This window comes from Leptodactylus fuscus, chromosome 7 (assembly GCF_031893055.1).
Source record: "Leptodactylus fuscus isolate aLepFus1 chromosome 7, aLepFus1.hap2, whole genome shotgun sequence".
NCBI lineage: Eukaryota > Metazoa > Chordata > Amphibia > Anura > Leptodactylidae > Leptodactylus > Leptodactylus fuscus.
In genome coordinates, this window is record NC_134271.1 from 19036362 (window position 1) to 19161427 (window position 125066).

Here is a 125066-nt window from a genome sequence, read left to right on the forward strand (position 1 = left end):
ACCAAACTCACACCACCATCTCTGCAATCTCACACACTTTGGACCATAGCAAGCCACAAAATTCATATTGCCCTCTACAGCCTCGCCCCTAACCCCACACAATCACATATACATATACTTTACCACTTTGCCCCTCACCTTAACGATACTCCAGGAGGCGCTCTATAACGCTCCGGAGCAGCCATGTTTGCCGACCCCCACCGCTCTGACAATCCGCGACACCCCCCACCCTTGTCAATACCCCTAGGCGGTCGAATAAATGCAAAAAAATAAAAATAAAATAAAAACAAATAAAAAGGATTCAAAATTCAAATCACCCCCCTTTCCCTAGAACACATATAAAAGTAGTTAAAAACTATGAACCACATACATGTTAGGTATCCCCACGTCCGAAATCGCCCGCTCTACAAAGCTATACAAATATTTTTCCTGTTCGGTAAACTCCGTAGCAGGAAAAATGGTCAAAAGTGCCAAACCGCCGTTTTTTCACTGTTTTGATTCTGATAAAAATTTGAATAAAAAGTGATCAAAGCAATAACATTTCCCGAAAATGGTAGAACTACAAAGTACACCCGGCCCCGCAAAAAAAGACGCCATATGCATCCCCGTACACGGACGTATAAAAAAGTTATGGCTGTCGGAATATGGCGACTTTTCACAAAAAAATTTTTTTAACATAGTTTTGGATTTTTTAAAGGAGTCAAAATGTAAATAAAACCATATAAATTTGGTATCCCCGGAATCGTAACGAAACACAGAATACAGGGGACATTTCAATTTGGTTGCACAGTGAACGCCGTAAAACCAAAGCCCATAAGAAAGTCGCAGAAATGCAGTTTTTATTCAAATCCACCCCATTCTGAATTTTTTCCCTGCTTCCCAGTACATTATATAGAATAAATAATGGTGGCATCATGAAGAAAAATTTGTACCAGAAAAATTAAGACCTCATATGACTCTGGGAGCGGAGAAATAAAAAAGTTATGGGGTTTAGAAGGAGAGGAGTCAAAAACGAAAAACCAAAATCAAAAAATGCCATCGGCGGGAAAGGGTTAACTTCAAATACTTCTGTCCCAAAGTCACTATGTAAAGTTTCTCACAACACCGTATATATAGCAGCTCAAATACAAATTAACTTCAACACAAAAGTCTCACGTATTCTCTGAATTATAGCAAAAACAAGATACAAAGTTACATTTCATATCCCATACCTTATACACAGTACGAAAACCTTACCCACACCTGTATATACCCACTGCTACAATCACCGCAGACGAAGTCGCGGGTACCAGCTAGTTGTTTATCTCTACTGGAGCTGGTGCTCGGTTAGCTCTGACTGTACATACATTAAAATTAAAAAAAAAAAAAAAAAATTTGGCTAGAATGACAAGATAAGGAATACGGATTTGGCCTGGGTAGTTTTTCATGAATAGAATGCCAGAATAGTTGTGAAGACTGGCACACAAGCATCGTACTAATGCATAGAATTATACACTTTGCACGGTCACGACTCTTGTAGAGGAAAGAGAAGGGAGGTGGTCGGGATTCCTCAAGAACATTGAGGCATGGGGTTGGGTGTTGCCAAAATATAACTATGTGTCTGTACCTATAACGTATGTGTTTTTGTATGCAAGGGCGATATATCATTGTACTGTACCTAATCTACAATATCCCTCTTGGGATGAATAAAGTTTTTATTTCATCCTATATAAAGCCACATTTTTGGAATTTTTTTGTAAATAGACCCTTTACCTCTCCCATAGGCACCTTCTCTAAGATTACCTTCCTATCTAAAATTCATACGAATGCTTTGCTTACAGAGGCTGACACGTCATGAATGGGTTATTCCCTCCAATATACAAGAATAAACCCCCCGCCCCGGATTTAAAAAAAAAAAGACGCTGACCCCTTTGAAAGTCAGGATCTGAGCACGTATCAGCGTTTGTGGATAAGTCGGGTGTTCGGGGCATCAGGAAAGAATCACCAAAGTGACGGAGATCTGACTTTACCTGCGAGGAGGATTAAATAAAAAAAAAATGGAAGGGGGCAAATTCCCGGGAGGGATAGTCCGGGCCCATCCCTCACTGCGGCTGTCAATCTTCTCATCAGTAACAGGGCAGCATTCAGCGGTTTCCTCTGACTTGACTGCAAGCTGTTCACATCTCCGGAAAATCCAATGGGAGAAAGAAAAAAAAAAGTTTATGGAGGCGAGTAGGAGTTTATTCAACAATGTCTGAGGCCTTTCACAATCCCGAGTCAGGCCCTATAAGGGGGCAATGAAGCATGGGCTGGGAATTATCTCTGTTGGATGCCTACCTGTGACAGCCCCTCAAGAACGGCTAAGAGCCCCATTCAATAAACTGGGAACAATGCCTTAAGGGAGTCTATCATTCTGTATAGTGTTATCTTTAGCACTGAATAAAACAGAACTCCTCTCTTTCTGCCCCGTAGTCAGCACTATTTTAGGACCTAGTGGCACTTTTCAACCCTCTTTCAGTGCTTTTCAACAGGTTCACAAGGGCACGAAGAGCAGTATATAAAAAAAGCATAATAACCCCCGAGTGGAGAGCAGGAAAGAGCTGATGAAGTGAGCAGCCAAGCTTGAGCAACTAGAATAGATGAAAGCGCAGACACAAAAAAAAAACAAAAAACACAAAAACATCACAAACCCGACTGCTGGACTCGGGGCTGCAGGGGGAAAAAACATTAGAAAAATGGTAAAAAGAAGGAAGTAATACTAAAGTATATACAAGGGGTGAAAAAAGGCAAAAAGTCTGGGCAATACATGGAGTAGATTAGTATAGAAATAATCAGGATGTAAGGGGCATCTATCTATCTATCTATCTATCTATCTATCTATCTATCTATCTATCTATCATATATTGTATATCTATCTATCCTCTGTCTCTCATATCTATCTATCTATCTATCTATCTATCTATCATATATTGTATATCTATCTATCCTCTGTCTCTCATATCTATCTATCTATCTCATATCTATCTATCTATTTATCTATCTATCTATCTCATATCTATGTATCTATCTATCCATTATCTATCTATCTATCTATCTATCTAATTTCTATCTATCTATCTCATATCTATCTATCTAATATATCATATCTAGCTATTTATCTATCTATCCATCTGATATCTCTACCTGAACACCTAGCTCACATTTATTTTATATATAATTCTTTTCTATGTACAAAGTATCTCATATCCATCTATAACTATATATCTCTCAAATATGTATAGTTTTATTAATCTCTTTATTCATCGAATATAAATCAAATATTTCCTATGTATCGGTTTATAATCTATTATTGATTTAAAATATATTTATTTTCTATCTATAAAGTCTTCTATTTCACATCTATCTTAAAATCTATTAGACGTATTTTATCTCCTATCTAAGTATCTCCCCATCTATCTTATTTATTTCACATGCATTGATGATGCTCTATTCTTCCTATCCCATCTATGTCGCACCTAGTCATTTAGTATCTATTCGTTTTCTATCTACTACTATCTATTTCATATCTATTATGATTTATTTATCTATCTTCTATCTCACATCCGTTGACTTCTGATATATATTTGTTTTCTATTTACTATCTACTTGATTTCTATCTACAAAGCATCTATCATATCCATATATCTATCCATCTATCATATCTATCTCTCATATCTATCTATCTATCTCTCATATCTATCTAACTCTCATATCTATCTTCTATCTATCTATCTCCTATCTATCTATCTATCTATCTAATATGTATGTATCTATTCTCTGTCTCTCATATCTATCTAATCTATCTATCTTATATCTCCTGTCTATCTATCTATCTATCTATCTATCTATCTATCTATCTATCTATCTATCTTATATCCCCTGTCTATCTATCTATCTATCTATCTATCTATCTATCTATCTATCTATCTATCTATTCTCTGTCTCTCATATCTATCTAATCTATCTATCTTATATCTCCTGTCTATCTATCTATCTATCTTATATCTCCTATCTATCTATCTATATATCTATCTATCTATCTATCTATCTATCTATCCATTTATCTAATATCTTCCCCTCTTCTATCTACCTTATATCTATAATAGATTATCTTAATAGATTTTTTATATACAGTATAAAAATACTAAAATATATAAATATAATTTATTAAACTCTATCCAGCCATCCATCTTTCCCATATCTATATAATATCCATCCTTCTTCTATCATATATCTATCTCACATCTATAGACTTAATAATTATAAGTTACTAAGTATCTCCTATCCATCCATCCATCCATCCATCCATCTGATATCTATCTATCTATCTATCTATCTATCTATCTATCCAACTGATATCTATCTAATAGAATTCCTGACGTATACAATATAACCACAACAGTTTGATGCAGATCGGAGCCTATCGGGATAATCCAGCGCCCTGATTAAATTACAGACCACTTAGATAGATCCGCCTCTCGCTGTCATTGCAGACCCGTTTAGCAACGAGTTAAATGGCAACCCTCCAGAATTCAGCCTGTGGGAAAGCGGAAGCCATGACTTATGTGAACATATGGTTTGTGAATTGAAGTTAAAATATCTGCAGCCTGTTGCATCTGGTGCCATTTTAGTTTGTCGGGGATACCACACAAGGCTGTGACTAAAGGAGAAGAAATGGTAAAAAATACAGTTATTACACACTCAAGAGGCAGTTTTGCGGCTCATTAGCCAGTGGACTCCGTGACTAATTAGGTTTTGTCGCTCTTGCTCGGTCATTATGCCTTAATTTTTTGCACATTTATTCACCCGTCACTTGAGAAAAAAAAAAAAACTTAAAGAAGAAGGAATGGTTTTCTTGGGGGGGGGGGGGGGGGGCTGCCCCTTCTGAGAAACTTTGGGCAAAAAAAACAAAACAAAAACATCCAAAAACATCAACAAACAACCGAGGACTAAAAAAAAAAGCTCGAAAACTGATTAAATGATCATTTTGTAACAATAGAACAAAGAAGGGTTAGTGGATTAAAGAGGTTCTTCTCTCCGACTTTCCAAAGACCTTATTGACTGGTCGAAGACACAATTCACTGGAGAAGATCATTAACTTTGAAGTCAGTCATCCAATGATAATGTCCGCTCCTTTGCTCTCTTTGTTGAAGATCTGGCCTTAGCAACCTCGGCCCGGCAAAGAAAAAAAAAAAATCAGAAAGGGGAAATGCATAGTAAAATAGAGGCCTCCGATACTCAACCGGCCCTCGTCTTAGGTTCATTTTTTGCTAAAAGCAGAGAAAATTGGGGACATGGTGCAGAACCACAGCCGAAGCACAGTAGGGTTATGGTCGGACCTATGCGACTGAAAGGGCTCATAGTGTGAGGGGATGCATTGGTGTCAATCAGAATTCTGCCCTCCACAAAAGGCTGTAATTGGCGTTCGTCCCACTGAGCCTACCAAGCCTAAGACGGGCTCCGATCTTTAACAAGTAAACAATTTATCAGGGTTAGATCCCCTACAGTCAGCTCCATCGCACACTCCATTCATGACCCCCTACAATTCTTCCTGCTTGCACCCCCACATACAGGATTCCCTGTTCATCATTCACTAAGACCTCATGTCACTGCCTCAACAATGAAGCCATGGAATTAACCCCGTGAATGTAAGGTGAAAGGATACACAAGAAGTTCCAAATTACAAAAAAAAAAAATTCAAAAAGTTGCATTAAGCATGATGGATGTGATAGGCCGAAGAATAATAAAGTTTTTGGCCTTATTATTCATGCTGTTAGATGCTGGGTTAAAAATCTTAAAATTTACAATATTTAAAATCTGGGTGAAATTTTTAAAATTTTGGAGAGTCCCGATCTGGAAAGGAGAGAGTTGTGTCTATAGGTGCAGAGGAGGTTTATATGGGTCAGAACCACAATGTAACCCCCCACCAAACACAATGAGGTTTATAACAACATTGATTTGATTTCTCAATATTTCTGGTCTATTTCAGCCCCTGTTGTCTTGATAAAAATTTGCACTAAAAATTTGAATTGAAAAACTAAAAACAACAACATTGATGCTTTTGCAAAAAAATTTAAAAAAATCTATTTTTTGTTGGGAATTGCTGTGTTTACATTTTTCCAAAAAGTCACAATTGATCAAGCATCAAAAAATAGATTTTTTTACAAAAATATTTTACAACTTTTTGGAAACCATATTCTTGAAGAAATTTCTTTTAAAATGTCAATTTTTTTTGTGTCATGAATTTGGACTCCAAAAAAAAGAAACAAAACAAAACATCTTCTTTGAAATTATTCTCAACAGTCAAAATTGATGGAGTATGAAAAATATTAATATTTTTTGGGGAAAAATTCCAACTTTCAACTTTTTGAAAACAAAAATTTTTAAGTTCTTTTAAAGTTTCCATTTTTGTGTTAAGAATTTTAATAAGATGTGATACAAGTGACTTTTCCAGTCCATGTATTTATAGGATTCTGATCATGGTTACTTTGGATTTTTTTAATGTTTTTGGGGTGTTATTGCCTAGGCAACAATACCCCATTTATGCCATCTCTTGGATAAAGGATAAGGAGATGATATAGGAGACTTTTTGCAAATTTTTGACTTGAAATGTAACTTTGTGGGATGAGTTCTCCAGCTTTGTCCATCAGTAGGATCCAGTCTATGTAGGTTAAACGGGGGCTTTTGTGCGAATATTCTCCACAGGCGGAAAGAGGCAGAGGACAGGGGAGGTGGGGGGGAGCAGCCCCCTGCAGGAGTCTCTGTCTCATTGTCCCTCTCTTCAATTTGATACAATAGCAGCAATTTTATGCTAATCAGTGTACATGAAATGAACATTTTTTGCAATTTTTTTTTCTTTCTGTTGGTACAAGATAAATTAGCTGACAACAGCACACCACACATTTCACTCAAGTTGGTCCCAGCTGGTGGGATTCTTCCCTTTATAGAAGGGGTACTGGGAAAGGGGGAAAACAGCAAATTAGGTATAATTATTGAGAAAAGAAGACAGCAACTTTGGGAGTCAGTGACACTTTGTTGGGACCTGATCTTTGCTTGTTTTTTTCTTTTGTGGGCCAGGTCTTGTCTTTATAATAAACAAGACTGGATAATGGAAAAGTCAGGACCAGATCTTGTTTCATTACTACTATCAGGAAAAAAAAAAAGTTTCTAAAAATGCATTCTTATAAAAACAATTAAAAAAAAAAAAAAAATTTAAAATTGTGACTAATGGATTTTTGTCTTAAAGAGGACCTTTCACCATATCCGGGCACATGCAGTGTTATATACTGCCGGAAAGCTGACAGTGCGCTGAATTCAGCGCACTGTCGGCTTTCCCGATCTGTGCCCGGTGTGAAGAGCTTACGGTCCAGTACCGTAGCTCTTCTATGGTCAGAAGGGCGTTTCTGACCATTAGCCAGGAACGTCCTTCTGCCTCGCGGCGCCAATCGCGCTGTACTGTGGAGCGGGGAGGAACGCCCCCTCCCTCTCCTGATAATACTCGTCTATGGACGAGCTGTGTGAGCAGAGAGAGGGGGGAGTTCCTCCCGGCTCCACAGCACAGCGCGATTGGCGCCGCGAGGCAGAAGGACGTTCCTGGCTAATGGTCAGAAACGCCCTTCTGACCATAGAAGAGCTACGGTACCGGACCGTAAGCTCTTCACACCGGGCACAGATCGGGAAAGCTGACAGTGTGCTGAATTCAGCGCACTGTCAGATTTCCGGCAGTATATAACACTGCATGTGCCCGGATATGGTGAAAGGTCCTCTTTAAATTTAGCAGTCTTTTTTTTTTTTAATTGGCATTAGTAGTCATTACTAGAAGGATATTTTTGCAACACCGACCAAATCCATAAAGGGTAAATTGTAATGTAATAACTAGGACAAAAAATAGTTAAAAATACATTTGTAATGTTGAAGGCCAAAACCTGAATCCCATAAAAGTTCTTAAAAAAGCAGTTTCTGAGTTCAGAATGTGCTTAACAAATCTCATCTCCTCCACTGGACGGCCCACAAGATCTTGTGTATTTCTATGGTCCTTAGACAAATCATTTACGGCAATATAGGAAACCATTGCTTTCACCAAAATGATTCATTGGGTATTTAGAAATTGTCCCAAAGAAAGGAATTAAAGTTGTCTGCGAGGAAAATGAGCAGCCAAAGAAGAATGTATACAGTGCAGGCCCCAATACTGCAATATAAGTTTACGAACACACCTATATAGCAAAGAGACTGCTAAAGGCCCATACTACACCGCTGATAGTGGAGTCCATGAGAAACCTATCATGTGAAGTTCCCTTGCTCCTAAAGCATTGCACCCTATGTTGTATGGTGGCATGTAGAATCTATATGGTGATGTGGCCTTCTATGAGCCCGCACCTAAATCCTATTGAGCATCTTTGGAAGGAGCTGAAACATGGCGTCTGGAAAAGGCAGCCTTTATACCAGAGACAACTGGAGCACTATGCTCATTGACAGTTACAGGAATCGTCTGATCGCAGCGATTGCCTCAAAAGATTGTTCAAGAAAATATTAAAGGGGCTCTATCAGCAAAATCATGCTGATAGAGCACCACATATGCGTGAATAGCCTTTAAAAAGGCTATTCAGGCACCGTAAATGTTATATTAAACTACCCCCCCCCCCCCCCCCCCCGTTTTAAAATAAAACCCTAAAAAAGAATGTTCTCTACTTACGCATCGTGCACGGTGGGCGGGCATTCAGGGTGTGTCTTCTTCTTCATCCACGCCCCTTCTTCCTCCGATGTCCTCCGGTCCCGTCCTCCTCCGGCGCTCGCGAACTGACACTGATATAAAAAAATGGCCTGGGCGCATGCGCAGTAGCATGCGGCTGCTACTACGGCACACCCTGAATGCCCGCCCAGCATGCACGATGCGTAAGTAGATAAAATTCTTTTTTAGGGTTTTATTTTAAAATGGGGGGGGGGTTTTGTTTAATATAACATTTTAAAGGCTATTCACGCATATGTGGGGCTCTATCAGCATGATTTTGCTGATAGGGATTCTACCATTAAAACATTTTTTTGTGTGGATAAGACGTCAGAATAGCCTTTAGAAAGGCTATTCGTCTCTTACCTTTAGACGTGGTCTCCGCCACGCCGTTCCTTAGAAATACCGGTTTTTACCGGTATGCAAATGAGTTCTCCCGCAGCTCAAATAGCGATGAGGGTGTCCCCACTGCTGCCAGAGAAGTGTCTCCAAGCGCCGCCTCCTCCTTCGTCCGCCGCGTCATCTTCAATGTCTTCTTCCGGCGCAGGCTCTTAACCTAGCAGAGCAGATTGCGCAGGCGCACAGGCCGCGGGAAAATGGCCGCTTGCACAGTATTGTTAGCGGCCATTTTCCAGTGGCCTCTGCACCTGTAGAAGACTTTGAACATGATGCGGCAGATGAAGAATGAGGCGGCGCTTGGAGACACTTCTCTGGCAGCGGTGGGGACGCCCTCATCGCTGTTTGAGCGCTGGGACCCGCCCCCATCGCTGTGGGAAAACTCATTTGCATACCGGTAAAAAAAAACTGTATTTCTAAGGAACGGTGCGGCGGAGACCACGTCTAAAGGTAAGAGACGAATAGCCTTTCTAAAGGCTATTCCGACGTCTTATCCACAAAAAAAAAAAAATTTTAATGGTAGATTCCCTTTAAGTTGGTCATGGCAGAGCGAGGCCCCTTTCAAGTTTTGCTATTGGGCCTCATGGTTACTTATCACAGTCCTGGCCCATTTATCCACTAAATAATCACAGAGAGTAAAATAAAACATTTCTCTATAGAATTCATCAGAACAGGGGACTGGGGTAGAAGAGTGAAGATTTTACTACATTCAAAACCAATTTAATGATTTTCCACAGTTTGTTCTAATGTTCTGACCATAGAAGAGATTTCTTATAATCCTCCTGTTCTATATCAGGGATTTATTACCAGCTGAATCCTACATAAAATATGTATTATAACCTCTATATTCCATATCAATGATGTATTTCACTCTCCTGATTATATAGGGCCCATATTTGGCATGGATTACACTTTTTATATCTCATTGAGGACATTTATCATAATCTTGTAACTATTATGTATTTATTACATTCCATATAACATATAAAGTATCTGACTTTGTTACATGTCATACAATGTAACTTTTTCTTCATGCTCATTCCTTAAGCCAATATGAATGACATATAGGTGGCGGCTCCTGTACCTGGTCATCCTAAGCAGCGTCTGAGCCGAATTTTGGGATGACGTTACAGCAGCCAATTAGCTAATTAATTTCCTAACAAATTGGTGGCCGGGTAGAATCGGGAGTCACAGTGCTGTCACCTGCACGGACATCAGTTCCTCACTTTGCAGCGAAATTAGCATCCCATTGTTGGAACTTTTCGCCAGTTATGGCTGTGAATGTCATGTGTCTGTCTGCTTTAAGGAACATCTGCTGCATGAAACCAGTCAATATTGTGGAAAGGTTCAAAGGATTCAGATAATTTGTAGTGTCAGCTTTATTAAGCACAAGGTAATGGAATTAGAGCGAGGGGCTATAAGAGCAGACAATGGGGGGCTCATTAAGCAGTGATTTATCATGGTGAAAAGACCTGTTTACCCCTTGGTGTTCAGCTGTTCCTCTCTGTACACAAAGATCAGTTACCTCCACTTGTCAGGGAATAATTTGTGACTTGTTTAAAGGGGCAGATAATAAAATAAATGGCCGACACTTAGGTCAATTGTTCAGACCGGCCTTTGCCTCCTCCACTATGAAATGACCCCTGGAGAAGATGAGGCCGGAGAAGACAAATCCATTCTCTATGTAGATACAGTCAGTAAACTGCAACGTCCATGTACTGAGTGTTGGGATCTGTCATTGCAACCTTTGACATCTTAAATGGATACAAAATCTGTTCTAGATGATTGGTAATGAGAGACATATGGAGTCTGAAATGGTTTTTTTCATGAACTGGTCACTCTTGGCCTGTGTTCACACGAATCAAAAATACACCACAATAACAGAAACTAAAAGACCACAAACCCATGGTAAACCGGTCGAGTATCACTGCCCTAAAAGTGACCTACAGAAAGCGAGAGGTGAACCCTCATTCTTTACCCGTATCTGTCAGTTGAGAAATATATGGAAAATGTATTCTTCTGGCATGGTGTTTTAAAGGGATCCTATCATTCAATCACTTTTTTTTTTTTTTTTTATTATTAACACGTAGGAATAGCCTTAAGAAAGGTTATTCTTCTCCTACCGTTCGTTGTCTTCTCTGTTCCGTAGGAATCCCGGTTTTTGTTGGTATGTAAATGAGTTCTCTCGCAGCACTGGGGGCGGGCCTTAGCACTCAAACAGCACTGGGGGCGTCCCCAATGCTGCCAGAGAACTCTCCAGCGCTGCCTCTTCTTCTTCTGGAACGAGGTTTTCCTGCGTCTTCTTCCGGCAGTGGCTTCTAACTTCTAGGCCTCGGGCAAAGCCGACTGCGCATGCCCGCTGGCCACGAGAAAATGGCCGCTTACAATACTATGTAAGCGGCCATTTACCATATATTGAGCAAATATATTCTGATGTTAATCCAAGCCTCACTATGCTGTAAAAGAAATTTTATACTTTTTGGTCAACTTTCATGTAACAAATTTCAGGCATTTCTTGAGTTTCCATTATACTTAAAGGGGTTGTCCAGAACCTGAATGTAATTAAAACTGATGACCTGTCCACAAGTTAGTTCGTCAGTATCAGGTCTTTCAGCCACTGGAGGCCATATACTACAGGTCTATGGCTGGAAGCAGCTCTGCGCTTATCCAAGTGAATGCGAGCAGAGCTACAGGTCCAGGCACTACTTCTACAGAGTACTGACCGGAACCTGTATATAGTGTACAGAGCTCCATACACTGTAGTGGTGACACCTGGAACTGCAGCCCTGCTTCCATTCACTTGAATAACCGGGTTCACACGGAGTTACGTGCTGCGAGATTTGGCACGTAGACGCCGCGTGACCCTTTGCGTGCCGTACACGCTCCCATTCATTTCAATGGGAGCGGGGAGCGCATGCACCGCGCTAGTTTGCGGCCGTGCATTTATTCACGGCCGCAAACTAGCGCGGCGCATACGCTCCCCGCTCCCATTGAAATGAATGGGAGCGTGTACGGCACGCAAAGGGTCACGCGGCGTCTACGTGCCAAATCTCGCGGCACGTAACTCCGTGTGAACCCGGCCTTATTAAGAGCGGAGCTGATTCCAGCTCTATACCTGGTATATGGCTTCTGGTGGTCGAAACAAGTGATTGGGACATAGACCAGGAGCAGGACCATAATAGATCTGATACTGATGACCGGTTTCTATTACCTTCAGGACCTGGACAACCCCTTTAACCACTCGACAGAGCAGAGAAAAACATATCTCTCTCCCTCTCTATAATTCCATAGATCAACCAGATACTTTTTTTTTTTTTTTCTAAATGTAGATTCTGAGCCCCACATAGAGCTCACAATGTACAATTTTCCCTATCAGTATGTCTTTTTTTGGAATATGGGATGGAAATCCATGCAAACACGGGGAGAACATACAAGCTCCTTGCAGATGGTTTTTTGCCCATGGCAGGATTTGAACACCAGGACTCCAGCGCTGCAAGGCTGCAGTGCCAACCACTGAGCCACCGTGTGGCCCCCAACCAGATACATTTTTATGACCACTTTTTATTTCCACACATTTCATATCAAGTTAATTTGCTTTGGATGAAGTCTCCCATTTATTGACTGCTCATGCATTTCTCCTGACCCACAAATAATAACCTGCGCTCCCCATTGTCCCATCCAAGTTCCTTGGAACTAAATGTTGCGTCTATAAGGAAGCGTCCTCTCTCCTAAATATTTATGAAATGAAGCATCTGTAGTCATATTGAATAATCTCCCATGACTGGCGTTTGCACGGCCCTCATTCTCCATACATATTAAAATACACTTACTTTGAGGACCCCCCCCCCTCCTCTTCAGTCTGTTGATTAACAAAGGGGGTCTGACAAAAGGAAATTCTTGCTGGTTTGTAAGGCGGTTGTGTTAAAGTCGGACTGTAGTGCCACAGTTCAGTGCTTCAATGTGGAACAGTTGGAGGGAGGAGATAGCTGGCTGGTTAGAGCCGAGGTTCTCCTATTCTGTGAAGGGTCTACTTTAGTCACACCACCTGCTCCCCTTTTTTTTAATTTTTTTTTTTATTTCCAGGCCTAACCAGTCAGGACAATATGAACAGACGGGTGCTTGGCCTCAATACCTTGAACACACAGCACCAGACGGTGAAAAACGAGTTAAGAAAAGATAAATTGAGAGATCAATAAGGCCTGGGACCTGTTTAGCTGTTCAGGGCAATGACAGATCAGACTAGTAAAGAAAAAAAAAAGTCAAACAGTGGTGTCATACATCGAGCCAGGCAGGAGAGGAGGGGTCCGGGGGCAAAGCAAATGTTGGCATTTACAGTGGTGATGGTGGAAGGCTTTGTAAATAAAGTATGGCAGATACCTGAAAGATCGGAGGCTTCATCTTCAGGACATTTTGGAAGACCTCCTACAAAAGTAAGAGCAACCCGTCCATGGACGACTGTTACAGGGCTCTTGACAAAGGACAAGAACCACAAAACAGCTGACTTTAGGTGGGTTTCTCTTCCATTTGGAAGAGTATCTGGTTTGGCCAATATTGGCCAAATTGTGGACCCAAAAGTAAAACATTTTTGCATTGGAAAATCCAAGATGCCACCGACATCAAAACTTCAATCTCAAGGAATATTTACATATTTTAATTAAAAAGTAGCTCCATCCTCACCAAAGCGTGGAAGTTGCCTTAAGATTGGAGGTTTGATGTTGGTGGCATCTTAGATTTTCCAATGCAAAAAGTTTTACTTTTGGGCTCTCAATGTGGCTGATGTCCAGAAGATCCATCCAAAAGTAAGAGAAACCCATCTCTGGACAGCTGTTACAGGGTTCTTGCCCCTTGTCAGTGTAGATGATGAAGGACAAGAACCACAAAACAGCAGTCTTTAGGTGGGTTTCTCTTCCTTTTGAAGATATATCTGATTTGGCTGACATAAGCCAAATTGAGAAACCCAAAGTTAAAACTTTTTGCATTGGAGAATCCAAGACCTCAAAACAGCTGTCTTTAGATGGTTTGCTCTTCCTTTGACAGTGGAACCCAAAAATACATTTTTGCAAAAAAATAAAAATAAAAAATATCACTAAAGGTCAAACCTCCAAACTATAAAGATGACTTTTCACCACCTCTCACAACACTTTCCATTTTTCAATGAGCAACAATGCACGGATTCCGGAGCAGTTGGAATTGTAATTTTAGACGTTACCTGTTAGGAGTAGGGACGGGGCCTCCGCGAAGCTGTGAAGAGGTTGCCAGCCCTCCTCCCTTTGCGCTTTCGAGTTCCCTGCTTCCGAGGCTCAGGAGGCAGGCCAGACCTCCGCAGTGATGTGCGGGGATTACTGGTCTCCTCCTGAGCCGGACCAGGGACTTCCAGTTTTTCAGGCCTAGTAGCGGGTTTCAGCCTATTTAAGGATGGGCTCTTGCTCCGGACCACCGCTGGCTATTCAGTGTTCCTCCTAGTTCCTGATAGTAAGCGTTTCTCCTGTTATCTGATTGCCTTGCCTTGCCTTGCCCTCTGACTCTGCCTTTTGACTCCTGATTTGTGTACTGTGCCTGCTCCTGTTTATGACTCCGGCTTGCCTTTAGACCTCTGCTTCCTGAACCCGATTTTGTACTGTTCTGCCTCTCCTGTAACCGACTTGGCCTTCCTGACCTCCCCTGTGGATCACCCTCTGTACTGCGCTGCCCTCTTGTTGATGACTCGGATTGAATGACTACGCTTTGGCTCTCTGCTGCCACCTGCCGCTGCTTTCTGGTTTTTGGTCCTGCACTGCTACCCTGAAGATCTGCTGGTAAGAGTTTCCAGTTTCTGGTTCTGCTGTGATTTGTGGTGCTCTGTGTGCTTAGAAATTCCCAAACCGTACCGCTCTGCCTGCCTGGCACTGCCACCAAGTCAATCCCCACCATCTGGGGGTCTGGTGAACACCACTTTGGGGTTGGAGTTGGTGCGGTCCGAGGGGGGGATGCTAGACACTCAGCACCGTCTTTATCATTTTGATCAGTGTGTCTAGTACTTGTTCTCACTATTGGCTCTGCACTGCATCTACTATCTTAACATTACCATTCATGAGAAAACAGACCTGATTAGACTCTCTAATGTCAGATGGGCGGGTGGACCCTGTATGTCTGTCAGGTGGGCGGTGCCGGTCATTATCAGAGAGCATAATTAGCATATTGGTGCTGTAACTAGAAGCACCGATTTCTCAGGAGTGGTGGGGGCTAGAGAAATTCCAAATGCACTGTAAGCAGCGAAGCATCACTTATAAAATGATGCAAGGAGTTGCAAGAGATGGTGAAAGAAGACTTTAAGATGGGTTGCTCTTCTTTTCGAAGGAGTCTCTGGCTTGTCTGACATCAGTTAATTTGTTACTTTTTCCCCATGGAACTTGTTCTAAGTCTCCATACACCATCTAAATTTTATTTATTTATTTATTTATTTATTTTTAATAGGCCGTTACCGCTTGGATTACACCGATTTCTGACCCTACTCGCGGCTGCCTCCGCTTCCCCTTCAGCACTCCAGGGGGCCAGTGCATCCCACATCACACTGCTGATGCTGAACATCATCAGGATGTTGCTGACACTATTCAGTGTGGCACTTGGGACCTCCTGGAGGCAGAAGTGGAAGCAAAGGCAGCTGGGAGTAGGATTGGAAATCGGGGATTGGAAAGTCGAACCAGCACCAAAATACCTTTAGTGCAGTGTTTTGAGTGATTTCTTTCTCTGGGAGCTCCTGGCATCCTCTACATTTCTTTGATCACTCCCATGATCTCTCTCTCACACCCCCTCCCTGTGTCCCTAGATAGGCTGCAGACTACTTGTCCCATCTACCTACCTCAGCCCCAACCACCCACTCCCCTTCCCCCCCGTGGATTGCACAGGCGCCGGCAGAAGCAGAGGCAATTATGCTTCATGCCAGAGACTGAATACTAAAGATAGGTACTGTATATACTCGAGTGTAAGCCGACCCGAATATAAGCCGACCCCCCTAATTTTACCACAAAAAACTGGGAAAACTTATTGACTCAAGTATAAGCCGAGGGGGGGAAATGCAGCAGCTACTGGAAAATTTAAAAAATTAAAGTGGCCGGAATTTTTGGGTGCAGTCGTTGCTGGTGCTGGGGAAGGGGAGGGGAGGGGGTGTTTTGGTTGTCTGTCTGCCCCTTCCCTGAGCATGAGGACTGAGGTTTTTCCCCCCACTTGGAATTCAGCCTGGCTGACTATAGGGGATCTGCAGTGCTCCTATTAATCCCTTCCCGACAGAACAGGAGCACTGCAGACCCTATATTCAGTAGACCGGGCACTGTCAGACACAGGGATACCTAATGTGTATGTGTTTTACAGTAATTTTCTACTTTGAGGGCGGGTTCACACCAGCGCCCGATCTCCGTTATACAGGTTTCTGTTTCCTGCCCGAGAAACTGGGTTTGAATGGGGTTTCATGGGTTTGAAAAGTGTCCGCCGGTGAGCGTTTTGTGCTCTCCACGGTGAAGCAGTTTTTTTTAACCAGACACAAAGTTGGACATGCAGGACTTTGTGTCCAGTAAAAAAAAAAAAAAAAAAAAAACGGTTTCGCCGTTGAGAGCAGAAGACACTCACAGACGCTGTTGGTTTCCATCTTCTGCCAACGGAAAACAGAAACCTGCATAACGGAGATAGGGTGCTGGTGTGAACCTGCCCTTATATGTATTCTAGGGAAAGGAACGATTTAGAATTTTTGTTTATTTTATTATTATATATATTTTTTTAAAACTTTTTTTTTCACTATTTTATTAGCCCCCCCCCCCCATGGGACTTGAATCTGCAATCATTTGATTGCAAGTCCCATAGACGGCAATACAAGTATATTGCCGTCTATGGGAGATTCTATACATTACTATTGTGGATGGTCATAGACCAGCCACAATAGTAATATAGCGATGACAGGCCTGAGAGCCTTCATTAGGCTCCCGGCTGTCATCAAGACAGGTCGGCTCCTGTGACCTCGCCGCGCAGGAACCGGCCTGCAGCTCTAAAGGTATGGAGAGGACATATCCGGACGGCATCTCCACTGTAACTCTTACAGCGGAGATGCCGGAGCTCATGCCTGCGAGCTCTGATTGCAGACATTAGCTCCGGCATTACCGCTGCAGCACTGAGGAGAGTCATTCGGCCTCTTCAACCAGCGATCCTTGGGGGTCCCAGGTGTCAGACCTTGGCTGATCTTCAACTGATGACCTACCCTAAAGAATGATAACCTATAAAGAGGGCATACATTCAAGACAACCTGACCATAGGGTCTGGCTTTTTGCAAAATTAGGATCTTACAGGTGTGGTGCAAGCGGAGCTGCATCATGTCTGTTCCCATAGCTGTATGCACAGTGATCATTGTAAACTGCCCTCATATACTGACCACCGACAGGATAGAGATACCAAACTCTAACAGGGAATATCAAATCCGAGGTACGTTCACCTGTAACACACCTAATGTAGTGTATTTAATAATGTGCACCAAATGTCCCACTGAAAATCTGTATGTTGGAGAGACCAGACAGCAGCTTAGAATGCGTATGAATTCACATTGCCATACAATTAGAGAACGAAGAATGGACCTTCCCATATCAAAACATTTCTGCAATGAGGATTATAATATCACCGATCACATGAAAATTTTGGTTTTAAGAGGGAATTTTAAATCAAAGAAAGAGCGACGGATTTATGAGTATAAACTTATGACCCTGCTTCAAACACTGGAGAAGGGGTTAAATCTGTCACATGGTTTTATGGCATCTTACAGAAATCACTGACCTGAGACCCTGAGAACTGATAAGAACCTGGAATTGTTTACATTGTTTCTACCAATTACTAATAACCCTCTCCCCCCCTTCCTCCTAGAATTCTATTCCTATGTGTCCTTTTGTACATAAAATGTACATCCTTCAGAAATGGTTATTAAATTTACTTGAGAAAGGAGCCTAGAGTTCCGAAACGTTGTAATCTGTCATCATTATTAGTTAGCCATTAAAAAGGTATCAACTACTGAAGACTCTCAAGTTTGTTTTTTTCTATATTTCCATTGTAAACTGAACATAGTAAGGCAGGGATGGTAATAAAAAAAAAAAAAAGACATCCCTACTTTCATCTGAAGCAGATAGCATTGTGCCCTGTATAGGTGTTGGGTTCCATATTTGCAGTTCCCATCAAAGTCAATAGGGCCTAGCTCCTGACCACAGAGCCATCTGATCCCGGCTAAATGCATCGGAACAGGCCCCCTACTGGTCAGATAACTATGGTCTGTCCTAAGGATGGGCCACAAATAAAAAAAAAAATTAAAAATTTCTTGCCAACCCTTCTTTGATAGTTTCTGTTATGTGATAGGTTTGGCTTCTGTTACAAATACCATCTTGGAAACACTATCGGAGCACATGACGGCCATGGAGGGGGGGGGGGGGGTCCTTATCCAAGCCCCTATCTATTACCCAGTTCTAAGAATGGCCAGAGCACCCCATTGGATAACATGTAATGTAACAGATCTCTTGCATCTTCCACCAGCCAAACCACTTGGTTTCTGTAGCCTCAAAGATCCCAAGGAATCTGCCGATTACCACTAGGTACCAATATACAAGATAAGAAGTTTCGAGAGGGTGCAGCCATGTTGAAGGCACCACACTTGGCCATCTTTGGGCTGTCCATACAGCTCTGGTCCAGTCGGCTACACTTCCATTTACAGAACAGATTTTATCGGCGATTCTTGACTTAGATAATACAAAAAGAAAATCATCATTTTGTTCGCTCTGGTGCATGGACCCCTCTCCCTAATCTACTAATGGATCCCATTGTCAGGAAAGGGTGATGCTATTCCATTAACCTTGTATGGGGTTGCTTGTCAGGTAATCTAAATCCAGAGTCTTGCATATAAAAAGACTGCAAGAATTTCCAACAAAATGGCTTGATCTGCATTATTAAACCAACATAAGGAACAAAACCCAAGCTTCCCCTAGAGAGGCTTAGCCACTGGTCAGACTTCTGGAGGCCAATGACGACTACAGCTGCTTAAACAGTGCGGGCGGCCGGCCTGACTTCTTATTTCTTCTGCATTAAAATAACTCATGGAGACAATGGCTTTGGAGCCCAACAAACTTTTACAAAGTATTCAGCCCCCTTGTAAGTAGGCGGCGGATTGTTTGATGCTGGGATTGTTAAATCCCAATGTAGCCATCAAATAAACCTCTTGTGCGAAGCTCGGAGGTGTTTACGGATACCAGTCCTCATTGGCATTCTCTTCTGCCATCGGCCTAAGATGATTACGCTCGACTCAAGTGGCACTTGAGACCGGCCTGAGTGTTACATTTCTGCCCAAATCTCCTGGTTTCTTTTCTTATGTAGCAGAATCGTCTTAGCGTGCCCAAAACACAGAGGTGCTAAGGGCTCGGAGAGACAAAGCATGGACGCCAAACAAAAGCCGGGGGAGCTGAGGAAACAAAATTAAGTCTGTCCTGTGCAAACACCCGACCAATGGATCCACCATTGCTCCACCTATCCAATTACTGTGATCCAGTCAGGAGAATATAGCCAGCACAGTTCACACAAATTCTAATCCCCTTGCACACATGCAGGTCTTGCTTTCCCCCATGTAAGTTCATTTACTCAGCCACCCAGGCGGGCTGGGCCGGGGAATGGGCCTCGTTCAGGTCTAATCAGCTAATGAGGAGTATGCAAATGATGAGATTATGGGATTACCGCTTGTCTAACAGCATTCCTCTTACACTGACACATAGCTAATACAGGTGTTTGTCAAGAGACACATTGGTGGGAGTCTCGCCTGTGATCTTACTCCATACGATACAAATTGGTACAGGGGACGCGGCTTTTGTTCAACATCTGTCCATCTGTCGCCCAAGCCCTAAGAGTCTCCTTGGCAGGTGCGGTACGAAAAAATGAAAAGTCACACAAGTTATATCTAAAACAAAAAAAATTAATCGGCTTTTAGACAGGATGACCGTACTTAGTGGTGGCCAATGGTGGTGAAGACAACAGTGGTGTAGACACAGGACAGTCTGCTCATTGGTTTGCATCAACCCCCAAAAAAGTGAGCAGATGGAGGTTAGAGCCATAGATAACCAGTTATACAGGCTACACGAGGGCTTGTTTCAAGGCACTATAAAGAGTCGGACATTGATTTACCCACCCACCTGATGGATCTCTCCAAGGAAACTCAGTATACTAGTAAGAGCCCCATTCCAACGATATATAGTAGTCTGGACTTACCTATTTAGCTATCAGCTATTCCTCCTGTCCACCTCATTCACAGGCATGCTTTGCTCGGTCGATATTAAAGGGATTCTATAATTAAAATCACATTTTTTCTTGATTATACATAGGAATAGCCTTAAGAAAGCCTATTCTTCTCCTACCTTTAGATGTCTTCTCTACGCCACCATTTGGTAGAAATTTCGGTTTTCGTCTGTATGCAAATGAGTTCTCTCGCAGCACTGGAGGCGGTCCCCAATGCTCAAACAGCACTGGGGGCGCTCCCAAAGCTGCAAGAGTAATCTCTAGCGCTGCCTACATCTTCTACAGGAACGGCCTCTCTGCGCATCTTCTTCTGGAGCTGGGTTCAAACTTCTAGGCCTTGGGCAGAGCCGACTGCGCATGCCCGCGACCACAAGAAAATGGCCACTTACACAGTAAAGCCATTTTTCTTGTGACCGCGGGCACGCGCAGTCGGCTCTGCCCGAGGCCTAGAAGTTCTCTCGCAGCATTGGGGACGCCGCCAGTGCTGTTTGAGTCCTGGGGCCCGCCCCCAGTGCTGCGAGAGAACTCATTTGCATACAGACGAAAACCGGGATTTCTATCGAACGGCAGCGCGGAGAAGACATCTAAAGGTAGGAGAAGAATAGTCTTTCCTAAGGCTATTCCTACGTGTGCTCGAGAAAAAATGTGATTTAAATGAAAGAATCCCTTTAAAAAACCCTGTGCATAAAAATGGCAAAGTTGGACATCTATTTTATGTATGTGGGAGAAAAAGGGTCAGTGTGCCATCTGTTAAAAAACACAGGATCACCCTGATAGATAGATAGATAGATAGATAGATAGATAGATAGATAGATAGATAGATACCAGACTCTTATTTTATGAGTCTTGGGTATTGTAAAGTATAATATGGGAATTAATATCAAACCATTTCATCGAAACCCCCCTTATATAGTGGATAGGCCTCCTGTGCTGTGCCTATTACTTGCATAGGACCGATGTTGCACGCACTTCCACATCCACTAGCAATTCCGACAACTGATGGATTCTAGAACAGCTGATCTGTGCGGGTTCAGGAGTCAGCCCCCAACAGATCACATACTGATGACTTATCCTGTATGAAAATAGGATATGGGGCCGGTAAACCCAATATCAATTTACTGTCAATGAATGGAAACATCCAGATACTGAAACTGTACAGATCAAATACTTCTCGCAGCAGCAGATTTATTACACTTGTATCAAGTATAGACAATCCTCTGTGAGGGTCCAATTTGATAGAAGTCAGCACTTAGCAGAGGGGACCCTCAGGGTTGAAGTTATTGGGGGTTCAGAGGAAGCATTTACACTTGGCCCCTAGTCTTTGAGATGGCCCAAAGGCACCATGAGGAGACACCAGTATGCACTGGAGGTCAGAAGATTCTAGTCACCCCTCAGGCACCCTCATTTTATAACGTCCAAAGGCCCCAATATGGCAATGTCTTTAATCTCCAATTACCTAAACCTATAAAATCCCTTTATCCCGTTTTCTTGCTCATTTTTGGAGTTTCTTGCACATTTAACGCCCCTTTGGTCGCCTCCAATAGCTGCGGAGTCCACGGCCCGGCCTGCAGCATCCCTAGAGGAAGACATCTCCTGTCTGTGAAAATTTGTCTCCTGAACATTCACATGAGAAATGCGTCTGCCCCTAATTGTGAGGGCTCTTTAAGACGGGAGGCGGCGGAGTATTAGCCCCTTTTGTTTAGTGAGAATCAATAGGAGATTTATATCAAACTTATTAGCCGATCCTTCCACATCAGGGACTCATAAAATTATGTATTCCTTAATTTTTTAAGAGGATTACCCGAGCCAGCTGACCCGGAGCGCTGCGATTCTGATGGAGTCCTATTCACTAGTAATAAGTATTAGGGGAATCTAAATATGAAGAGAGACACTTGCAATGCAAGAATATTGTTAATGACTCAAATCCTCGGCACCAGATCAGCTGTGCCTGGCAAATCTCACCAGAGGGGTCCCAGTGCCAGGTAGCCGGGCCCGGTGGACGCCATCAGCGGGTCTGCGCCCAGAGCACAATGAGAGACAGACTGCGGTGTCAGGCTTCATTAATGATAATCATTAGAATCCCAATTGGAAAACAGTCAGTGTTTGGTAACCTTTTATCCAGGCCCTTTATGGGGAGGGGGCTGTTCTTTTGTGAATGTCGGTTCAGCTGCTGAGTGTAAAATTCTGTCAGGGCGCAGGAGAGGACGGGCTGGGGTCAGATGATGGCTGTCACATATGCCGGTATAAGTCTGGAGCCCAGGGGAGCGGCTAATGATGCAGACGGCCTTTCAACGCTGTCTTATATGCAGCTGGTTATGATTTTATACCACTTTAGTTAAAGCTGCCTTCTAATAGTTTGTGACCCCCTCCTTACCCTTAGTCGACACTATGTTGGACTTCTTGGAGGGTCCTGGAGGGTTTATAGCTGGCAAGGTGTAAGGTTGGCCATACACATTAGAGGTCTATCAGCTGAACCCACTGATTTTAATGGGTGGGGTCAAGCATCTAATGTGTATGGGGGCCTCCCGAATCTCTCCTGGCAGCAGATGTCAAGGCAGATTATTAATCGGGAAGTTGGATTTCAACATGACAGATACTTTTGCACCCTCTTCCAGGCCGGTACATAAGCATGCTCGGCCGAGCTTGCATGTGTATGGTGGACCTGGATGGGATAGCTCTCCGCTAAAGGAGCAACATATAAGGTCTATGGTCGCTTAAAGGGGTTGTGGAGCCTTTTCTTTGTTTTATTCTACTTGCTGCTCCTTGTATCACTGTTATTTACATGAAGTGAGTCTGAGGACAAACTACATTTCCCATGATTCATTTGCCTGTTCTTACTCTCTGCGTACCCTTCTCTTCTCCACTGTTCCCTGCAATGGAATCACAGGTAATAAATCACTCCCACATCTGTGATATTTCGTTTGCAAGCTCATTTCCTCGCCCCACGCTCTCCGTGAGCAGCAAACACAGAGAGTAAGCGCAGACAGATGAATCCTGGGAAATGTAGTTTGTCCACAGATTCACTTCATGTACACAACAGTGATACATGGAGCAGCAAGTAAAATAAACCCAAGCAAAGTGTGCACAAGGAAACAGTGAGTATTTAGCACTGCTGGGTATGTATTTGGAGAAAATTTTTGGAAGCTGGATGAAGATATGTTTACACGGATGAATCTGCCACATAATTGTTAGTGGATTCCACCCAGGATCTACCTCCGGTTGTTTTGAATGGGAGGTAGAGATTATAAGAAGCTGAAATAAATCAGCATCTTGCTTGATATTGTCACAGATTCTGGCGACAGAATTCAACTTCATTTTCCGCCGTGTGACTCTACCCTAATGGTAAATTTACACTTAGTAGATTTGTGTTTGCAACTGAACATCACTTCCTTGTGCTCAGATCTCTGCAAGACCCAGTAAGACCTTGTACTCGGATCTCTTCAGTAGACATAAGCAAATATGTAGACACCTGATGCTTTAAAGAGGCTTTACATGCTAAAAATATTGTTAATATGAAGTTGGTGGGGGTCTGATACCCAGCACCATCACAGATCAGCTGATACACAGAGAATGGAGCAGGAAGCAGACAGCGTTGTTCTTGTTGTAGTGGTGAAACTAAGTCACTGTAGCTTAGCTCCTTTTCAAGTGAATGAGCTGACCTGTAGTACCTGGTTTGACCCCTATACAGAAAACAGTGCTGTCTGCTACCTGCTCCATTCTCTGTGCACTAGCTAATCTGTGAGAGTGCTGGGTGTAGGACTCCTACCAATCTGATATTGATGACCTATCATTACTAAAGTACAGCGATATTTTGAGCCTGGAAAACCACTTTAAAATAGAACTCTTTAGGTCATCTTTATATGTTTAGAAATGTACAGTCTTTAAAGCCGAAACCAGGAATGAATTGGGAAAAAGAATCTGTGAAGTATACCTTCACTCCCTTTAAGATCCTCACCTGGTTTTGGCTTCAAAAACTGCATCAGAAAACCTGAATGATTGCCCTGAGTATCGGGGGCTCTGGTTGCAGGTACCCGGCTGTGCACTTAGGCCTTAGGGAGCCTTCACACGGAGTATACGCTCCGCTCATTCTGAACATAAAAGTCGTTCAGAATGAGCGCGTAAAAACTAGCTCCCATTGAATGGGTGCCGACATACGAACGCTCCCCATTGAAATCAATGGGAAGCTTTTTTCCCTATTGCTTACAATGTGCTACGCGCGTATGCCGACACCCATTCAAGTCAATGGGAGCTGGTTTTTACGCACTCATTCTGAACGACATTTACGTTCAGAATGAGCCGAGCGTATACTCCGTGTGAAGGCTCCCTTACTCTGTACACTGGGCTGAACTGCTCTCTATGGCCCCACAGTCATTTACATCTCCACCTACCCACTGCCTCTGTGAGTGACGGTACCCTATGTCCTGTGTCCCCCATGTGTGGGCTTTTGCTGTCCCAGTATCTAGCACCCCTGCATTACCACTTGAGTGTAGCTGAGCTACCATCTCTGCCCATTCCTAATGCTGCTTTTGTTACGTTCTCTCCTAGGTCCTAAAGACCTGTGTACCTGAAGTCCCCTCTAAGCCGTCCTCAGATTCTGCAACTTAAAGGCATAGCATTTTACTCAATGGCAGTTCGCGAGTGAGCCTGCGCAGTAGCACTCCAGAGGGAAGCGCTACTACACAGGCGCGGGATTTGAAGAGAAGAAGCCGGAAGAAGACACGGAACCAGAGGGCGTGACTACAAGAAGACAGAAGAGGCAGGCGTACCCGAAGCTGACGTCACATCGTGCATCCCCGCCAATGGTGCACGTTCGGTAAGATTTGCATATATGTTTTAATGCTTTTATTTAAAAACGGGGTTTAATATAACATTTACGGTGCCTGAATAGCCATTTTAAAGGCTATTCACGCATATGTGGGGCTCTATTAGCATGATTTTGCTGATAGAGCCCCTCAGGCTGTATTTTATTTTGCTTATTCTGTGCCTGACCTGAAGGTTTATTTATTTATTTTTGCTGTTTCTCCAAATAAACCTGTTGCACCAGACATTGTGTCCCTGTCTCTGACTGGTTGAGTCCGCACTATTGCTGCTACCAAGCTACCTACCCCTCAGGTGTCTAATACAAATCGGACATTTAACATTTGTTATGTGTGTGGCCCTTGACACAATTACAGGGCCCATTTAAGAATGGCGCAGAAAGTTGGCAGACATGCAGCACTAAGTAAGTAGGCTCAATGCTTAATGGTTACAGTCACAAGTGGGTACAAATCTATAAAGTAATTTAAAGTGATTTTCTGAACCCAAATAGTTTTTACATAGAATGTGTTCCATTGGATCTGACACCCGGATTCTGTACACATCAGCTGTTGCAGGTGCCAGAAACTGCTAGTGGATGACGAGCACAGGAACAATGCAGTAACCTGCTCCTCCATAGTAGTTCTGGGGAAGCACAGCACCGCTTCAACAACTGATCTGTGTGGGGTCCAGGTGTCAGACCTCCACAGATCATATACTGATGACCTATCCTGTGGATGAAAAAACTATTTGGGTGTTGGAAAACCCCTTTAAGTCATAATGCTTCACAGTTCCTAATAGTAATGTAACAGTCTTTCTATGAAGGCACATGGCATGTTGGTTTCAGTGTCTAAAACAACGGTCCACAACAAATGGGCTGCAGTCTTAACAGTCTCTTAAAGCAACTCACAATAAGTGGGACTTGGCAGGCGGCTCTGAGTTGGCACGGTAGTGGGCTCCCCTACAGGGTAGACCAGAACCACTTGTAATATGTCAGGGGCACCCCTCAGGGAAAGTGTTACCTCCATCCTAGCAATCCTAAGCAAAGTCGCAGGCGGTGCAGATCAGAAAGGTGGAGTGAATCACCACCCAACAGGATCTCAGGCACTTGCATGGTGCACTGACCCGACCCAATTCCCCTGGTTGCAGTACTTGGCATGTAACAGCACCTAGGGCCACACAGGGCAGGCACTTAGGTCACAGGTGACCCCACTTTTTGTCGGGTCATGTAGCAGCGTCGTTGCACAAAGACTCAGCACGTTCTGTGCCCACTGCCAGCAACATCATATAATAATCCTTATGAATTAAATATGAAAAAAACTAATTTCATAAATAGTATAATTGAGTATAAGAACATGTGCAATAAGTCTTACTAAAGAAAAATGCTTCTTTCTCCATTTATCAAGCTGCTTTTACCCAGTCTGATATCTCTCCCTCTGTCTCATCCACAGCAAAACCTCCCTCTTTATAGACTTCTATAGCTAAATCATACTTTCACTTGTCAGTGAGACTGACAGTCGGTGACATCATTAGTGACATCAGACTGAGTGAGCAACCAGAAAATGGAGAAAGAAGCTTTTTTCTTAAATATATAAGATATATCACAAGATGCCATATCATCACTTGAAAGCAGTTTAATCCAAAGAACGCTTTGATGATAAAGTTCTGCTCACTGTATACATATTTATACTCCTTGAACTAAGTCTTCAGTAAGCTCCAGAGCTCCTCCTAGTGGTGGCTGCAAGCAGATAGAATTTCATTGCTGAACTGTATGAATAGAACCTAAGGATTTGGAGCTCTGGGTCAGGATTTTGGACAAATACACATTAAATTGAGGACTTCTGTTTTTGGTCAGATTTCATATGGTCTGAATTGAATTACTTTTAATATTATTAGTCGTTTCTACTCTTTATCTTTCACAGATATTGTACTTCATTTATTTTGCGAAATTTTTGCAAAATGTGACAAAAATATTAACAGTTGATAATATAAACCCACAGAGGACATAGTATACAGACTTCCCCCTGTACCTGCTTCCATGTTCTCCTGCTGCGACCACTCAGCTGTCTTCTTCCATGGCTGTCATATCCAGATGAACAGGCCGGGCCCCTGAGACGCAGGAGGTCTCCTTGCAGTGACACAAAGATGACGACACAGACTCTGAATCTTATGCAGGGACCTAAAAATAGAATACAATGCAAAAGGTTATGTCGTATAGATTGCAAGCCCTGTGGCTAACACACATATATGTATATAGTCGTGCAATGCATGAGACAAGAGCTATTCCTGAGCTCAGTGGATAGAGGTCAGCGTAATACTAGCAGCAGATGCTATGTCACAATTAAAGGGGTCAGACAATATGTGATGTACAGCTGCAGGGTGTGCGGACACTGTCAGGAGTTGTAGGGAGTTGCTAAAAGAAAGAATAAGCATCAGATATGTTGCTATATGTCAGGTTTGCCGCTTCTCTCTGGATCTCTACTGCCCTCTCATGTACAGAACAGGAATTACATGTGACATTTACACCTCCAACAATATTTTATCTATTGCAAATTCCTTGAATTCTGTCACAATAGAAATTCTATTCAGCAATTCTTTAGCTTTGCATTTTTTTTTCTCAGATTCCAAAATGTCAAATCTACCTAGTTGTACAGTAACATGGATGAAGGCAACGAATAACAGATTTGGAGCAGGGTGACAACCCTGGAGATGTATTGATGCCCATATTGGTTGCCACCCAGAATTTCCAGAAACATTTTCGTCCAGTGCTTTCAGTTAAAAAGCACCCTTGGACCCTGGCGCAGGTGTGAACAAAGCCTTATATTTCTCCCTTCTGCTAAATACACTCTTGGCTTTGTCTAAAAAAAACTGCAGTAAAATCTGTAACCAATTATGCAGTTTTTCTGCACCATTTTGCCTTAAAGGGACTTTAAAGTATCAGAAAAATTGCTGTTTTTTTCCAAAAACAGCGCAACACTTGTCTACAGGTTTTGCAAGATATTGCGCCACAGCTTCAGTATGACTACAGCTCAGAGCTGCAATACAAAGGCTAGACTATAAGGAGGGAAAACTTGGCATAGCTAACTATATCTAGGTGAGGGGGCTTTGTCAGCATTGTATTGTACATGTCAGGGCTCGTTCACATCTGCGCCCGGTCTCCGTTCTGCAGGTTTCCATTACCTCCACGAAACTTGGCAGTAGATGGAAACCTGCAGTCATGTTTCCAACCCATTAATTTGGGTCCGGCTGTGAGCGCCGGTGAGAGTTTTGTGCTCTCCGCTGTGAAACCAGTTTTTTTTAACCGGACACAGAGTCGGACATGCAGCACTCTGTGTCCGGTTTTAAAAAACCGGTTTCGCCACGGACAGCATAAAACGCTCACGGCCGGACTCGGTCTGACAGGTTTCCGTCTTCTGCCGGCAGAAGACAGAAACCTGAGTACGGAGACCCGAACGCTGGTGTGAACCCAGCATCATAGGTAAATATGGCGGCGATAACCAGGAGAGAAGTCTTCATGTGAAATCCGGACCATAAAATAAAACAACTTCACACTTATTATAATCTACTACAGAGATTTCAGGCCGGCGAGAGCTCAAAGACTGAACCTACACACCAAAGAGACATGCTAAAAATATAGAGCTCATACATAAGAAGTGATGAAGACACGTAAAGTATATAGAGATATAGATGTATGCATACTCATATACAGGGATAATACACACAGTGATGTCACAGTACAGGGATAATACACACAGTGATGTCACAGTACAGGGATAATATACACAGTGATGTCACAGTACAGGATAATACACAGTGATGTCACAGTACAGGGATAATACAGATTGTGGGGATAACGTCTATCCTTAGGGAGAGACCACCTTCTCAGGTGTGTGGAGACTTATACAGCCATAGTTGCTCCACTGCAGTTGCTGCTTGCAGTGGAGCAACTATGGCTGTATAAGTCTCCACACACCTGAGAAGGTGGTCTCTCCCTAAGGATAGACGTTATCCCCACAATCTGGTCTCTCAGCCTCTCACTTAAACCAAATCAATTCTCTCTAGGCTGTGCTGATGAAGTCCAAAGAGACAGAAACGGTGCCGTCTGTAGCTGAAAAATTGATTTGGTTATAACCTCGCATCATGCAGTAAAGACTTCTGGGAAGTCGGGCATGTTGTTCAGGGTGCTTGCTATAGAGGGCAGCATAACAGAGGCACTGTCTCCCTATTTACACCTTGGGAGACAGATTTGCATATTCTTCCCAGGGATAATACACACAGTGATGTCACAGTACAGGGATAATACACACAGTGATGTCACAGTACAGGGATAATACACACAGTGATGTCACAGTACAGGATAATGCACACAGTGATGTCACAGTACAGGGATAATACACACAGTGATGTCACAGTACAGGGATAATGCACACAGTGATGTCACAGTACAGGGATAATACACACAGTGATGTCACAGTACAGAGATAATACACACAGTGATGTCACAGTACAGGGATAATACACACAGTGATGTCACAGTACAGGATAATACACACAGTGATGTCACAGTACAGGATAATACACACAGTGATGTCACAGTACAGGGGTAATACACACAGTGATGTCACAGTACAGGGATAATACACACAGTGATGTCACAGTACAGAGATAATACACACAGTGATGTCACAGTACAGAGATAATACACACAGTGATGTCACAGTACAGAGATAATACACACAGTGATGTCACAGTACAGGGATAATACACACAGTGATGTCACAGTACAGGATAATACACACAGTGATGTCACAGTACAGAGATAATACACACAGTGATGTCACAGTACAGAGATAATACACACAGTGATGTCACAGTACAGAGATAATACACACAGTGATGTCACAGTACAGGGATAATACACACAGTGATGTCACAGTACAGAGATAATACACACAGTGATGTCACAGTACAGAGATAATACACACAGTGATGTCACAGTACAGGATAATACACACAGTGATGTCACAGTACAGGGATAATAAGCACAGTATACAGTATATATCCAGGCTGTACAGTACTCTCCAGTATACAGTATATATCCAGGCTGTACAGTACTCTCCAGTATACAGTATATATCCAGGCTGTACAGTACTCTCCAGTATACAGTATATATCCAGGCTGTACAGTACTCTCCAGTATACAGTATATATCCAGGCTGTACAGTACTCTCCAGTATACAGTATATATCCAGGCTGTACAGTACTCTCCAGTATACAGTATATATCCAGGCTGTACAGTACTCTCCAGTATACAGTATATATCCAGGCTGTACAGTACTCTCCAGTATACAGTATATATCCAGGCTGTACAGTACTCTCCAGTATACAGTATATATCCAGGCTGTACAGTACTCTCCAGTATACAGTATATATCCAGGCTGTACAGTACTCTCCAGTATACAGTATATATCCAGGCTGTACAGTACTCTCCAGTATACAGTATATATCCAGGCTGTACAGTACTCTCCAGTATACAGTATATACCCAGGCTGTACAGTACTCTCCAGTATACAGTATATACCCAGGCTGTACAGTACTCTCCAGTATACAGTATATACCCAGGCTGTACAGTACTCTCCAGTATACAGTATATATCCAGGCTGTACAGTACTCTCCAGTATACAGTATATATCCAGGCTGTACAGTACTCTCCAGTATACAGTATATATCCAGGCTGTACAGTACTCTCCAGTATACAGTATATATCCAGGCTGTACAGTACTCTCCAGTATACAGTATATATCCAGGCTGTACAGTACTCTCCAGTATACAGTATATATCCAGGCTGTACAGTACTCTCCAGTATACAGTATATATCCAGGCTGTACAGTACTCTCCAGTATACAGTATATATCCAGGCTGTACAGTACTCTCCAGTATACAGTATATATCCAGGCTGTACAGTACTCTCCAGTATACAGTATATATCCAGGCTGTACAGTACTCTCCAGTATACAGTATATATCCAGGCTGTACAGTACTCTCCAGTATACAGTATATATCCAGGCTGTACAGTACTCTCCAGTATACAGTATATACCCAGGCTGTACAGTACTCTCCAGTATACAGTATATACCCAGGCTGTACAGTACTCTCCAGTATACAGTATATACCCAGGCTGTACAGTACTCTCCAGTATACAGTATATATCCAGGCTGTACAGTACTCTCCAGTATACAGTATATATCCAGGCTGTACAGTACTCTCCAGTATACAGTATATACCCAGGCTGTACAGTACTCTCCAGTATACAGTATATACCCAGGCTGTACAGTACTCTCCAGTATACAGTATATATCCAGGCTGTACAGTACTCTCCAGTATACAGTATATATCCAGGCTGTACAGTACTCTCCAGTATATACCCAGGCTGTACAGTACTCTCCAGTATACAGTATATACCCAGGCTGTACAGTACTCTCCAGTATATATCCAGGCTGTACAGTACTCTGCAGTATACAGTATATACCCAGGCTGTACAGTACTCTCCAGTATACAGTATATACCGAGGCTGTACAGTACTCTCCAGTATACAGTATATACCCAGGCTGTACAGTACTCTCCAGTATACAGTATATACCCAGGCTGTACAGTACTCTCCAGTATACAGTATATATCCAGGCTGTACAGTACTCTCCAGTATACAGTATATATCCAGGCTGTACAGTACTCTCCAGTATATACCCAGGCTGTACAGTACTCTCCAGTATACAGTATATACCCAGGCTGCGCCTCTCACCTTACGGGGTCAGGATTTACCTCACAAGCTATACAATAACAGACACTGAGCATGCGCAGTGTTCTTTCAAGAGAGGAAGAAGAAGCCGTCTCAATGCCGGGCTCAAGGACTGGATTCTTCTGCTGGGCTGCCGGACATTTCCTCTTCATCGCATTGGCCATTAACATATTCCAGGATCAGCTGGAAGACGAGGCCCAACTGAGCAGGTGACAAGAACCTCGCCATGTATACAGGCAGCACACCTCATCATCACCTCACACATTGCTGCCATGTATATTAACCCTCTCATCACCTCACACACTGCTGCCATGTGTATTAACCCTCTCATCACCTCACACTGCTGCCATGTATATTAACCCTCTCAGCACCACACACTGCTGCCATTATTAACCCTCTCATTACCTCACACTGCTGCCATGTATATTAACCCTCTCATCACCTCACACACTGCTGCCATTATTAACCCTCTCATCACCTCACACTGCTGCCATTATTAACCCTCTCAGCACCTCACACACTGCTGCCATGTATATTAACTCTCTCATCACCACACACACTGCTGGCATGTATATTAACCCTCTCAGCACCACACACTGCTGCCATTATTAACCCTCTCATTACCTCACACTGCTGCCATGTATATTAACCCTCTCATCACCTCACACACTGCTGCCATTATTAACCCTCTCATCACCTCACACTGCTGCCATTATTAACCCTCTCAGCACCTCACACACTGCTGCCATGTATATTAACCCTCTCAGCACCCCACACACTGCTGCCATATATATTAACCCTCTCAGCACCACAGTGAAATGGGCACGCCTATACACATTAAACAGGGACCAAAGCATTAACCCTATCAATGCCAATGCACATTTTGCCACAACCTCGGTTTACTCTTCTCACGGCATTCAACAGCGATGGTGTCAATTTGTAAGGAGCTTGTCCAGGAGTAGAAAACCATGGACAGTGTCTTCCAAAAACAGCGCCACCACTAGTGGTATCTAGTATTACAGCTCAGCTCTATAGAAATGAATGAGGCTGAGCTGCGATGAAATGTGATTGGATGCAACACAGGGAACAAGATAAATATTTACAAGGATTAAAAAACAGTCCGCCAAACAGCGCTGCACATTGTATAGTGGCTGTGCTTGGTATTGCAGTTCATATGAATGGGTCTGAGCTGCCGCTATACTGTGTGACTGATGAATGTGACCTCACTGGTCTGAGGAGAGGAAGCATTGGTCGCCCCAACTGATCAATAGAGGTGTCAGACACGGATAGGTTGTCAGTGTTATAGTCCTTTTATCAGCAGCACAAATATACCGCGGTTCACTGTGTGGCCATTATAAATGAATACTCCACTGCATTGATCTCCTTGTCATTGTGGGGTCACGTCTCATCACAGTGTGTACAGGGCCTTATTTGTGACCAGGCTTAGGCTGCTGGGTAGCCTGTCTGATCTAATAGTATGGACATCACTAATAGTCTGTAAGGCAGGGCTGTGCACCCTCCATTGTCATGTGACCAGCACCTTATAAAATCCTTACATGGGTGCATTTGTAATGTCTGCATCACCTTCATGGATGGTAAGTTGTAAGTACATGTGTTTAGAGATGAGCGAACACTGTTCGGATCAGCCGTTCCGAACAGCACGCTCCCATAGAAATGAATGGAAGCACCTGGCACGGCGACCGGCTGCCGGCAAAGTGTACGTGCCAGGTGCTTCCATTCATTTCTATGGGAGCGTGCTGTTCGGAACGGCTGATCCGAACAGTGTTCGCTCAACTCTACATGTGTTATCTGTCATTTCTACCTGGGCAGCCTCTATAATATACTATGTGGACCTGTCTGCATCCTGCATTGAGCCATTGATCCACCTAATGTCAGGTATTTGAAGATATTGTGGATGCAAGACAGATACAGGCAGCACTCCTGTAGTTCAAACAAATGCAAAATGTGGTCTATATTCCATGTGTGATAGATACGAGGTACAACATCAGACTGGCATAGTGTACCAGCAGACAGGGCAATCCTCTGGTGGGCTCTGCTTGTTCTGTCTATCTGTAATAGATTGGTTTACCCTGCTGTCAATGCTCTCCTGCCAATATCTATCTATCTATCTATCTATCTATCTATCTATCTATCTATCTGTATATGTGCGTGGTATGCCTGGATTTCTGTTCTATATGTGGTAGTGCTGTGTACGATACAACTTCTGTGTGCAGTGTTGCGAAATGCACATTAGGCTTGAAACTGAACAGGTTCATCTACATTCACAGGACTGTCCATATCCATGTGTGATCTGGATTTAGCCGCCTGAATAGTCTGCCAGAAGACTATAGGAAATACTACCCCATAGTGATTATAGTACGGCAGTAGGTCACTGGGACACTGGGACTTCTAATATCATAGATATCTATACTGCTAAGAGCATAAGGTGTAGCCTGTAAATCCAGCTCACATGGGTAAAACTTGGTCATGTGACGGTAGCCCAATATTTCCATGTAGGGGTTACGTGGACCCCCAAAATTTACTCATCTGGAGGTCTCTAGACAGAAGAGGTAGATCGGTAGATAGATAGATAGATAGATAGATAGATAGATAGATAGATAGATAGATAGATAGAGGCAGAAAGCGCTCATCATAAGCTATGAGATACATCTAACAATCCACAATAAATCCGGTCATACACATTGAGTATGTATTGGCACAAATTCTCCCCCATTTGGCTGCCCATCTAGGGGGTCCCCCTGACACTCCTCTGACAATAAATATTGCACCAGTGCCTTTCAGTAGCCCAATCCTTTTCTTCACACTACTAGAGGTATCTGACCACAGTATCTTCCTCTCACAATTCCATAGACATGCATCCCTTGACTGAGCAAAGCCTGCACGTATATGGAGGAGTCTGGTGACATCGCTGACAAGCTCAAATCCTGCACTGCATAAGAGAAGAGCACAGTTCATATCCACTGAATGAACAATAGGTTTACTGTAAATATTCTCCTTTGTTGAAATTGGCCAAATATCCTTAGAAACAATGGGATCATAGAAATATTTGGCGAGTCTAAGTGGGCTTACAATAGGGACGTTTTCAGACTAAGATTTGCATATTGCAATTATGGCCTGGAATATGTTTGCAGCGTGTAACCCCAGTCTAGCTACAACTTTGCATGATGAAGATACAATCCTTCGTTGCGGCCAGATTCGCCATGTAGCCCTGCCCCACCTCACAATTCCATATGCAATTTGGTAATGGGAAAGGGGAGGCGCTGCAAGTCACTTCCCACCACGTACAGCAGGATTCGGCCTGATAAACACCCTTCGCTTTACTTATAAGGAGGAGGTCACACACACGTGCTGGTTGCGGTGGGTGTTACTTGTGTACTGTGTACATTGTATCCTTACACAACTGTACACACTGCTTCCTTTTCGGGCAGGACTGGATTTGCAGAGTCATTCTGGCGGCTGTCAGAAGTTTTCTCAGGTCAGTAGTGTTGTCAGGGATCACACCCTTCCCCATGAAACTTCTTCTTGACCCCTATGTTTATAGTTTTCATGGGAGAGGGGTTTCAGATCTGGAATTATTACCGCAGATCTGTGGCTACCGTGTAGCAGGAAACAGGAACCATTTATAGAATCCTCTGTATCAGTATATTCCCTTATGTGCAGGTTAAAGCAGGGGTAGGGAACCTTCGGCTCACCAGCTGTTGCAAAACTACAACTCCCACCATGCATACTTACTCTGCTGTTCTTAGAACTCTCCTGGAAGTGAATGGAGCATGCTGGGAGTTGTAGTTTCACAGCAGCTGGAGAGCCGAAGGTTCCCTACCCCTGAGTTAGAGGATCAGATGGCTGTATGTACAAAATAGTAGGAGATTTCTAATCAAAACTGTTTGCAAAGTTGCATCATTGGTATTTTAGGTGCATTGGCAAAATACAGAATTTGGACGTAGCTGGTCCTGGAGGCAGGGACCCCAAGGTTCGGAGATATAGTTCGGCCCATAACCTATGTATAATCTTAGTATAATCCGTACGCTGTGTTTGATGATGTCACTTCTTTGGTATTGGCAAAATATAGACATGAAATAAACGGATTTGATATTGAACAGTGATCCGCAGTTTCCTCCTTATAAACGTCAAGAACAAGACGTCTGTAGAACAGTCCATGTCCTGACCTGAGGGCACGTCCTGCCTGCGCCGTGTACAGTATCTGACAGCATTAATATATCCCTCTAGCCTTTCTTAAGGCTATTCCTAAGTATCAACGAGAAAAAATTCTATTTTAATGGTAGAATCCCTTTAAGTTCTACTTATATATTCTACCACTTAGGGCTCGTTCACACCTGCGCCCGGTCTCCGTTCTGCAGGTTTCCGTTTCCTGCACAAAACAGAGCAGGAGACAGCTGCAGGACTCTTTCATACCCATTCATTTGAATGGGTTTGAAAGGTGTCCGGCCGTGAGCGTCAGTGAGTGTTTTATGCTCTCCGCCACGAAACTGTTTTTTTTTTTAAACCTGACACAGAGTCAGACATGCAGTACTCTCTGTCTGGTTTAAAAAAATGGTTTCGCGGCGGAGCATAAGACGGAAAGCTCAGAACGGAGTCCGGGCGCTAGTGTGAACCCAGCGTTAGAAAATTTCTGAAAGGGCGTGTGTACTTTTGCAAGCGATTATTTTTATTGATCCAATACCTCTACAATAAACAGTGAAGCAACAAAGATAAACAGTGTTGATTAAAAAAATTCTTATCGTAAAGTGTATACAGCTTGTGTGCAGAGCTATGTGTCTCCCTGGTTACAGACTGCAAACTCTGTGTAGTCTGACGCTGCAGTCATGTATCTTCTTCCACAGTCTGTAAGATACAATGAAGAGGAGACTGCAGGATCAGACTACACAGAGTGTGTCTGTAACCATAAAGACCTATAGGTCTGTATAGGAGGTGCATATAGAAATGATAGGAGATCTTTAATTAAGGCCCTTTCTGTTTAGCAAGTGTACATATTCATTACAATTTAATATACAGTAGATATCACAATGTATAGCGGTGGTGTGTAAAGGTGGCCCTGTAGGGGGCGTCAGTCCTTACCTGGATTATTGTCATTGAGCGTGTCATGTAAAGGGCACTAGAAAGGAAAATAAAGTAGTGCACCTTGTCTAGAGGCAACAGACTTGGTGGTTACAAAGATCTTACAAGAGGCGATGTGCTTGGTGGTTACTAGAGATCAGTCCGGCTCAGGGGTGAGGGTCACACATATTTACTATCATAGGAATCACTAATTGATCATGGCCATATATGAAGGAGTCGGGCTGTGGATAAATAGGAGTCCCCACCCTCTATACATCCACCTTCTATATTATCTTACAGCGACACCTAGTGTCAGGTGTGAATATTACAACAAGTATGGAAATACCTGTAGCCAGGGTTGGGCACGACATGACACAGCACGTCCTAACACAATATAAGCAACAGATATAATAACTCCCATATAACCTAGTCTCACATGTGGGGCTTGTGTGGTGTCAAACTGATACAGTATGATCCCCAATGTGACCAAGGTCTTAAAGCAACAGTGTACAACATATAGATAGATGGATCACTTAGTATATAAAAATTTAGATTATTTTCCATTGATCTACAGTCTGCATTTTGATATATCACCCTATTAAAGAGATTTAATTGGCAAAACAGAAGCATTTAAAGGGATACTCCCACCTCACGTATTTATGGCATATCCCACTCCCCCATCCCTTAAGCGCTTCCTGGATCCTGTAAATGGCAGCGCCTCCATTATCGGACACCAGCCGCAGAGTTGTGTTGTTTTTCCATTAGTCTGTCCTTTGTTTCTATAGCAGCAGAACATCGCGCCCACTATTCCCGCTGGGGCCTCAGTTTATTTAGAAGAATCCTAATGGTTTATTATTTCCTTGCTGAGCACAGGATGGCGAAAGACCTGAAGACGCTGCGAGAAGATTACAAGCAGATGAACAAATCCTGTTTCATCCTTGGGGCGTCTGGAGAAACAGGGAAAGAACTTCTCAAGGAGATTTTGCAGACTCAGCTGTACAGTAAAGTCACCCTGATCGGGCGACGGGAGCTAAAGTTCGAGGATGAGGCTTATAAGGATGTGGTGGGTGATTGTATTGTATAGTGTGTTACCATATGTTGTATAATAATACATAGGGGCGGGGACAGAACACACTGCAGCCAATCAGAACATGGGAAACCTGTGGGAGAAGAGTGTGATGATCTTGTGGGGGGAAAGTATCCTGTCCACTGCTATATAAGGTGTCAGGAGGAGGAAAGAGACAAGTAGGTAGAAAGGTATATAGCAGAAGGAGCAGGTTCCCCAACTAGGCTGCCCCAGCTCACACACAGTAGCACAGAGTATTTCAGGAGAAGTGTGTTCTGATCTTGTGGGGGAAAGTGACCTGTCCACTGCTATGTAAGGTGTCAGGAAGAGAATAGAGACAAGTAGGTAGAAAGTTATATAGTGGAAGAAACCGGTTTCCCTCCATCCAGCAGCACAGAGTATTTCAGGAGAAGTGTGTTCTGATCTTCTAGGGAGAATGTGACTTTTTCACATATGTGTAAGGTGCCATGACGTTAAGAGGGTAATAAAGACAAGGAAAAAGTTATATAAGGAAAATAGTAGGGTGTCCCAGCAGCACATAGTATTTCAGGAGAGGAGTATGCTGACCTGTCCACTTGTTAATAAGGTGTCAGGGGAAGAATAGAGCCAAGGAGGTAGAAAGTTAAATGGTGGAAGGAGCAGGCTCCCCTCAGTAGCACAGAGTATTTCAGGAGAAGAGTGACCTGAGGGGGAAAAGTGACGAGACCGGTGCAGTGTCCTGATACTAGAAGAGTCAAGTAGGCACCAAGTTGCCTTATACAGATGAAAGTAATAAGGACTCCCAGCAGCACAGAGTATTTAAGAAGAGGAATATAGTGATCTTTTTGAAGGGAAAGTCACCTGTCCATTTGCGTGTGACGTTTTATGCTGTTTGGAGGATAATAGAGGCAAATAGGCAAAGAGTTACAAATTGGGAGAGGGGTCTCCCAGCAGCACAGAGTATTAAAGGAGGTGATTGTGAGAGGCAGCGAGCAGTCTAGTACAGGGCTGGTGCAGGGTTGTGTGATCAGGAGGGGGAACGCGGACAAATGGGACATCATAGAGAGTTACATAGTGGACAGATCAGGATCCCCAGCAGTACAGAGTATTTCAGGAGAGGAATGAACTGACTTTATTGGAAGACACAGGCAGACTGTTGCATAGTAGAAAGAGCAGAGTCCCCCAGCAGCAGCACAGAATATTTCAGGAGTGCTGATCTTGTGCTAATGGTGGTCAGAGTTGCATATCAGAAGCTATAGCCTCCAGCAGCACAGAGTATTTTAGGAGAGGATTATGTTGATCTTGTGGGAGGCTGTGACTTGTACATATTGCAACATTTTTTTATGCTGTATGTTTTGTTGGCCATAAATGGAAGTAACCCTCAAGCCTTACCAGTGTATGTGTATATTTGTATACCAGTGTATATACGTATACCAATGTTACTTGCTGTGGGTCTGCCCTCACCTCTTTCTCTCTCTCGGATCTCTTTAGAAGCAGGAGGTGGTGGATTTTGAGAAGTTAGATGAGTATTCGTCCGCCTTTCAAGGACATGATGTGGGATTCTGCTGCCTTGGAACCACCAAAGCAAAATCTGGAGAGGTGAGTAGGGCGGGTCAGGCGCAGTGATCGAGGAGGATCAGTCCTGAATCTCATTATAATTAGACATGAGCGAACACTGTTCGGATCAGCCGATCCGAACAGCACGCTCCCATAGAAATGAATGGAAGCACCTGGCACGCAGACTTTGCCGGCGGCCGGCTGCTTAATCCCCCAGGTGCCGGCCGCTTCCATTCATTTCTATGGGAGCGTGCTGTGAGCGTGCTGTTCCGAACAGTGTTCGCTCATCTCTAATTATAATCCAGAATGTTCTCTTAATCTGAGAGTATGTGCATACCTAATCTAGAGCTGACCATAGACACCATGAGGCGGAGGTGGTGACTGGTCTGTCGGCCAATTATCGCCTTTATTGTAATGTGACCAACCTGAATGTGCGAGATACAAAATGTGACCTGAGAGGGGGATAAAAGCAACTTAAGGGAAAGGTGAATAATTTGGATCAGCTGAACACACTGAGGCTACCATATAATATTGTAATGTATGTTATGGGAGGGTAATACCGCAGTGTGAGGATACCAGTTACCAGCTGTGCCAACCAAGAGACCCCTTTAGCAAAGTCAGATGCAAAAGGGCCAAAAATTATATTTAAGGCTGGGCCCCCACGTAGCGAATTCCATCCACACATTGCGGGAAGATACACACAGCGGGCATGCTGCAGTTTCCAAAACAGTTGTGGAAAAACACTGCTACGGACTCCCATTTAAATGAATGGGAGGTATTTTTTCGAGGCTGATTTCACCTCAAAATCAGCCTGCAAAAAAACTGTGTGTGAACATATCTTTAATGGTTTTTTCCAGTGTACGCTGTATCAGTTTTTTACTATTTTTTTTTCTTTTTTTAAGGGTAAGTTCACACGAGGCTTTTGATCAGGACTTTGAGGCTGTATCCGCCTCAAAATCCCGACCAAAAAGACGGCTCCCATTGAAATCAATGGGAGCCGCTCAGTTCTTTTTTCCGGGACCCGTTTGTTCCGACTCCCGGAAAAAAGAAGTGACATGCTCATTCTTCAGGCGGAGTCGCCTTGCGATTCGGCCTGAAGACACTCCCTCCTCCGGACTAGGCCCATTCATTGGGCCTAATCCGGAGCAGAGTGCGCGGCTGGTGCAGTGCACTGGCTTTCAGTCGCGGCTACCCGGTTTTTCGATCGGAATCTAAAAGTTTCTTGCTATCAATGAATATAAAATACAGTTCTGCTCCCTTCTGTATAATTACCGTACATAACATACAAAGGCTGTATGGCAGCATTATGTGAGCACTGTATGTATGGTATGGTAGTATTGTATGGGCCTGCAAGTATGATAAGGCGATATTATGTAAGAAATGTGTTTATTGTATATCATTATTACGTGGGCACTATGTATGGTATGGGAGTATTAAATGGGCACTGTGATTATTATGTGGGCATTATGTACAGTATGGGAGTTTTATGTTGGCACTGGTTATTGTATGGCAGTATTACATAACCACTCTGTTTACGATATGGCAGTATTACATGAGCACTGTGTTTACGGTATGGCAGTGTTTTTTGAACACTGTGCTTATTATGTTGCAATATTAAGTTGATGCTATCTAGCACCATTATATTCTCAGCACTTGGCAGTATTATATGAGCATTAGGGAACGTTCACACTAGTGTCGGTGTCCAACAGCTATTGTCCGATGGTAATGTCCGCACAAAATCTTGTGTGGACATTAGCATCAGACACCAGCGGAGTCTGTTACATTTTGCATTGATTTAATGGGACATCATGTGCGTTCTTTTACAGTCCATGTCTGTCCTTAAGTGTCCGTTCGCAAAGACGTCCGATTTTTCAAGCTGACAGCAACAACCTACAGCGGAGCAGCGTGCGTGACTGGATGCTGGTGCAGTGCATCGGCTTTCAGTCGCAGCTACCTGTATTTTGGATCTGAACCTGAGGCAGCCTCTGCCTCAGGTTCCAGTCCAAAATACCCCGTGTGAACTTACCCTTAATGTGATGGGGAAAGTGACATATTTTGCCTCCAGAGACGCCCACCCAGCTTTGACATACAGTTATTTGTAACCAGGACACCTAACATGATAAATCTTACAAGTCCTTGAGCAGATGTGTCCGGACATGAGGTTTACACCACGGCACTTCTGGGGTTAAACTTTGATCCCAGATAAGACATAATGGCCCGTTATCTGCACAATAATGGAGATGTGATCATCGGGGTGTGTTATAAGCGCACAGGTACAAAGTCCGCTCCATTACATGTAAACATTCAGTGTCTGCACCCAGTCTTGGTTCAAGAATCAAACAAGCTTTATTGGCACATCCAAATAGATATTTAGCATTGCCAAAGCAAGACAAGTGGGAGGGGGGGAGAGTTGGGATTGGGGGGTAGGATGGGGGGAGAGGGGTCCTGTATATCATCTTACAGCTGCACTGACTGATACATTGTAACGAGCCACAACCATGCAGCTGCACCACTTTTGGAACATCAAAAAGCTAGCAAGTTTGGCACTTGAAAGATTCTCAAAGATTTGTGCAAAAAATATAAAAAACTGGTTAATGAACAGAATACCAGATCTAAAGTGATCACCGACCTCTTACAATGCCCCATAGCTATGTTTACTAGTTAATGAGTAAAATGCTAGATAGAAAGTGATTACTGACATCCTGTAGATTCATGTAGCCATTTTCATCCAGGTCCTTCTAGTTCATGAAGAGAATACCAGATCTAAAGTGAACACTGACATATTGCAGGGCCCTTTCAGTCAAATCAGGGTTTGTGGAAAGCTGGGTCCCCTTTAGACACTGTATTGGATTCTCTTATCTTATGTCATTGAGATTCTTTTAACCATTTACTACCCAGGATATCTCTCCACCAGACTTCTATTAACAACTTGTTCTTCCTTCTTAAAGGGGAAGGCTCCTTAATTTTGGGGGAAATATTTTTAAATAGCGTTGCTTGTGCCCACTTCTCGCCACCCCCTGAATGCAGATGTCACGGCTATGTGCGTCTGTGCGGCCCGGCGCTGTTTTGCATTCTCTACCATGGAAATGCTGCATGGCGTAATTATAGGTTAAATACAGGATAATAGGGGGCTTACGCACCGTCCGCTTGGGGTCTCAGAGGATTTGGGAAAGTGTATCGGATTAAGGGGACGCCGATGGCTCAGGCGTCAATATATCAACTTCTGCAAGGCGAGGGGAGAAACAAAGGTGTGGGTATTGAGGTGGAATGATGGGTTAGGGGCTCCCAGGCCTGATCTTCAAGGAGAATGTGTCACTTGTAAGTCCGGGACAATGAATGGGGGGGTAGGGGGGGATGCCGGCCCCTCATAGCTGGGGGTAGATGACTGACTAATCAGATTGAAGGGGGATGAAAGCGGACGGTATTTGTGTCACTCTAATTTCCCGCAGACAATTGAAGATGGCAGGACTCTATTAAGTGGCGTTTAGCGCAGAACGAAAGGCGGGCAAAATTAGAGGCTCGCTTTAATGGGGCGACACATGAGCCCGGCCGAGGATTTGTCAGGAGGCAGCGTGGGTAGCGGCGGCCACGCCAGAAAGCTGCATAGGAATGTGAGAATCGGACGCTATCTAATCGCCCCACGCTTCAAAAGGTAATAAAATAATCATCACTATTATGGCGACACAAAGCGCCCGGCACGGGTGTTACCGGAGACAAAGCGCCCACTGTTCTGCCGTAATATGCCGCAATATCGACTGCCACAATAAACGCCATTTAAAGAGGAACGCGGAAGCCAAGCGTCATTGTGCCTTTAATTCCGTGATGTGATACAGGCAAATAATTGTCAAGGCGCTTAACCCTTTAAGGACATGCGCCGACAAATAAAACCTGATGTATTCGATTGTGTCCCATGGAGCACATTTCTTCGGTTGAACAACTACAACTCCCAGCATGCCCTGACACATGAAAGCAGCTGATTTTTGTGGTTGTATTGGTCACTTTAAGGGTTGGACATGGCACTGCCATCCTATATAGCAGCACAGTGAGTTACTACAGGTCCATATAGTATGGTATTCTCCCTCTGAGGGCAATATGGCATCTAATGGTATGGGTATGCATGCCATATCTTATACCTAGGTGCTGGGTAACATTTAGGGGTACCCAACTTTCCACAAACCCTGAATGTATTCATTACTATAAATGAACTGCTTTGCTTAACATGGCTATAAGGCCATGCAAGGTGTCAGTGTTCACTTTGGATCGGACATTACATTCATGACTCAGGAGGGTCTGTTTGGTTCTAGGGCTCTGCAAAATGGCAGTGTTCACTTTGGTTGTGGAATTCTTTCCATGAGCAAAGAAGATCTGGAGGAACATGGCTATACGGCTCTGGCAATGTTGCATTTTGTTCATGAACTAGGAAGATCTGCATGAACAGGTTAATCCCTGCCTTACCCATTCATACTGCTGTGCTCTGTGTCAGTGCTAATTGTACTTCTGGCATTCTATTCAGTATATCTCTGATACACTGTAACAAGCCATGCAGCTGTGTGAACGACACATTTCTAGTTTTTAGTCTCGAATTGTGTCCATTCACATAATGCAAGAATGTGGCAAGAGATTGAAAGGAAGAGAATGGGAACTGTTTACTGATGTTTCCCAATATTCGCTGTGATCAAGGGCTGAGGGTGATGTAACGTTATGACTGTGATGTAACGCCACAACTGTCCTGTAATGCTACGCGCTGTGTTTTACAGGCAGGATTCATTAGAGTGGATCACGACTACGTTCTCAAGTCAGCGCAGCTGGCGAAAGCGGGCGGCTGCCAACACTTCAATCTGGAGTCTTCTAAAGGTGCCGACAAGGAGAGCAGCTTCCTGTATCTCAGGGTTAAGGTCAGTACAGACACCTCTTTATGCAGAAAATCCGGCTCCATATTTGTAAATCCCGTTCCCATAATGAAGGGGTCGTGACAGCATAATGTCAAATGGACTGAATGCAATACATCGTATTGGTCACCAGAGGGCGATCAAGCCAGATTCCACTAAAAACTGGGCTTTTTGCATTTAGACATGGGCCCTGAGGGTTTGTTACAATGTGTCAGTCAGCAGCTGTGTGTGTAGCACTTGGACAGGACCACTGAATGACAACATCCCTGTGGGCTGTGCTGTCACCGTGCAGGCTCAGATAACCCTCACAGTCTATTCGCCATAATGGCGCCCTCTCCTGGCAACCCCTGATACGCTATATTCTCTGCTTTCACAGGGGGAAGTAGAAGCTGAAGTAGAAGAAATTGAATTTGACCGTCTTTCCATCTTCAGACCTGCGTAAGTAGATGACACGGTTATGTACGCAGTAATTGTTGCAAGGGTTACTCGTAAATCGCGATATTAACCGCCAACATCATTTCTAGAGTGTCATAACCATACGCTGACATGTATGTCCATCGAAACTGATGGAAAATCTGTAACTGTAATGAAGTGGAAAAACTGCATTCACATCTAATCTCTGCAAATTTCCTGACTCCTTCCCCTTATGCAGGCCCCTCCCCTCTGTCTGTGTGCGGCAGCTTCCTGATCACTGAGGACATTTTCTTGTTGTTTATGATCATTCTATGTAGGAAATCTCCATGCACTGGCTTCCTGCTGATCTTGTGCATAGACATAGCAGCTGCAGTGTAAAGCATGGTGGAGATACAAAGCAGAAGTGTAATTCATCTCCTTGTATTTCAGAGTTCTCTTGGTTGACCGAGAAGAATCCCGTCCATTAGAATGGCTCACCAGGAAGTTGATGGTTCCGGTCTCTCACCTCTTCCCTACTTCTTACTCGGTGCCCATCCCCACGCTGGTCAAAGCCATGTTACATAATGCCATACTGGGGAGCGACAAGAAGGTGGACCTGCTGGAGAATAAGGCTATACATACACTGGGGAAAGTTTGGGAAACGTCAAGCTAGTGGGGGTGAGCCCAGACAGTGTGGGGGAGGGGGATATAACTGGTGCCGAATGTTTTATGTTATATTAATGCAACAAAAGGATATAAGGAAAGTCAGATAAAAAGGGAAGTTCATGTTGTTATATAAAGGTTAGAAAGAAACGGCGCCACAACTTTCCACAGGTTGTGTGTGTTATTGCAGCTCAACTTATCTGAAATTATTTGGATTCAGTTGCAATACCACATACAGCCTGTGGTCAGTAGTGGCACTGTTTAGAGTTAAAGTTTTGTTAACCCAGACCCCCAGCAGTTTTTAGGTCATCGCTGTCGGATCGATGGGGGTCCCACCCCTGGATGCTGCACCAATCGGGAGTCCGTGTCGTAGTGGAGTGCTAGCGTAAGTCATACTCATGAACGCATTATATACGGTTTACTGCTCAGGTATACAAATGTGCAGGGCAATATACAGATAGTTGGGAAAGGGGTCACACAGAGAGCGTATATGCTTTAGGTGCCTGTTGATTTTACGTGCCGCTATGTACAGCTTTATTACCTACCTCCAGTCCCGGGCATTGGTCAAACGTATGGACGCCCTCTATACAACCTCTCACCCCATTATCTCTAGATCCTATGGCATTGATGTGTCTAGAGAACACCAGGCCTTACATTCCGCACACACTGGTATCATGGCGTTTGCTACAATCTTGTGCATGGGTTGTGTATGGTATTGCAGAGAAGTGAATGAGGCTGCAGTACCAGACACATTCTATGGGCAAGGGTGGCGCTGTTTCCGAAAGGTGTGGGTTTGTTTTTTTATTTTATTGTTATGAAATATAATTTGTGTGGTGATACGGGTACATGTAAGTGACGTGATACATATATTATGTGCAAAAAGTCTGCGCTCTGCTGTGTCCTGAACCTATAATTTCAATAAAAATTGTAAAATTTCTAAACTTTCTTACCATGACTGTCTTGTTTAGAAAATAAAACTTGTAAAAGCTGTGATCATGGCTCTGTATATTAAGGGGGCAGTAAAGATTAGAAATAAATTAATTAAAAAAACAGCGCCACACCTGTCCACAGGTTGTGTCTAGTATTGCAACCACTGAAGTGAATGGGACTGAAAAGTGCAATACCACCCACAACCTGTGGACAGGTGTGGCGCTGTTTTAGGTAGAGATAGGACATGTTTTTGCTAAGGGTGAAAATTTGCCCGGTGTCAGGTGCATGGCTTCACAAAATAAATATGTCATACATTTAGCTGATTCATGATTTGTCCATAGGCTACCACAGAACACTGCCCCCTAGATGTCAAACGTATATTACATTTACAACATGTCATCAATCCTGCACTAGGTTGTAGGTTTTTTTTAAACCCATCTGCTGTAGTGTAAGTCCACAGAGTGTGAATTCAGCCTTATGTTTCATCTCATGAGTTATCAGTTTGTATTAAAGGGATTCTACCACTAAAGCAACATTTTTTTTCTATATACCACGTCGGAATAGCCTTAAGAAAGGCTATTCGTCTCCTACCTTGCTCAGTCGCCCCGGGCCCGCCGTTCCGTAGAAATACCTTTTATTACCAGTATGCAAATGAGTTCTTTCACAGCAATGGGGGCGTCCTCATTGCTGCCAGAGAACTGTCTCCAGCGACGCCTCCATCTTCAGCTGCAACTGCCTCTTCTTTCTTCCGTCTGGGTCAAACTGCGACGTCTGCGCAGTCAGCTCTGCCATTGAGACACCAGCAGAGCCAAGTGTGCATGCCGGCCATTTTTGGGAGGCCGCTCCTGTATTGAACTACAAGAGCAAGAGCGGCCTCCCAAAAATGGCCGGCATGTGCAGTCGGCTCTACTGGTGTCTCACTGGTATAGCCGACTGTGCAGGCGTCGGAGTTGACCCAGACAGAAGACGACGAGGGAAGAGGAGGATTCAGCTGAAGATGGAGGCGTTGCTGGAGAGAGTTCTCTGGCAGCAAAGGGGACGACCCCATTGCCTTTTGAGCGCTGGGGCCCGCCCCCATTGCTGCGGGAGAGCTCATTTGCATACCGGTAAAAAACGGTATTTCTAAGGAACGGTGGGCCAGGGGCGACTGAGCAAGGTAGGAGATGAATAGCCTTTCTTAAGGCTATTCTGACTTGGTAAATTTTGTGGTAGAATATCTTTAAAAGCCAAGTAGGAGGAGTTAGCTACTTCCTGCGATCTTATTGGATCCCAATTGGACCCCCGATGTTGTTCTTTAAGCCGCTACCTACTAGATTACTCCAGCACGTAATGGCTAATTTTCACTTACTGATCCCTGCCCCTGTCCACGGCCCCCTCTGCTTAGGCCTCCAGGGGGCGGTGCATATACATCCCTGACGCTGTCCAATGTAAGGGTATGTTCACACGGTGGGGAGGCAGCCTGAGTCAGCCGCAGAATCTGCGGCAATATAGGGCATGGTGCTGCTTTTTTCTACTACTAGCTAGCGGAAAAAAGAAGCGACCGGATCCCATTGAAGTCAATGGGAGCTGTTTTTGGAGTCTGATTTTAAGGCAGATTCCACGTCAAAATCCGCTCCAAAAAACTCCATGTGAACATACCCGAAAGTGGTAATATACAGTGACCCTGGAGACCTAAGCGGAGGCAGCTCTAGGCAGGAGTGGGAATAGGTAAGTGACTATCAGCCATTACTTTTAGGGGTTATCCATTAAAGTAGCTCTGAGGGGGCCACTATATTATATGGGGGCCTATAACAGGGGCAGTTACTGTAAGGTGGTCAATAATGGGGCAATATAATGTGTGGGAGGATCAGTCAAGGGGGTGTTATACTATGTGGGGGTCCAGTCATAAGCTTGCTATGGGGCCCCGTTTTTGCTAGTTACGTCCCTGTTAACTCTTGGGGTTGTTTTTGTAACACATTTGGTCAGTAGGTCATCACTCGCACATAAGGCAGAGATTTGGGCATGCATGTCTCTGAGCAGTGAGGGGTAACGTTCTCTTATTGGGATTCACTGCCAGATAGAACTAAGAGAGGATTAAGATTGTAGGTGGTCAGGTGACAAAAGATATTGGCCCTGGAGAGAGAGTCTGGCTGATAACCGTAACCATAATAGGCTGCTGCTTATCCTATAGCATGTTGGGGTCCCATGGTTACTCAATGTGCTGTGCAGAGCTGTGTGTGTAGTAGTATCGGAGGTGCAGAGCTTTGTGTAGTGGTATCGGAGGTGCAGAGCTGTGTGTAGTAGAATCGGAAGCGCAGAGCTGTGTGTAGTGGTGTCGGAGGAGCAGAGCTGTGTGTAGTAGTATCGGAGGTGCAGAGCTGTGTGTAGTAGAATCGGAAGCGCAGAGCTGTGTGTAGTGGTGTCGGAGGAGCAGAGCTGTGTGTAGTGGTGTCTGAGGCGCAGAGCTGTGTGTAGTGGTATCAGAGGAGCAGAGCTGTGTGTAGTAGTATCGGAGGAGCAGAGCTGTGTGTAGTGGTATCAGAGGAGCAGAGCTGTGTGTAGTAGTATCGGAGGAGCAGAGCTGTGTGTAGTGGTGTCTGAGGCGCAGAGCTGTGTGTAGTAGTATCATCGGAGGCGCAGAGCTGTGTGTAGTAGTATCATCGGAGGTGCAGAGCTGTGTGTAGTAGTATCGGAGGAGCAGAGCTGTGTGTAGTGGTGTCGGAGGAGCAGAGCTGTGTGTAGTAGTATCGGAGGCGCAGAACTGTGTGTAGTGGTGTCGGAGGAGCAGAGCTGTGTGTAGTAGTATCGGAGGCGCAGAGCTGTGTGTAGTGGTGTCGGAGGAGCAGAACTGTGTGTAGTGGTGTCTGAGGCGCAGAGCTGTGTGTAGTGGTATCAGAGGAGCAGAGCTGTGTGTAGTAGTATCAGAGGAGCAGAGCTGTGTGTAGTAGTATCGGAGGAGCAGAGCTGTGTGTAGTAGTATCGGAGGAGCAGAGCTGTGTGTAGTGGTGTCGGAGGAGCAGAGCTGTGTGCAGTAGTATCGGAGGCGCAGAACTGTGTGTAGTGGTGTCGGAGGAGCAGAGCTGTGTGTAGTAGTATCGGAGGCGCAGAGCTGTGTGTAGTGGTATCAGAGGAGCGGAGCTGTGTGTAGTAGTATCGGAGGAGCAGAGCTGTGTGTAGTGGTGTCTGAGGCGCAGAGCTGTGTGTAGTAGTATCGGAGGCGCAGAGCTGTGTGTAGTGGTGTCTGAGGCGCAGAGCTGTGTGTAGTGGTATCAGAGGAGCAGAGCTGTGTGTAGTAGTATCGGAGGCGCAGAGCTGTGTGTAGTGGTGTCGGAGGAGCAGAGCTGTGTGTAGTAGTATCATCGGAGGTGCAGAGCTGTGTGTAGTGGTATCAGAGGAGCAGAGCTGTGTGTAGCAGTATCGGAGGCGCAGAGCTGTGTGTAGTAGTATCGGAGGAGCAGAGCTGTGTGTAGTAGTATCGGAGGAGCAGAGCTGTGTGTAGTAGTATCGGAGGAGCAGAGCTGTGTGTAGTAGTATCGGAGGAGCAGAGCTGTGTGTAGTAGTATCGGAGGAGCAGAGCTGTGTGTAGTGGTGTCGGAGGTGCAGAGCTGTGTGTAGAGGTGTCGGAGGAGCAGAGCTGTGTGTAGTAGTATCGGAGGAGCAGAGCTGTGTGTAGTGGTGTCGGAGGTGCAGAGCTGTGTGTAGAGGTGTCGGAGGAGCAGAGCTGTGTGTAGTGGTGTCTGAGGCGCAGAGCTGTGTGTAGTAGTATCGGAGGCGCAGAGCTGTGTGTAGTGGTGTCTGAGGCGCAGAGCTGTGTGTAGTAGTATCGGAGGTGCAGAGCTGTGTGTAGTAGTATCGGAGGAGCAGAGCTGTGTGTAGTAGTATCGGAGGAGCAGAGCTGTGTGTAGTAGTATCGGAGGAGCAGAGCTGTGTGTAGTAGTATCGGAGGAGCAGAGCTGTGTGTAGTGGTGTCGGAGGAGCAGAGCTGTGTGTAGTAGTATCGGAGGAGCAGAGCTGTGTGTAGTAGTATCGGAGGAGCAGAGCTGTGTGTAGTAGTATCGGAGGAGCAGAGCTGTGTGTAGTGGTGTCAGAGGTGCAGAGCTGTGTGTAGAGGTGTCGGAGGAGCAGATGATTGGAGACCAAGGGGAGGTGAGGGAACGTAAAAAACACTGTTACTCACTTCTCCTGTGCTCCGGCAGCCTGTGGGCCTTTTTGGTGACATCACAGATGTCTCGTGGGCCAGGACAGCGTCATGTGTCGTGACGCTCGCTCATTTCAGGTGACGTCTGGTCCAACACTGAAGATGGCCAAAAGTAGCGGAGAGTGCGCCGGAGCCAGGGAGAGGTAAGAAACATTGTTTTTTTTATGTTTGTATCCTCCCTTGGGTCTCTGATCATTGTACTCTGGGGGCATAATACTGTATGCAGGGGCCACAATACTGTGTGCAGGGGCCACTATGGGACATAATACTGTGTGCAGGGGCCACTATGGAGCATAATGCTGTGTGCAGGGGCCACTATGGGGCATAATACTGTGTACAGGGGCCACTATGGGGCATAATACTGTGTGCAGGGGCCACTATGGGACATAATACTGTGTGCAGGGGCCATTATGGGGCATAATACTGTGTGCAGGGGCCACTATGGGGCATAATACTGTGTGCAGGGGCCACTATGGGGCATAATACTGTGTGCAGGGGCCACTATGGGGCATAATATTGTGTGCAGGGGCCACTATGGGGGATAATACTGTGTGCAGGGGCCACTATGGGGCATAATACTGTATGCAGGGGCCACTATGAGGCATAGTACTGTGTGCAGGGGCCACTATGGGGCATAATATTGTGTGCAGGGGCCACTATGGGGGATAATACTGTGTGCAGGGGCCACTATGGGGCATAATACTGTGTGCAGGGGCCACTATGAGGCATAATACTGTGTGCAGGGGCCACTATGGGGCATAATACTGTGTGCAGGGGCCACTATGGGGGATAATACTGTGTTCAGGGGCCACTATGGGACATAATACTGTGTGCAGGGGCCACTATGGGAGATAATACTGTGTTCAGGGGCCACTAGGGGGCATCATGCTGTGTGTTATGCCACTGGCAGAGCTGTGTGTGTGGTAGTGTCGGAGGAGCAGAGCTGTGTGTGTCAGGAAACATCACAACAAAGCCCGAGTGACATTTATCTGACAACATAGTGCAGAGCCTGACTCCTCCCGCACACGTGACTGATCACATGATCATGACATCATCAAAGGTCCTTTAGTTTCCACCACTATACAATCTGCCAGGACTCAGTAGACCGGATGTTGATGGGCGAGGCTACAATCTGCCATTAACCAAGATGGCGCAATACATAGATCCATGTGAGTATTCGGTCTGTGCGGTCAATATGTTATAATGTGGGGGAGGTCTGGAGGGGGTTGTGCTGGGACTTGTTGTTCCACAGTTGCTGGGGATGGAGGTGGAGCTAAACAGGTGTTTGTATGTGCACACACACTATACACAGATCTAGTCACCATGATGTAAGTATGATCTGCTGATCTCATCCAGTGTTAGTGCTCGTGTGTGTGTATGTGTATATATATATATATATATATATATATATATATATATATATATATATCCCCATATGTATAGATCTTGTTGCCTTATATGGGGTCTCATGTTTTGTCAGCTCTGGATGGCGGTGACTTTGAGGATTTCCCTGATCTGTCAGACGGTGATGATGATGGAGCTTGGGATGATGAGGATGATGGGGGTGCTGGTGTCGAGGTCCGCTGTCTCTTCTGTGACAGGTATTTGTACAGTATTACATCCAACAAGAAATTGATTCCAGCCAGGTTACGTGGAAAGATGCAAAAATACTTCTTCTTTATTGTTAAAAAGTTTACAAAATCACAGCAGCATGAAAAACAGGAATGTGGGCGTCAGACTGACGCGTTTCGGATATGTAATCCTTTGTCAAAGTCTGATCACTTACGACTTGAGTCCCCTCTGATATAGTGCTCAACCACACCTCAAATCAATCAACCTGGTATATGCTAACAGGTGATTTACTAACTGCACAATAATACAGAGAGGACTCAAAATATATAAATAGTTAAAAAACACAAAAACAACCAAACATATTTAAAACCAAAAAATAAATATATAGACCACACGATTGTAGAAAAAAGCTATATCTCCATTCACATAATATAGAATATATACGTATGTGTGATCTCATATTACCAGATATAGACAATATTGAAGTTTAAACAAAAAACACAGCAACACATATATACACAATAAATATAAAACAAACTGAGAAAGACTACAAAAAATATACAGACCATCAGGATCACAATACATGCAAAAAAGAATCTCCATGATAAACGAAATGTGTTCCCACGGACCATCCCGGGATGCCCTGAATAAAAATGGAGGCTCCTCCAACTCACACGAATATGAGCATGCGTGAGGATAAATCATGTGATAAGCCTTCTCCTGTTCTATTAGATGGAATATTTCCTTTGAAATATCCGGCTATATTTCCAAAACAGACACATGTAGCACAAGACATTCTTCTTAATATAGAGGAATATGACAGGAACACATGATATCTACGTCCTCACTTCATTGGATGGAAATGTCCAACATTACATGTGATCCGGAATCATTCATTGAATGGAGATATTCAACATTGTATGTGATCCAGAATCATTCATTGGATGGAGATGTCCAACATTATATGTGATCCGGAATAATTCATTGGATGGAGATGTCCAACATGATATGTAATCCGGAATCACTGTTAAGGTAAGTGCAAAATAAATGTGAGTTTATCACGTATAATATTGAGAAAATTACACCTTTCAACATGGTATAACTTAAAAATTCTTTTATAATATCACAAACCTATATTGTCAATGCCATCTTGTGTGTGTACACACGGTGCATGATATTACACACGGTACATGAAGATATTATATAACTATGGTGAAATTGTCCCACAATATAGATTCGTTCAGAGGATTACAATAGATATTTAATAGATATAAGATATATCATTTCTATTATTCATGCCCAATGGATACCGTGTTCCCAACTTGAGAATCCAATGGACTTCTCTGATTCTTAAAATACGCTCCCAATCACCACCCCTAATTGGGCGCTTCACTTGTTCTATGCCCCAAAATATCAAACTGGACATGTCACTCTTATGTTTTTCTTTAAAGTGTCTCGACACCCCTGTATTTCTAAGGTTATCCGGATTACTTATACTACGTAAGTGTTCAGAAATACGCGTTTTCAAAGGCCTGATGGTACTGCCAATATATTGTACTTTACACTCCTGACATGCAATCATGTATACAACATGACTGCTGTTGCAATCCATATGATCTTTTATTTTATATGAATGATGCATCTCAGCGTCAGAAAACTTTGTTATTTTCGATGTCCACTGGCAAGTGGAACAACGTACATGTCCACATTTGAAAAAACCCACCATATGTAACCAATTTTGTGTTCCTTCTTCCTTCTTATTAACCAAGAGACTAGGTGAAATATAATTCCCCAGTGTCTTACCCCTCCTGGATATGAAACTACAACCTTTTTTAATCACTTCCCCCAAAATTGGGTCCTGATTAAGGATGGGCATGTTGTTTCTAATTATCTGGGTAATCTCATCGAATTCTGTACTATATCTAGTTGAAAAGTGTATATCACTGGTATTATCTTTTTGTTTCTTTTTCTGGGGGTTATACAACAGCTGTTCTCTATCTCTACGTGTTGCAATATCAAATGCCCTGTTGATGGACCATTGGGGATAATGTCTCTGTTTAAGTCTATTTTTAACAACAAGAGACTCTTTTTCAAAAGCCTCCTGTGTGGAACAATTTCTTTTGACTCTAAGGAACTCACCAACCGGTAAAGATTTTTTTGTGTGTTTAGGGTGCATACTGTGTGCATGCAAAAGTGTATTACCTGCACTAGGTTTCCTGTAGTTACACACCTGTACTTTACCACTATCTTGATCTCCTATGAGTGTTACATCCAAAAAATTGATACTCTCTTCTCCCATGTTGAAAGTGAATTTTAAATTATAGGGGTTGTCATTGATATAGTCTATAAACTTATGTATATCCTCAGTCCGACCCGTCCAGACCAAGAGGGTGTCGTCAATATAACGACCATACCAGTGTATCTGGCTGCGAAAAGGATTGCTGTTATCATATAGATGCTTCTCCTCCCACCAGGCCATAACTATGTTGGCCAAGGAGGGGGAGAAACATGCACCCATGGGCGCCCCCTTGATCTGGAGATAAAATTTATCCAAAAACATGAAGTAATTGTGTTGTAATAAGAATTCAATGGTCTGGATGATATATTCATTAAATTCCGGATCGAAATTAGTGTGGACATATAGAAAATGGGAAAGAGCAGTAATAGCTATGTTATGTGGTATTGAGGAATAAAGGGCTGTAACATCACAACTAACCCAGGTAAAATCCCCCCTCCACTGAAACCCATCAAATACTTTAAGGACCTCCTTGGTATCCTTGATGTAACTAGGTGTTAGTTTTACCAAAGGCTGAAGTAATTGGTCAACCCAAATACATAAACGCTCCGCAAGTGAACCTATACCCGAAATGATGGGTCTCAGCGGGGGGGGGAACCCACTCTTGTGCGTTTTCGGTAGCCCATGAAAGATGGGAACTATCGGATGTTCCACATATAAATACTGTATCTCCCTCTCCGTGAGGAAACCTTGATTCAAACCCTCTTCCAAGAGGGACTTTATTTTGCGAGAAAAAATGTTCTTTTTCTGATTCATGCTTACAATTATTGTCAAAAGGTTTAAATTTTGTCCCTGTGGAACAATTTGATATATTTGAGACATTATTAGATGTGAACAAGTTTATTCGCTTACTCACAATCAAGAGGCATTTTTTTGATGTGCATGAGTTGGAAAAAGATGTGATGATTGACAGTTCTCCTGTGGTAAATGAGTTTGGTAAATTATTGTTTGACGAGCAATGTTGTCTACTAAATTTGAAGAATTTGGGGGATAGTGAGAAAGATGGATTAACTGTTCCGGATTTCAAGGTTGATATAAAGAATCCATTTTTTTATCCCCTCAATTCTAGATGTCCGGCACTGGACATGTTCCAGAGTGCCATTGAAAGGGACCTTGTTAAGTTATATGATGTACAGAAAACTAAATCTCGGTTTGATAATTTAAAAATGGATGAGAGGTTGACATTGAAATATTTGCAGACTAATGACAAGGTCATAGTGAAGATGTCAGACAAAGGAGGACGAGTGGTGATCCTCAACAGAAGCGATTATATTCAGTCAGCATATTCCATTTTGGATGATGCAGACACATACCGTGTTCTGAGTGAGGATCCGACCAACATTTTTTCTCGCAAAATAAAGTCCCTCTTGGAAGAGGGTTTGAATCAAGGTTTCCTCACGGAGAGGGAGATACAGTATTTATATGTGGAACATCCGATAGTTCCCATCTTTCATGGGCTACCGAAAACGCACAAGAGTGGGTTCCCCCCCCCGCTGAGACCCATCATTTCGGGTATAGGTTCACTTGCGGAGCGTTTATGTATTTGGGTTGACCAATTACTTCAGCCTTTGGTAAAACTAACACCTAGTTACATCAAGGATACCAAGGAGGTCCTTAAAGTATTTGATGGGTTTCAGTGGAGGGGGGATTTTACCTGGGTTAGTTGTGATGTTACAGCCCTTTATTCCTCAATACCACATAACATAGCTATTACTGCTCTTTCCCATTTTCTATATGTCCACACTAATTTCGATCCGGAATTTAATGAATATATCATCCAGACCATTGAATTCTTATTACAACACAATTACTTCATGTTTTTGGATAAATTTTATCTCCAGATCAAGGGGGCGCCCATGGGTGCATGTTTCTCCCCCTCCTTGGCCAACATAGTTATGGCCTGGTGGGAGGAGAAGCATCTATATGATAACAGCAATCCTTTTCGCAGCCAGATACACTGGTATGGTCGTTATATTGACGACGCCCTCTTGGTCTGGACGGGTCGGACTGAGGATATACATAAGTTTATAGACTATATCAATGACAACCCCTATAATTTAAAATTCACTTTCAACATGGGAGAAGAGAGTATCAATTTTTTGGATGTAACACTCATAGGAGATCAAGATAGTGGTAAAGTACAGGTGTGTAACTACAGGAAACCTAGTGCAGGTAATACACTTTTGCATGCACACAGTATGCACCCTAAACACACAAAAAAATCTTTACCGGTTGGTGAGTTCCTTAGAGTCAAAAGAAATTGTTCCACACAGGAGGCTTTTGAAAAAGAGTCTCTTGTTGTTAAAAATAGACTTAAACAGAGACATTATCCCCAATGGTCCATCAACAGGGCATTTGATATTGCAACACGTAGAGATAGAGAACAGCTGTTGTATAACCCCCAGAAAAAGAAACAAAAAGATAATACCAGTGATATACACTTTTCAACTAGATATAGTACAGAATTCGATGAGATTACCCAGATAATTAGAAACAACATGCCCATCCTTAATCAGGACCCAATTTTGGGGGAAGTGATTAAAAAAGGTTGTAGTTTCATATCCAGGAGGGGTAAGACACTGGGGAATTATATTTCACCTAGTCTCTTGGTTAATAAGAAGGAAGAAGGAACACAAAATTGGTTACATATGGTGGGTTTTTTCAAATGTGGACATGTACGTTGTTCCACTTGCCAGTGGACATCGAAAATAACAAAGTTTTCTGACGCTGAGATGCATCATTCATATAAAATAAAAGATCATATGGATTGCAACAGCAGTCATGTTGTATACATGATTGCATGTCAGGAGTGTAAAGTACAATATATTGGCAGTACCATCAGGCCTTTGAAAACGCGTATTTCTGAACACTTACGTAGTATAAGTAATCCGGATAACCTTAGAAATACAGGGGTGTCGAGACACTTTAAAGAAAAACATAAGAGTGACATGTCCAGTTTGATATTTTGGGGCATAGAACAAGTGAAGCGCCCAATTAGGGGTGGTGATTGGGAGCGTATTTTAAGAATCAGAGAAGTCCATTGGATTCTCAAGTTGGGAACACGGTATCCATTGGGCATGAATAATAGAAATGATATATCTTATATCTATTAAATATCTATTGTAATCCTCTGAACGAATCTATATTGTGGGACAATTTCACCATAGTTATATAATATCTTCATGTACCGTGTGTAATATCATGCACCGTGTGTACACACACAAGATGGCATTGACAATATAGGTTTGTGATATTATAAAAGAATTTTTAAGTTATACCATGTTGAAAGGTGTAATTTTCTCAATATTATACGTGATAAACTCACATTTATTTTGCACTTACCTTAACAGTGATTCCGGATTACATATCATGTTGGACATCTCCATCCAATGAATTATTCCGGATCACATATAATGTTGGACATCTCCATCCAATGAATGATTCTGGATCACATACAATGTTGAATATCTCCATTCAATGAATGATTCCGGATCACATGTAATGTTGGACATTTCCATCCAATGAAGTGAGGACGTAGATATCATGTGTTCCTGTCATATTCCTCTATATTAAGAAGAATGTCTTGTGCTACATGTGTCTGTTTTGGAAATATAGCCGGATATTTCAAAGGAAATATTCCATCTAATAGAACAGGAGAAGGCTTATCACATGATTTATCCTCACGCATGCTCATATTCGTGTGAGTTGGAGGAGCCTCCATTTTTATTCAGGGCATCCCGGGATGGTCCGTGGGAACACATTTCGTTTATCATGGAGATTCTTTTTTGCATGTATTGTGATCCTGATGGTCTGTATATTTTTTGTAGTCTTTCTCAGTTTGTTTTATATTTATTGTGTATATATGTGTTGCTGTGTTTTTTGTTTAAACTTCAATATTGTCTATATCTGGTAATATGAGATCACACATACGTATATATTCTATATTATGTGAATGGAGATATAGCTTTTTTCTACAATCGTGTGGTCTATATATTTATTTTTTGGTTTTAAATATGTTTGGTTGTTTTTGTGTTTTTTAACTATTTATATATTTTGAGTCCTCTCTGTATTATTGTGCAGTTAGTAAATCACCTGTTAGCATATACCAGGTTGATTGATTTGAGGTGTGGTTGAGCACTATATCAGAGGGGACTCAAGTCGTAAGTGATCAGACTTTGACAAAGGATTACATATCCGAAACGCGTCAGTCTGACGCCCACATTCCTGTTTTTCATGCTGCTGTGATTTTGTAAACTTTTTAACAATAAAGAAGAAGTATTTTTGCATCTTTCCACGTAACCTGGCTGGAATCAATTTCTTGTTGGATGTACTATCGTTTGGCTCCGGACCGAGGGAGCATATTTTTTCCGAGCCGGTCTATAGATCCACGGATCTCAGAGTGAGAAGCGATATATGGGAGAGTGATTTTCACTATAAGTTGGCTGAGTATATTTTCCTTTCCCTTCCTTCCCTTTTTTCTATATACATTTGTACAGTATACAGAGTATACAGGTCACCTGTATATTCCTATATGTATCTTCTTTCAAGCTTATTAACCATCTGTACCCCTAGGACGCAGCCATCACCGGAGGAGACCTTCACCCACTGCCGCGCCCAGCACCATTTTGACATCCATCAGATCATTTCCCAGCATGGTACGCTGCCTATCACAAAATTATCAATGTCCTGCAGGGGCGGAGGGAATTTCTGAACGTGTTCTAGAAATTCCTGAATATTCAAATAAGCCCTATGTTTTCTTTATTTTGTCTGTTACTAAGAAAGTTGGGTGACAACTAATATATTCTCTAATATACTTGACACGGGGGTTGTCAGTGAAGTTTCCTGTAATTTATATAACAGCAGCTCTACAGAGTTGTCATTCAGGGCACTAGAAAAGGCGTGTGACAAATAATATATTCTCTAATACAATGGATATAGCGGTTGTCACCCAACTTTCCTATAAGTTATAGATCTCAATATGGATTTAGGTGGCAGCAGTTCTATAGGGATGTATTTCAGAGCAGTGGGAAAGCTGGGTGACAACATCTGTGGGGTTGCTATATTGACTGTATTTGATTTTTGTAAGATCTCTGCTTGTTGTTAGTAAATCCACCAGTATATCTTGTGTATTGTGTTTCCTGTGTGCACAGGATCGTTGCAGTGCAAGTGTTCTGTGTAGTACCTTTTGTGCAATGGTATCCATCCCAGTCCTCCATCATATACGTACAACCTGAAGCTAGGCAAAGTAATGTATACAGAGCCTGTGAAGAGCTAAAGTAATAGAAAGGTGTGACAGCTGAGGGTTTGTTACACTTGTATCCTGTCTAGATGATCTTTTATGAGCTAAACACACAAGAAGCACTAACATCCCCTGTCCTGATACTTTGCTACAATGTATCAGTGCAGGCGACTTGTATCATTCTGGAATCCAGGCACACAGAGGATACAGTTATAGGTGACTTTGTGAATACAATGACCGCAAGCAGAGATCCTGAAATGGCAAAGCATTCTTAGGTGAAATACTTTAGAAAGTTTAGTGTTGCAGCAGCCACAATAGTGATAGTTTGGGGTATTAGGGGTACGCATTGGGGCACCCTCTCTACTAGCTTCAACAATACATATGGACAGATTATCCCTCATTAACCCTCTGATTTCTGTTATTTTGTATGTATGACATCATTGCCTCTTGTGTTCTTTTAGGTCTCGACTTCTATGGATACATAAAACTCATCAACTACATCAGATCTACAGTAAGTGCCCACTTACCTTTTGCTTCTAGAAGACTAAATGTTGGGTTTGGCCTCTGGGGTTTTAGGAGGTGCTGTGTACGGGGTTCAGCATAAAGCAGGACATACACATTAGGTGAACAGCACTTCCTCCCAATCCCCCTTCCCCTGTAACTCTGGGCTCAGCTGAGCAGGCATATCTTATTAGTGTTATGAGTTTGTATATGTAAATATATGTATTGGTATGAATGTTTCTTTTTGGGTATAGATCTGAATATAAATTTATGGCTATTTATAGCCTGACTTGCATGTACTACAGGTATAAGAGTAACCCTTACATCACTGCCCTCCTCCATGATGATTTCTTTCTTGTGTTGTGCAGAGCTGCTCTGCGGAGAGTCTCAGTAATGTCACCGACCCCAAACCCTGGGACAAGGAAGAATTCTTCAAGCCAGTGATCCCAGATGACGGCTTACTGCAGTATGGTAAGCTTCCTGTATAGCTGGCGAGGTGCACAGGAGGCCTTGTGACAGATCTTGGGTCATTCTAATTATTTGACATCTGATAATGCAAAATTTCTAATATTGTTTTATGGATGTAAATGCTGCATCTTATAGAGAACCTGTCTGTTGTAGTAAATACCCCCATGATATAACAATTCTGGAGCGTCTTCCCTTATAACTGTGTTGTTCCATTCCTCTGCTAATCCTCTTAGATAATATCAATTGACAACTGGGTGGTACCATTCCCTCTGTCAGAAGGGTGTGTCGCTAGTTTGCCTGACACTGGCAGAATTGGTTATATAGTGTCATTGTGCAGATTCACACCCTCAACTGGGCTGTCAAATTCTTCATACATTTCTAGGAGGGATAACAGAGGAACAATGTAATTCAGGATTCTAAGAGAAGATGCTGCGGAATGGTTATTGTATGTGAAAGTATTCAGTGAAACAGATCTGTCGTGAGACCCATCAGGTCTATGTAAATACAATAGAATCTCTTTCTAATACACTTTTACATCACCATTTTAAAGGGGTCGTCTGGGAATTTGAGTGGGGGGCCAACAAGTGGACCCCAAATGGATTATCTGTATGGGGCCGTTTCTGATGTATGTTCTATGCGTAACACTGGTTCAGAAGCAGCTGGCGTGAACTCAGTCGGAATTGGCCTCATACAGCTGGTCTGTGTGGGGACTGTCAGTCAGCCTCCCTCCCCCACCAATCAGATACATAAAATGCTGGACAACCCCTTTAAGGTCTGTGCTTGCGTTCCGTGACAAGTAAAAACCTGTTCTAACCACATTTTGTGACCAGAGGATTTTTCACAAAGTTTTGGTGCGGGCAACCTTTTGTGATCTTAAAGCTACGTTCACATCTGTGCTGGGGTGTCCGTTTTCTGGTCTAAAATGCTGGAGACCTACGGAGCCTGATAGAACGCTTTGAGTACAATGGAATCTGTTGGGTATCCGTTACTTTGTAGCTGGCGAAGCAGTCGTGCTTGTAGGACTATTTTGTCCGGTATCTGAGTATGTAAGTGTGATGGCAGGTGACCCCAATATTCCAATCCAAGACGTCCAGAAATACAGTTCACCGAGGGACAACGATCCCTGTTATCTTCTATCGCTGTCAGATGTGGGGTTAGAAAACATTACTTAATAGATATGCAGTAAAATCTCCTATTGCTCAAACATGTATCATATGCCACATTTCATCCCAAATCAAAGGACTGCAATAACAAAGGGGGGGATACAACAAAAACAGGCGTATAGTGGACCCTGCTCATGTCCAGGAAGCTGAGCTATGAGGTCTTGTTTGATAGAGTTGCTTTATCTGTCCCTTTGTGACCTGTGATATAGAGGAAGGATAATGGTCACTGAAGATGCTTAGCTTCACTCCTTCGCCCTGCAAGTCATTCTTTTTCTCTATTAGTCCAAGGTAAGAAAATCCCTGATGACCGCACATTTGCTCCAGGTAGTACACCTCCTCATATCTGTTTCCTCTACCCTTAGAGTCTGACAGCTAACCCCCCAGACGGGTCTCTCCTGCTGCAGGGGGCGCATTACATTAGTAACCATTGAATGTCATCTCTGAAGTCATACATGTTTGTATTACCTTCTCAGATTTTGAAGATATGGATCATGGTGGCGAGAAGTCCTCCGACTCAAACAGGAACGCAGAACCATTACTCAATGATCGGCTGAAGCAGGCGGAAATCCGGGCACAGGAAGCAGAGGCGACCCTGGCTAATGCACTTCAGGAGCTTCATAGAATGAGGTTTGTGATTGTATTGGGGCATGAGCCCTGGATTAGTATAGTAAAAGGATTTTCGGGAACTTACACCCTTAAGATAGGTCTTCAGTATGTGATTAGTGGGGGACTGACAATCAGGATTTCCATCCTTTAGATATTTAAAGAAGTCATGGCACCATGCCAATGACATCATGTTTGTTGGTCTCATGATGCAGCAGCTCAGTCCCATTCAAGTGAATGGGGCTGAGCTGCAAAGTCTAGCACAGCCACTATGATATGTATTCAGTGAAGAGGCTGCAGCGCTCACCTGAATGTTGCAGCCTCTTCAATCAGCTGATCGACGAAGGTACCAGGTGTCGAATCTCCACAGACCACGTATGGTTGACCACAAAAGCCCTTTAAAGCACCGTGGCACCTTCTAGACATCCCAGTTCACCCAGGTCTACCTGATGACAGGCTCCTGTTAAAGGGAACACCGTCATTACATTTTTTTTGCCCTGTGAAATGAACAAAGGTGTGTAAAGACATTCCAGACTGGTGATCTCCAACTGAAGACCATCAGGGCATGCTGGGAGTTGTAGTTTCACATCCTGAAGAATAAGTGATAAGTTTCTGATCAGTGGTGGGTCACCCAATCAAGATGACAAGTGTCTCGTTCCCCTTTTTGACTGATAGGCTCCATCATGCCAATAGAATAAAATACTTTTAACTACCCCACATGGGACCCCCATCCTTGTGACCGTTAGGGGTCCTAGTGGTTGGACCTTCTGCAGACACTTTTTACTTATCCTATGGTATTTCTGCAGGCTTAAAGGTTTTATCTCATCACAAACAAGCCCCTTTACTATAAGAGCTGTGCATGTAATACAAGGCGTCCTTGTAATAGTGTCAGTCTGTTAGAGCGAGAACCACTTTATATTACAAGCTCGCCACACTAAACAGGGGATCTCTTCCCTTATAGGGCTTATAGACAGGGATTGCTCTGATGGGTCAACCCTCAGAAATCCTTAAAACCCGTTGCAGAATTTTGAGGTTTGAGGCTATAGTGAATTTGCATTATATAGGATGGGTAAAGCTGTGTAGACATGCCTGCGGTGATGGTTATGTAGGCTTTGCAACAGAGGAATCCAGATTCTACTGCTCGCCAGCAGGTGCACCCTAGACTGCATGCTCCCCAGCTCCTCCTCTCTCCTCTGAGTGACAGCTATGGTATCCAGTCAGTAGGCCACTGGAGCTGTCTGACTACATGCCAGCCCTGACAGCCTCTGGGGCACCCATAGGCCATTAAAAAGTGGATTTCTCAATTGTGCAACCTGCAAATTCTGGGGATTTTTGCAGCCCTATCCTATGTGCAGCACTGATAGCAGTTTTAATGGATCATATTGGTCTCCAATATTACGACCCCTTTTGTTTATTTCATTTTAAGGCATGCACTATGCAATACAACTGTAGAAGTTCCAGGTGCAGGACCACGCTCACTTTAAAGGGGTTGTCAGAGACCTCAGGTAATGGGTATTGATGATCTGTCTACACAATAGGCCATCAGTATTAGATCATGGTAGGCTGACATGTGGACCACACACCGCTTCAGCTGATTCAGCTGCCGGATGTCATATACAGGGTATACGGCTGGAGCAGCTCTGTTTCTGTTGATAGGAGCGGGGCTGCAGTTCTCCAGCAACTCTTTCTACGGTGTCCAGAGCCAAATGCTGTACGCAGTATACAGAGCCATATGTAGTAGGTGATGTGGGGAAACTGCAGCTCTGCTCCCATTCACTTCAATGGGAGTAAAGCTCCTTCAGGCCGTATAGCTTGTATATGGTTTCTAGCAGGTGAATAAACTGATCCGCACTGGGTGCAGGTTTCGGATCCCCCCCACTAATGACCTATTAACAGGATAGGTCACTAGTATTATCAGATTACTGGGGGATCAACATCTGGTTATTTGACTGCTTGGACTGTATACAAGGTATATGCCCAGGAGCTTCTCTGCTCCTAGTCAAGTGAATGGAAGAAGAGCTGCAGTTCTCCCGGTGCCTTCTCTAGAGTGTTTGAGGCCATAGATGTTCACTGTAGCAGTTGTGAGGGGAACTACAGCTCTGCTCCCATTCACTTCATTAGGAGCAGGGCTGCACCTTATAGACTGCTTCCAGCAGCCAATAACACTGATCTGTGCAGGGTCCTGGTGTCAGACCCCCACCGATCTGATACTAATGACCTTTCCTGTGGATAGGTTATCAGTTTCCTTACCCTTAGGTCTTGGATTTAATGTAATCCAGCGTTCTTGCAGGTACAGTTCCCCCTCTGGCCACTAGAGGGTGTCAGTGTTTGGTGACTGTACACACATGGCCTCATCCCATCTGCAGGCGCTGCTCTCCTCATCTCTTCATTTCCACGGTTCACTAATCCTGTCTCTGGGGTATGTTTGAAATTGATTACAGACAACTTGCGCAGGATTTTGTGATGAACGCAGATGTCAGATGTGGTTCATCTTCCGCTGGGGCCATCGCAGACCTGGATGAGAATGAGGATGGCGCGTACTTCGGCTCCTACGGGCACTTCGGGATACATGAGGAGATGTTAAAGGTTAGCACAGAACACAGGTGCTGGGACTCTTATTCCAAGAGGGTTAATCATACAACATGATGGCGCCGATCACGCCCTGTGACGAGAATATTAATGGCACGCCGAACGCTTAGCAGCAACAATCCTGACAATGCTGCCATTTTATAAGAGAACTTGATAACTTCCCTATAAACCTGTTTATTGATTTCTTCAATTTCTGTCAAAAAAATCCAAAAATCACCTGTAATATCTGTTTATGGGAAAGCTGGGTGGCATTGAATATGGCAGATACAGGTCCCACATTGCACAGATTCTCATCCTTCAGTGAAGTGGAAAGTTGTATGTGTCAATGCATAACCAGACAGATATTTCTAGTAGTTTCTATAGTCATATCTGGTTCTGGGAAAGTTGGGTGACAATCAATATGGCTGGGATAGCTTGCTGATCACCGCCGCCATAGGAGTAGTATTGAGAATATTTCACACAGCTTTAGACATATCTGATTCTGAGAAAGCTGGGTCACAAACAATATGGCTGCATTATGATAAGAATGAAGGAAACCTCATTGGAAAGTTGAGCAGAAGTCTTAAGAAAGCTGGGTGGTGACAATTACTGTAATGGAAATTTTTGATTCCCAGCTTTAGCCATATCTGATTCTGGAAAAGTTGGGTGGCAAACAATATCCTGTCCTGACTGCTCCCATTGGGGATGTCACTCAACTACTGGGTGGTCTGGTTTTCATCCAACTTTCCCTGAAACAGATAAGATTGAGAAAGAACTGTATTTGTTCTTTATAGATTTTTAGATACCACTTAGGAAAACTGTCTGACAACTGATGTGGGAGCTTTAACGGCAGCCATGTTTGTTGTCAACAACCCAATGAGTAACCACTGTTAAAGCACCCACGTGACATGTCATTCAGCTTTCCTAAGATGCAACCCTGATCTGATGCCTGTACCTCTATATAAACCCCTCTTATAAACTGGACTCACTGCAAGGGGTTAAAATGTCACCTTTTGGGTTGATTGCCCTTTAAATTCCTATCGCCACTAGGGGGCATTGTATTTATTGAGTCTCCTTCGTAACTTGTACATGTGGCGCTTGTTATCTGCGCAGGAACAATGTGGAACACGACCGCGGGAATAAGATTATTTTTCCTGTGTCGCAGCGCTGCGCCTTCTGTAGTACAGCCCAGTGTTCTTTCTTTTCTGTCCTGGGGGGGCGATAAATTACCAAAATTTATGATCTATAGAAGACAATTCCCAGTAAATCAGGAAAAACCTTGAGCCTCGTCCTCTAGCTACAGAAATCCTTTCTGAGCCTCCCCAAACTACAGGGATATGCAGTCAGTGCCTCAGGCAGTTTATACAGAAATTCTAATTCTGATACATTTTAAACACAATAAAACATTCACATGATTACAATGTATCAGACCAGTGTACAATGTATCAGTGCAATATATAGTGTATCAGACCAGGTTACAATGTGTCAGACCAGTGTATGATGTACCGTACCAGTGTATAGTGTACTGAGACCAGTCTACAATGTACAGCGACTAGTGTACAATGTATCTGACTGGTGTACAATGTATCAGACCAGTTTATAATGTATCAGTGCAATATACAGTGTGTCAGACCAGTGTACAATATATCAGACCGGTATACAATGTGTCATACCAGTGTATAGTGTACCGAGACCAGTCTACAATGTACAATGTATCGGATCGGTGTACAATATATCGGACCGGTGTACAATGTATCAGTGCAATATACAGTGTGTCAGACCAGTGTACAATGTGTCAGACCAGTGTACGATGTATCGGACCGGTGTACAATGTACCGTACTAGTGTATAATGTACCGATACCGGTCTACAATGTACAGAGACTAGTGTACACTGTATTGGACTGGTGTACAATGTGTCAGACCAGTGTTATGTTGTTGTATATTCTGTTACATTGTAACAGTGGCCTGATGCTTTGTACATTGCTCTGCTGCACTATACACCACTCTGCTACGCTGTACACTGCTAATTTACGGCGTATTAGAGCATATACAATGTATCAGCCTAGTGTACAAGGTAAATGTGACGATCCATCCCGAGTCAATAGAAGATCCTTATCTGGCGGTCCCTGAGAGCTGAATTTATTCTCGGCTACATCTTCATCCATGATTGTTTTCTGTTTAGTGAAGGGGAAGAGGGCGCAGGAAGTTTTATATCCCCATAAAATAAGGAACGGCATTCTTGTAATGAATTTATAATACTTTTTTAAAAAAATATATATTTTTGTATTTGACTTTATTTTTTTTTCCCATTTACTTTTCGTTCACTTTTTATTTTTCTTCAGTTTTATATTCATTATAATCCCGTCCCAGGAACCTTTATACCATGTAACAAAATATGCACAGAACATTTCATAAAACAAATACATTTACATAGAACATCAAAGACAAAGAAAAAAAATGAATAAAAATTATAAAAAGAGAATATAAAAAATTCATACTTGCAATTTTGCAAAGTGTTTAGTTGGGGGTTTAGATCATAAAATTTTATTGAATTTAATACGTATCCCCTTATCTCTCCAGGGTCGTTTCCTGTGACCTTCAATGACCTTGACCCAGGAGAATATTCTTCATAATATAATAGGACTGTATTCATACGTGGCGTTTTTTTCCCTGTAAACATGGAAGTAAATTTTTTTCCTGCAAAACATGGCCAACCTGCGCATGCAGCATGTGACTACGGCCTGATAATATGCTTTTAACTTGTATTTTTCCAGATCACAGGTTTTAATTTCTTTACACCAGGTTAAATGCTTTTCCGTAAGTCCGACCGATTTGCTGACGCCACCAAAAATGACAAAGGTTTAGGCATCAATCGCAAAATCATTGTAGCGTAAAATATTTGGATTTCTTCACGAACTGCGCTGTGAGCTTCCGATAATCAATTAAAACCTGCGGTGAGCTCTCTGGTCCTGGACACGTGGCGAGATGGGTCGTGACTATTACATTTTATCATGCGGTTCCTCCAGAACCAGGAGACGACTGATGTCTCATTGGCTGACAGATGTCCGGCAGCGGATCTATAGCCAAGGTTCCTACCTATAAAAGAATCACCCAGCTTTCCCATAGACCTGAAAGGCAGATTATGACTGGTTCCTCAGTGATACATCCTCCTCCCCTCTACTACTACATAGTGAGGCTTAGAAACTGAATTGGATGACAACAAGAGCTGACAAATCTTTTCACCCAGCTTGTCCAGAAACAGATATCCAATCGAAACGGATACAAGGTCTTTATTTCATGCCTGTATTTTACAAGGGCATTTGTAAGTCAAAATGGAGGGGGGGGATGTTCATACAGCAGTGATCAAACATTATATAAGGGGCATTGCATAAGTATTCACGCCCCCTACTATTAATGGTTTTGATTTCTTTTTTTATGGGATTGGCAAACAGTCTAGGATTTTTCTGTTCATCGTCATCCTATTGAAGGACAATGCAAGGACCAAGCTGATGTGACTGATAACAGGGAGCGATAGTGTTAAAAAAAAAAAAATATATATATATATATATATATACTATATATACACTATATATCTATAGTGTATATATAGTATATATATTAGCGCGCGCACATGAGGACGAGTAAATTCAATGCCGCCTAGTAAGGTCGCCTAACACTTTAGTTGCTCAGTCTATCGTGTGACACTTTGCACCGAGGACCATTAAAAAACACAATAATGATTAAAACCACACAATAAAATAAATGTATTTACATAGATCATCAAAGACAAAGAAGGAAAAAAATGGCTTTCTTGGAAGACTAGATTTCAGGCATTTCCTTGTCATTTTAATTGATCACCTTTGCAGAGCTTCATGCTTGAGATAGCAAACCCAATTTGCATTATATTAGTTGTAATTACCGCTGGAGATCACTTAGTGAAGGAAAACCTAACAATGTCGCTGGCAGGAGCCTCGCTCTGACGTGAGAACATTATTTCCAATTAATAACATTAATTTAGGTTTTTGGTTGTTTTTTTTTTCTTGGTGCAAATAATAAAAATATATTCTTTTACTTAAAGTGAAGAAATTATTTCAATTTACTGTTTTTGCATCATTTTTTTTTTTTAACGGAAAATCATTCTTTAATATACATTTATATTTAACTGTTTTAAGTAATAACGGGAACAAATTGATTTGTATATATGGGAGTAGTTTAAAAAAAAATCTAAAATATAATATATAAAATATATATATAATGAAAATAAAAAAAATATTATTTAAAAATTATATAATTTAAATACTATGTTTGTGTTTATATAAAGTTTTAAACTATATGTTAAGAAAAAATGGATTACCGTATATATATATATATATATATAGTGTGTGTACATATATATATGTGTGTGTGTGTGTGTATATATATATATATATATATATATATATATATATATATATATATATATATATATTTTATATAATGAGAGAGAGAAATTATATATAGATGTATACATTTGTAACCCGTTTATGTTGAAATTTGTAAATTTCAATTCTAATTTATCGTGTTTCCTTTTTTAAATTTAAATTTTTTTATTTTTTTTTTAAGGATGCAGTGCGGACAGAAAGCTATAGGAACTTCATGTATCAGAATTCTGATCTCTTTAAGGACAAGGTGAGGAACGGCCCTGTGATCGACTCCTTTTGTAGAGGTAGAAGCTATAAGAGAGCAGGCGCGGGTCACATCCGAGTAGTACGGCGGTGACAGCCGGTGATTTAATATGCCAGAGCAGTATAACTCCGAGGATGTTCGTCAAGTGCTTGAGACTGCTGAGCGCAGATAATGGGGATTGGTTTTATTTTCCGCCCTTTATTTATGAACAGGGGGATGAGAGTGAGGTGTGTTTGGAGGGGAGCGCGTTACCGTGTCAGAGGCAGCAGCTTGTAACCGGCTGTTTTATTGTGTTATAGGCTTAATAATAAAGAGAATGAAATCCCAGCAGAAAACTTATTATAAAATTATATTATATCATTTTAAAAAAGAGGAAAAAAATTTTTTTAGATGCTACATTTAGAATATACTTCCAGTACAAGGGAGTTCTGGCCATATGAGCTTACACTCTAAACCGTGTACATGGAAAGCATTAACCTTCATTGCCTCCATTGTTGTATGGCCCCTTAGCGTGACCTCTCTTACTCTAAAGAGCTGATTTTTCTACACAACGGTGATCCATCTTTCCTGTAGACAGGGCTGTACCAAGAATCTGTAGGCCGTATAGAGGCGCACTCAGCTATGAACACGTTGATCAGAAAGCTCATGGAAAATGCAAACAAAAATGTCATAGCATATGGATAATACAGTGATGTCACAGTACAGAGATAATACACACAGTGATGTCACAGTACAGGGATAATACACAGTGATGTCACAGTACAGAGATAATACACACAGTGATGTCACAGTACAGGGATAATATACACAGTGATGTCACAGTACAGAGATAATACACACAGTGATATCACAGTACACGGATAATATACACAGTGATGTCACAGTACAGAGATAATACAGTGATGTCACAGTACAGGGATAATACACACAGTGATGTCACAGTACAGGGATAATACACACAGTGATGTCACAGTACAGAGATAATACACACAGTGATTTCACAGTACAGGGATAATATACACAGTGATGTCACAGTACAGGGATAATATACACAGTGATGTCACAGTACAGAGATAATATACACAGTGATGTCACAGTACAGGGATAATACAGAGATGTCACAGTACAGAGAGAATACACACAGTGATGTCACAGTACAGGGATAATACACACAGTGATGTCACAGTACAGAGATAATACACACAGTGATGTCACAGTACAGGGATAATATACACAGTGATGTCACAGTACAGGGATAATATACACAGTGATGTCACAGTACAGAGATAATATACACAGTGATGTCACAGTACAGGGATAATATACACAGTGATGTCACAGTACATGGATAATATACACAGTGATGTCACAGTACAGAGATAATACACACAGTGATGTCACAGTACAGGGATAATACACACAGTGATGTCACAGTACAGGGATAATATACACACAGTGATGTCACAGTACAGGGATAATACACACAGTGATGTCACAGTACAGGGATAATACACACAGTGATGTCACAGTACAGGGATAATACACACAGTGATGTCACAGTACAGGGATAATACACACAGTGATGTCACAGTACAGGGATAATACACACAGTGATGTCACAGTACAGAGATAATACACACAGTGATGTCAGTACAGGGATAATATACACAGTGATGTCACAGTACAGGATAATACACACAGTGATATCACAGTACAGGGATAATACACACAGTGATGTCACAGTACAGGATAATACACACAGTGATGTCACAGTATAGGGATAATACACACAGTGATGTCACAGTACAGGATAATACACACAGTGATGTCACAGTACAGAGATAATACACACAGTGATGTCACAGTACAGAGATAATACACACAGTGATGTCACAGTACAGGATAATACACACAGTGATGTCACAGTATAGGGATAATACACACAGTGATGTCACAGTACAGGATAATACACACAGTGATGTCACAGTATAGGGATAATACACACAGTGATGTCACAGTATAGGGATAATACACACAGTGATGTCACAGTATAGGGATAATACACACAGTGATGTCACAGTATAGGGATAATACACACAGTGATGTCACAGTATAGGGATAATACACACAGTGATGTCACAGTACAGGATAATACAGTGATGTCACAGTACAGAGATAATACACACAGTGATGTCACAGTACAGAGATAATACACACAGTGATGTCACAGTACAGAGATAATACACACAGTGATGTCACAGTACAGAGATAATACACACAGTGATGTCACAGTACAGAGATAATACACACAGTGATGTCACAGTACAGAGATAATACGTGTAATAGCACAGGGATAAAGCATGCAAACAAGTCACCATGCACACTGCTATATCACATGTTAGGCAACTATTATTTAGTGATGTTGTCATATACAGACTTTGTAATGATGTCACATCAGGCATAATGCTGTAGGGAGGGGATAATACCCACAGTAGGGGTAACCTTGAGTAACCATAGCCAAACATAGAATGAGGCCACATTTGGTTTTCACATCATTCACTGCTGTCACTAACTGCCCCTTAAGACTCAGTGGAAATGGAGCCGCTTAATGTTTGGCCCCATCGCAGCTGCTGTGCCCACTACCGATATAGTGACATCCATGACTACAGACAGACCCCTTCTTGCTACCGGTGCAGATTTTATACTGATCTTTTCTGCATTTACTTCATCTAGATATATCCATTAGTCTGATATAACGCAGCTGTCTGCCCTCTGCAGAACGTCCTCCAGGGTGCGCTATTCTTTTGATTTCTATGGACATATTCCTTCTTACAGCTGTCGCCCAACTTTCATACATGCTCCACTCAGCTTGGCAGATTTAGGTCTCTGTGTGAGCTATACCAACAGACAGTTTGGTTATTACCCGACTTTTCCAGACACAGATATAAGAAATTATTAAATCCTGATGACTTTTTGATTTTAGGAAGCAAAACTTTTGTAACAGGCACAATATCCCTAACCTGAGGAGCTGACGTTCTATTGTATTTGCCTATACTTATCTATATGCATGGTGTAAAGGGTTAACGTGGTCCGTGGCCATTTCCTAATCTTTCTCTGAGCTCAGTAGTAAATTTTGGTTAAATAATGTTCACGACCTCCGTCCAACGCATTAGCCGGAGCGCATGTAGCCAGGCCGTGCTGTGCTGTCATCTGCTGCCGTCTCGCCAGCCGCAGCCGCAGTCGGCTTGCTGCAATCCTCAATTATGGGAGGACATTTTGCTCTGCAGAAGCCGTTTCTCACTTGGTTTCGTACCCTGTGGATCCTGTTCAGCCGCATGTAAAGAGCAGGCGCTGCCATTAACCCCTTCATGTACAAACAGGAACCCTCATAGCCTCTCTGTACTAGGCATATGGCGCACACATCAGACGTATATGATTTAATAAATGGTAACCTATGTGCATTGTGTAGGTTTAGATTGTATATGTGTCTGCTATAAGCTGAGCATTACAGATATGTATGTAGTAAATATCACTAGTACATCGCCCTAATAATTCACTATAAAGCAGCTACATATAGCGGGCCACAGAACATCAAGGTAAATGATTTAAAACAGCATCCAGGTCTAACATAGTGAAGGTTGCTGTCTGCATTCCGCATGGTCTAGGGCAGTGGAGGGGTTAATGTCTGCATCTCTGATGACCTAGGGCAGTGGAGGGGCTAATATCTGCATCCCTGATGAGCTAGGGCAGTGGAGGGGTTAATGTCTGCATCCCCAATGACCTAGGGCAGTGGAGGGGCTAATATCTGCATCCCTGATGAGCTAGGGCAGTGGAGGGGTTAATGTCTGTATCCCCAATGACCTAGGGCAGTGGAGGGGCTAATATCTGCATCCCTGATGAGCTAGGGCAGTGGAGGGGTTAATGTCGGCATCCCCGATGACCTAGGGCAGTGGAGGGGCTAATATCTGCATCCCTGATGAGCTAGGGCAGTGGAGGGGTTAATGTCTGCATTCCTCATGGTCCAGGGCAGTGGAGGGGTTAATGTCTGCATTCCTCATGGTCCAGGGCAGTGGAGGGGTTAATGTCTGCATCCCTGATAACTAAGGCCAATAGAAGGGTTAATGCCTGCATCCCCGATGACCTCGGACAGTGGAGATGTTAATGTCTGTATTCCTCATGGTCTAGGGCAGTGAAGGGGTTCATGTCTGCATCCCTGATGACCTAGGGCAATGAAGGGCTAAGTATGCTTGGTGGTCTTGGTGGTAACGTTAATATTCCAGTTATCAGCAGAAAATGAGTTACTGACAGTATTCCTGGTGATCTTGGATTGTGAAGGGGTTAATACCAGTGTAAGTGGTGGTCTTGAACATGTAGGGGATAGTTCCAGTATGCCTGGGGCTTTTGGCTAATAGAGGGGGTCAATGCAAGAATCCCAGATTGTTTAGGACACTGATGGGATTAATGTCAGTACACTTGGTGGTCTAGGACAGAAAGGGGTTAGTTCCAGCACCTTTGTATCAGTATATCTGGTGTTCTAGGGCAGGAGGGGGTTAGTTCTAGTATCCTTTTCGGGGTCGAGGACATTGAATGGGTTAATGTAGAGATCCCTGATTGTCTAGGACAGTAGGGTGGTGAATACCTGGTAGTAGTGAAGGGCTAAGGTACTGGATCCTTCATGGAGGGGATAATTCTACATACTTGGGGGTCCAGTGATCACTCACCTCTCCATGCTCCTGCACTGCGCTCCCTGTTACTTCCTGTTTCCTCCCTGCAGAGATGAGTCCTAGGAGATTATAGAGAGGACTGTGCAGCTGTTCCTCTATGGTTGCACAGTTCCCTCTATGATTGGGCAGAGCGATTTATCTTTCCATTCTCAAAGTGATGAGCTCAAGAAACCTTTATGGGGCAGACTTTCCTTGGGACTGAGCAGCTTAGAGGGAGCAGTGGTCATGTAGGCTGTTTGTTGTATTGCATCTAATCCCCATTTACTTGAATAGAACTGACCTGCAATACAGGACATGACCCATAGACAGGTGTGGCGCTGTCTCTGTAAGAAAACTGTCATGTTTTCTTAGTATCTATTTTGAGATACTGAGCTTTTCTTGCTTGACCTTGACCCAGTAGGTAAGAGCCCCAGATGCTGTCATAATGACCTATAACCATCTCTCACACAGGTTGTTCTTGACGTTGGCTGCGGGACTGGAATTCTCTCAATGTTTGCAGCACGGGCCGGCGCCAAGAAAGTGTACGCTGTCGATCAGTCGGAGATCGTCTACCAGGCGATGGACATAATCCGGTGAGTGAGTACAGAGCAGCGCCCGGTGTTGCCGCTGTGAACCCAGTGTGTTTCTTAAAATTGTGTTAATAGGGTTTTGCTTACTGGGCAGCCCCTTTAACCCTGCCCTCCATGCGGCATCCATTTACAGTACTGGTGTCTGGTTTTTAACACATAGTACGATATTGGATGGTGCAGGCTCACAAGGAGCTGATGTTTCCAAATCTGCACATAGACATTGAATAGAGTGGTAGGAAGCGTACTGTAGTATAACCCTTTAAAGCTATATATCCTGGCTCCTCCCATTTCAGAAGCTCCTCCCTTCTGTCAATTCTCGTCCGTTTCTTAATTTCTTGCTGTAGGTTTAGTTCCTGTATTATATTATTTTGGTCCTTGCTGTTATGGACATTCCCTTTCAGCGCATTGACTTCTTGCTGAGCTTGTGCTTCTATACAGGAGACAATCAGAGGAAGCAGAGCTGCAGTATAAAGCATAATGAATTAGACCAGATCTGGGTTTCAGATCATTGCAGACTCCATCAGACGATGCAGCTAATAGCTGTGTCCCAATGGCAAAAAACTCTACATTGAACTCTGCAGTTGGTGCGTAGTGGCTGATAACAGGATGCAATGCATTAAAGGCAGACATTAGCTTCAGTATCACTCAAGCTAAAACTTGTAATCCCATCCAGGGATGCTATTGTCAGCCTGCAATGGTTGATAACAGAGAGCAATAACGTGTTTTCAGATTTTGGCTACAGTAGTAATCCTGTGACTGCATATTTGCAGACTGAGGGGTTTTTTGCACAGCGTTGCGCTGTGTTTCTGCTCTCCAGTCGCGCAGGTGTTCGGGGCTGACACTGGAGGCCTCGCGCTATTGATTTTGGATGGCTAGCAAAACGCTTTGCTGGATTTTGTGCGGATCTGTTTGGCCTGCAGCCTGACTTGGAACAGACCCTGGTCATGCTTGGGGGCCTGAGCTGAGCTGGCATGGTCAGTCCCTCAGCACTGGCAGCAATGCACAAGTGTCTGCTAAGGCTACACACAAGGTGGATTTGTTGCCTTGTCTTAAAGAAGCGGCATCATCTGTTTTATGGCTCCTTGTCCTCCCAGCTGCTTTAGGCTATTAGGCTGCAGTTTGTTTTATTTCTCCCGTTTCCTATATCATTCACCTTGTGCATCAGTGGATACAGGAGCTGGAGTCCCTGTCAGCCGAAGCCTGGGATATATGGGTGAGGGGGACGGATATATGGCACCAGGCCGGGGCATCATGTATTGCAGTTGTACGAGGACCATATCACCTTGTGACGTGTTCAGTAAGAGCCTGAGGTAGTCTGAAGAGTCTCGGGCTGCTGCTCTCTCTCTCTCCCCAATACTTTACACTGCAGCCCTGCTTGTTTAGATTGGCTTCCGTATACAAACAGAAGCTCAGCAGTGCCCAGAGGTGATTTTAATGGCGGCAAGGAGAGAATCTGCAGCTATCTATAACTAAACCTCCAATGAGCAAAAAGTTACCAGGTACTGCTGTGCAAAACCCAAGGGGAGGAGCTCCCAAAAGGTAGGAGGGGCTATTGTAACCCCACCCATAAAAAAATAGGTCCTCTACTAATGTATTGTTTTAACTTGGGACTTCTACTGCCCCTGGTTTTATTTGGGTCAGGCTAGTTCTGATCTTGGGTCACATGATCAGAATCGGCATTCGCATTGCTCCGCCTCCTACTCTTCCATACTCATAGATAGTTACTAGAGATGAGCGAGTAGTATTCGATCGAATACCTCGCCGCCATAGGAATGCGTGTAACCCCTTGGTGTTCGGCCGCTTACACGCATTCCTATGGCGGCGAGGTATTCGATTGAATACTACTCACTCATCTCTAATAGTCACCCACACTATAGGGGATGGTTCAGTCGATCATTGTAATAGTAAAGCCTCCATGGTACAGGTGTGTACCTCCGTACATGGAAGGAAAGGTGGATCAACTCAAGTGGCAGATACTGGTTCTCCTCATGTGACCCAGGGTCGTAACAAGACCAGAACCCCAGATAGGACCCGGGGAAAGTAACAGTCCCAGGATGACCCCTTTTAACTCGAAAAATTACTTTCATCTAGCTGCAGTTTTCACTCTGTTCAGAGTCTTCGAAATAGTATGACGCTTCCTGTTCTGTAAAAATCACTTCTCATCAGTCATCTTATTATCGTCACAAAATTACAATGACGGGTAACACGTAACAATATGGGATGCCCCATTGACAATAGGTGACAATCGCAGCTCAGGTCACAGAGCATGCCCACAGTATTCTCCTATAGAAGTCAATGAATATCTACAGATTACAGCTACCGATAATCCACGTGGCTGCTGTAAAGCAAGTCTCTAAATGCTGTAATCAAAAATAATAGAGCTGAGCCTAAATTTGGACAACACCAGCAATAGGGAAGCAAAGTGAAGAGTAACCATAATAGTAATAACTAATAGGAATACATTGTTGCACAGAAGACTCTCAGGAATTCTTATAGGTGTGTGACTATTTCGGAAGAAGAAAACGCAGTGCAAAAGTGGACCATCGTGGGGGAAAAATGTGTGAAGGAGCCCAAATAACGCAGTAGCGCAGTATTAGGGGACGCAGGTCTCGCTCCTGCAGGGTCCTCCACGATATTCATCTCCAGTTAGTCCCGGATTACGCCATGAATGTGTAATTGATATTTTATACTCTCTGTCCGAGGCCCAGTTCAAGAGTTCGCCGCCCCCCCCCCGAGCAGCTTCTCATCCCTTTGTTTCACGAGGTCGTCTTTTTCAATTACGCCTTTAATGAGATTCCCGGGGCGCAGCGGCTGCCGGCAGGCTGAGATAGCGGGGAGAGGACCGAGATAAGGGCAGAGCCGCACCGCAGTGAATAATTCTGGCCCTGGCAGTAACATTAGCTGTCATGTTGGTCGCACGTGGACGGAGATTGATCCTCTTCAGTACGAATGGGGGAGATCTCGGCCCTTCTGCAGGATTTATATAACTTTTTGTGTGTTTTTGTAATTTCTCTGACTTTTGAGCATCATCAGATTGGAATCCAGATAACAGATGCTGAGTGAAGACTAGCAATGGCCGCCATAGCATCACCCCAGTTATGTACATTGTTACATAGCGTTACCCCCTCCCTTTTTCATTTCTCTCCTATGGCCTTATCTAGGTAGTGTCAGTCTTCACTGCTGTGCTAGCATTCTGTTCATGAGACATGAAGATGAGGATTACGACTTTTGCTTTCCACTAGATAGTGTGTAATGTTATATATATCGCAAGGATCTAGATGCAGCAGATAATTTACACTGTGAATTTTGCCCTTGATCTGGCCATGGATGTGTAGCAAATTTCACCCAGTGCATTGCAAAACCAATTTGTCCACATCTGGACCCAGCCTTAAAGGGGTTATGTAACAGAGAGTCAGAACCACAGCAGGAGAGGTGGAGAAACGAGATTTCAGATTCCCTCGGAGATCTGCAAGGGTAAGGATAGGGGCAGTGTAGTAGTAGACAAGATTATCCAGTGCACTGACAAAGTTTTATTTGCCCACATAACCCCTTAAAGGGGTTATCCAGAGACTTGGATTTCGCTTACCTGGTCCTGGCATTTGTTAAAGACGGACCCGGGGTTGTGGGCTGGTTCCGACCCTGGGTCATGTGATCAGAACCAGCCCCATCCCCTGGGTCGCTCTGCATGGGGCTGGTTGCAATCACATGACCTAGAGTTGGAACCAGCCCAAAACACAACAGGTCCAACTCCAACAATCTCCCAGCCCAGGAGCCCCTTTAAGGTTCCCAATCATTGAATGTCTTTTATATTGTGTCCATCTGCAGAATCCAATAGTCCGGCCTCACGGATTCCAGACTACCAGACTGTGATTGTATTAGTAGGATGTAGCAGTCTGGGGACCATGAAGATACGAGGACGTGTTTGTGCGTGCTGTCTGGACGCGGTGTCACTCTTTACAATGTTCGCCTTTTGCTTTCAGCCTGAATAAGTTGGAAGATAGAATCTCTCTGATTAAAGGAAGAATAGAAGAGATTGATTTACCGGAGGAGAAAGTGGATATAATTATATCTGAATGGATGGTAAGTTGCACCGCGCTGAGGGATGGCGCCATTATTCATGCCAAGAAATATAACACATTTTCTAAGTTGAGATCATTTAAAGGGGAAGTGTCAACTAGAAACCTTGTATTCCTCTGCTGTGGTTAAGGACATAAAACATCGCTCCATTGGCTTTGCAGTTGAATGCTACATTATCTACTGCTTTCTGTTGTCAGCCAGTTTGGTAATAAAGGCGGCCATACAACCGCCAACTACCTGATGTCTACAGGGATGTCCTGACTCTCCCCCCAATGGGCAGATAATGGGGAAAGAAGGATTGGGCATGTTGAATTTTAATATACCCGATTCTTGTTTTCTCAAGGGAGATGTCTGGATGGGACGGAGGTGTTTGGTAGCAATTTATTCCCCATGAGACATGTATGCTCGGTGAAGCTGAGTGTGCATGTGTATGACGATATATTCTATACACATGCACTCTAGATATGTTGTGTACAAGGTACCCCGCTATTCTCTCCAAATAACCAGTAAATACCTTTAAAAGGGTTGTCCACGATTTAGGTTTGGTGGTCTATAAATATTTGATCATTGGGTGTCTGACAAGCAGCCCCTGCGCTGATCAGCCTTACTATACACAACATGGGGCTGGAAGCCATTGGATCCATGCCTTGTTTAGTGGCGAGCACTGGTACTGCCGCTCAGCCTCCATTGACTTCTGTGTAAATAGAGGCTTGTTACTAGGGATACATTGTAACCATTGGAACCTTTTCACCGAGGTTGTCATGCAAAGTGTCCCTTATAACCAGTCTGTCTCTGAGCACTCCAATTATAGGGTAAAAAGGAGACGGTGGAGACTCCGGCAGCCACTTTCTTGTTATTTTGATGGAGCACCCCTTTAAGTATTTACTCTGTAAAGTTCTTGAGCATTTCTTCTGATTCCTTCTCATTATTCTTTCGGCTGCTTCTCCGTCTGTTTTTCAATGAGTCTTTCCGCTGAGCCCATTAATCTCCTTATCATGGGAATATCTGATATCTTGTTGTGTCAAGGTCTCTGCTTGCTCCGGATACATTTGCATTTTCCTGCACCTTTTATCATTGCAGTAACTTGCACGGCTCTGTCGTGCGAGTCTCCGTCCTCATCCCGCTCCGTAGACCATTCGTCTTCATGAGCAGCATGTGGCCATTATAACCCTCGTCACATCTACGCCTCGGCTCTACTGCATTACTTACCGAAATTTGCATTTGTAAGATGCGTGGGAGAAAAAGATGTCACAAAATGCGTCCGACCCTCCTAATGTACGCCTAAAAGCCCTATTACTGACATTAAAGGACTTGTGCAGTCCTATGTAGATACATGTCAACCATAGTATAAGAAGTTAGAGGCTGAAAATGCACACTGGCTTAATCCTGCGCACAGAGCTGAGGGTTTGTCACAGTGTATCAGTGAACTGCATTCTGTTCCAGGTATTCATGGAGACGTCATGAAATAAACCAATCCGGCTCTTCTCTGTCTTCCCGCCCTCCCCCACTGCCTTCAATAAATTTTAATGTTAAAAAAAAAAGAAATAAACCAATCCTGTAAAATCCCTTTAAAGTTAATTTGTCCCCCAAAATGGCCTTATATTTTTAATTTTCCATGCCTATATCTATAGTTTACGAAAAGTTCCATATTCTGCAATTTCACTCTGACCACTAGGCCTAATAATAGACAGCTAATTGCCAATTCTATAGGAGTTTTCTTTGCAGCAGTTACCTCCTTTGTATTCCAGACATGATTACAATGGAAGATAACACCTCTATAGACTACCACTGAGCCATCATTACGTCACTACTGATAATAGATGATGTCACAGCTTAGCTCCTCCCCCTCTCTGCGTACAGCATGTCTAGAAAACTCCTCGACAGACTTAGTCAACTCCGGCTTATGGCTCCCTATATAATGGGGTTGAAATTCTTCCGCATAATACAGGTGACGTCACTTTAAGAGGGGGTTAATACTTTTGAAACATTGAACTTCTTTATGCAAATTTGCTTGGAAATGTCCATATTGCTAACTGCGGTTACTATGGTGATATACTGCTGCTTCGCCGCCGCGTACACCCCGCAGTTTACGCATTTCGTGTTCTGTTTTTTTGGATTAATGCTGAAATTAGAGCCTCCATTTATGTGCTGGCAGCTGGTAACGCGGAGAACTGCAAGCTTAACACTTTCCCGCCTGGCCCTCGTCCAAAAACATAAAATATATACAATAAATACAATAAAGATTATGTATTTTGTATAACTGTATAGCAAAAAATATTACATAGATATAATAAACCAAAAAATATAGAGATAATAGAGAGATTTTATCACTCTAACCATAACCAAGTCGGTCAGTTTTGCAGAAATCCGTAGTATAATGAAATGGAAGAAGCATTGTAATATACATTTTCAGAAAAATGCTTCTTTCTCCACTTATTACACTCTTTTCTTTCTGTCCTAAACTTTTCACTTACCATGAAATCATTTCCGAATCCATCTTTGTCTTCCAAGACGGACTGCCTGCTTACAAATGTATCACATTCCAGCTGTCCATAGAAGTCTTTGGAGAGAGGAGGGGAAAAGTGTTAGACCTTGTCCAGGGAGTCTCTTTTTTTTTTTTTGTCTTTTAAATTCTGTACCTAAGAGTTCAGGGTTGGTTCTGACTCATGAATCTTATTAGAGAAAAATGCTTCTTTTTCCATTTAATCAGGCTCTTTTATTCCTATCTCCTAAACTCTTCACTCGCTGTGAAATCTCTAATGAATCGGTCTTGGTCTTCCAAGATGGACTGTCAGCTCACAATTGTATCGGATTACAACTGTACTGTACTTGGGACTGGCCCCTAAATGGGTCACATGATCGGATCCAGCACCAAGGTCAATCGCCTCTTCCCTCTTAATTGGTTTTCACAGATAGGTTACTTGTGCTGTGGGGTCTGGAAGACTACAGTAAAGCTATCCCCCATTGCACAGGTCACTAGTGGTGAAAATGGGAGAGGCAGGGAGAAGGTGGAACTATTCCATTGCTGGTTCCATCTATGTGACCTAAGGTCAGAACCAGCCATAGCACCTGGGTGAGTGCAGCATCTAAAATCCTTTAGAAAAGGTAAGTCAAAAAAGACTCCCTTAAGAACTCCTTTTAAAGGGGTTTTCTGGCCCCAAAGCGATGCTTCATACTGATGACCACAGAGGATAGTTTAACCTGGATACAATTGTCACAAACCCTCAGCTATTAGAAGTCCTGCCCATGATATAACTTCACTCTAGAATCCCGTCTTGTTCCGTTTTGTTGTGTTACATTGTGGCTCCGGTGATGGTGTTGTACGCCTGCCGCATGTGGAGCAGAGCCGCTCTGTTTTAGGGTAATTAATTCTGAAGGTGGTAACCGGGGGCCAAAGAACGAAAATATTAAATGTTCATTTAGGGAAGGGAATTCTGGGAAAGTTGTCAGGTATAATTCTGCTTCCAGATGGCTCCCCTACAGGTGGAGCAGCAGCCTGTGAAATTACATTGTAAATGGCTCTGCATGTGAGAGAGGCCGGAGGAGTGCAAGAGGATGGGAAAGAACAGCCCAGGGACAGCGCAGGGTACTGTATAGAGCGGGGGTCTACAGCTAGTGCAAGACTACAACTTGTCTGCATGTCATGACAGCTAGGCATGCTGGGAGTTGTAGTTTTAAATTACAAGAATCTGGAACACATGGATAAATATGGATAATACAGAACTTGCTGGAGTATAATAGAGGTTGTAAATCAGGATCTGTACAGGATAAGTAATGTATGTACACGGTGACTGTACCAGCAGAATAGTGAGCGCAGCTCTGAAGTATAATACAGAATGTAACTCAGGATCAGTACAGGATAAGTAATGTATGTACACGGTGACTGTACCAGCAGAATAGTGAGAGCAGCTCTGAAGTATAATACAGAATGTAACTCAGGATCAGTACAGGATAAGTAATGTAATGTATGTACACAGTGACTGTACCAGCAGAATAGTGAGAGCAGCTCTGAAGTAAAATACAGAATGTAACTCAGGATCAGTACAGGATAAGTAATGTAATGTATGTACACAGTGACTGTACCAGCAGAATAGTGAGCGCAGCTCTGGAGTATAATACAGGATGTAACTCAGGATCAGTATAAAATAAGTAATGTAATGTATCTTCATAGTGACTGTACCAGCAGAATAGTGAGCGCAGCTCTGGAGTATAATACAGGATAAGCAATGTAATGTATGTACACAGTGACTGCACCAGCAGAATAGTGAGCGCAGCTCTGGAGTATAATACAGGATAAGTAATGTAATGTATGTACACAGTGACTGCACCAGCAGAATAGTGAGTGCAGCTCTGGAGTATAATACAGGATGTAACTCAGGATCAGTATAAAATAAGTAATGTAATGTATCTTCATAGTGACTGTACCAGCAGAATAGTGAGCGCAGCTCTGGAGTATAATACAGGATAAGCAATGTAATGTATGTACACAGTGACTGTACCAGCAGAATAGTGAGCGCAGCTCTGTAGTATAATACAGGATAAGCAATGTAATGTATGTACACAGTGACTGCACCAGCAGAATAGTGAGCGCAGCTCTGGAGTATAATACAGGATATAACTCAGGATCAGTACAGGATAAGTAATGTAATGTATGTACACAGTGACTGCACCAGCAGAATAGTGAGCGCAGCTCTGGAGTATAATATAGGATGTAACTCAGGATCAGTACAGGATATGTAATGTATGTACACAGTGACTGTACCAGCAGAATAGTGAGCGCAGCTCTGGAGTATAATACAGGATATAACTCAGGATCACTACAGGATAAGTAATGTAATGTATGTACACAGTGACTGTACCAGCAGAATAGTGAGCACAGCTCTGGAGTATAATATAGGATATAACTCAGGATCAGTACAGGATAAGTAATGTAATGTATGTACACAGTGACTGCACCAGCAGAATAGTGAGTGCAGCTCTGGAGTATAATACAGGATATAACTCAGGATCAGTATAAGTAATGTAATGTACGTACACAGTGACTGCACCAGCAGAATAGTGAGTGCAGCTCTGAAGTATAATACAGGATATAACTCAGGATCAGTATAAGTAATGTAATGTATCTACATAGTGACTGTACGTTTCATATACATTCGTTGATATTTTATATACCGTACACTGTGTGTGTGTTCTAATTGGGGCGTCTATTACATAGAGTAATCTCCCTGCCTGTCCTCCCTTTGAGCTCCGTTACAGCGCCATCACTCTGTAGATATTATTATTCCACCTTCTGGGAATGAGGCCTCTGAAAAACATCAGCAATGAAGGACAGTGGGATATTGGGGCACAGTATACACTGACATGTTGGACTTTGATATTTGTCTTACTTTGGGACCCAGATATGTCAGATCCCCATGAATGGGATTATGTTGTTGGGTTGGCGGAGGATTTTGTCATGAAATCCATTTTACAGCAAACATAATTGAAAGTGATAAAACCAGAGCCAGTGGTTTAGTGTGGAGAAACCTATTACCTTGTGATAACCTATTACAGTGCCCCCTGCTGGGCCGAATAATGAGGATGATCTTGGGCAACAGCCAACAAGGAGATTGTAGAGCCTAAAAATAAAATCACCAGGAAATAGAAGTCCTTGACTTGTTCTTAGTTCTCTGGGAAAGCTGGGTGGTTGTCAAAATTGCCACCACAGCTCCCACCGGGTATACCACCCAACTTTCCCACATGCCAGTTTGCAGCAGCACAGAAGCATTGAATGTAAGCAGTCCATGGGCTGATGTTCATATGATGATCACCCAACTCTACTAGAAACAGATAAGCGATACCTCACACAGGACAATAACAGGGTAGAGAGTATTTCACTCTAGTTTCTTAGCAGTATCTGGGAAAGCTGGGTGATTCTTAATATAGTCACCCAGCTTTCCTGGACATTACACTGAGAGTGGAAGGTGAATTACTTTACAACAGGACTGTTCGGATATCCTGTAAAGTGACTTTATTACTTGTCACCCAGCTTTTCTAGAATCGGAATGAAGTAAGAAATGTCTGAATAGAATAATCGGCAAATTAAAGGGAATGTTCAATATTAGAACTTGTCTCTTTTCTAATTTTGTTAAATCTTAGATCATGGCATTGATTTGTCCTTTTTTTTTTTTAAATGGACGTTTTCTGGTATCACGTTCCCTTTAAAGAAACAGCGCCCCCTTTGTCCATGGGTGGAGTCTGGTATTGCAATGTAGCTCAGTGCACTTGAATAGAATGAGCTGCAATATCGGGCAAAGATTATGGACACAGGTGGCGCTGTTTATAGTAAATTGTGCTTTTTCCTCGTCCTGGACAATCCCTTTAATTTCTTCCAGTGATTGCTTAAGATAATGAGATGTTACTGCGCCCGGTCTTGGGTCTCTCTGTGTGTCTTGAAAGAGTCTTATACCTTGTTTCTCTCTTTCTCTCACAGGGTTACTTCCTGCTGTTTGAGTCCATGCTGGATTCCGTTATTTATGCAAAGGACAAGTATCTGAGCGCCGGAGGAGCGGGTACGTATGGAAATGTCGCCGGTATATGGGAACATTGCAGGGACAGTGTGAACCCTCTGCTGTAGATGGCGTTCTGCTTGACTGGGAATGTTCCCTCTACAGATGAGCGATGGCGCCATTAGTACTCACTTTAAGGCGTTCTACTGAGCGCTTTGTATTCTGCTGGCCGCAAATGGGTTGTTTAAGTTTTGGGTGTAACCCCTTCATGTCCAGATCTCTCCAGTGCTTTGTGCTAAGAGTGATGCCGTTCAGCAGAAATAGAAGTCCTTGCACCGGTACCAGCTGTTTCTTCGTTGTATCTGTTCCCGGGAAGGCTGGGTGGCTTCCATTATGAAGTCTGCTCACAGGAGTTCCCATCTATCTTTCCTGGATTTTTGCTTATATTGCTGTATAGCTAATAAGGAATCTGGAAACGCTGGGTGACATTCAGCTTTCCCAGAAAAAGATATTACTTCATAAGGGATAAACAAAATATTCTTGACATTACACATCTGTCTTATTCACATAAATGGGGCACCCTTCTCTATAACATCTCTCCTGTCACCTGTGTTCATTGATACATAGCCTGTGTCACTCACTTCGCTCCCTGCCTATCTTCTACCTGTGTGATCTGCCTTCCCTGAAGGTTTGGATGCTTTCTGTTCTTTCCTCACTTTTACCTACTGTACAAACTCTTCCCTTCCTTACTGCTATCTCTAATCTGATTCTCTGATGCCAATCTTTGGCCCTGTGTGTGACAGATGTACCAGTCTGAGCAGTATGTTCGGAGACGAGCTTTTAGTTGTCTATGATACTAGGAGTCTTTGCCTCTCTGCTAAATACTGTCCAATGCTGCAGCCAGTTTCACGGCGGAGTCTCGGCTAAGACTGAGAGAAGAGGGAAAGGGTGATCACATTGAGCCAACACAGTCAAGAACAGTCTAATGTTGGCTATATTACACATTAAGTTACATTCAGCGGCACAGTCGTCTGTATGAAGGAGCTACACAGACTTTACAGCAGCAAAATGATAGGAAATTGTTAATGAAGACAGAAACAAATCTGCGACCTCAGGTCCTATTCCTCTACTATAGTGTTTCTCAACCTGCCATATGTACCTCAGCTGAGTATGGGGTACTTGTTTCAGCTTAAAACCACTGTGGGGCACTGTGGAGGCCATTATACTACTTGGGGGAAGGGGGTGGCACTGAGGGGTCCATTACATATTTTGTAGATGGAGGCCCCAAAAAACCTTATTTGTTAACACTTATGAATGACCGCTATTTTGGGGTCCTTAGTTGGGACTTTTTGTGGTGCATATATGTGAGATGACTGTGTACGTACAGTATATTATATATATATATGTGACTGTATACATGTATCTGGAGGCTGTATAAATACAGTATAGATGTGTGGTTACTATACAAGTATATATGTGTGGTGGCAGTATACATACATATGTCAGATGACTGTAGTCATACAGTATATATATATGTTGTGACTGTATATATGAGGAGACTATACATGTATAATTGAGATGGCTGTACATATGTGAGTTTGTGTATAATATATACACACACACAAGTACACATATACATACACACACCTAGGTGTGCGGACAGTGTATACTTATGTGAGTGACTGTATACATACAGTATATAGGTGAGGTGACTATACATGGCGCTCCATCCTACATCTAGTCCAGGCTTCCTGCGCACACAGACTACTGTAATGAATTCTCTGCTAGAAAGTCGTTAAATAATCCTAATTACTAGTGAAGTTCCTTATAATTACTGCGATTACTTTGTATCCCGTCTCTGCAAGCTGGAATCGATACAATGTAAATAAGAGCGAGTGATTTCTCTGTTCAGATCCATCTCCCCCACCACCACCACCATCATGCTATCTGTGCAGCGGGGGCTCGGTGCGTGTACGATTTCTGGCAGTTTGGTGTCTTTACGAGGTGGCGGTGGGGCTGGCTGTCTTTCATTTAATGCTGACACGTCTCAATGCAGTTATTCCATTCCCTCAGCTCGGCTTCCAGTCCATTGTACCACGTTCCACTGCATTGCTTTAATGACTCTCGGTGCTCGCTCATCACTGCCGCGCCATTGTGCTGTAATGTGCTCCCAGGCAACGTCAGAACAAAGGCAGCCGACTGGAATTATGTGAGAAATTCAATTAAAGACGTGAACATTACACACACGCTCATAATTGGTCATTGTGATCCCCGCTTCTATCACTCAGCGCCATGTGGAAGGTTTGGAAACACGAGCGGCGCTCAGGTGTGCACTCCGCCGGCTGCAAAACAGCGTGCACTATAGTGCTCATGTATGAAAACCGCTTTATGAGGCTGTAAACATGTCTCTGAATTCACGGAAAATAAAAAAAATATGTGGAGTCCTTCCTAAAGCACAGCCCTCCAAATTGGGACCTTTAAACGCCCTCTGACCTACCCTTAGAATATGTGATCGGTGGGGGACCGGCGCTTGGGACCCCCACAGATCAGCTGGCTGCAGTGTTTCTATGAGCATTGTGGCCTCTTCAGTGAAAATCAAGCACAGTGCCATATCTTGTATAGTGGCTGTACTTGGTATTGCAGAAATGGAATGAGACATGTGACTTATGAACATCATATCAGACCCCCACCAGTTACATATTGAGGACACATCCATAACTGATAGCTGATGGATCTCATTGCCCCTTAGAGTATGTTCTCACAGTGGAAAATGGATTCCGCGTAAGAACATACCGCGCGGCTAGCCACGACGGAATACCGATACGACGGATTAGACCCGAAGGAAAGGGCCTAATCAGAGGGAGTCTCATGCCGTGGCGGAATCAGCCGCGGAATCCGCGGCAAGATAGGGCGTCACTTCTTTGTTCCGCTACTAACTAGCGAGAAAAAGAAGCGCGCGGTTCTCATTGAAGTCAATAGGAGCCGTTTTTTGGAAGCGGATTTTGAGGCGGATTCAGAATCAATTGCCAAAAATTCCGTGTGAACATACCCTTACTATAGGTTCACATTAGTGTTGGCTCTCCTTAGTTCAGGTCCGTCAGAGGACCAGAACAACGGAATAATAACAATATCCGACTGTTATAATACCGTACTGCCTTAATAATACTGGACTGTTATATAGTATCCAAAATTATGATAATATTAGATTAGATTATAATCTCTGGCAGCTGTTACATGGTATCCTCCCATTACATATATTATAGTATAGTAATACTATTATAATATGATCATACATAGTTATATACCGCTATAATACTACCTGACTATAATACTGTAATATTAATACCTGACTTGCGTATAATCCAGACTTTACTATTGGACTGTAATAATACCCAGCTTTCATTATAGTATCTGCTTATTATAATAATTTCGGCCTCTTGATTTGCTTCCGACGTCTCTCCATGATGGCTGCGCCCGGGAGGGAGGGTCGGGCTTGGCGTTCTCCTTTTAGCCTTACTTATGGCTGGGGATGTGTAATCGGCTCGGCCTCGTCTTGGGTCTTCCTCCACGTGAGTTGTTACCAGTGACAAATGACTGCGGGGCAGTGAATCGAGAAGGACACAGATGTCAGAGCCGAGAATCCTCAGATGGACGATGAGGGGCGATTTCCGTCCAATCAGCACTTTGTTAATTTTACCTGTGAGGGGATCTAATTATTCATCTTTCCCCATCGCTTTCTGCAGATGTCGTAATTGAATAACATGTGAGGGCGCAACTACAGGCTGCAACCACTGCAAGGATTACTACTGACCTACTTCTAGGGCACAAGCTTAAGGATGTGGTCCCGTTTGGTAAAAATACAGTCTATTGTTCCCTGTTATCAGCCATAAAGAGAGGCTGACTGCAGTGTCCTATAGTAGGAGGATTTATCCACTTATCATGAAAACCTTTTTAAAGAGATATTACTATCTTAGGCATTTAAATGTATATGGCAGGAATATCCCTTTAATACCCAGTTCTCATTGTTGTTAAAGAGTGGGTTTAAGTATTACATTACTTATCCTGTACTGATCCTGAGTTACATCCTGTATTATACTCCAGAACTGCGCTCACTATTCTGCTGGTGCAGTCACTGTGTACATACATTACATAACTTATCCTGTACTGATCCTGAGTTACATCCTGTATTATACTCCAGAGCTGCGCTCACTATTCTGCTGGTACAGTCACTGTGTACATACATTACATTACTTATCCTGTACTGATCCTGAGTTACATCCTGTATTATACTCCAGAGCTGCGCTCACTATTCTGCTGGTGCAGTCACTGTGTACATACATTACATTACTTATCCTGTACTGATCCTGAGTTACATCCTGTATTATACTCCAGAGCTGCACTCACTATTCTGCTGGTGCAGTCACTGTGTACATACATTACATTACTTATCCTGTACTGATCCTGAATTACATCCTGTATTATACTCCAGAGCTGCGCTCACTATTCTGCTGATGCAGTCACAGTGTACATACATTACATTACTTATCCTGTATTATATTCCAGAGCTGCGCTCACTATTCTGCTGGTGCAGTCACTGTGTACATACATTACATTACTTATCCTGTACTGATCCTGAGTTACATCCTGTATTATACTCCAGAGCTGCACTCACTATTCTGCTGGTACAGTCACTGTGTACATACATTACATTACTTATCCTGTGCTGATCCTGAGTTACATCCTGTATTATACTCCAGAGCTGCACTCTCTATTCTGCTGGTACAGTCACTGTGTACATACATTACATTACTTATCCTGTACTGATCCTGAGTTACATCCTGTATTATACTCCAGAGCTGCGCTCACTATTCTGCTGGTGCAGTCACTGTGTACATACATTACATTACTTATCCTGTACTGATCCTGAGTTACATCCTGTATTATACTCCAGAGCTGCATTCAGTATTCTGCTGGTGCAGCTTTGGGGGCACCAATGATGGGTAAATGGTGTTTGTAAATGGGTGCAAAGTATAGGATGGTGTAGCTTTGTGGGTGCATTCATGTAAACAGTTACAATTGCATCGAAACTGCAATGGGGAGATTTTCTAAATTTACAAGTGGAACAAATTGATGCTCCATATTGACGCCCCAGGGTACAGACCCGGCATAGTCTTAGTCCAGACTGTATATATTGATGTCTCTGATGATTCTCCCGATGCTGCAGCAAGTAAAGGAGTTTTATTTCCCTGCTCTACTATTTTATTGCTCCCAGTAATTCATGTTATAAAAGGATATTGGGGAATTGTTGGGCAGGTAACGGGCACATTTTGGATGACCTTTGGTTTATGGAAACAGGAGATCTGCCTTAACCCATATCTATTGTATCTGGTTTATGTCCGCTCTCGTCCTCTCACACTTTTTGCACTCGGCATTTCATTCTCACTTAATATTAAGTCTGTTTTGACTTTTCCTCGTCTTTGCGTTTTTACGACCCTTCACTCCAGAACAGTCAGCAGATACAAATGTGATAATAAAGTGTTTATGGAGCAGAAAATACAAAATATTACAGAACGAGACTCATACAGAACGTGCATCCTCATTCATTGCTATCAGAACAGCGTGTGCCAGGTGTTGTTCCCTTGTGGAAATGTCAGATATCACTGCCTGCAAATCAGCCATCACCTGCAAACCATACAAGGACGGGAAATGTGTCTCCAAGATGCTGTATATATAATGTAATGTATGTACACAGTGACTGTACCAGCAGAATAGTGAGCGCAGCTCTGGAGTATAATACAGGATGTAACTCAGGATCAGTACAGGATAAGTAATGTAATGTATGTACACAGTGACTGCACCAGCAGAATAGTGAGCGCAGCTCTGGAGTATAATACAGGATGTAACTCAGGATCAGTACAGGATAAGTAATGTAATGTATGTACATATTCAAGCCTTAAATAAAATCATATATTTAGTATCTAGTTTGATAATAATATCATCCTTGTGTCTTTCAGTTTATCCAGACCGGTGTAACATCAGCATGGTGGCTCTGTGTGATCCGGAGAAGCACACAGGAAAGCTGACCTTCTGGGATGACGTCTATGGGTTTAACATGTCGTGTATGAAGAAAGCCGTCTTACCGGAGGCCATTGTGGAGTTTGTCAATCCTGATACTATTATCTCTGAACCGTTCATTATAAAGGTAGACAATCCTCTGTGAGCTCAGGACTCCAGACTGATATCTGCACTTATACATTGTAACAAACAATCAGGGCAGGGAATAAATATGTGATAAACTCACAGAAGATTGTATCGGCACCTGGAATTAAAGATAAAGTTTATTAGGCTAGGTTCACCACTGAGACTCGATGCAGATTTCACCAAAAAACGGTGGAGAGAGGTCCTGCACGGATGACTTTTCACTCTACTGATTTCGGTATAAAAACACGGGACACCCGGTGGACTCCATTATAGTCTATTGTCTTTTAGTGGATGGGCTCCCTGTCTTTAAAAATGGCGATACTCACCTTCCCCTGCTCCTCTGTCTTAGTGTCGGGTCACCTGGGTTGCTTTAATTCCCCCTAGCCAGTGCTTGGGTACCCAGTGCAAGGACGGGAGACTTGTGGGTAAGTGAGTATCCCTCCTGGGTTTTCCTTTTTGCCTTTAAAAACCTATATCCTAAAATTCGATCATGGAAAGCTGGGTGTTAACTGCTATGACTACTCTCATAGGTTTGTCACTCAGCTTTTCCCAGACTTCAAAAAGTCAAATCTTTCTGTGCAAATGAAATGTTCCAGCGGAGATCTCTTTAGTCTACAACTAGACAGATTTGAAGTTTAAGACTTCCTTTATTTTTTTTCCCTCTTTCAGGACATTAACTGTCTGACTGCTGCAGTGAAAGATTTGGATTTTTGCTCCGATTTCTCCCTGCCGATAACAAGGGATGGGGCGTGTACGGTGAGTGCGGACCTCTCTTCTGTTACTACATTGGTATGTGTGATACGTGTTCTCTGGAGAGCCTTGTGTGATACTGACTCTAGAATGTTCTCCTGGTGTGTTACTGGGGGGACGTACAGTATCTCTCTGAAGCAGCACGGCAAAGAAAGGGTTAAAAGGTTTAGAAAGCTGAATCATTATAACATGGACAATAAGACATAAGAATGGTCACTGTCTATTCACTGACAGCAAATGCACATCCCGAAAGTGGTGAGAAAATGATATACAGAGGATATTGGAAACTTATAGAATTCTTCATTATATGAAGGCAGAAAGGTACGATAACACACATGTAACAGGATTCACCCACATACAAGGCCTTGTCTCACTGCAGAACAGACAAATGGCTGCACGGAGCTTCTCCTAGTGACTTGCTTACTAGTCTGCTAAGTATATACATTGCAGTGAGTGCAGCTCTGGAGTATAATACAGGATGTAACTCAGGATCAGTACAGGATAAGTAATGTAATGTATGTACACAGTGACTGCACCAGCAGAATAGTGAGCGCAGCTCTGGAGTATAATACAGGATGTAACTCAGGATCAGTACAGGATAAGTAATGTATGTATACAGTGACTGTACCAGCAGAATAGTGAGCGCAGCTCTGGAGTATAATACAGGATGTAACTCAGGATCAGTACAGGATAAGTAATGTAATGTATGTACACAGTGACTGTACCAGCAGAATAGTGAGCGCAGCTCTGGAGTATAATACAGGATGTAACTCAGGATCAGTACAGGATAAGTAATGTAATGTATGTATGCAGTGACCAGCAGAATAGTGAGCGCAGCTCTGGAGTATAATACAGGATATAAGTCAGGATCAGTACAGGATAAGTAATGTATGCACACAGTGACTCTACCAGCAGAATAGTGAGCGCAGCTCTGGAGTATAATACAGGATGTAACTCAGGATCAGTACAGGATAAGTAATGTATGTACACAGTGACTCTACCAGCAGAATAGTGAGCGCAGCTCTGGAGTATAATACAGGATGTAACTCAGGATCAGTACAGGATAAGTAATGTAATGTATGTACACAGTGACTGCTCCAGCAGAATAGTGAGTGCAGCTCTGGAGTATAATACAGGATGATATCAGGATCAGTACAGGATAAGTAATGTAATGTATGTACACAGTGACTGCACCAGCAGAATAGTGAGTGCAGCTCTGGAGTATAATACAGGATGTAACTCAGGATCAGTACAGATAAGTAATGTAATGTATGTACACAGTGACTGCACCAGCAGAATAGTGAGCGCAGCTCTGGAGTATAATACAGGATGTAACTCAGGATCAGTACAGGATAAGTAATGTAATGTATGTACACAGTGACTGCTCCAGCAGAATAGTGAGCGCAGCTCTGGAGTATAATACAGGATGTAACTCAGGATCAGTACAGGATAAGTAATGTAATGTATGTACACAGTGACTGCACCAGCAGAATAGTGAGCGCAGCTCTGGAGTATAATACAGGATGTAACTCAGGATCAGTACAGGATAAGTAATGTAATGTATGTATGCAGTGACCAGCAGAATAGTGAGCGCAGCTCTGGAGTATAATACAGGATATAACTCAGGATCAGTACAGGATAAGTAATGTATGTACACAGTGACTCTACCAGCAGAATAGTGAGCGCAGCTCTGGAGTATAATACAGGATATAACTCAGGATCAGTACAGGATAAGTAATGTATGTACACAGTGACTCTACCAGCAGAATAGTGAGCGCAGCTCTGGAGTATAATACAGGATGTAACTCAGGATCAGTACAGGATAAGTAATGTAATGTATGTACACAGTGACTGCTCCAGCAGAATAGTGAGTGCAGCTCTGGAGTATAATACAGGATGTAACTCAGGATCAGTACAGGATAAGTAATGTAATGTATGTACACAGTGACTGCACCAGCAGAATAGTGAACGCATCTCTGGAGTATAATACAAGATATCATTCATGATCAGGGTTATATTCACCATATACGGTATTTCTTACTGTTGTGCTAAGCCCTTTGAAGCTGTATGAGGACGGTCTCGTGCTAGGAGGATATGTGATGGGGTTATGTTGCCTAATGCTCACTTTAGAGATATGTTTTCACTACTTATGTTGTATATTCTGCAGGTGCTGTAAATATTTTTGGTGCTGGCCCTTTAATTACAAAGCAGTGACTTCTATATAATGTCTGAAGAAATCTTTGTGTTTGTCTTCACACATATGTAGAATTTATGGTCTTGTACGGAGAATAAAGGCCGCGCTCAGTGGGGATAATGTGGTTTATTGTTCATTTACTGCAAGGTTGGGCAGCGGGAGATGATAAATGAAGTGTCAGACACTAACTAAACCTATCCCCTCCATCACTACCCCCCTCTGGTAATATCCTGGAATCTAGTACAATAGATTTCTATGTATTTTGTAGTCATGCTCTGGCATTCTATTATAATAACCACGTCCCGCCGCTAATTCCAGGACACTGTCTCTACAACATTCCTTGATGCTGATGTTCTGTGTTGCGTCCCCTTCTTATTATGGGGGGATCTGCCGGGAACTGATGGAATGAGAATTGATCTGCCAGGGTGTAATTTCAAGGCAGAAAAAGATTTATATTAATGGGAGACAGGGAGCAGGATACTGGGGCAATGACGGAAAAATCAACCTGTCATCGGCTGGAATATGGGGAGAATAATTCATTTCATATCCTGTAAACATACATGTGGGGGGGGGGGGATTGGCTCATGTTATGTGTCGTGTTACATGTCCATGTGGGAGGAGTGGTAAATAGCGCTTTGGATCAGATTGACACCCTGGTATGTGTGCGTCACGTACCTGGGCAAGACTGGTACTATGGGAAGAAAGCACTAGATGAGGCAGTGTCATGCACTGGGAAAAGCTCTGCCCGGCCCTTGGGTCCTGGCATCATGTAGACATTGCTATGAAGTACACCCTTCATAGTAGTGGTGCCCCCTATTGTTTGTGGATTCTTTCAGCAGGATGATGCCCCTGCCACATTGCAAACGTTGTTCAGAACTTAACAAAGAGTACAAGGTGATGATTTGGCCTCCAAATCTCTGCGAAGTCAGTCTTGTTCTCCCAAGACTGCTTGTCAGATCACTGTAGTATCAAATTACAGCTGCCCATAGAAGTCTATGGATAGAGGAGCATTTAGGAGTGTCAGAGAAGTAGAGACACAGACAGAGACTGCTGCAGCTAATAGTAAGTTTTCTAATTCACCACATGTCCCTTAGTCACATCAACACTGCTCAGTACTTCTCATTAATGTCCTATAAGATATTACTGATGCATCTGAGTGAGTAATGGAGCAAAACAATATGTAAAGTTTTGTAAATCACAGCATATAACGTATTTTATACATTCTGTGGGCTCCCTCCATTCTTCTTACAGTAACCATATAACTATAGGATAGGCTATTCCACAGATTCAAAGTCCTTACAGTAAAGAACCTGTTCCTGGAGTAGGCTATTCCACATATTTACAGTCCTTACAATAAAGAAGTAATTCCTGGGGTAGGCTATTCTGCAGATTCACAATCCTTACAGTAAGGAAGCCTTGTTGCCTCTAGAGATTAAAGCTTTTTTTTATTTACTTACTCCCGACGGAGGAAGTCTTGTGCAAGTGCTGCTGTGTAGCAGGAGGCCATTACATGTGTCCATTTAGACATACGCTGACATATAGACAGAAACTGGTGTTTTCCCCTAGATGCACAGTGCTTGAGAGATGAATCAGGCGTGCTTCACTACCTGAAGGTTGTTCATGATGCAAGATACCGAGACGCTTAAAGCCTCTGCCCAGCTGTGAGCATAAAACATCATATACATATAACATTGCTTTATAATTACATTATTTATGCTAATTCAGAGTTGCACTCATAATTCTGTAGTCTTCACAGTGCATTAGAGACCAGTGTACGGCGCGGTGCACCAGAGATCGTTGCACGGCGCGGTGCATCAGAGACCGTTGCACGGCGCTGTGCATCAGAGACCGGTGTATGGCCGCGTTGCATCAGAGACCGATGTACAGCGCGGTGCGTCAGAGACCTGTGTACGAGCGCGGTGCGTCAGAGACCTGTGTACGAGCGCGGTGCGTCAGAGACCGATGTACGGTCACGGTGCATCAGAGACCGGTGTACGGCCGCGTTGCATCAGAGACCGGTGTACGGCCGCGTTGCATCAGAGACCGGTGTACGGGCATGGTGCATCAGAGACCGGTGTACGACCCGGTGTATCAGCACTGGTCTCTTATTTCTTACATGCTCAATTCCCTTTCATCGTCTGCAGATTCTACAAAGACAAACATTCGTTTTCCTGACAAATGGAACCTTCCGGATCTTTGTCTGTAGAGTAAATTGCACTTGAGTTCCGGAACATCCAGAATTACTTTTCATTCATCACCGGAGTCTTCTCTGCGCAGTTTTCGTCTCTTGAAAAAGAATTTCCAGCTAATTCGCCGCCATGTACAAGGGTCGCCTACGGCAGGGGCCAATTATGGATGAAATACGTATATCACCATGAAGTCCTTGAGTTGCCCTCTTATTTCAAGGTGTTCAAAGATAAACTTGGCCATTATATCTATTTATGGGAAAGTTTGGCGACTACCAGTATGTTTAGCGTTAGAAGTTCATCCAACTTTCCCAAATCCAGATTAAAAATCTTTGTCAGTGCTACAATACACTGGAGGATTCATCACTGTAAGATGACACATTTGATTTCAGGAGTTTGGGAAAGGTGGGTGACTGACTTGGTATTTGTCACCCAGCTTGTCCACCAACAGCTATAACTAACAAGCATACAGAATTTTTTTCTGTAATATTCTTCACATGCACTTGTCATTTTCTGTACGCCAGGTCTAGTACCAGCCAGCCCATAAATTTTTGGCTTTTTTTTTTTTCCATATAATCCACTGTATCAGCAGAGTCAGGGCTGGAGCCCCGGCCTTGACTCTCTCTGTATTCTCGGCGCGTGTTCGCACTTCATCCCGTCCTCCATCATCCCTGCTGTTCTCATTACCCACAGAGCTCATTCTCGCAGGAAAATGGCTTTCTTGTTTCTGTCAATGGAATTATACAGAACGTACCGCGCACAGCTTGGGCATGAAATGTGCCAATCGCGCCGCACTTTCTGAGGGTCTTTAGTCGCATTGACCTGGTTTTGACCCTGTAAATTGAATCCACTAAACTAACCGGCCCTAAAATTGCTTCTTTTCATAGAAATGTCAAGTTATATATTGGAATAAAATACGTCAACTCTGAATGTGATTAAAACGTCCAAATCCGGGATTTGTCTTCATTATAACAGAAGCGAAAATCGCAGAGAGATCTGACCGTCTAGTGTGTGAGATGAGTGTAAGAGGAAATATCATTATGTGATTTATACAATCCAGAGCTGCACTCTTATCCTGTACTGATCCTGAGTTACATCCTGTATTATACTCCAGAGCTGCGCTCACTATTCTGCTGGTACAGTCACTGTGTACATACATTACATTACTTATCCTGTACTGATCCTGAGTTACATCCTGTATTCTACTCCAGAGCTGCACTCACTATTCTGCTGGTGCAGTCACTGTGTACATACATTACATTACTTATCCTGTACTGATCCTGAGTTACATCCTGTATTCTACTCTAGAGCTGCACTCACTATTCTGCTGGTGCAGTCACTGTGTACATACATTACATTATCCTGTACTGATCCTGAGTTATATCCTGTATTATACTCCAGAGCTGTGCTCACTATTCTGCTGGTGCAGTCACTGTGTACATACATTACATTACTTATCCTGTACTGATCCTGAGTTACATCCTGTATTATACTCCAGAGCTGCGCTCACTATTCTGCTGGTGCAGTCACTGTGGACATACATTACATTACTTATCCTGTACTGATCCTGAGTTACATCCTGTATTATACTCCAGAGCTGCGCTCACTATTCTGCTGGTACAGTCACTGTGTACATACATTACATTACTTATCCTGTACTGATCCTGAGTTACATCCTGTATTATACTCCAGAGCTGCACTCACTATTCTCCTGGTACAGTCACTGTGTACATACATTACATTACTTATCCTGTACTGATCCTGAGTTACATCCTGTATTATACTCCAGAGCTGCACTCACTATTCTCCTGGTACAGTCACTGTGTACATACATTACATTACTTATCCTGTACTGATCCTGAGATACATACTGTATTATACTCTAGAGCTGCGCTCACTATTCCGTTGAATCACTATATACATACATTACATTACCTTCTTGACCTTCCTCATTCAAACCCCATGTAAATGACCAAGTGTGCTTCCAAAGTGGGGTGTGCAGTGGAGAACACTCGGAGCGACATCTGAGTACATTCAGTTATACATTCGCTTCTATGGGGGCTTCCAATCTATTCAGAACAGAATGAATGGAAAGCCCCCATAGAGGTAAATGCATCACAGAATTCACTAGGGTGTCACTCTGAGTGTCATCCAACTGCATTTTGCTGCACACTCAGCCCCACATCAGGAGCGTGCTTGGTCGTATGAATGGTCCATAAGTCCCTACATGCAATGTGATTGTTCTGGATAACTCCGGAGTATCCCTTTAATAGTGTCAGTCTGCTGGATTCTCTAATATGACATTTATAACCATATCTTGCTATGTAACTTGTGGCCCTTTGCATACACTGTCCGGCCCTTGTTAACATGTAGGAATCTTTTTAGTCCACCTTGAATGTCGCTGACCTAAATCCCACTCCTATGAGATTCCCCGCAGTGTAAGGAGACAATCCCATCAGCTTTCTTGCACATGGTGTCATGACTGATCTTGTGTCTTCGGCCTCCCTGCTGTATTTCCTTAGAATCCCATCTTCCCGGGCCCATCAGGGGTGATGTCTGAATATTGAGCCCCGCTCCTGCTGCCTTCCCCACTGAGCTGACAATCATTGATTTCTGTTATAGGATACAGTGATGATTGTTCAGGACCCTCACACCTGAGTAGAGACAGCGCCCCCTCCCCCTGTCAGGCTGTAATATTTGTTTCCTTCGACGTTATATTACGGGCTCATATCTATATATTGATTGGGGTCGTTCAGTTAATTCTGCCACATAATGACTTGTTCTGCAGGTTGGATTTCACACTATTCTTGATTTATTGTTTTATTATGTGCAGTATCCATGTGTATCCAAGAATTCACACACAGCAGTTTGGGGTTGTAAAGTGTACAGCTTTGCGTATCTTGGAAGATGTTTTGCTACGTGCTAGGCATATTATATGGTAAAATCCTGCAACATTCAGAGCTGAATTCATAATTAAACCAGTTATCTCTCCTTCTTCCCCTGCTGGTTAGTACTTTGTATCATTTATAGAGAAAGAAAGGGCAACAGTATTATTTCTACCTTCATCGTTTACAGAGTAGCAAACAGTACTATCTGTGCCTACATCATATACAAGGAGGCAGCAATATCTGCATCTCTATTGTACACCTGGATTAAATGGGAGGCAGCACTGTCTTTGTCATTCATAGGTGTAGACAAGGCAGCAATATTATTTGTACAGTCATCATTTACTGGACCGTAGTACTATCTGTGCCTACATTATATACAAGGGGTCAGTGATATTGGATCTTGTACATGCAGAACGGAGAAACAGTGCTTTTTGAGTCTGTTATTCATAGGTTTAGGCAGGGTGGCACTACTATCTGCGTTTACAAAATTTATAGGGAGAGACGGAGGTAGTACTGTCTGTACCTACATCTTATGCAAGATATATACCGTGGCAGCAGTTCTTGTATCTCTACCATATTTAAAAGGAGAGACTGGAGGAAAGCATTTAGCACTGCCTCCCTGTCTCTCCTTGTGTATGATACCGTTACAGATAGTACTACCTCCCTGTCTCTCCTTGTGTATGATACCGTTACAGATAGTACTGCCTCCCTGTCTCTCCTTGTGTATGATACCGTTACAGATAGTACTGCCTCCCTGTCTCTCCTTGTATATGATGCAGTTACAGATAGTACTGCCTCCCTATCTCTCTCTGTATATGATGTAGTTACAGATAGTACTGCCTCCATGTCTCTCCATGTATATGATGTAGCTACAGATAGTACTGCCTCCCTGTCTCTCCGTGTATATCATGTAGTTACAGATAGTACTGCCTCCATGTCTCTCCCTGTATATGATGTAGCTACAGATAGTACTGCCTCCCTGTCTCTCCGTGTATATCATGTAGCTACAGATAGTACTGCCTCCATGTCTCTCCCTGTATATGATGTAGCTACAGATAGTACTGCCTCCCTGCCTCTCCTTGTATATGATGTAGTTACAGATAGTAATGCCTCCATGTCTATCCCTGTATATGATGTAGTTACAGATAGTACTGCCTCCATGTCTCTCCTTGTATGTGATGTGAATTCAGATAATGCTGTATGTCTTCTCTGTCTGTCTGTGTCTCTCTCTATCTCTATACATCATATACAAAGAGAGGCAAAAGGACAGTACTATCTGAATCTGTATCACTTACAGTTATTGGTAGGGAGACAGTGATGTCTACCTGTGTCTACAAAATTACAGGGAGATACAGGAATAAAGTAGTGTCTATACCTACAAGGAGAGATAGTAAGGCAGTACTCTCTTTACCTACATCATATACTGGAAGAGACATGGATGCAGTACTATCTGTACTTACATTATATACGAGGTGAGACATGGAGGCAGTGCTAATACCCAGCTTTCCCAGGACCAGATATACGAGTCAATGCACCCTCAATGGATATTTTTGTTTGTGTATAGGAGGCAGTGCTCCTTAAAATTTCCCAATAGGCCAAGTTATTGTTAGTTGTGTACTAATTGAACCTGTGTTTCGGTTCTGGTGCCATCCATCAGGGGGCATCATCCCGTCTCATGCAGCTCTTTATATATTACATGTGATACATTGTAACCGTCTCTTCTGAGGATTTAGTGGTGGATTATCCGGCTGTGTGCGCCCCGCTGCAGGGTTTGGGCCGCTGCTCCTTCATGCCTGGCTAAACTCCATCACAAGAACATTATCCTCCCACTTTGTGTGGCCAACTGGTTCATTGTATCTCCAGCGAAACACACGAGGCCGAGACTATCACAATGACAAATGGCCCCCTCCAGATAAAAACCGCCATGACAACGTTTAATTTCCTTTCTTCTCATTGAATTGATCATTTTCATGTTGTATTTTTTTTTTTCCTCTCTGAACGTGTGTAAAAGTTTATGGTTTATTTGTCACGGAGTAAAGCAGGACAGGCTAAAACAAGCAAGTCTACGGGAAGTTTATTCCATCAAGGTCAACAGTAGTAGTCACAATAATTCTTCTTTGTTTCCACCAGAAGAACCTGTGTTATATTTAACTGTAGCCACAGTAACCAATTGTACCACATTCTATCGCATTCATCCTTGTACATATTTGATCAAACAGTAGGAAGCCCTCCTGCCCCGACAAGGCGACCTCATTAAGTGCAGGGTCATATGTACAACGAAGAACCTCAAATTTTATTTATATATTTAGTCTATAGTATTTTTATAGTTGTAATGCAGTTTTTTCTTTGTTGCTTATAGCCTTTGTGCTGTGTCAGAGTGCTGCTATATTTTTTTGTTTTTTATGTATTTTACCACAGTAGGTTGCACCTGTTCACATTGGGAGATGCTGTCTGAATTTTCTTCTATGTATACTATAATACTGCCCTATGTACAAGACTATGACTACTATAACACTGCCCCCATGTACAAAAATATAACTATTATATTGTTGTGTCTATCTAGAAGAAGATAATCCTATAATACTGCTCCTATGTACAAGAATATAACTACTATAATACTGCTGCTATGTACAAGAATATAACTGCTATAATACTTCTCCTGTGTACAAGAATATAACTACTATAATACTGCTCCTATGTACAAGAATATAACTAATATAATACTGCTCCTATGTACAAGAATATAACTACTATAATACTGCCCCTATGTACAAGAATATAACTACTATAATACTGCTGCTATGTACAAGACTATAACTGCTATAATACTTCTCCTGTGTACAAGAATATAACTACTATAATACTGCTCCTATGTACAAGAATATAACTAATATAATACTGCTCCTATGTACAAGAATATAACTACTATAATACTGCTCCTATGTACAAGAATATAACTACTATAATACTGCTCCTATGTACTAGAATATAGCTACTATAATACTGCTCCTATGTACAAGAATATAACTAATATAATACTGCTCCTATGTACAAGAATATAACTACTATAATACTGCTCCTATGTACAAGAATATAACTACTATAATACTGCTCCTATGTACTAGAATATAGCTACTATAATACTGCCTTCTGTGTACAAGAATAGAACTACTTAAATACTGCTCCTATGTACAATAATATCACTACTATAATACTGTCCCCTATGTACAAGAATATAACTACTATAATACTGCCCCTATGTACAAGAATATAACTACTATAATACTGCTCCTATGTACAAGAATATAACTACTATAATACTGCCCCTATGTACAAGAATATAACTACTATAATACTGCTGCTATGTACAAGACTATAACTGCTATAATACTTCTCCTGTGTACAAGAATATAACTACTATAATACTGCTCCTATGTACAAGAATATAACTAATATAATACTGCTCCTATGTACAAGAATATAACTACTATAATACTGCTCCTATGTACTAGAATATAGCTACTATAATACTGCCTTCTGTGTACAAGAATAGAACTACTTAAATACTGCTCCTATGTACAAGAATATAACTACTATAATACTGCTCCTATGTACAAGAATATAACTACTATAATACTGCTCCTATGTACAAGAATATAACTACTATAATACTACCTCCTATGTACAAGAATATAACTACTATAATACTGCTCCTATGTACAAGAATATAACTACTATAATACTACCTCCTATGTACAAGAATATAACTACTATAATACTGCTCCTATGTACAAGAATATAACTACTACAATACTACCTCCTATTTACAAGGATATAACTTATATAACTTTATTTCGGGGTGACCCATATACGTTCCCGCTATTGGGGTTTTCCTGCTTGTTCCCGTTTCTTCTCTTCTGTGTCTCTGGAGGATTTTCTCCTCTAGTAATATATAAATCTTGCGCCGTTCTCCTCTATGACGGTCGATGCTGATGGACCTTGATTGTGTTTTATGCTGGTAGGAAACTGCTCTTGTGGCTGACTGAAAATCAATCCAGTAAGTCAACCATAGCTGAGCCCAGCATAATCTATTACTGGTTTTGGGATTACGTCTTGACGTCAAATAAATAGCTAATTTCGTTCAATGGGAACCCATAGGGGGTTGGGTAGGATTTGGCCTCTTGTGACATCGGCCTTGATCCTTGTAGATCCTCTAAGACGTGTTTGGAAATAAATTCTGCAGAAATCCTGGGGTATACGGTCGCCTCCCTGTAAATGTGGGGTCACTTCTGCATGTATTATTGTCACATCCGGAGCTGCATTTGGAATTCTACTGGTCTTCTCTATGCATTTGCAGCCTATATCAGTTCACATCTCATTGCCAACGCCTCCTGCTGGTTCAGGGTCTGCTCAGAACATGCTGTGCCCAATTGTAGGAGATATAGATGTGAGGCTGCTTAGAATGAAAAATCCCTGGATTCATTGCCCTATATACAGAAACCTTCCTGGTAGTGCCACTAAAGGGTATGGTCATTTGTAGCGTACACGGACAGAACCCCTATAATTTACAATCTGCCATTATAGAAAGAACATAAGTTCTAACATGTCGAAACTCTATATCTGCCGCCGGTTTCCTCACCAATAATGTCCGTACTTAAAGGGGTTATGCCATGAGGCCATCTTCTACCTTGAATTCCTCTACAAATACCAGCCCTTTGGAAATTCGAAGCAGAGTTTTTAGTCTCTGTTGTGGGTTTTCCTATCCGTTAACCTCTGATACAATGGGGCTGATTAGCCCGAGCCTTGCGGCACTGTTTCTGCAGCTGAATCAACTGAGGAATCCATGGTGAGATCAAGTAAAGCACTAAACTGAAATAAAAGAACCATCGATCTTGGTTTCCTCTTGAAAACAATATCAAAAAGGGGGGGGGGGGGAGAAAAAATGACAACTATTAGCATACAGATTCCTCCGTGTTTACCTAGCCTTAAAATCCATAGGGAGAGGACGAGGAAGATTTGAGTAAGAAACACACAAAGCTGGTGCTGCTGCTAATAGGAAGAATCTATCTCACCCCAAGTACTTAATTAAAGAGGACCTTTCATGGATTTGGGCACATGCGGTGTTATATACTGCTGGAAAACCGACAGTGCGCGGAATCCAGCACACTGGCGGCTTTCCCGATCTGTGCCCCGGCTGAAGAGCTATCGGTGCCAGTACCGTAGCTCTTTACACTCAGAAGGGTGTTCCTCCACAGCAGCGACTATAGCGCTGTACAGTGTGAGCGGAGAGGAACGCCCCCTTCCTCCTGATAATACTCTTCTATGGAGGAGTACTGTGGGAAGGGGGCGCTCCTCCCGTCTCACAGTACAGCGCTATAGGCGCTCCTGTGGAGAAGGACGTTCCTGACAGAGTGTCAGGAACGCCCTTCTGACTGTGAAGAGCTACAGTACTGGCACCGCTAGCTATTCACCCGGGACCTGAATTCAGCGCACTGTCGGCTTTCCAGCGGTATATAACACCACATGTGCCCAAATCCTCTTTAACAGCAATACATGTCAGTACTTAGCTGTGATGTCCTATACGGTTCTGCTGAGTGACGGGGAGAGAGTTATGGAGCAAAATCAGGGATTTTTTGTGGTGTTTATAGAGTACTTAGTCTTCCTCCCCCCTTCTTACCCCCTTATCAGCTCAGGGGCAACAAAAAAATTAGAGGGAGACTCTGCTAGAGATATCCAATGTGGACTGGTCTGAAATCCACTTGCTTTTCATGGCAGCTAATCCTTAACACATAATTTTCTCTCATTTCATTACAGATTTTCCAGGAGTCATCACTCAGCTTTCCTGGGCTCGTGAATTTCACCATTGGTTAGATATGCAGCAGTATTTCTCTCCTTCTACTGCTACTTGTATAGCAAGATTGACCAGTCAAGGAAAGCTGGGTGACAACTGTTTGTAATAGCTGTGATGATATCAATACTCCTGGTCACTCTGCTTTCCTAGGAGCAGATAGGTCATGAATAGGACTTATAAGAAGGAATTCTCTGGGGGGGTTTTATTTTGGGGTGTGTTTGAGTCATTTTGGGGTGTACTTGCATTGTTCCTTTCTTTACGAAAACCACTGTGAAAAAAAGACGGCCATATCTGTGGTCGATCTTCTTGCTGCAGGCGGCAGAATTTTTGTCTCATCTGGATTTTTCCGCGGACATGTAGAATTTTGTGAAGTAAAAGTAATTAGTTCCGGGCGGGCGACTTTATCGAGTCAATGATTTTACAACTGGCAGGACGCTGGTAACGGAGGAGCAGGTTAGGAAATAATACGCCGAGGGATGAGACGCACTATTTCTTCCCCGCACCGCGTTGGATCACGTCTTCCGTGTCATCTCGGTTTTAAATAGCCTTTTGATGCAATACTCGGAGACAATGCGTTCCGAATGTAGTGCCATTAAATTCCCTGCACCCGCCCAGAACACAGAAGCCTTTACAAACCGCAGTAATTACTTGGCAGAGGGAGCGGCGCTTTTGGGATTTGCAGAGTCAGTTTTTTTTTCTTGTTCTCTACCAGGTTCTCGTTTCACCTCCATGGTGGCGATCACACCATCGAACAAAGAGCGTGGGTGGAAGCGCGCAATTTACACTAGAATTGCTATAGAACAGAAGATGTATAGATTGTAGTCATCGATGACGCATTGATCGTCGTCATGCAGTTTGGTTTATTTCAGCTCAATTTTGCCTTTTACTGCTGCACTCGCCTGTGCTCATCCTGGGCCACCTGGTTCATTAACAGAATGCAAATGTATGTGTCCGTACACTGTGCACATGGCTACCATATCCATAGACCAAACCTTCCCCAAATTGGAGCAGCCCAAGAAGGAAAGGTTTCCTCAGAATACCCCTACCAAATAATTTTACCAAAAAACATAAAAAATGGTAATTTGATGTCGTTTTTTAGAAAAGTTTTAGAATTTTCAGAAAAAATTGGTTTCACTTGCAAAATTAGAAAACCTCACCAACTGCATTTTTTTCCGTCTGTCACCGAGTATTCAGCAGGCTCCCTTAGTTTCACTTTAACAGTATAATGCTCCCCAGAACACCCCATACACAGTATGCTACTAAGTAGCTACACACATGATATAATGTTCCTGAGTGGAACCTACATATGAAATGATGCTCTCTGTTTGGCCCTAAACCCAACATAATGCTCCCCAGTTACCCCTACACACAATATAATGCTCACCACTAGACACAATATAATGCTCCCCAGTGACCCCTACAAACATTATAATGTTCCCCACTTGCCCCTAAACACAATATAATGCTCCCCAGTGATATCACATAATATAAGTCTCCCCCAGTGACCACTACACACAATATAATGCTCCTCACTCTCCCCTAAACACAATATAATGCTCCCCCGTGGCATCCAACAATAAAAAGCTCCCCAGTGAGTATTACAGACAATATAATGCTCCGCAGTGGCCCCTACACACAGTAAAATGTTCCCCACTCGCTCCTAAACACAATATAACTCCCCAGTGACTTCACATAATATAAGGCTCCCCCGTGACCACTACACACAATATAATGCTCCTCATTCTCCCGTAAACACAACATAATGCTCACCAATGGCATCACACAATAAAAAGCTCCCCAGCGAGCACTACACACAATACTATACTCCCCAGTGGCCCTTACACACAGTATAATATTCCCCACTCGCCTGTAAACACAATATAATGCTCCCTAGTGAACCCTACTTACAATATAATACACAATAATCTGTGTCTGTCACCCCGAACACAGTATAATGTTCCCATTTGTCCCCTGCATATACTACATTGCTCCCTGGTGTCCCCTACAACTAGCAGAATTGCCCCCAGTGGGTACCGCACAGAGTATAATGCTTCCTAGTGTCCTCTGCACATTGTATAATGCTCCCTGGCCTACACACTCAGTATAATGGTCCCCAGTGGCCCCTATACACGCTCTTGTATTTCTGTATAGTTGAATGAAGCTAAGCATGTACTGTTTTTTTTTCCATCTGTATGATATACGGTATGTATGTGTACACCAAGGCCATGGCCCAAGTGACGTATAAATGTATAGACTGGATTATTAGCTCCTGGGTGCTAGATGATGAGAGATTACAATCTGAGTATATTATAGGAAAATGTAATAAAGTATATCTAGTTCATCTGCGCTACAGAATATGTTGGTGCCATATAAGTATATCCCCAATCAGTACATTTTTGGGCCTGACTCAGGAGGTTGACCTTCACGTACATGGTCCCCAATGCTAGATCTGTAATAGACTGCCACTGACCATGTGCAATGTTTAACGCTGTGCTCCTCTGTGACAGCTGCTCCCCAAGAGCTGAACTTCAAGACCCAGCTTTCCCAAGTGCAGATACAACATCTAAACAGAAGATTGTTCAGAGGAGGACAATTCATGGATTGGGAAGGGAATAGATGGGGTGCAGATAGATATTTCCTGCCTTGTATGAAGGGTTGTGTCATCATTCGCAGTTCCCGTCACTGACTGATTATCTCCGTTTCCTTCTTCCAGGCCGTCGCCGGATATTTTGACATGTTCTTCGAGAAGGATTGTCATACACCAGTAAGTACATCAGACACCGGTGTAAATTAATTATGGGAGCGCGTGTAGTGCGGCGCGCCTCCGGGCTGTGTGCGGATGAGGTGCATTTTGTTGTTGTAAGCATTTCATGTAATAGAGTAATGTAGCGTGATATTATAACTACTGCTCCCAATCTGTGTCATTAGGTGTCCTTCTCCACCGGCCCCACATGTGTCAGGACCCATTGGAAGCAGACCGTTTTCCTCCTGGAGAAGCCGCTGGCGGTTAGCGCAGGTAAAGTGGCGGCGGGTAATGTGCGTCACCAACCACATAACCTCTCTGCTACATCTGGTCTTATTCCTTCCTCCTCCAAACTTATCCAAAACCCTACAGAATAAGCAGCCGAACATGAGCATGGGGCGACTTCTCCTCTCCTATCACGTATGACATCACAGCTTGTTTCCCGCTATATACCCCTTGTATACCAGTACAATCTGCGCAGCCTTCTCCTTCATCTCCTATACCCTACTCTTAATAATTTCTTATATTTTCACGTTACATTATAAGCTCTTTCCTCCTCCTCATATTCCATTATATGATATCCCCTTCTCTAACCTCCCCCCCCATACCTGCACTATTACATTATAACCCCTTCTCCAAATCCCCCTCCCGATTATTACATTGTAACCTCTCTACACCCCTCCTTCATCCTAGTAGCCGCCCAAAGTGCTAGACATTGTATTACATTGTAAATCTTGTTCTCTTCTCCTGCTAATATCTCATCTGTTACTTAATATCCTCTCCCTGCTCTCTGCCGTATACCCAAATTATTCACTAATATCCCCCTCCTCATGTCCTTATACATTGTCGCCTTGTCCCTTCCTCATATCCTCATACATTGTCGCCTTGTCCCCTCCTCATATTCTCATACATTATCACCTCCTCATATCCTCCTACATTGTCACCACATCCCCCTCCTCATATTCTTATACATTGTTACCTCTCCCTCTCCTCATATTTTTATACAATGTCACTTTGTGTCCCCCCTCCTTATAGTCCCATACATTGCCACCTTGTCCCCTCCCTCATATTCTTATGTATTGTTGCCTCTCCCCCTCCTCATATCCTTATACATTGTCACTTTGTCTCCCCCTTTTTATAACCCTATACATTGTCCTCTTATCCCCCTTATATCCTTATACATGGTCACTTTGTGTCCCATTTCTCATATCCTTAAACATTGCCACCTGACCCCACTCCTCATATCCTTATACATTGCCACCTTGTCCCCCTCCTCATATCCTTTATATATTTTTTCCTCTCCCCCGCCTCACATTCTTATACATCTCTCCCTCTCCTCATATCCTTATACTGTACATTGTCAATTGGTGTCCCCCTCCTCATATCCTTATACAGTCACCTTGTCACCCTCCTGTTACCTTTCTACATTGTCATCTTGTCCCCCTCCTTATATCCTTATACATTATCACCTGTCCCCCTCCTCATATCCTTATACATTGTTACCTGTCCCCCTCCTCATATCCTTATACATTATCACCGGTCCCCCTCCTCACATCCTTATACATTATCACCTGTCCCCCTCCTCACATCCTTATATATTATCACCTGCCCCCTCCTTATAGCCTTTTACATTATCACCGGCTTCCACCCCTCGTATCCTTATACATTGTCACCTGTCCCCCTCCTCATATCCTTATACATTGTCCCCCTGTACCCTTCCTCTTTCTTCTCCATAACCTGTCTCCTCTCCCTCTTATCCACTGGTATTGACTCTACACCCCCCTCAGCCCCATTGCCATCTCTGCCTCACTATTTCGTTCATCCTGATGTTGACTTCCATTTTTCGTCTGTCTTCTACTCCCTCGCCCCCATCTCCTCCCCCGCATCTCTCTTTACTACCTGTCATCATGGCCGCTGTCAGGAACATCAGCCCAGTTTGTCTCTTTTCATTATTTGGGCCGTCCCTCTCTGAGATGCTTGATATACTCTCCCTCTGTATAACACCCTGGCGGCGGGGGTTTCGGCGTCAGATAAAACCCTTCTGTCGAGCCTTCCTGTCACATTGAAGGAGGAGAGTGATGTGTTCTGGAACTTTATAGACTATGCCGGGGGAGACATAATGTGTTCATTTCACAGGCCGACTCCGCATTGCAGTCCTAGTGATGCTCGGCTCGCACCGTCCCTGCTCAATCCCTGATTTTACATTCTTTAGATAGTATCTGTCGGCTTAGAGAAAACCTGCCCAGAATACATGAACCTCCTGCAAGTGGATAGATACTCATTGCATTGTGTCAGTCATTGCTGTGTGACATCTTATCCTTACAAGACCCCAGATCCGACAGCTGTCTTATGCTTAGTTAGTGCAGACTGTGCCGAGACACTCTTGTGTCCTAGGTCTAGTAATATGGCCACAGTTAAAGATGGAGGACAAATCTGTGTCCATGCTCGCCATGTGTATAAGGGCTACCTGTGGAGGGTATAGCTATAGGGGAGCAGCTAAATAATTGAGGACTTATCTATAGAATAAGTCAGCAATTAAAGATCATGTACCCCGGGTCCCCGGCTGATCAGCTATTGGAAGTGGGTGTAGCATTCAGGTGAGCACTGCAGCCTCTTCACTACTTACCAAGCACAGCACCATCCTGGCCATTTTAACACATTGGTGGGCCCAATGCAAAGGTTTTAAGTGGCCCCCATCACCACCGCTTGGACATAACTGACCCACACAAATTATAATGCCCCCCCTCAGTGGCCCTCACACAGTATAATGCCCCTTCAGTGGAGTCGCACTTTAACTTGTCCCTCCAGACATTAACCTGTTCCACCCCAGTGGCCTCTCAGACATTATATTATGGCGGTTTCCCCCACTGTTTCTTGCACCCTTCGGTTGCCCTCACAATATAAAGTCCCTTTCATGGTGCACCTACAGTTTAAGTGATAATGTGGCCCCCACAGATCTAGCCTTGATCCCAACATCATCTAGTTTGTCTTGGATGATATGGAGAGACTGAAGGATTGGAGCGAGCCTACACCCTCAGGAGATCTGTGCTTAGTTCTCCAAGATGGCGACGGGAACAGCCTCCCTGTTGAAATCTGCCAAAAACTTTTTGTACCTAGAAGCTGGCAAAGGTCACGCTAAACATTGATAGAATTTGTATTTCTCTTCATTGATGAACCCTTTAAGCCCATTAACCCTTGTATTTGTTAAAGCATTCTTACTTTTTTCAACATTTTTCCAGCACTGTAGCTGACCTTGCTCTTGCCGGTGCCCCTGGTTGTTGTAGTTTTCAGCTATGTGAGGCGGTATTCCTCATTTATATATTTCTACAGGGATCTTTAAGTCATAGGTCCGTTGTGAATAAGTATGTTGAGATGACCGTGAGGAAATACGAGCGAATTAACCTCTGATCAATTGTCGCCTTCGGATCCTGCCAGGACATTTATTTATTGTAACGAATAATGCAGCTGTCAGAGAACACGCTCATTCTACGAGAAAAAAGACCAGACTGCAGAAATTTTCCATTGGAGAGAAAATTATTTGCATACGTCTAAACTCATCGAAAAAACAAGAGGATGAATCACGGATTATAGATCTGCTTTATGGAGTATGTAAGACAGCAGCCATTCATCCATGTATACTCTAGGAGGGAAGCAGTGGTCACCCCAATACTGTTACTGCAGGAGACAGTCACCCCAATACTGCAACTACTGGAGGCATTGTGACCCCATTACTGTGACTGTAGGGGTGTTCTCACCCCAATACTCTGACTGCAGGGGGCATTTTCGCCCAATATTGTAACTGCAGGAGGTATTGTCACCCCAATACTGTAACTGTAGCGGGTGTTCTCACCCCATTACTCTAAATGCAGGGGTATTGTGACTCTATCACTGTGACTGCTGATGGGTTTTCACATCAATATTCTGACTTCAGAGTTATTTTCACCCCAGTACTGTGGCTGTAGGGGGTTTCTCAACTCAGTATTCTGATGGTAAGGGAGGTCGTACCCCAGTATTGTACCTGAAGGTGGCATCATTACCCCAGTACCGTGACTGCTGGAGATATTGTCACCCCAATACTGTGACTGCAGAAAATATATCTCCCCCTGCCTCCTTTTCTGACCCCAGTGCATGTTTTCACCCCCAGTACTCTGGTTGCAGAGAGTGTTTTTACCACCCCCCTATGGGGTCTTCTTTCCGCAGTCAGTACTTTGCAGGGGGTAGTTTCATGCAAAATGCTCTGACTGCAAAAGTTCTCATCTGGAATACTATGATGGCGGGCGATGTTCTCACCCTCAGTAGTCAGACATTATGTTCTTGAAATTCCTCTTACGTTAAACCTATAATAGTCTAGAAAACAAGTGTTGATGAGTTATACGGTCTGGATGTACGGTCTGGAAGATTCTGGACGTCCTGCATTCAGCATAAAATACAATAACCCTATAAATTCAGTGACCTTCAGCTTAATAGGATCTGCAGCCGAGTCTGTGATATATCTGCTGTACTGTAAAATCCCAAATATCCAAACTGTGAAGGTCAGAGGTAATGCATGCTCTCCTGTGTCCCATCCACCCCCACATGGTTCTCACCCCTGCAGTGGTCACCACGCTCTCCCCTCCCACCCTATATGTATATGTGTATATTTTGGGTAATCTATGACCAGACGGCTGCCGAGTGCTGCAAGTCTATATGTTGTCTTAAATCGTCACTGTAGGATAAATAAGGGGGCAGTATAGAGTAATAGTAAGACAAATTCCCTCCTAATCTGCCGCCAATGCCGCCGAGCTGTGTCCTGGCAGCCCGCAGGGGTGTGATGATAAGGATAGGGTGAAATGGATCTATTCCTCAGAGACGTTCTCTCCAGCTCCGGGCCAGTCGAGCCGCTGAATACATCAGTCATTTGATATCTACATGACACTGATTAATTGTTGCGATCAGGCCGCATGTTACGAAGCACCAGGCTCAGCTCAGCGGCGAGGAGAACACTCCACAAAGCAGATTGAAGGTTTAGCTGCTGCTTCCAGCCAGCAAATTATACATTGATTACCTCTCTCCGGTAAAGCGCTGCGACTGACGCCACAGATTTAAAGGGGTACAGAAGGAATTTGCAACTCTAGTTTTGGTACGCATCATTAGATGTAGATTTAAAGGGGCAGGGTTTTGTAAGATGCCTAAACATAGGAGTCAGATTGCACCAAATTTTTCAAGTCTGATCCATTTGGCTTAGGCTGGGCTCACGTCTGCACTGAAGTCTACATTGTAAACGTTACAGAAACCACTGAAAATCGGTGGAGAAGAAAGTCCTGCACAGACTGCATTATAGCCAATTGGGTTCCCCTGCAGACATGAATATTGGCCCAGATGTGCACCTATCTTTAGTCTACTAAATTTGGAAGGAAGATCAGCTCTCATGGTCTTAATGGTTGGATTTTACATGCCCCTTTTTTCTCTCTGCAGGTAAGACTTTGGACGGGAAGATAACCGTACGCAAAAACAGGAAGGACCCCCGTTCTCTCATCATAACCCTGTCTGTAAATGGCATCACCCAGACCTACATGCTGCAATAATGGCGGCCGACACCCTGGACTTCACCTCTTCTTTTTTTTTTATCACATTTGATTAAAGTCATTTAAAAAAAAAAATTGTGTTGTCGAGTCTGTTCGCAACGGTTGATGGGTAGTCAGCGACTGTTACATTGTTGCAGTAAGTCTGATCATGATCATTGACTCATTTCGTAGTTTGTATTGTCATCCCCTTATCTGACAACTCAAGATTTTGTTATTTTAAGGGGTTTTCCATGACCCCGTAACCACATTTACATTTGTAGACACTTAGAAGTTTTTGCAAATTTTGCAGAATTTTATAGATTTTCTCTAACAATCTTAATGGTGACATCTGTTGTCTCGATCGCTTTCCAATGGATATTACCATGAAACCAGGCTATGATTGGCAGACCTGGAGAATCTCCCTATAGCGTTACCCTAAAGAGGGGAGTATGGGGTCACTATCGAGTCAGGACCGTTCCTTGCAATACGGTTTAGCTATATATACCTAATAGTGATGGTGGCGATTGTATACCGTACACGTATGTTCTCGCCACGTGTGATACTAACAACTCCCATCATCCGAGCCGTCTCCCCTCATGTTCATTAGCTCACAGTTCATGCTTGTCTGACTCTCTCCGCTCTCCCGCTGCGCCACAAAACTGGATTTCCTACAAGTCACCCGAGGCGGCCATTATTATGCATTGTAATTAACTCTTCTGTTCTTCTATAAACTGCAGACTTCCCATTCGGCACGCTGACTCCCAGTGAGGGGTTCTGGCCTGAGACACAAGTTCTGCCCCCGCTAGTGATCTGTCACCAAAAAAACCCAAAATCATATTTTATATATAAAAATGTGTACAAGGTTTTGGGGGGGGGGGGTTCAGTTGTCCTTTTTCATCATACGGTTTTGGGGAATTTTTTTGGGCACAGAAATCCCTAATATCTGTTTATTTTAGGAAAGGAGGAGATTTGAAAAATTATATAATTTTTTTTTAATTTATTGCAACTTTTTTTTTACTTTTTTGGAAAGTCTAGGAGACTTGAGCAAGATTAGCAGTGCCCATGCGCTTCTTGTGTCCGGATCGCCAGTATTGTTACTGGTTCTTCCCTGTGTAATAGGGTAGAGACCGGGCAGCTATGAGCGGGTGCCATGTTAAAAAGTGCCACTGAGAAAGTATGGTGGATGCTGGCAAGAATGCCGAATCTTTAGACACTCCTGCCTGACTCTTAGGTTGTAGTTGCCACCACCTTGCAAAAATGTGTAGGCAACTTTTCCAGATCCTCACTTGTGCTTTGTGGTTTCCTCTTGGTGCCACTCAACATATGGCCTACCCATGTTACGACTTTCCCTCTGCTATACAAAGAAGGTTGTCCAGCCTCTGAGTCTTCCACCCAGACCTCCGCTGCTCCACTGTTCTGTCCATACAGTGCAATTCCAAAGCAACGGCCCATGTGGTGACATGATTGTGTCGGAGAACTGGTTACTACAAGTGTTGGTGTAGACCACTGTGACAATCGGGCAATGAGTTGGACCGAGAGAAGTGCTCTGTTCCTGTCGTATGGGTGGCTGATGTTGATCCTCCCAGTTTCCTTCTGGTGACGTCATCCTGTGTTATACCTGACTGCATCGATCAGTAAATGCTGGTGACAACGAGCCTTGGTGAGTAGGGTGTTTCTTGGCGGTGATACTAGTACACACAAGCAGTGAGGATCCGACTGTCCTGCACATGGTTAGGTTGGAGTAATGGTAGGGGGACACTTAACTGGTGTAGTTGGAGTGGATCATGGACCACTTGATCTCCATCATATGAGAATTGATGGAAGGTGACACCATTGTAAATCAGTAGAGTCTATTGGATAACCATTCTGTGATATTGCCAGCAGTGAACCTTCCACAATACAGGTGCGAACAGGGAACAACTGGCAATTACTGTGAGCTAGACAGGAGCGTATTTTGGGGCTGTACTTATACAACTCTATATGTATGTCATATATGTAACCTCTCTTCTGGCCACTTACGCCATGTCTCCCGGCAGATCGCTTTATACCTGGCATTGAGATGAATTGTGAGTTAGATCTGCCTGATCTGAATGAACACAGAGCTCCGGTGACAGCGGCAGAAAAGGCGACTGACAGTGAAGTATCAGGACGATTAATGCCCGGCGGCAATTAAGAATCTCATCAATTAGCGGCTGCCAGATCTGGTTTATTCTCAGTAAATGAGGTGAAGATGGAAAAGTTTCTGTACAATGTCACCAAACTCCATGACACAAATGTGAACAGCAACAAAATGAAAGCCAAAAATTACAAGAGAGACTGCAGGGATTATAACAGATTAAACTGTATGAATGGTAGTTATATAATAATTGTACATAAGAGCAGTATTATACTAGTTATACTGCCTCTTATATACAAGAATGTAACTTCTATAATACTGCCCCCTATGTACAAGAATATATCTACTATAATACTACTCCTATGTACAAGAATATAACTATTATAATACTGCTCCTATGTACAAGAATATAACTACTATAATACTGCTCCTATGTACAAGAATATAACTACTATAATACTGCTCCTATGTACAAGAATATAACTACTATGATACTGCCCCTATGTACAAGAATATAACTACTATAATGCTGCTCCTATGTACAAGAATATAACTACTATAATACTGCTCCTATGTACAAGAATATAACTACTATAATACTGCTCCTATGTACAAGAATATAACTACTATAATACTGCTCCTATGTACAAGAATATAACTACTATAATACTGCCCCCTAAGTACAAAAATATAACTGCTATAATACTACCTCCTATGTACAAGAATATAACTACTATAATACTGCCCCTATGTACTACTATAACTACTGTAATACTACCTCCTATGTACAAGAATATAACTACTATAATACTGCCCCTATGTACAAGAATATAGTAGATGTATTATTATACATAGAAGTATTATAATAGTTATATTCTTGTACATAGGGGGCAGTATTATGTAGTTATATTCTTGTACATAGGAGCAGTATTATAATAGTTATATTCTTGTACATAGGAGCAGTATTATCGTAGTTATATTCTTGTACATAGGAGCAGTATTATCGTAGTTATATTCTTGTACATAGGAGCAGTATTATCGTAGTTATATTCTTGTACATAGGAGCAGTATTATAGTAGTTATATTCTTGTACATAGTAGCAGTATTATAGTAGTTATATTCTTGTACATAGGAGCAGTATTATAGTAGTTATATTCTTGTACATAGGAGCAGCATTATAGTAGTTATATTCTTGTACATAGGAGCAGTATTATAGTAGTTATATTCTTGTACATAGGAGCAGTATCAGCAGTTATATTCTTGTACATAGGGGCAGTATTATAGTAGTTATATTCTTGTACATAGGAGCAGTATCATAGCAGTTATATTCTTGTACATAGGAACAGTATTATAGTAGTTATATTATTGTACATAGGAGGCAGTATTATAATAGTTATATTCTTGTACATAGGAGCAGTATTATCGTAGTTATATTCTTGTACATAGGAGCAGTATTATAGTAGTTATATTCTTGTACATAGGAGTAGTATTATAGTAGTTATATTCTTGTACATAGGAGCAGTATTATAATAGTTATATTCCTGTACATAGGAGCAGTATTATAGTAGTTATATTCTTGTACATAGCAGTATTATAGTAGTTATATTCTTGTACATAGGAGCAGTATTATAATAGTTATATTCCTGTACATAGGAGCAGTATTATAGTAGTTATATTCTTGTACATAGCAGTATTATAGTAGTTATATTCTTGTACATAGGAGCAGTATTATCGTAGTTATGTTCTTGTACATAGGAGCAGTATTATAGTAGTTATATTCTTGTACATAGCAGTATTATAGTAGTTATATTCTTGTACATAGGAGCAGTATTATAGTAGTTATATTCCTGTACATAGGAGCAGTATTATAGTAGTTATATTCTTGTACATAGGGGCAGTATTATAATAGTTATATTCTTGTACATAGGGGCAGTATTATAGTAGTTATATTCTTGTACATAGGAGCAGTAGTATCGTAGTTATGTTCTTGTACATAGGAGCAGTATTATAGTAGTTATATTCTTGTACATAGGAGCAGTATTATAGTAGTTATATTCTTGTACATAGGGGACAGTATTATAGTAGTTGTGCTTCTTTTTTGAGTTGAGGACAGGGCATAACAGGGGCAGTATATGTATATAACATGTATATGACCTTCTATACTTTACTGTTGATTAAATGCTGATATTTTGTACATCTTGGTTCAGATTCCACGGACTGTCACCTATGGCATAGTCTCCATATACTAGACTGGACTTTTTGTCATTGGATCACTATTTTGGATGGATTGATGTCTCTGAATGATCTGCAGGGTCAGTACAGTGATGCCAGCCATTTAGTCAGGAGGTTTTTGTCCATCTCCAATTCTAATGAGCAGGACCTACATTTATGAGTTAATCAGCTCTTACACACACGAGTGCTCAGGCGATGGTGCAGAACCTGGCACACATGCTACACTCTCCCCCAGGACTGCTCGGCCATTATCATCGAGGCTCTGGGAAACTTCTTTGTGATATGGACTCTATTATAAGACCCTCCACCCGCCTTCAGCAATGTACTATGTAAGCTCAAACCAACTGTCTGGGGTCTGCTGAACTTCACATCCCAGCATGCTCTAGGACCCAAGACAGATTGGATCCTTATAGCTAAGCTTGCAGTGTGTGTGTTCGGATATGGGATATGTTAGGTATGTCATAGGGTATAAAAGCGATTGTATGTATTACCTTTGTTGGTTGGGTCCTTTCAAACACAAGAACAAAAGAAATTAGTAAATGTTACATAACTATATGAGTAGGAGGGGGTGATAAGGATGTATATTCTATAGGGCCAGACCATATGGCTGTTATAGGAGCCCTCAAACAAGTTGGCTGGATCCCGGCTAGGCAAGACTATCAAAGAGTCATTGCAAAAATCCTAAAGTAAGAACAGAAGAGATGTTAGTGGGCTCAGAATTCTAGTGAAAAGGGATGATCCTATATACTGGCGGACAGGGATGACCAAGCTTTTGCAAGTTTATTTTTTTTCCCCCCATTCTGATACATTTCTAAATAATATCGGTGGTTGAAAAGGATCTCAAGAGGTGCCGACACCTTTACAATAAATAACGCCCTATAGTTACAAAGTCCATATACAGCAAGAGGAGTCCGACTAATGTAAATGGGAATTACAGCAGCTGAATGAATTCTAATGCTATACAATGTTATCATATAATACCGTACTACAATACGCTATATTATATTATTGTACATTTAGTTTGTACTCTAGGTATACAATATACTATATTACATTGTTATAGTACAATGTACCGCAGTATTTAGTACAGTATTGTACGACACTATAGTACAGTATAATATAGTATATTATATAGTATTATAGTACGGTATAGTGTACCATACTATAGTCTTATATAGCACAGTATAATATAGTATAGTATATAGTACAGTATAGTCTACCATACTATAGTATTATAAAGCACCTTACAATATAGTATATTATATAGTATTATAGTACAGTATAGCGTACCATACTATAGTATTATAAAGCACCTTACAATATAGTATATTATATAGTATTATAGTACAGTATAGCGTACCATACTATAGTATTATAAAGCACCTTACAATATAGTATATTATATAGTATTATAGTACAGTATAGTATACCATACTATAGTATTATAAAGCACCTTACAATATAGTATATAGTATTATAGTACAGTATAGTGTACCATACTATAGTATTATATAGCACAGTACAATATAGTATATTATATAGTATTATAGTACAGTATAGTGTACCATACTATAGTCTTATATAGCACAGTATAATATAGTATAGTATTATAGTACAGTATAGACTACCATACTATAGTATTATATAGCACAGTACAATATAGTATATTATATAGTATTATAGTACAGTATAGTGTACCGTACTATAGTATTATATAGCACAGTATAATATAGTATTATAGTACAGTATAATATAGTATAGCATATAGTATCATAGTACAATATAGTGTACCGTACTATAGTATTATATAGCATAGTATATAGTATTAAAGTACAGTATAGTGTACCGTACTATAGTATATAGCGCAGTATAATATAGTATATTATATAGTATTAGAGTACAGTATAGTCTACCATACTATAGTATAATATAGCACAGTATACTATAGTATTATAGTACAGTATGATGCATTATAGTACAGTACAATATAGTATATGATAGTGTTATAGTACAGTATATTGTACCATACTATATTATATAGTACAGTATACTATATTGTAAGATGCTGTAGTATAGTGCAGTATAATGACATACTATATTAAATTACTGTATATATCAATAGTATGGTATTATAGCACAGTGTATGTTATGTTGCAATAGATTATATTGTTATGCTATACTATACTGTGCTATGTATGTATCTTATATTTGCTGCACTGTTGTACAGTACAACATTAACGGTTACATCCTGTACTACAATATATACTACTATACTAATCTTATTTTATCCGATTCTCATGTCAGGCTATTCCATACTGTTTATATCACGTCCTGCTGTGCTCTATTATACTGTACAATATGTTATATTATATAAAACTATACTTTTTTATTTTATTTCCTACTTTTCCATAGTATACCGAGCTATGATATGGATTATTTTTTTCTAACTATTCTTTATAATCGGCAAGCTATTTAACTTTTTTTTTTTTTTTTTATTTTATGATAAAAATTTTTTAAAAATTACTTATATTAATTTTATATTTGTATTTAATGTTATATTTTTGTTGTATTTAATATGTTATATTTATGTTGTATTCGTTACATTATATCTATTCTAATGCTACTTTCCACGTGTGAGAGGACGTGAATTCTCGCCACGTTATCGAGGACCTTGTGTTCATCTGATGTCTCCGCCATATCAGTCACCTCCAGGACTCATCGGGTGTCATTCGCCCAGGTCCTTGGTCGCTTCTTATCTGGAGAGGGCTGTGGAAGTGATCAGAGACTGAATCAATTACTATTTTTCATCTTTGACAAAGTAATTAAGACTGCGGCGTCTTGTTAATTCAGTGTGAATAGCTGTGCGGGTGATGGATGCAGATTTACAGGCAGCGGTGCTGGAGCATTGCAGGAGATTATCACCGCTCACAGGCAGATCATGGAGACGGCTCCCCAGAGACCGCTCTCCTCCCCAAATATTATACCCCGAGACTGAGGCCTCTGGGAGAAGGTGTGACCTCCAAGGAGACTGGACTGTATTAAGTTCTTCAACCTTCACCAATTGAAAAAAATGATATAATCTTTATATGATATCTTTTAAAGGGATGTTCCAGTTGCAAATTCCTGATCAGTGGCCTCGAGAATGGGGATGTTTTGCGCCCCAGAGCCTGGCCAGTATGGTGCAGCATGCATTGCTCCATTCATTTCATTCGTTTGAAAGGGGGCTGCCAGAAATAGCCAACTTGGAGTACCCCTTTAAAAGAAACCACAAAACGTTAGACCAACGGGGAGCCCTATACCATAAGAAGTTAGAAATAGGCTTGAAGGGGGTTATCTAGAAGTAGAAAATCTTAAATCAAGGGTCAAGACACCCCCCCCCCCCTCTTGTCTGAGAGCTGACCCCTTTGAGAAAATTAGACGACTGGTCAGTATGGTGCCATTTCCCCCTCCATAGCTACTTTCTTGCAAAAACAGCGCCATATCCGTTCACAGATAGTGTGTGGTATTGCAGCTCAGTACCATTCACTTTAACATAGCTGAGCTGCAATACCACACACAACCCATGGGCAGGTGTGGCGCTGTTTTTGCAAAAAAGTAGCTATAGGGGGGGACCTGGAAGACTAGTCTTTTACTTTCCTCAAAGGGGCCAGCTCTCAGACAAGGGGGTCTTAACCCTTGATCAACCCTTCATTTTGTACTAATATTTACCTGGTGACTGATTCCTGAATGGTGGATCAGGCGCCATGTATAATGATATGGGAACCAGCAGTATATCTTTATGTGACTGGGCTCAGTTACTATTGGAGGGACTGGGGTTTGCCAAGTAGTGTCTGACACCTCAGTCATAAACTGCAATAGGGACCATAGTCATCACTTTTCCATATATATTATTAAGAATCCTATTCTGTTTTATGTCTACAGCTCCTATACAGATCTATGTGTCTACATGGTTACAGACTACAAACAAACTCTGTAGTCTGATATTGAAGTCACATCTTAGTCTTCTATCTGGTGTCCCCACCTGCCTACTACAGTCACGGTACCTACCGCCTGTCATGTAGTCCATTGTAAGAGTAAAGACAATTCATGACTATGAGATCAGACTACACAGGGCTTGTTTGTAGTCTGTCACCATGGAAGGAATTCTAAACATAGAACAATCCACTTTTTTTAAACAAGGTGATTTGAAACATTGTTGTCTTTTGTATATTTGATTGTGACAATATAAAAAATTACTTTGTTTCAAAAGTATTCACACCCTTCATTGCCTTTTTTTTTTTATCTAAAAACTGCTATGGGCAGATGACATTAGAGGAAATATCCACTGATCCCTTATCCGCTGTTGAAAGAAACCAGACAAGCAAAATTAAAAATAAAAAATTCAATCCCTTCATGTCCTCTCTGCCCCATAATAGGATTATTACACCGCAATCATTTACACCACCTATTATTGGTATGATCTCTATTATTGTGCTGTAAGTACTGGTGGGCTTTGGAGATAATCTCCAGCCCCCTCCTCGGGGGGTGATTCATTTTACACACTGTCAGTTCATTGTTTCCTATAAACAGTGATGGACTAAATTGTGTGATTAACCCCGCGCAGTCCCTGCATAGCCCACCCTATATACTAGAGCATTGTACACAGAGACTCCTACTAACATGATATTGTACCACCAGGTGGTCTGTATGGACAAGATGTAAAGTGACTGTCTACCCCTATGTCGGTATACTATATCAGTCAGAACTCCACATCCCTGAATGGTGTAATTCTTCCTGTGGTTAGCCATCACTAGGGGGAGCCAAATGTATACAGTGTCATCATTGAATTTAATGTATGTTTTTGCAGCTGGTTTAGTTCTCGCTCCTTAAATATAAATCCTTACATATAATCCTCTGTTTTATATCTACAGCTCCTATGCAGACCATTGCATCTCCATAGATACAGACTACAAACAGTCTGCAGTCAGATTTTGATGTCATGTTTCACCCTCTTTAGCTCCTCCTCCAAAAATTTAGTACAATTGACTGTGGTCTCCGACTACACAGGGATTATTTGTAGTCTGTAACTATAGTGACACATTAGTCTACATAGAAGCTGCATACACTCAATGGTAGAACATTTCTATTTTTTTTCCAATTAATATTTTTTTAAAATTTAATTTTAGAATTTATAAGCCATTCAAAATCATAAAATATCCCATCAGTGCAATATTATCAAACACCCTCTGTCTACAGTCTATGATCCTCAATTCTGTCCATTCTCTGTTATCAGCCTTTACAAACGCATACACAACCGCATCTTCTATAACATGACTGGGCTATTATAACGCTGGATTCACACGGAGCGATTTGGGGAAAAACATCATTGCAGGTTTTGATGCAGTTTTTTTTTCTCAGAGCCGCAGTGGATGTGTCAGAATAGAGACCCATTATATGTCCCACTCGTAAGAATCGCTATGTGTGGAACAACCCCGAGCCAGGTTAGGTTTTGCGGCTTCTACTTTTCATTCCCTTTTATTTTTTTGTCTCCCCACTTTTCACTCCCACCCTCCCCAATTCTCTGCAGTCCTTTACACAGAGGAAACTTCCAGTCTCAGCCTCAGGACCAGATGGAAATTTCCACGTTTCCCCAATTTACCATTAACACCAGCCCGGCACACACAGGGTTACAGCTCTGACGTCATCAGCGGTTTATAAGACGCAGCCTTAATAGTTTACCGATTTATTCAATGTCCCGATGAAGGAAATAGAATAGAGTCATTGTGCTGAGATAGCAGGAGGAGAGACACGAATCTGAGAGTCAGCAGGAAATTATATATATATATATATATATATATATATATATATATATATATATATATATGTGTGTATGTATAGGTTTAACTCCTTCATGACCAGCAAGGACAGATACAGGACAAATCTAACATGGATCTTATATCCATGCACGTTTAGAGATATTTCTTTGCAGATAATTAGAATTACAGAATATACATATATATACATTGTAATCGTTAGATAGATAAATAGCTAGATAGATACAATAAATACAATACGTAGAATTATAAATATGGGGAAGATCTGCAGAATCCTGACATGTAACAAACGAAATCTCTTGTTTATAAGGAGATTATCTATCTATCTATCTATCTATCTATCTATCTATCTATCTATCTATCCTCTATCTATCTATCTATCTATCTACACACACACCACAGACACACACACACACACACACACACACACACACACACACACACACACACACACACACACACATATATATATATATATATATATATATATATATATATATATATATATATATATATATATATTCTACGGTATATATCTCAGAATCATGCAGGTAAATTGTTACTTTTTTAACCAATGTGAATATATCAAACACAAAGAAGTCTATAAATCCATTATAGCAAGAGATCAACGATGTTAGAATCTGATGGAGCCAATATAATTGTTATATATTTGTATTCAATGATATTATTTCCCATCATGGTATGTTTATTGTTATTAATAATTATGTTATTCTACATATATATTTATTGGCATATCATTTATCATGACTATTTCTTTCTTACTATTCTGTCCTTGCTATTATTTTCTATTATTATTCTATATTATTACATTATTACAATTTCTTCCCTGCACTGTCTTGCTGTGTTACATGTAAAATCC

General features: G+C 42.5%; 2 protein-coding genes across 3 annotated transcripts; both read left to right on the plus strand.

Annotated features, from left to right (window-relative positions):
* Positions 1 to 32089: 32089 nt before the first annotated feature.
* Positions 32090 to 46582, plus strand: HTATIP2 (HIV-1 Tat interactive protein 2). Of its 2 annotated transcripts, none has more exons than XM_075281220.1 (6): positions 32090 to 32214; positions 37955 to 38144; positions 39618 to 39725; positions 44441 to 44578; positions 44949 to 45010; positions 45416 to 46582. In XM_075281220.1, the coding sequence occupies exons 1-6, from the start codon at positions 32102 to 32104 to the stop codon at positions 45636 to 45638; spliced, it is 834 nt and encodes a 277-aa protein (XP_075137321.1). In that variant the 5' UTR covers positions 32090 to 32101; the 3' UTR covers positions 45639 to 46582. The 2 variants fall into 2 exon arrangements, with proteins under 2 accessions (XP_075137321.1, XP_075137322.1); XM_075281221.1 differs by lacking the exon at positions 32090 to 32214 and adding an exon at positions 35419 to 35501 and having other exon boundaries at positions 45416 to 46579.
* A 5259-nt stretch (positions 46583 to 51841) lies between these two features.
* On the plus strand, positions 51842 to 114076 carry PRMT3 (protein arginine methyltransferase 3). The gene is made up of 16 exons (XM_075281299.1): positions 51842 to 51904; positions 52216 to 52336; positions 59176 to 59258; positions 60304 to 60353; positions 60712 to 60814; positions 62448 to 62601; positions 65019 to 65163; positions 69749 to 69814; positions 74986 to 75107; positions 79085 to 79184; positions 85654 to 85732; positions 91684 to 91871; positions 92540 to 92626; positions 108453 to 108503; positions 108668 to 108755; positions 113937 to 114076. The coding sequence occupies exons 1-16, from the start codon at positions 51883 to 51885 to the stop codon at positions 114044 to 114046; spliced, it is 1569 nt and encodes a 522-aa protein (XP_075137400.1). The 5' UTR covers positions 51842 to 51882; the 3' UTR covers positions 114047 to 114076.
* The last annotated feature ends 10990 nt before the right edge of the window (positions 114077 to 125066 follow it).

Bases quoted from the DNA above. Each gene is read 5' to 3' on its own strand.
- PRMT3 (XM_075281299.1), top strand. From the start codon at position 51,883: ATGGCGCAATACATAGATCCAT. The intron at 60,354-60,711 runs GTAAGTGCCCAC...TGTGTTGTGCAG, and splicing joins TCAACTACATCAGATCTACA to AGCTGCTCTGCGGAGAGTCT. The intron at 91,872-92,539 runs GTAGACAATCCT...TCCCTCTTTCAG, and splicing joins CTGAACCGTTCATTATAAAG to GACATTAACTGTCTGACTGC.
- HTATIP2 (XM_075281220.1), top strand. From the start codon at position 32,102: ATGCCGGGCTCAAGGACTGGATTCTTCTGCTGGGCTGCCGGACATTTC. The intron at 32,215-37,954 runs GTGACAAGAACC...TGCTGAGCACAG, and splicing joins GACGAGGCCCAACTGAGCAG to GATGGCGAAAGACCTGAAGA. The intron at 44,579-44,948 runs GTCAGTACAGAC...CTGCTTTCACAG, and splicing joins TCCTGTATCTCAGGGTTAAG to GGGGAAGTAGAAGCTGAAGT.